Source organism: Chiloscyllium plagiosum, unplaced genomic scaffold, assembly GCF_037043375.1.
Source record: "Chiloscyllium plagiosum isolate Xiang-an unplaced genomic scaffold, Cpla_swu_hap1 HiC_scaffold_29, whole genome shotgun sequence".
NCBI lineage: Eukaryota > Metazoa > Chordata > Chondrichthyes > Orectolobiformes > Hemiscylliidae > Chiloscyllium > Chiloscyllium plagiosum.
Window position 1 is genome coordinate 18,507,541 of NW_028270167.1, and position 144,179 is coordinate 18,651,719.

At 40.2% G+C, this 144,179-nt stretch overlaps 2 protein-coding genes across 7 annotated transcripts; both read left to right on the plus strand.

Moving 5' to 3' along the window:
• The first annotated feature begins 4,968 nt into the window (after positions 1-4,968).
• On the plus strand, positions 4,969-46,989 carry LOC122540669 (A disintegrin and metalloproteinase with thrombospondin motifs 8-like). 2 transcript variants are annotated; one of them, XM_043676711.2, is made up of 9 exons: positions 4,969-6,345; positions 17,390-17,522; positions 20,368-20,535; positions 23,057-23,349; positions 25,476-25,662; positions 27,449-27,627; positions 31,955-32,130; positions 33,065-33,153; positions 45,301-46,989. In XM_043676711.2, exons 1-9 carry the CDS (start codon positions 5,482-5,484, stop codon positions 45,438-45,440), a joined length of 2,229 nt encoding a protein of 742 aa, XP_043532646.2. In that variant the 5' UTR covers positions 4,969-5,481; the 3' UTR covers positions 45,441-46,989. The 2 variants fall into 2 exon arrangements, with proteins under 2 accessions (XP_043532646.2, XP_043532645.2); XM_043676710.2 differs by lacking the exon at positions 45,301-46,989 and having other exon boundaries at positions 4,972-6,345; positions 33,065-34,673.
• An 18,176-nt stretch (positions 46,990-65,165) lies between these two features.
• On the plus strand, positions 65,166-115,351 carry LOC122540670 (zinc finger and BTB domain-containing protein 44-like). 5 transcript variants are annotated; one of them, XM_043676713.2, is made up of 7 exons: positions 65,166-65,236; positions 66,690-66,774; positions 69,972-71,029; positions 72,170-72,254; positions 77,413-77,576; positions 83,546-83,846; positions 111,419-115,351. In XM_043676713.2, the coding sequence occupies exons 3-7, from the start codon at positions 70,015-70,017 to the stop codon at positions 111,723-111,725; spliced, it is 1,872 nt and encodes a 623-aa protein (XP_043532648.2). In that variant the 5' UTR covers positions 65,166-65,236; positions 66,690-66,774; positions 69,972-70,014; the 3' UTR covers positions 111,726-115,351. The 5 variants fall into 5 exon arrangements, with proteins under 5 accessions (XP_043532648.2, XP_043532647.2, XP_043532650.2 ...); XM_043676712.2 differs by having other exon boundaries at positions 65,167-65,236; positions 66,690-66,778; positions 69,975-71,029; XM_043676715.2 differs by having other exon boundaries at positions 65,171-65,236; positions 66,690-66,770; positions 69,975-71,029.
• Positions 115,352-144,179: the final 28,828 nt, after the last annotated feature.

A 144,179-nucleotide genomic window follows, 5' to 3' on the forward strand; every position in this document is an offset into this window, starting at 1 on the left:
TAAATAGGTAAAAACAATGACTGCAGATGCTGGAAACCAGATTCTGGATTAGTGGTGCTGGAAGAGCACAGCAGTTCAGGCAGCATCTGAGGAGCAGTAAAATCGACGTTTCTGGCAAAAGCCCTTCATCAGGAATACAGGCAGAGAGCCTTCAGGCCTGAGTGCTCTTCCAGCACCACTAATCCAGAATAGGTTAAATGTTGGGGTAATCAGTATAAAGGAGACTGTTTCCCAATACTATGAGGATTATTGCTTGTCCCTTCTCTTAACAGATCTGAATCTGTGTTTCCATTTCAAGGCTACTTTGAAAGTCAGTAAATGCCACTACAGTGAACTGTTCTGACAGTATCTGAACGATAACCAAATAAATTAAAATTCCTCATGAGTGAATCAGTCCAGCATACCCAAACATCATGCTTTTATCGGCAATATTCAGCTACTTGGAATTCACATTTAAAGAGAGATATGATTATCTTACATACACATCATTGATATCATTTGTTAATCGCCATCTACATTTTATGGCCTCACGATTTATCTGTATTTCTAGTACATTTTTTGAGTAATGACACAAGATTCTTCACACATCCAATCCTTTTGCATAAGCTATAAACATGTAACTGCTTTTTGTCTGAGAAAATGTTTGTCCTTCTCAGAATCCATTCTATTCCTTATTTGCATTTTAACCAACAGGTTTATTGACATTTTAGAATTCTCCCCAAAAAAAGCAATTATGCCACCTGGTGGCCATTTTAAGCAACTGTAGCAACAGCAAGAACCAGATCAACAAACACCAAAAATACTGGAAATACTCAGGTACTATCTGTGAAGACAAACAGATTTACGAGTTGATTAACCTTCATACTTCTGACTTGCCCACTGAACTCTTGCATTGTCTCTGTCTCTGCATCCCTTTCTTTGACTATGTGTCTTCGCTCATTTTAATGATTCCTTCACCTGGTTCACACATTCTTCCCCCCACAGGACCCTTCTCTCTAAGCGCTTACGGTCTCTAGATCTTAACTAGGAACTGTTGGTGGACATTAGTGTTGTCTTGATTTTTCCATTTCTCTCATTTATGTGAATCTGTCTCCCTCGCTGCATTTTGATCAGTCAGATTCAATGCAAACATTATCAAACTCATTGACAAGGGTGATACTCTTCTGAGCTCTAAGTAGCAGGGCCCAAATGCTAACTCTCTGGCTGTACTGATGAAAGGCCATTGACCTGAAATGTTAACTATTTGTAGCTCACTCATGCTGTCTGACCTGCCAAAAAATTCCAGCAGTTTTATTTCCTTCAGACTTCCAGTAGCCAATAGTATTTGCTTTCGATTTTATCAACATTGTCAGAAAGATAAACTATTTGTCTTTCCTATGATTTTGCAAATATACAATCTCTCAGATGCAATTGAACCTGAATTCTTAGATCATAAACAAAAGCAGAAATTGCTGGAAAAGCTCAGCAGGTCTGGCAACATCTGTGGAGAGAAATCAGAGTTAACGTTTCATGTCAAGCAACCCTTCCTCTGAGACCATAAGACATAGCAGCAGAAGTAGACCATTCAGCCCATTGAGGGTGCTCTGTCATTCAATGATATCATGGTTAATCTGATAATCAACTCCACTTTCTTGCCTTTGTCCCATAACCCTTAAGAATTAAAATCTATCTACCTCAGCCTTGAATATGCATAAGTTTCTCATTGCCTGATTATTCAAGTCACATTGGTATAGTTTGAATAAGTATAATAATTAGTTAGATTCCTATTTTAATAATTCTCTGTTGTTAGTATGTACTTTTATGTAACATAAATGTGTCATAGAATTCTCTAAATGAACAAAAAAATGGAAATGAAGCAATAGATGGTGCTCATTGGTTAGCACTGCTGCCTCGCAGCACCAGGGTCCCAGGTTTGATTCCAGCCTTGGGTGACTATCTGTGTGGAGTTTGCACATTCTCCCTGTGTCTGTGTGGGTTTCCTCTTGTCTCTTATCTCATAGTGTGGTTGTAACTTAAAAGGTAGGAAGTGATGCTTTGGTTATACAGAACCTGGATTGACAACTGGAAACTATTTCATTTTCAGAACTCAATCTCTGGAAGCATAAAAAATAAAACAGAGAACTACAGATGTTGGAAATCTAAAATAAACAAAAATAGAAATTGCTCGAGGAACTCAGCAAGTGCTAACACCCGTGGATAGAAAAACCATGTTAACATTTTGAGTCCAGTGACCCTTCTTAAGAGTTTCTCCAGCAATTTCTGTTTTTGTTCACCTGTAGAAGCACATATTGGTCTTAAGAGGACACAGTGCACTACTGCACCAAGGTTTGAAGTGTTTCATGTTTGAAGTGGTCATGTTTCATAAACTTGAGTTCAGAATATTAAGGTATGATCTAAATGACATATTTAAAGTGACAATGCAGTTGGATTGAGTTGAATAGATGCAGATAAATTATTTCCATCATGAAAGAATCTAAAACAAGAGAGTACAATAATGTTAGGTTGGGGCGTCAGAGTATACGACGCAGTGATGGATAAATGGAGTTCAGGTATTCAGCAACTCTAATCGAATTGAATGATGGAATAGTCTTCATGGGTTCAACTGGTAGCATGGTGGTAGTCACTGGGCTAGTAATTCAGGGACCCAGGTTAATGTTCTGGAAATGAGTTAAAATCCCACAATTTGCAGATTGTGAAATTTAAATTCAATTTTAAAAATCTGTAAATAAACACTGGCCTCATGATGATGACACAGTCATCACTAATGCCCTTTCGGGAGTGAAATCTACCATTCCTTGCCTGATCTAGCGGACATGTGGCTCTACATCTATAATATCATTGCAGATTTTAAACTAAAGAACGGGCAATAAATGGAGGTCTAGCCAGTAATGCCCTCATCCCATGTTCATTTTTTTGAAATCCCAAATTACGTGGTTTAGTTTGCAAGAGTAGACCATCACTGCCATCTGGTGTTCTGATCTGCTGATGCAACTTTGTGTATAAGGGGATTCGTATTTTAAATAATCAACATTCTCTAACTAAGCAAATAACACAAGCTGAGTAATAATTTGCGACGTTTTGCTTAACTATATTGAATATATTGTTGCTAATGCAACTATGCGTGAAATCATAAATTCATCGTGAAGTTATTTGAACGCATAGTAAAAGTTTAGCATTATAATATATAAAATTAACATTTTTAATTGATGTACTTTTGTTTTCCCACAATTAATAATGAATTAAATGTCCTGTCCTCTGAGACAATGTAAATGCAAGCCTTTTCTTTATTGAAAATACTTCATAATTAATATTATGATTAAGTTTTAATATATTGCAGGTTTCTTAGACAATAGTGCCACCATGTGGGAAACTGCTGAACTCTTTTTTAGGGAACAACTTCCAGTCAGAATTGACTAGAACGGCCAATAAGAGGCAGGTGAATAATACTGGAGAACAGTTGAAACACAGATTGAAAACAGAAGCATAGAAGACTGGGACACAGCACAGGGGAGTTTTTATGAAAGTAACCTGACACTGTTTGCAATAAATGAGTAATAAATAAAGGGAGGCTCCGTTTCCTAAGCACCATTGAATTATTCAAAATCAGGAGGGCGAGGTTGATCAGGAATAAAAGAGTTCCCACTGTTGGGAAGATGGAGAACAAGAGGGCACCACTTTATTTGGTAAAAGAAAACAAATAAAGAAACTGTGTTGCGAATTGATCTAAACCCCCCTGTGCAATTTGGAGATAAAAACTCCTGTATGCGCAGTGTGTTCATTTGCAAGTTTTACTTTTTTTAAAAAAATCCCTCTTCTCACGCAGTGGGACGTGGTAGAAGCAGCTTGAACGAATGCAAGAGAGAATTGGATTATAGTGTGAGAGGGACGTGCAAAGTTACTGGAGAGTGGCACTTACTGAATTGCTTATTCGGTGGAGCTGGAACAGAGCAAGTGGCCCGAAGAGCCTCCGTATGTAGTCCGACACATGGTGAGCAGCCCGGAGAGAGAGGGCGGGTTTGGGTCGGCTCTCATGTCTGGCCGCCCATTCTCCGGACCATGAGGCCAGCAGCAGCAGCGGCTGAGTTGCTGAGCGTGAGATTCGCCTGCAGCCCATGGGGCTCAGGAGAGCACAGCAGCAGGGAGACTGGGCGGACAAGCAAGTCTGTGCTCCAGCCCGCTTCTCTCCCACAGCCTGGAAATAGATTTAAAATCGCCGATCAGACAGGGAGGCGTGAGGGGAGAGTGACCGCCACTTCAGGACTGCTGTACTCACTGGCCACATTCAGGGAATGGTAACACAATACATTTGGAGTGAAGAGGGAAGTTAACCTTCATGAAGTGATGTGTCGACTGTAGAGGGGACTGTGTGGAATCCCAACACAGTGACGGCAGTCCATTTTCTTTCTTTTCCCTCTTCAGAAATGCACCTCTTGAACTTGTCCCTTTGTTCCGAAAACCAGGTTACACTGATCTAAATAAATCTGAACAAATCCCAATTGTTTGTTACTGTGGTATTACAAGTACTGCCAATTTCTCTCTCTTTATCTCTCTCTCTCTCTCTGGATCAGTTAGACAGCAGAGGGGACAATGAATGGGGGTAAAGGGGAGGGTGGGTCTTTCGCGGAGCTAGCAGGAGCAGCAATGGACCGAGCTCCGGAGGTCTGACCTTGCAATCCGTTTGTGCTGCGGCTGAAGGGAGGCGGACGAAGGAGTTAATAATATTTCTCTTTTTTTTAAAAAAAGAAAAGTGAGGGAGAAAAAAAACATAAGAGAAAGGCGTGGCGATTCAGGGAGAGGAGTTGGCTGTGATTGGTGGGAGCTTTGCAGGAAAATTAAAGTGAAGCCTCGGCCGATGGTGTGAATGATCAAAGCGTTTATGTCAATGGAGGCGGCGGGGAGAGTATAAAACGTGGGCATTTTGCAGCTTCACAGTCGTGTCGCGGCCACGGGAGATCCCGGTTAGGATCAGAGCTCTGGACACCCTCACCTGCAAACCACAAGCAAGACTCTCCTCTGCTCAAGCCTGGATCCTGCAGCAGGAGTTAAACTATCAGCAGTTTTTTTTTATTTGGACAGACAGATAGAGAGAGCAGAGTGACTTTTGACAGTCCCAGATCCTCAGCTTAATACCAGGAGAATTGTACATTAGAGAAGAAGCTGATTTTTTTTTTGAGCAGATTTGTTTTTAAAAGATAGAGAGAGAGCAGAGTGACTTTTCACAGTCACAAAATCCTCTGCTAAACCGGGAGAATTGTACATTGGAGAAGAGGCTGAATTTTTAGCAGCAGATAGAGCAGTCACAAAATCCTCTGCTAAACCGGCAGAATTCGGCAGGAGCTGAGTTTTCAGCATATTTTCAGACAGGTAGAGAGAGCAAGTGAGTCGACCCCTCTTCTCAAACCGGACGAGCAGTTCCCTCTCCTGTGTGTGCTTTTCCTTTTCTCTCTCTCTCTCTCTATTTTGGAACCAGTTGTCGAATCCATGGAGATGTTCTGCAGAGTTACTCATTTCTCCAGGACACTGTCCTTAGTCCTGGGCTGCCTGTCCCTGGCTCAGGGAGCTGCCCTGCCCTTCAGGCAGGACTTGGTGACTCCTGTCCGGCTGGGGAACCAGCCCGAGCGCCCGGTTTACCAGCTGCGGGCTTTCGGCCGTGACTTTACCCTCCGCCTGGTGCCCGACTCCGGCTTCTTGTCTCCGGCTTTCCGGGTGGAGCACCTCCCGAAGGGAGAGCCGGGGCTTCCCCAGCCCCAGCTCGATTCCCTGGAGCTAGCCCGCTGTTTTTACTCGGGTCGGGTCAATGACCAAGCCGGCTCCGAGGTGGCACTCAGTCTATGCCAGGGGCTCCGGGGCTCCTTCCACACGGACGGCGAGGAATATCAGATCGAGCCGCTGGAGCCCGGAGACGGCGGGGCCGAGCGGCCTCACTTGCTCCGCTGGAGGAGCGCAGCAGCGTCGGAAGAGCAGCGCGCCGTCCCGGAGAGCCCGGGCCAGCGGAACGGGAGCGGGGCGGCCAGGAGCAAGAGGTTCGTGTCCGAGGCTCGGTACATCGAGACGATGCTGGTGGCGGATAGCTCCATGCTGCATTTCCATGGCGCCGCCCTGCAGCATTACCTGCTGAGCCTGATGGCGATGGTGGCCCGCCTGTACCGCCACCCGAGCCTCCGGAACCTGGTCAACCTGGTGGTGGTCAAACTGCTGGTCCTCCACCGCCCGAAAGACGGTCCCACCGTCTCCAGCAACGCCGGCCTCACCCTCCGCAACTTCTGCCGCTGGCAGCGGGACTACAACCAGCCGAGCGACCGCCACCCCCAGCACTTCGACACGGCCATCCTGTTCACCCGCCAGGTAATGCTCGCCCAGCCGGGACTGCCCGTCCCACCTTCCCCCAACCCCCTTCCTCAACTCCAGTCCCCTTCCCCCAACCCCCTTCCTCGACTCCAATCCCCTTCCTCCAACCCCCTTCCTCAACTCCAGTCCCCTTCCTCCAACCCCCTTCCTCGACTCCAATCCCCTTCCTCCAACCCCCTTCCTCAACTCCAGCTCCTTCCCCCAACCCCCTTCCTCAACTCCAGTCCCCTTCCTCCAACCCCCTTCCTCAACTCCAGCTCCTTCCCCCAACCCCCTTCCTCAACTCCAATCTCCTTCCCCCAACCCCCTTCCTCGACTCCAGTCCCCTTCCCCCAACCCCCTTCCTCAACTCCAATCTCCTTCCTCCAACCCCCTTCCTCAACTCCAGCTCCTTCCCCCAACCCCCTTCCTCAATTCCAATCTCCTTCCCCCAACCCCCTTCCTCAACTCCAGTCCCCTTCCTCCAACCCCCTTCCTCAACTCCAGCTCCTTCCCCCAACCCCCTTCCTCGACTCCAATCCCCTTCCCCCAACCCCCTTCCTCGACTCCAGTCCCCTTCCTCCAACCCCCTTCCTCAACTCCAGCTCCTTCCCCCAACCTCCTTCCTCGACTCCAATCCCCTTCCTCCAACCACCTTCCTCAACTCCAATCTCCTTCCCCAACCCCCTTCCTCACCTCCAATCTCCTTTCCTCAATTGCCTTCCCCAACTCCAATCCCCTTCCTCCAACCGCCTTCCTCAACTCCAACCGCCTTCCTCCAACCCCCTTCCTCAACTCCAATCCCCTTCCCCCAACCACCTTCCCCAATTCCAATCCCCTTCCTTCCAACACCAACCCTCTTCCCCCAAACTTCAGCCCCTTCCCTCCAACTCCAACCCTCTTCCCCCAAACTTCAGCCCCTTCCCCCAAACTCTAAACCCCTCCTCATGACCCCAACTCCCTTCCTCCCAACCCCCTCCCACCCAACTCCAACTCCAGTCCCTTCCTCCTAACTCCAACCCCTTCCTTCGAACACCAACTCCAACCTCCTTTCCCACAAACTCCAGCCACTTCCTCAACCTCTAACCCTCTTCCCCCAAACACCAGCCCCTTCCCCAACTCCAAACCCGTACCAAACCTCCAACCCCTTCCTCCCGTCGCCTTCCCTCCCTCTGCCCCATCATTCTCTTTCTCTCCCCTTACCCTCTCTCCCCATTCCTCTCCTCCTGCCCCTCATTCACTCATGCCCCCTCTCACTTTCTCCCTACTGCACCTTCCCCCACTTTCTCTCCTCTTCATCCCCTACTTTCTCTCCTTGCCCTTTCTGAACCCACTTTCTCCACTTCCTATTTTTCTTACCCCCTTCTCTTTCTCCCCCACCTTCCCTCCCTTTCCCTTTTCCCTCCTGTCGCACCTTCTCTCCTTCTTCCCTTTCTCCCACTTCCTCCCTACCTCAGCTTTCTCTTATTCTTTCCCCATTCCCACGCTAACTTTCTTTCCTTCTTACCCTTCCTAATCCCACACTTTCTAACTCTCCCTTCCCGCCCCACCCTCTCCTCTTCTTCCCCTCTCACTCTAACTTTCTCTCCTGATCCTACCTCCTCCCATTTTCTCTCCTCCTGCCCTTTCTCACCCCCACCTTCTCCCGAATAGTGGACTTATTGATTCCAGGTTATTAAACAAAGGGAGTCCTAACCCGACATGATTTTGACAAAGATTGTGATTGTGATGAACTTAATTCTTCGACCAATATGTTTAAAAACTGAGGCTAATCCAAACTGTTTCTTGTAAAAATAATAAAAGCTGACATGTTGATGGATACCTTCACGTTTAGAGAGGCAGTCTAATTGTTTCATCTTGGTCCCAAAATGCAGCTGTTTTAATTGTGGTTTTGTTTGCAAATGTATGGTCAGGTGAATGCAAAAACGGAAACTTCGTAAATAGTTTTGAAACAAAAAAGAATTAAGAGGTTACAGGAAATGGGACCAAAGCCAGGCATGATCTTACTGACTGGGTGAAGTACGGTTTCCGACCTGCCCTTAAAATCCCGTCTTCCTGTAGGTTCTAAACGAATGAGAAACCTCCTCAGTTTGTTTGTCGCTGTGCCCGGGAGAGCCCCGAGTCCCATTCGCGGGGGTTTCGGGACCATACCTGAACAGGATGTCCACCAAGCAACGTGTGGCAGACCGGGGCTGAGGAATGGACCGGTGAATAAATATCCAGCCTGTTTTACTGAGAGAGCTATGCAATTCAATCCCACCCCCCCCCCCCCCCCCCCCCGGCTCTTTTCACCAAACCCCTCTCACCCACTTCCTTGGTCATCAATCCATTCCCATCTCTGTTCGGACCAGTGTTCTAACCCCCTGCTAGAGAAAAAAAAGGCATTCAATTCTGTTTTTTTTAATCCACTTGCAGGCAGTCCCGTGAGTAGCAATAGTTTTTGATGAAAGCAAATTACTGCGGATGCTGGAATCTGAAACTAAAAGAGAAAATGCTGGAAAATCTCAGCAGGTCTGGCAGCATCTGTAAGGAGAGAAAAGAGCTGACGTTTCGCGTCTAACTGACCCTTTGTCAGTTCCTCTTTTGGTTAGCAATAGCTTTTGCCTATCTCCATCCGTTCATGTGGCTGTTACAATGTTACTGCATCCATGACCTGGGTCCAGCATGAGAGCGACCACTTGTGGTTCATTCGTGAACCTCAAACTATCCACGCTGTCCATCTACTCTCCTCCAAAACCCAACTTCCCAGCGGGATAAGTCATCTGCAGTTTGCCTCATTCTGGGCAGGACCTGTCACTGTCACTCCGGGCGCCGGGGTGCTCTCTCTCCATGGATGCTGTCTGAGCCGCTGTGATTTCCAGCAAGTTTTGTTTTACTTTTGTTTTCAGTACAGATTCCAGCGCCTGCACTCATTTGCTCCTGCTGGAACTGTCGGGGACTGGGACACGCGGTCCAATGCAGATCGCGAAACCCGTACACATCAGCCCAGATTTACATCATTTCATCTGTCAGCAGCCATCGGGAGTTAACGTTTCTAATGAAATAACATTGGATTGGAAAACATTGGATTGGAAATGTTAACGTTTCTTTCTCTGTGCAGAGATGTTGTCAGACCTGCTGAGTTTCTCCAGCATTTTCTGCGTTTGTTTTTGTTTGTTTCCAGCCTTCAGGGATTTTTTTGTATCATTTTGTGTGTGTTGACGAGCTGGGGGGTTGGGGGCGCCGAGCTGAGCTGACACTCCCCCCTCAAATCTTTGCGGATGACATTTTACAGAGAGCTCCAGACAGGTCGTTGTTTAACAGGAGATGGTTTTGATGTAACAATCCGGGAGCGAGAGAAAGTGGGATAGGATAGTGAACATCCAGAGAAGGTGGTGATTGTGGGCAGAGTTCCAACATGTAAAACACACTGGATAATTACACGATTAAAGAAATATTTGGAGGGATATGGGCCAAGCACAGGCAGGTGGGACTGGTTTAGTTTGGGAATATGGTCGGCATGGACTGGTTGGACCGAAGGGTCTGTTTCCGTGCAGTGTGACTGAGTGCCAAATGTGAAGGGGGTGGGGGGAGGTAAGATGACCCTTTAAATTAACCCAGGTTTTTCTTTCCGTGAAATCCGAACCAGGTCTTTGTGAATACCCTGTGTGTGTGAGAGGGAGGGGAGAGGAGGGGCGGTCTGTTGCCTAGCGCTGGGGCTATCCCGATGTCCCGGGGTTAGCTGACACCTGCTGCTATCTCCCCCGGCCGGCCGAATGGACGCGGTTTGGGAAGTTTTAACAGTTCGCCTGTTGCTGTAATGGGGAAGGCGGGTCCGCTCCACCTAACGTGGCCGGGTTGAGTGCTTCCCCGGGGGTTTGGGGGCTATAGGGAGGGGTGAGGGGGGACATCTTACCAAGTTATCGCGGCCCCGCTCCTCCCACGAACACTGCCCTGGAGCTTTCCTCCTGACGGGGAAGATCATCAAAGCCCGCACTGATGACTGTGTGAAATTCACACTTCGAGCAGAAAGAGCCGCTGTGTCAGTCTGTCAGCTGGCATGTGTATCTGTAACCCTGGATCTGTCTGCAGCTATGTACACTGTATGCATTAGTGGTTGCAGTCAAATTCTTAACTGAAGCCTTTCCCTGATCTGTGTGCAACTATATGGACCGATCTGATGGACAATAACGCATGATACACGCCTTGACAATGCAGTGAAAACGTTAATATTCCCAGTCCTGTTAAGTGCGGAGCTAATGTCTGGTGAGCTCCGATGAGCCCTGGTACAATGCTTGTATCTAATTCGACACAGTGACTTTTCTTGATCCTGCCCACTACCCAGTCCCTGCTGTTCTCTGTTTTGTTCTAAGAGCGAACACGCAGAATACAAGTGTCTCAGTCACTCTCAGTGGAGTGTCATATTATAACCCTGCCCCCTATTGTTCTCCATTCAGCCCGCTTGAGGGGGGAAATCTCAGGATGTGAATTGCAGTTTAGCATTATTCAATGTGCGAGAGGGTTTTACTATTAGTTAGTCACAGGGGAAGGGGGCATCAGACTTTACCATCAGAGACCTAACTGAAATCTCTGAAGGTATTTTCATAACTGTGCAATAGTGAAAAGTCTTGGCATGGATTTCCAAGTTACATTTGCCATGATCTATAAATAAAATCTTGCAGCCACTGAGATGTCAATAACTGCAGTGGGAGGGCTGGCTATAATAACTCGGCGCATGATTCCGGGATATAATTCCCCAACATAGCCAAACAGTGTGATAGTGTAATTATATCCCGACACTTCCACATCCGTTGTCAGAGTGCAGGTTTAAATCAGTTTCCTGTTACCGGTCAGGTCAAGATTCAGGCGCAGAAATTCTCCACGTGATATTTCGACTGTTTATGAAAGTTTCCGAATCGGATGAGTGATGACAGATATTGTAAACTGCTACAAGTGGACCTGTATAAACATTTCTCCTTAGGTGCCAGGCTGATCTGTGGAGTGAATTGAAATAAGAGTTGCAGCATAAAGTTCAGATGTATTGCTGTTTTCTGTGCTAGAGATTCTGTAAAAAAAGGGGGGTGGGTGGGAGGGAAAGCAAATGCTTTGCACTGAATGATGGAAAGACTAGTGATTATTATCAATGCACTTGAGAAGGTGCCGTTGAGTTGCTTGTTTGAGCCCGTACAGTCCATGGAAGGGTAGGTGCACTTACCGGAAGAAGTAGGCAATTCAGCCCCTTGAGCCTCCTTCTGTATTTAATACCATCATGGCTGATCTCATCTCGGCCTCTACTCCATTTCCTGCTCTATCTCCTAAACCCGTGCACCCATTACTAATTAAAAATCTGTCCAGCTCCTCCTTACATTTACTCAATGTTCCAGCGTTCACCACACTCAGTGGTAGTGAATTCCACAGACTCACCTCCTGTTGAGGGAAGTAATTTCTCGACTTTGTTTTAAATCTGCCGTAAAACTATGACCTCTCTTTCTAGATTGCTCTACATGAGGAAACACCCTTTCCGCATCTCCTTTGTCAAAACCCTTTAACATCCTATAATTCCTCAATTAAATATTTTCTCATTCCTCTAAAAGGCAGTTGCCATATTTTGATCCAATGCAAGCAAAAGATCAGAATTATATCTCCAAATGAGGGTGATACCTGGCATGGGGATTTTACAGGTGGTTGTGATTCCATTTGTCTGTCTTTATCCTTCTATGTGGTAGAGTTCATGAGTGTGTTGAGGAGGAGGTATAGTTGCAGGATCAAATGGTACTATGCATCTTGTAGCAGACACAGACTGCAGCCATGGTGCAGTGGTGATGGGCAGGTTGTCAGTCAACTGATCTAGTGAAGTAGGCAAAAGTGAGGACTGCAGATGCTGGAGATTCGTCGAGAGTGTGGTGCTGGAAAAGCACAACTGGTCAGGCAGCATCTGAGGAGCAGGAAAGTCAACATTTCAGGCAAAAGCCCTTCATTAGGAATGAGGCTGGGAGCCTTGGGGTGGAGAGATAAATGGCAGGGATGTGAGCTAACTGGAAGATAGCTGAGAGTGTGATTGGTAGACGAAGGTGGGGGTAATGGTGATAGGTTGGAGAGGAGGGTGGAAGGGATAGGGGAGAAGGAAGATGAACAGGTGGGACAGGCCATGAGGGCGGTGCTGAGCTGGAAGGTTGGAACTGGGATAAGGGGGAGGGGAAATGAGGAAGCCACATTGATGCCATGGGGTTGGAGGGTCCTGAGGCGGAAGATGAGGCGTTCTTCCTCCAGTCATCAGGTGGTAAGGGAATGGCGATGGAGGAGGCCCAGGACATGCATGTCCCAGGTGGAATAGGAGGGGGAGTTGAAGTGTTCGGCCGCAGGGAGGTGGGGTTGGTTTGTGCAGGTGTCCCGGAAATATTCTCTGAAGTGCTCTGTGAGTAGGCGTCCTGTCACCCCAGTGTAGAGGAGACTGCATCGGGAGCAGCAGATACAGTAAATGAAATCTTAAGTGTTGTTGGAATTGCACTCAACCAGGGATGTGATTAGTATTCCATCATACTCGTGACATCTGCCTTGTCAATGGTGGATAGCTTCTGGGGAATCAGGAGGTGAATGGCCATTGTGTAGCCAGTCTCTAACCTCCTGTTGTAGCTACAGTATTTATTTGTCTGGGGCACTTATATTCCTGTTTAATTGTGATGCTGATGGCAGGGGTTTCAGTGATGGTAAAGTCATTGAATGTCAAGAGGAGATGTTTAGATTCACTCTTGTTGAAGGAGGCATTGCCTGACAATTGTATAATGTGAATGTTATTTGCTACTTAACAGCTCAATATTGTTCAGGTCTTATGAGGGCACAGACTGCTGCAGTGTCTGTAGAGTAGAATTTAACACAATACAATCCACATTGAATTACTCATCTTATGAAGCACAAGTCATTGATAAAGCAGCTGACAATGTTGTGCCTTGGACAATATCCTGACAACTTCCAGCATGATGTCCTGAGGCTGAGAAGATTGATCTCCATATTCACACCCAGTGGAGAGTTTCCACTGATTCCTATTTACTTAATTTTTCACTAAGTTTTTTTTTGCTGTCTAGATGTTCAAGGCTACAAGAAACCTAGAATTGAGTGGTCTAACAAATCCAAACTGAGGGGTATTCCTGAACAAATGAGGTTTGAACAGAGATGCCTTGATGGTATTCTTAATAGCCCATTCCCTCATTTTGCTAATGGCTGAGAGTATTTGGATGGGGTGTGGTATTATATTTTCGCTGTTTATTTCTTTTGAACAGGGCATGCCTCGGCATTTTTTGAACTTTATTGGATAGATGCCAGTGTTCTAGTTGTGTTGGAATAGCTTGGCCAGAGATTCATCTGGTTCTGAACCATAAGTCATCAGCAATGTAGCTGGGATGTTGTCAGGGCCACATAGTCTTTGTAGTGTAGAGTGTACTCAATTTCCTTTTATATTGTTTTGAATCATATTGGCTGAAGTTTAGCTTCTGTGATTGTGGGGACCTCAGGGCTAGACCAAGATGGGCCAAATACTTGTCACTTTTAGCCTCAAGTACTTCATTCCTGACATTTACAGTTGTGCTGGGCTTTTCTATCAATAGGGCACCATCTTAACTTTTGTATAACCACCCAATTAACCTTTTCATGACTAATGTGAAGTTAATAGAGCTATTGTAGAACTAAGTGTTTAAGCAGTCTCATACAATTTTCTCGCACAGAAGGAGGCCATTTAACCCATCATGTCTGCACTGGCTCCTGAAAGAGCTACCCAACTTGTTCCATTCTCCAACCCTATCTCCGTAGCCCTCTAAATTCATCACTGTCAAATATATATCCAGCTCTCTTTTGAAACCTTGTGTAGAATCCACCTCTACCACTCTCCTAGGCAGCGCATTCCAAATCCTAACAACTCTCAGAGAGACAAAGTCTCTTTTCATTTCACTCTGAGCTCTCTTGCTGACAATCTTGAAATCATGATCCCTAGTAGAAACAGAATATCCTTCTTTACTCTGTCTAAATTGTTCATGATTTTGAACACTCCAATAAGGTCATCTCTTAATCTTCTTTGCTTCTCTAATCCTTCGTTATGTCGAAAATCCCCCATTCTTGGGACCATTCTAGTTAATCTCCTTTGCACTCTCTCCAGGGTTTGAACATGCTTCTTTAAATAAGGTGCCCAGAATTGAACACAATACTCCAAATGTGGTCTGACTAATAATTTGTAGAGATGTAGTCTCACCTCCTAGTTTTTACACACCAAGCCTCTATTTATAAACCCAAGGATCCAAAATCGTCTTAAGAACTGTTTCAACTTGCCTGGCCACCTTCAGAGAATTATGCACTCGAATCCTGAGGTCTCTGCTTTTGTATTCCCCTCCATTAAGCCTGTATTGCCTCTCTATGTATCTTCTATCAAAATACATTACCTCACATGTCTCTACATTGAAATCCATTTGCCAGGTGTTTGTCCCTTTGGCCAACTTGTCATTATCCTTCTGAAATCGCACCATCATATTCACAATTCACTATTCTCCCTAGCTTAATGTCATCTGTACATCCAGCTCAGAATCGATTTTATAAATCAGAAAAAGCAAGTAGCCCCACACAAATCCCTGGGGAACACCACTGTCAAATTGTCTCCAGTCTGAGAAGTGTCCACCTATACCTACCCACTGTTTTCTATTTTTTAGCCAACTTTTGATCAATGCTGCCATGTGTGGCATTGTCAAAGAACTCTCAGATATGACCTGCTTTGACAAAGCCATAGGCGAAAGTGAGGACTGCAGATAAGAGTCAAGATTAGAGTGGTGCTGGAAAAGCACAGCAGTTCAGGCAGCATCCGAGGAGCAGGAAAATTGACGTTTCAGGCTGGAGCCCTTCATTAGGCAAGGCTTTCCCAATGGAGGGCTCCTGTCCAAAATGTTGATTTTCCTGCCGCTCAGATGCTGCCTGACCTGCTGTGCTTTTCCAGCACCACTCTAATTTTGACAAAGCCATGTCAAATGTCTGGTATAAACTTATTTTTCACCAAGTGTATATTTATCATGTCTTGTGTTATGGCGTCCTTCAGTTTTCTTGCTATAGATGTCAACCTGACAGGTCTGTAGTTTGCTGGGTTATCCTTTTTGCCCCTTTTGTAAACAATGGCTTCACATTTACAATTCTCCAGTACCCTGGTGTAATCCTATGTTCAAAGAGGCCTGAAAGAACTCTGTCAATGGCTCCGCAATTTACTCTCTTACCTCTCTCAGCAATCTAGGAAGCATCCCACCAGTCCTGGTGACTTGTCTAGCTGGAGTGCTGCCAGCCTTTTTAGCCTCTCATCTTTATCTATCGCCAATCTGCTCTGTTGCTCAACACCCATGTTTTCAACTAAACCATTGTCACCAATTTATAATTTGGTAAAGATAGAAGCAAAGTACTTGTTCAGTACCTCTGCCATACCCTTTGTTTCAGTAAGCAACTTACCCTGCTTGTTCCTTACAGACTCCACACTTGCCTTCAATAATGTTTTACTATCTGTATGTTTTAACAACATCTTACTCTTTGTTTAAGTGCAGTCTGCCTTCCTCTTCTTGTGCTTCCTTGCAGCCTTCCTTATTCCAGCTGTAGCCTGTCTGCATTTAAGATACTCTTTTGGATTTCTATTGCTACTGTTATTCTAGTATACATCATATGCCTCATTTTTCTTCCTTATTTACTCATCAATAGCCTTAGGCATCCAGGATACTATAGCTTTGGATATCCATATTTATTTCTTATGAGTATGTACTTAGATTGCATTCTCTTCATTTCACTTTTGAAAGCCTCATGATCACATTACATTTAATCTTTGTTACATACTCTTACTACAAAATGCAAAAGTGTATAATGTCTTCTTTGTCTATTCTTCAAATGTTAGAAATATATTTGTGGTTAAATTGTTGTGATTGGTCCAATAGTTTAATGGAGACAAGAAACAAAGCTATCAAGCCAGAGAAGTAATTCACAGAGCTATTTATAGAATCCCTACAGTGTTGGACCAGGCCATTTGACTCATTGAGTCCACAACAACCCTCGGTAGACCATCCTACCCAGACCCACCCCATCCCTGTAACCTTGCATTTCCCGTGGCTAATCCACACATCTTTGGACAATGAAGGAATCCGGAGTACACGGAGGAAGCTCATACAGCTATGGGAAGAATGTGCAAACCCCATGCAGATGATCAACCAAGGATGGAATCAAACTCAGGTCCCTGGTGCTCTGAGGTAGCAGTGCTAACCACTAAGCCACCTTGTTACCAGTCATGGGGGAGTGGGACTGGCTGAGTTGCTTTTACAGGGAGGCAACAGACGTACAATTGCCAAATGGCTACTATCTGTGCCGTAACCATGCTATGACTCTGCTTTTCTAGGAATCTGCAACTGATAGCCAGCCAACAAAAAAAAATGCAGATTTGAGAGAAAGAATAACTGATTGTAACAGCAAAGATGGAGTTTATTTCATAAAGGCTGAAATAAATGATCACCCTCTCAATGTTGTACATATATACAGATGGTTCAGTATTTATTTTATCTTAAAGATTTGTTCCTGTTATTTTCTGATTGTTTGTCTGTTTGTTTTATGTACCTTTTGCCTTTAAGATGCTTCACCTTTAGGAATTCCAGGCACAGTGTATACAAGTCTGCAACCTGCTCAGTCTGACTGAGTGAGCAACTGGCAAGCAGTGAACTTAGTTGGGCTGTTGTTGTGTTTGTTTTATAACTTGTAACGTATTTTACTATTTCAAATAAATTAATCTACGCAGTTTGTCAACCCTGGAGGAGTAATTCATTGTCATATCATTAATGTCAAAATATATTTAAGATACTAAATTTGATCCATTAATGGATTTCCTGGCCCTATGTTAAAAAACGTTTTTTCATAACCTTTTTAAACAAAATTTTGATTTATTGCATTCGTGAAATGAAAAAAAGCAGTTGAAAAATTTATAAATGTTGTATGTAGCTTTGCAATTTTGTTCAAATTATAAATTGCGTTTTTGACCATTTCCATTTTTGAGTGGGAACGTTGAGAAGTTCTCTCATTTCCTTCCTGTCAGGACATTTGTGGCCATCTGAACTGTGATACCCTTGGAGTGGCGGACACTGGGACTATGTGTGACAGAAGCAGGAGCTGTGCTGTGATTGAGGATGATGGACTTCAGACTGCCTACACTGTGGCACATGAACTGGGTACAGTGACAAATCCCCTCAAATGTGTATCCTGAATGTTTATTTAATGGAGTTGCTTGCATGCACCCTTCTGTCTGCCATCTATGTCTTAACAGTTGGATATATCTTGACCTTAGCGTTACCGCTTTTCTTTTCCTTCTCTTTAAGTGTTAAAATATCCGGATGTTTTACTCTTTTCTGACCGGATATTTTTCTACCATTATTAGAAGAAACTTTTCTCCCCATTTACATGCTAGTCTGTGAAATATTTTTTATTGAATTGTATTCAAGAGGAAAGTTATAGAACCCATATTGCCATTTATCAACTCCATGCAGTAAGCTAAAGTTAATAACACAATGTGCCTAATTCTTCTATATGAAAGACAGGATAAAGGTCATGATTAAAAATAGTACAATCTGTTTTGTAAGCGTATAAAGCAAGGCTGGATAGGCTGGGACTTTTTTCACTGGAGCACTGGAGATTGAGAGGCAACCTTACAGAACTTTATAAACTAATGAGGGTATTGATAGAGTTAATGGTATTTGACGTTTCCCTAGGTTGGGGGATTTCAAGACAAGGGGGCACATTTTTAAGGCGAGAGGAGAGAGATTTTAAAAAAAGACATGAGGAGCAACATTTTTATGCAAAGGGTGGTTCGTGTGTGGAATGAACTTCCTGAGGAAGTGGCAAATTCAGGTACAATTACAACATCCAAAAGACATTTGGATAAGTACATGAATGGGAATGGTTTGGAGGGATATGGGCCAGAAGCAGGCAGGTGGGACTAGTATAGTTTGGGATTATGATCGGCATGGACTGGTTGGACCGAATGGTCTGTTTCCGTGCTGTATGATTCTCTGGCTCTCTAAGTAGCATAGAGTGAATCGCAGGACCATGACCTTTGATTTCATTTTTTGAATATAGATTCAAGTTCTTGAAATGCTCCAGAGTGCCTGGATTCAACCCTTGCATCAGAGAACTATATCCTAAATATAAGACTGCAGGGTTGAGTGTTGCATCTTTTGAAAGCCAAGAATGAGAAACTGCATGTTAATGTGTTTTCTCATATACATTTTATATCAAAAACAACACAACACAACTTCCAGCTAAACTGGGCAAGGAACAAATGTCAAACTGGCAGTTGCAGACAATAATCGATACAAGGAATGATTCACTGATGGAATGGGTAGGGTCAGGCAGGAAACATTATCAGCATCATTTTAAACAACATTAACGTGTTGCATTTTGGTGCAGCTTTTCAGTGCTTTGATTTGAATGATCTTCCCCCATCATTATCTATCTTGGGTCCACATAATTTGCAGTTTGTTTCATAGCTTATCACACACTTTCCTTGTTGGACAGATTAATAGGCTGATTATCTACCTGTTGAACTGCCTTATGAATGCTCCTTTTGTGGACAGCAAGCTTTAAATCTTCTGGTTTAGAGATTGCAACGTTACCTACTGAGCCTCAGGATCTCTAGTTAGTTCAGTTACAAAATCGAAGCATTAATTTAATGACATATAATTAGTTGTAAAACAATTGTACATCTTCTGACATGAAGCATAATTGAGGAATGTAGCTTGGAGAAGAGGAGCAAGACATGTCCTGGGGGGATATCCTGAGGTTATATGAATTTTAATCAAAATTCTGCAGCAAGGAAATGAGTGGTAGCATAGAGAAGAGAGAAAGACAACAGTGTAATAGAATAAAACTGCAATTAAGAAGACAAGAGAATCACTATGATAAGTATCTTACTTTCCTGCATCCAGGTGCTTGAATTCTTTGTAAAAAGTATGTGAAAACCAAAATATTTTTCAGATCTTAACTTCAGAATAGAAGTAATAATATGGTGTACAGTAGCATTAACTTGATTCTGCCACAAAGGCACGATGCTCTCACTGCTGGAAAACTATAAATTTAATCATCTGTTACCAGTTTGGGAAGTCAGATACTTACAAAAATGTTACCTTCACCTATTCGGAATTCTGTTTCTTCGGGCTTTCATTTTCTTTTGAATAGTATGGAAATATTTGAAAACCAAACTAAAAAAGTGATTTATTTTAGAAAGAAATAGCTGCACTTCACCACTGCGAGTTAGACATACTGAATGTTATTTGTTGCTTTGCTCTGAGTAGTTCTGGATAAGTGCCAGCTTAGTCCTCCAGAGAAAGTTTGGCATATTTCCACTTTCCATGGTCATAATGTATTGGAGACATCTGGAGTGCTGTGAATATTTTTCTAGATTTTTGTTTTACCTTTATTTTACAACTAAATAGTTCTGTAAATTCTTAATCTCTGATTTTCCCAATACTTTACACATTTTGCAGCAAAAGTATACAATTTGACTGGGAACAAAAGTGAAGAATAAAATTTGGGTGTGAAGTGACATATATTGAATTTAGATTGGCCATTTGAGACAGCCTCAAGGAAGATAGTGTCTCAATACTTCAGTATCATATCATTGTCATTTATAGCTGCAATTCACACAAAGTAAAATTTAACAAATTTGTAAATTGGTTCACTGGTCAAGGTCGGAATCATTTTGAGTTTTAGTCCCAGTCTTTAGCCTTAATATGAAGTGCTGCCCATTTAATATATTCAAATAATTTAGTGCAGAATTTGGTCAAAGTATCCAACAACACAGGTGCGGGTCTTGTTTCAAAAATAATTAGTCTAGCAGAAAAACTGAAGCTTGATTGTTAAATGATATTACAATCATTAAAGTTAGCAAAATTTAACAATAATTATTTTGGAATAGTTCCATGTCTCCTGTACATTTAGCCAGAAGTACTAAAGTAATTGTATAGTCTTCCTATATTCAATTTGGTTCTGACTGGGTTAATATTTTCTCATTTTTGACAGGTCATGAATTGAGCATGCCACATGATGATTCAAAGCCATGCAATAAGTTATTTGGTCAGATAGGGGGAAACCATATGATGGCTCCATTGTTCATCCGCCTCAACAGAACTCTCCCCTGGTCTCCTTGTAGTGCATTTTATATCACAGAATTCTTTGACAATGGCCACGGTAAGTAAGTTAGTTACAATATACTAAGGTGGATGTCTTCTAAGCTTTGGTGAAACATTTGCACCTGCCTCAAACCTACTGTAGAGGAACAGTTTATTTCTAGTTTGTGGGACTATTATTATTGGAAACAATTGTTTTTAATTGGACCATCTTTATATCTAATTGTTTGTTAAAATCCTGCATGTATTGGGATCAGGAGAAAATATCTCTGTTGTAAAAGGTTGCAAATAATGCTACTACTTGTTAACTAGACTGAACTAAATATAATGAGGACCGCCAGGTTGTAATCCAACAGGTTTTTTTGAAATCACAAGCTTTCAGTGCAACTGATCACCTGATGAAGGAGCAGTGCACAGAAAGCTTGTGATTTCAAATTAACTTGTTGGACTGTAACCTGGTGTCATGTGATTTTTGTCTACCCCAGTCCAACACTGGCAACTCCACATTATGAGGTTTACCTTGATTCAGTTTCCAAATACCATGGATTTTCAGCCTGAAGCCATTTACAAATGTGCATAAGGGAGCAGGATTCACTAAAGTGTATTTTGGCAATGTTGGAACCTCACTAAACTATCAATAAAGTTAATTTGTGTACAATTAGATGATCATTTTACAGAATCTTTAGTTCACAAACATGATTGTGAATATGTAGATTTATCTGCAATTTTCTGTAAATACAGTTTATCCTTTAAAATCTACTTATTATATATAGGATCTCCAAGGTGATAAATACCTAGTGATCAATATTCAATGCTCTGTAACCAGGGGAAAAAAAGCAGATGAGATAATAGCAAGCTTGCTATCCCACGATGTAATAAATCTTGTGTTTGCAAGTCCCTCTGAAAACAATTCCTTCCATTTCTAGGTCTTATGAAGTGATAGTGATCAAATACTTAATGCCTATGCCTGAAATAGTTTTCACTCCTGTTTTAATGGAAGTATAAAGTCATCCATTTCAAAACTGCTTTAAGGCTCCGCTAAAGAAAAAGGTACTACTCCAAATCTAATGTTCGACATTAGACTCGACACTGAAGAAGAATATTGAGAATATGCTAAAAATAAAATTCTGGAAACTTGTACAATAATATTTTTAAATTGATCCTGATAACTTATCTTTGGGAAATTATAGAAGAGCAGTTAGGTTTTTTTCAATTGCATAAACATATTGTACACGCTGAAGTGTGGAAATCTGAAACAAACACAGGAACGCTGAAGACACTAAACAGGCCTGACAGCTTCTGATCACGAATTCTGTCTGCCTTTCGTTATTCAGACAGGAAGCCGAACAATAACTAGCTATAAATTCTGTGTCTTATGAACTTTCTCCACAGCTACCCGATGAAGAAGCAGCACTATTTCTTCAAAATAAACCTATTGGACTATAACTTGGTGTTGTGTGATTTTTAATAATAGCCAGCATGTTGTTTAAAGAGGCATCATGTGGCTAAATAGTAATTAAGTAATGAAGATAAATGTACACATACCTTAAAGGGGTCTTTTGTCAATTCTAAAGTGATCAGTTTTGCAATTCATATTAGGTGTGGTTGATTGTTAAATGATATCACAATCAATAAATGAATTGCATTGGTGAAATAATAAGGAATATTTTGATACGCATGGTATACCACGGATAGGATCCAAACTGCAAAAAAATACTGTTTCAGTTTTAGTGGATTCCAACTAAAATACTTTCCCTTCTTGAGTGCTAACTGACTTGTATTTTTAACATTTTCTAAGTTATATTTTAGTAGATATTGAACTAATATTTATTAATTATGCCTGCAGTACCAAAACTAAATTTTTCTTCATCTACTGCCTTTTCTTGAATGTTACATTGGACTTCTGCAAGGTAAAGCTGGTCTGCAGTAATAGCTCAAAAACAGTGTGCATTTCTTCAAAAGCTTATTGATTCCAACAGAAAATAAATTGTGTACAATGTAAAACTGGCAACTAATTTGATATAAACTCATTTCATGTTCTTGGTGTAAACTTGTTCAACCACCTTTAATAGATGAAATGAAAATCTGCAGGGCTCATTAGCTGGGCAAATCTGAAACTATAAATGGACATATGCAATCAGGAAGAACGATCATTTCAGCTTCCAACCCAACTTAGTTGTAAATATTGATATTCAATCATTATTGGAACTCCAGCTAATTTTCTTCTCCCCAATATTGGTCTCTTTCCCCATCCATTCTACAGCATGTCCCAGATAGGGATACAAAATTTTGGGCTAAAATTAGTTGATGGCTACTATCAATATGTTGCAAACAATTTGGTTAGTCAATTATGAAACTTACTTGCAGGTGAGCAGATGCTGTTTTGAAATTCCTTGTAAGCATTGACATCGAAACAGGTGTAAGATGGATGGATAAACTACCACGTTCAGGTGTAATGTCATGAGTTCCATAAATATCTGATCCATTTACATCCATTGTCAAAACAGAATATACTCATTAAAAATATGTCAAATATGCAAAACTTAAACAAAATTCCTGATTCTACCTGGTGCTCTTCTCAGGTGACTGTCTGCTCGATGCTCCTGTGGATTCAATTCCATTGCCAACTGAGCTGCCAGGCCAGGCATACGATTTGGATGCTCAGTGCCAGCAGATTTTCGGGGAAAACTGCCAACACTGTCCAAACACGTCCGAGTCTGATGTGTGCTCTCAGCTGTGGTGCAGGTGTGAGAATCAAACTGAGTGTCTCACCAGAAATGGAAGTCTCCCATGGGGAGATGGAACTCCATGTGGCCAGAACAAAATCTGTGTAGATGGCATGTGTATTGGGAAAGACGAGGTAACTAGCATGAAGGTAAGGTGCGTAATTGTGTGGGCTTTCCCCCACGATTGTTTATCACATTGAGTTTAATATCTCCAATATTTTATTTGCTCTATTGGTGCAAATGGTTTTAAAAATACATAATTCATAATTACATAACAAGAAAGACTGAGAAAATATTGTTGAACAGTCACAATTTATTTAGAACACTAGTTAATTCAGTCCCAGCGACACTTTTACAATATCAGAAACAAAAACAGAAATTGCTAGAAAAACTCAGCAGGTCTGGCAGCATCTGTGGAGAAAAAGCAGAATTAATGTTTTGGGCCAAGTGACCCTTCTTCAGAATATGATGTATTAAAACAGCACAGGACTTCAACATGCATCGTTGAGGAGCCTTCAGTTCCCCCTCCAAAAAAACATCAGATCACTGCTAAGGGGGAGGTGTCAGCATAGTTGTCATGTCACTGGACTAGCAATCTAATTTGAGGGTATTGGTTCAAATCCCACCATGGCAACTGCTGGAACTTGTATTCAATTAATAAAACTGGAATTAAGTTTCACTCATGGTGCTAAGAAGCAACTGTTGTAAACACTCATCTAGTTCACTAAGGGAAGGAACACTGCTGTCCTTACCTGCTCTAGCTTACCTGTGACTTGAGACACACTGCAATGTGCCTGAGTCTTAACTGCCCTCTGAAATGAGCTAGCCCTTAGGGATGGGCAACAAATGCTGGCCTTGCCAGTGATGCCCACTTCCCATGAATGCATAAAGACAGGAGAAAAAAACAGTGTTTAAAGGACTTTCTAAACGGTGTAAGGAAGGTTTGTGGCATCTAACAGGTAGACAAGGTGTCCCAATTCGTATCACCCGGCACTTGTTTTTTGGGCATCAGTTGAAGATTAAAATGCCAATATTTTATGTAACAAGAAAGACTGAGAAAATATTGTTGAACGGTCACAATTTATTTAGAACACTAGTTAATTTAGTCCTAGCGACACGTTTACAATATCCGAAACAAAACCAGAAATTGCTAAAGGGACCATTAGCATATTTATTTTAAGATATCTTAGTTGTTTTTTCACTTTTATGTAAAGGGAATACTGATTTCTTTAAACTGGTTGCAAATACTGTAACTTTAACTGTACTACTTTAATATTAAAAATACGTATTTGGTATTAGGGTCTGTATTTGATTATGTGAGATTTTGTCAATGAAACAGATTAAGTGTTAAAAATAAAAATAATGCAGGTAGACAGAGGAGTGGCAGGCTTTGGCTGTACCAATTAATTCACATGTGTCAGTGTTCTCAGTTTAAATCCAGTCCTTAGTGATGGGGTGAAAGTCTTTTCTCTTTGTTTCCTGTAAGGATCCTATGCAAAAGCTCTATTGTATTAGTCTATTCCTTCTTCACAAAACAAAGCAGCCAATAATTGAGCCAAAGTTGGTCATATCCTCCCAATACATCTGTCCAGTTACTGAGGACAAGTCACGCTGCGAGAATACCTGCTGATTTGAAATTGAGTCCGATCATCAAGCAGAGTGCAGGGAAGTTTAATTTTCATTGAACACATATTTGGCAAGAACGTTCTTTACACTAATGCAATCATCAGTAGGAAAGTGTTTTGGCTAAATTCATATCAAACCTCAAGACAACATCTGGACTGACTGCTTCACCCAATTTCTGCAGCATTTCATACCCAGTGTCCTTTCCTTCACATACATTCAATGCAATGGGTGATAGAAGAGTCTACGTAATAAATGATGGTGGGTAATCACTTGAAAAAGAACTGTTCAAAACAAGACAAAAAAATTGTTGTTTTAGATGATGTCAAGATATCCATTATCCCCTTGCCTACACTTATCTTAGAGTTTGCTGACCATTCTTTCAAATTATAATAAGGTACATATGACTCCAGATAAATTATTCATGCTAGCTTAAGGGGGCATCATGACCTAAGTGATTCATTTGACCTTATTTGGGGCTGAATTTCTTATGGTAGAAATTTGGAAAGCTAATTAAAGCTGTAACAGCAGTTAAATGGTGCACAGTAAATGAGGAAAGTTCAGTTCTAAAGGTATTTCAATTTCTACCAGTTTACAAGCACGAGGTGACATTTTCAGACAATTTTGCATTGAATTTTTGTCTTTCTTGCAGACTGTTGTCCAAGGAAACTGGGGATCCTGGAGTCCATGGGGAGAATGTTCCAGAACTTGTGGTGGAGGTGTGCAGTTTTCATTCAGAGAATGCAATGATCCAGTGCCTCAAAATGGTGGGAAATATTGTGAAGGACAGCGAACGCGGTACCGTTCCTGCAATACAGAAGATTGCCCAAATAAATCTGGTAAGTAGCTTATTTTAGTTATTTAAGAATACTGGTAGAATTGTCAAAACGGAGTGATGATTCTGGAATGTTATTGCAATTACACCAAGAAGATAAAGCTTAGAACCTGCAAATGTAAATGGTTCACAAGCACATAACAAATCAAAACTCATCAGATCCATTTCATTTTGAGATTTGTCTGCTCAGCTGCTTTCAAACATAAAACCTGGAGCTGAATTCCCATTCTGGGTTGGAACAAGATGTCAAGGCCAGTTCTGCCTCTTTTCAGCATGCTTTAGATACTCCAATTCAATTCCTGAACCAAATGTGGTTGAATGAATAGGCTCGTCAATCAAACAGAAATGGTGGACAGGAACCCAGCACTGGAGTGTCAATGGGAGGCCCTCCAGCACTTGCTCAACAGCCGCACTGACCAAGTTGAGAGCTGTCTATCTGGGGCATGGAGATAGTGAGGGAAAAAGAGTGTGGCAAACTTACCCAATGTTAGCGTTGAGGTATTATGTTTGTAAACTGATGGATGAATTGTGCAGAGGAATGGGATATGTTCATGTGCAACAACATCAGACATTTCAGTTGGGAGTGCAGGTGAAGTGGATAATTTTCTCTCCATTGTTCTCTGGAACCATTAACTTGGGCTCTGACCACTCTTTCTGGGTCACAACGACAAATTATTTTGCACTCATTGAATGTGGATGTTGAATGTAAGGTCAGCATTTATTGCCCATCCATAATTGCCCTGGAACTGAATGGCTTGCTAGGCCACTTCAGAAAGCATTTAAGACTCAACCACTTTGCTGTGGATTTGAAATTACATGAAGGCCAGACCAAGTGAGGACAGCGGATTTTATTCCCTGAAAGACATTGCTGAACTAGATAGATTTTAATGAAAATGTGGTTGCATGGTCACTGTTCAGCCAGTTTTATTCTAGATTTATGTTGAATGGTGAGATTGAAACCCAATTCCCAAGGACATTAGAACCTGGAACACTGGAATATTCATTTTATGATAATTATAGAATCCCTACAGTGCAAATAGAGGTCATTTGGTCCATTTAGTCTGAATCAATCCTTTGAAGAGCATTCTCAAAATTTTCCCCCCACCCCCTTGCCCTCTGCCCTGTCCCTGTAACTTCACATTTCCCATGACTAATCCACCTAACCTGCACGTCCCTGGACACTATGGGCAATTTACCAGGGCCAATCCACCTAAGTTGCAAATTGTTGGACTGTGGGAGGAACCCAGATGGAAAGATGAAAACTCATGCAAACATGGGAAGAATGTGCAGACTCATTGCAGACAGTGTCCTGAGGCTGGAATCGAATCCAGGTCCGTGGTAGCAGTGCTAACCATTGCGCTGCCCCAATACCACCATAACACCATAATGCCATTGCCTCCCCCTAAATTGGAGGTACTTCCATTACCCGGGATCTGAAACTCCTGTGATGCCATCAATTGTGTTGGCTTCCCTCCATATAAATCAGGAAGGCAGTGACAGGCATGAAATGCTGCTTAGTAATCCTATGACTAAATTGCCTTATATTCTCCTTCAAAAGTTGCTTTCAAGGTTTGAAAGGAATATGCCAACTTGAACTCCCAACAAATGTAAGCACAAGTTTGTCTGGTACACTGATTGGACTCTTACAGTTTTCTGGAAAGGGTGAATAGTTTTGGCAATTTCAATCTAAGTCCTGTTACAATGCAGTAAGTATTTTTAAAACAAAATTAGGGCTTACTCCCAATGTATCACAAAGAAAATAACTTGAGACTTTGTTTATTTTGCTGTAGGAAAAAGCTTCAGGGAGGAGCAATGTGAAAAGTACAACAGTTGGAATTATCAAGATTTGATTGGCGACACTGTAAACTGGATACCCAAATATTCGGGCGTGTCCCCAAGAGATCGGTGTAAACTGTTTTGCCGTCCCAAAGTGAAGAGTGACTTTGACTTTAAAGTGTTTGAATCCAAAGTAAGTACCTCCTTACAATAGACAGCTATTTACAACTATAACTAAAATGCATTAATTGTGGAGATACTCAAGATATCAAACAGCATCTGTTTCTCTCAGCTACCATCCGAAATTAATGGTTCCAGCATTTTATGTTTTTATTTTGGATTTCTAGTATCTGCTGCATTTTGCTTTAGTTCCATAATATTTTACAGCTATGTTTTTATTGTCGACATTGTAGTTTAAAGTTGAGCATCGCTATATTTTTGAAATATTTCTTGGCATCCTACCATACTGTCAGATTCCAAATTACTTCATCTCAATTATCTACTGCGTTCTGTATTCTGAACTGACTTGTTGAACATCTCTTTTAACCAAAATAAATTAGTTGGTGATTTTATGAACGAGTCATTGAAGGTAGCATAAAATTGTTGGATTACTGGATAAGTACTCCAAAACAGGGATTCATTGATATGGCCCAGAATGTTAACTGTCACAGGGAGACTGTAAGTGTAGTTGGGGGGAGTTAATGGGTAGAGCACATCAAAGTGGGACCAGTTTAGGAACAAACCATGAATAATGCAATTCCTACAGTGCAGAGAAAGGCTGTTTGGCCCATAGAGTTAGAACTGTCCCTCAAAAGAGCATTCCATCCAGACCCAGCACACTACCGTAACCCTATAACCCTGCATTTTACCATTTTTAATCTACCCAGCCTACACGTTCCTGGACACGACAGACAATTTAACATGGTCAATTCACTTAATCCATTGCACATCTTTGGATTATGGGAGGAAACCAGAATATCCAGTGGAAACCCACGGAGACACGGGGAGAATGTGCAGACTTCACGTAGACCGTCGCCTGAGGCTGGAATTAAACCCAGGTCCCTGGTGCTGTGAGGCAGCAGTACTAACCACTGAGCCTCTATACTGCCTTACTGAGTCACCTTGCCACTCCCGCCCACAATGCATTTTAACCTGGCTGAGTTTGCAAATACACCCTGTGGAGCTGCTGGTGAGTCTGTGAAATATTTAAAGAGACTATTAATCAAGGTTTTAACGCACAATTCCAACTTTGGCAGCTAACACAGCAGGTTTCTCGACCTGTGTGGATCATGCCGTGTGAACTCAGATGAGAACACAGCAGGGCAGTCCTTGTTCACTGACTGACTGGGAAGCCTTCAGATTGTGAAATTGAAGAACTCCAGCCATACATATGTGAGAAGCTACAACTCACTGCACTTTCTCTGAGAGAGTGCTCTTACTGCTTGGCAGATGACTTCCAATTCCTTGGAAGTCAGTTCACCTGTCTTGGAATCAATTCACTTTGAACTGCACCTCCACTTCACTGCTCATCCCTCTGAAGAACAAAAGGAGCAGCCACATCAACAGTATGAGGAACAGCAGCAGCAACACATTGATTTCTCCTCAGTTATGTGCTACTTTACAGGACAAAGGGATAAATTTAGGCTTGTGGCTCAAAACAGTCAAGACTGTGAATCAGCTGTCTTGCTGTGGATGAGTATCAGGATGTTTGGGGTAGCATGTCATTGCAGTCTTCTGGAACGAGAACTCTTCAAAGTCAACCCAGGGCCACTCGTTGTCATTGACCGCCAAGTTGGCTCCAAATGGATTGATTCCATTTCTGGCTTCTCCCTGGAATTTTGCTGATTCTTCTGTGAGGAGAGAAAATAGAGACATGAATGTGAGAAACTGAGTATGTGGAGAGGAGGGAATAACAGTATTTCTGGAGGATAATTCTGAGCAAGCAGCTTGAGGTAGCACAAAACTAAGGATAATTGTGAAAGCTGGGCGTTCACATGGATTCTCTTCTGCTGAAGAAATGTTATTCATGCCAAGTTTTCATGTATAATTGTGAAAGAAAAAAAACAAGAATGTAGTCTTTAAAATACAGTCTAATAAATATCGGTCACTGCAGCAATTCTACTGATTTTTCCAATCAGTGGAGAATCATTTACTCCCTTTTTCACTTGGCTCGATTTTGTTTGGTTTTTACAGCATCTTTATCTTTTATAGTCCATCATAGACTTAAAAAGCACATACCAGCAAAGAGTGACATTCAAGTCTTGGTATCAATTTGTTGCTGAGAATTGAATGATCCAGCTATGATTGGCAAAACTAATTCCTGAGCATTTTCCTCTTTCTATACAAAATAAGAAACCACTGAATTCCCTCAATATAAAGGGTATTGAAGCATTTTATGTTTAATCATTTTTAAATGCTGTCCAGATTGTCAAGGATAATACTCATGCTGTCATACTTCTGTGTTCTGTTTATTGCAGTGGATGAATTATAACTATGAATCATGTTTTGGCACCAAAGAGCTTTGATGTGATCAATTTAAGACTTTTAACCATATTGTGACATTTGCATTTAATTATTTTTGGAGACATTAATTTCGTATCATGCAAAAAACTTGTTCTGTAAAGATTCTTCTACTCTGTAATAAAGTATTGAATAGTTACAAAAGAACAATTGCAAAATATGTTGTGTCCTTAACAGTTTTGGAGAAATAACTTCAGCTTTATAACAATGGAAAATGACAAGTTCTGAAAATCTATCAATTTTGTTAAATTGTTTAGTTTCTTACAGCTCACAAAATAGTTAGAAAGGGTCTACTGCTTAAAAATATTGCTTTCCAATATTTTTCTACAAATTACTTTTCTATTTTGTTTGAAGTATGAGTTGCTGTATACAATGTAGTTTGGTAGAATCGAATAATTTGAATCTGATAAGTGAGACTCTGTACTATGAGGAGCCAGAGGGCATAAATTTATGTCGAACATCAAAATATTAAAATGTAAGGATAATGGAACTATTATTTTTCCATAGAAACCACGGTGGGAGCAGGGCTGACAATAAAAGGGAAGCAGGGAAAATACCTTTTAAAGGAAAAAAGTTAGAAGTGGCATAGGGAAAGGCTGGGAAATGGTACTAACTGGAATGCTGGCAAAAGTTCAAAAGACCAAATGGCCTCCTTCTGGCCTGTAAAATGTTATTATACTGTGGAAAAAAACATGTTCTATAGGCTTTCAGTACCATCTTGGCTCCAGAAGTTAGCTAGCAATTTTAGCTTGAGGCAGGCAGAACAAAAAAAAATACTGGCTGTAAATGTAATTCCCTCGTCCTAGTCTCCCATTATTAAGGAAATACTTTATGTAAACCATCAGCAAAAATAAAAACTTAACAAAGGTCACCAGACCTGAAACATTAACTCTGCTTTTTCTCCACAGATGCTGTCAGACCTGCTGAGTTTTTCCAGCAATTTCTGTTTGTTTCTAATTTCCAGCATCCACAGTTCTGTGGGTGTTTTAATGCAAAGCATACTTTTCAACTAAATTATTGTCTTTGAAAGATTTTTGAGTACAAAAGTACATGCTAAGATAAATTAAGCATGAACCACAGTGCACAGTGAAACCAAAGTTTATAATTTGAAGGGTTACTGGTCTAGAATATTAAAATTTCTAGACTAAAAATCTGATATAAAATTTCCATCTTTTTTCAGGAAAAAGAATGATTTGTCAGACTGGAATGCACCACTGTTTATTCCTAATAAGATATTCTACTCCAAACTTTCAAGGGATTTTCAAAAGCCTATCCTAAACAATTATTCATGTTTCATAACATTATGTCAAGTATGACTGGATTTTTTAAAAAAATTGATTTACCATTGTTCCACGTACTGAGATGCAGTGTAAAGTATTGTATTATGTGCTAAACAGACAAGTCAAACTTTACATAAGTAGTTCACAGTAATAGGACAGAATGCAGAATGTAGTGTTACAGTTGGAGTGAAGATGCAGAAAAAGATGAACTCTAATATATGAAAGGTCCATTCATAAGTCAGATCACAGCGGGGAAGAAGCTGTTCTTAAATCTGTTGGTATTTGTTTTCAAACTTTTGTGTCTTCTCCCCAATGAAAGAGAGTAGAACCAGAGTGGGAAGGGTCTTTAATTGTGTTGGCTGCTTTCCCAGGGGAACGTGTAGTGTAGGCAGAGTGAATGGAAGGAAGGCTGGTTTTTGTGATGGACTGGGCTGCATTCACAACTGTCTGTAATTTCTTGCAGTCTTGGGCAGAGCAGTTGTCATACCAGCCTATGATACGTCCAGATAGGATGCTTTCTATGGTGCACCTATAAAAGCTGGTAATACAAAATAGCAGGATATTACCACCCTTGCATTCCACTTGACGCCTCAACCTTTTACATAATTATTGCTCCACTATACTAACTCACTTTATACTCACATTTCCAAATGTTGTACATCAAAGCATCTTTCTGATGATGTAACGAAAACTAATTTATATCAATTCTTGGTGTTGCAGGTGATTGATGGAACTTTATGCGGTCCTGATACCACATCAGTTTGTGTCCAAGGTCAATGTGTAAAAGCTGGCTGTGACCATGTCATTGGATCCAGCAAGAAATTTGACAAGTGTGCAGTATGTGGTGGAAATAGCTCAACATGCAGGAAAATAAGTGGCTCTCTGAACAAGTCCAGGTATATTAATTTCATATTCTTCAAAGTTAAGAGCTAACAAGAAACCCAATGGATGATTTATGCTTTGGTAGTTTGGAAACATTTCTATAATTTGATCCTATAGATGGAGGCAAAATTATTTAGCAAATGTAGTAAACTTAGGTTCACTAACTTTAAATTTATAAATAGAATTAGTTAAAATATTAATTGCAGCATGCAATAGTTAAAACACTCCAATATTGCATTCTGAATTTGGTATTTTAATCATGACATTCAAACCTATTGTAAAGAGTGATTGGTCTCTTGCAAGCTAGTTGCTTTGAGAATTAAATAAAAACAACTGAAGGACATTTGCCCTCTTACTAAAGGCAATGGTATGAATACGAGGATGTCAAACAATTAAAAATAACCTTAACACAAATTACCAATAACAAACACCAATCTTAAAATATATAAAATGGCTGGGTCAATAGTTACATCCTTAGTACAATGGATCCTTATCTATAACCTGGAAAGAACCATTACGTAAGTATTCTGAGTAAAATGAGACTAGAGGAGAAGACAATTGGAGCTAAAGACATATCACGCATTATGGGAATGATGGACTGAATAGTTCTGTGTCTTGGTGATTTTGTTGGCATCCTATTAGACCTGCTAATTGTTAACCTTCTTCAAGGTGGAATTGGGGATTTTAAGAAAATTGACCCCAACCCAGTATAAATACGTTACTGAATGAAAGGGAGACTGCCTTCATCTCCAGTTTTTCACTGTGATTTCAACTAACGTCCAGAAACAGTTGAAGATCGGTCTGTCATAAATTCAGAGAAAACATTTCATGCTTCTTTGTTTATGTTATTAAAAGCCCTTCATTGTGTCACACGTCACAGCAAATCTGATGAAAAGAAATTAATCACTTTAGTTTTTATTGGTCTGTGTTCTTTTCTTGTGTTCCTAGGTATGGCTATAATGATATTGTGACAGTCCCTGCTGGAGCAACCAATATAGATATCAAACAACGGAGCCATAAGGGGATTAAACATGATGGTAATTATCTAGCTGTGAAGCTGTTGGATGATAAGTACATTCTGAATGGAGACTATTCTGTGATAACAGTAGAACAAGATATTCCGATCGGTGGGGCTATTCTCAAGTACAGTGGCTCCTCTACCACTCTGGAAAGAATTCAAAGTTTCAATCAGCTCCAGGAGCCGCTGATAATTCAGCTGCTGTCTATTGGTATAGATACATTACCTCCCAGGGTCAAGTACAGTTTTTTCATCCCTAAAGATGTTTTATTTAGCAAGCAGAAAGCCAAAACTAACAAGAAGTCCCCTAATGCCATAAAACAATCCATTGCTTCTCAGTATACGCTTGGAGAATGGTCAGAATGTTCTCGTACCTGTGGATCTGGTTGGCAGAGGAGAAATGTAGAATGCAAGGACCAAGATGGCAACGTATCCTTGGAATGCAACTGGGCATTGAAGCCAGAAGACATCAGACCCTGTGCTGATATGCCATGCCCACTTTGGCAACTAGGCTTTTGGTCCTCCTGTTCAAGAACTTGTGGCAAAGGAGAAAGGAAGCGAACTGCTTTATGCGTTGAATACACTGGCAAAACCACAGAAGACGATAAATGTGATCTTTCCAAAAAACCCAAATCTGTGACTGAGGAGTGCTTCTTGCAGGAGTGCTAAATATGGCTACTTTTTAATGTGAAAAGAAATACAATCTGACAGCCCATACTAACCAGACGTGACCTTGCTTAGCTTCAGGGTTGTGTAGCCATAGAAAAATGGAGAAAATGCACTAACTGACCCAAACAGGTCAACAAAGTAGACCTGTTTGCTGTAGTAAGAGAGCAAATACCACTGTATATCATTTTTGTTGTTTTGCCAGATAGTGATCTACCTCAGATGATAGAGAACGTTGCCTTTCAGAAGTTAGGCTAATATACTGTAAGTTTTTCCTATATGCTGCTGTTTCAGTCTTAACGCTCAACAAGTCGACATTGGAAAGATGACAAACCTGCAATCATAGTAACTGTAATTTAAAAATTAAGAGGTACTGCCTTTGGTGTGTCTATAATAGTTTGTTACATATCAGTCCCATACAACAGTGTCTATATTTTATGGAAGATTTAAAAGTAATTCAGATGTAGCATTCCAATACTATATATAGAGTACCTGAGGTATCATATACCTTCAATGAAGGAGTGTAGTTATTTTTAAGCTTCCTTTTAAAGCTATTTATTTTTGTACAGTTTATATCTTGTACTTCAGATTGTTTTTTAGATGCTGCTGTGTTACAGACAAGAGTACTTTCTTCTCCCCTTTATCTGTATAGATGCTTTACTTTGATGCACACCTGGTTCTTAGCTCTTATGTGGCAAATAAGGAGATTCTAGTCAAACTGAGAGCACGTGAAAATAAGTTGACATTGTTTTATGAATACTTTATAAAATTGTGATCATGTAAGAACGTTGCCACTTTAGTGAATAATGCAGAATTTGCTCTGTCAACAGCCCTGTTTAATCTCGCACAATAAATCATGAACTATAACTTTTATTCTACCTTCTGGAATTATGTTTTTAAACAAAAAGGTAAATAATTCTTTCCTTTTGCTCATTATCTCGTGTGTTATTCCTTCTATTTTACTTTCTTTGTCTCCCCAAAACTCCATTGATGGGCATTACTCACATCATTGGTTTTATCTATGTGATTGTAAATCTCTCATCTCCACAAAACTAAATCAAAATCTTGTTTTGTGAGCAGAGGATTTTAAATGTTAATTAGTCAAAGTAAACATACATATTAATATACATGGTAAAATTCATTAACAAACCATCATAATGCTAGAGTTACCATTCTTAATAGAAAAAAATGCAGTGGAATTGTAGTACGGTCTGAGTCTTAACCTTTTATTCCAGCTTTCACTGAGGCATTAGTAGATTTGAGAACAATACCAATGAAAACATTGCTGTTTCTAGCAACAAAAGACCCAGCCCATCACCTTTTATCAACTAATTACAGAAGTGTGTTGTCATTTCTCTGAGCAAGAAGGAAAAATACATCGAAGGGAATTTCAGTAATAGTGAAAGCTGAATTTTTGTGATTGTATCAAAGCCTGTTCTTAGATTGCTGTGCAGAATGCATATCAGTAGAACTCCTAAACACAGTTTGAAATACAAATTCTTCCCATGACTGATATAAAAAACGTTTCATGCTTTACACATAATTATGCAGCAAGCAGAAGAAAAAGGTTTGAAATAAGTAAAATATATTTGATTTCCAAGCCAACACCTTTTATTGTTTATGCACAATCCATGCTGGCTTGAATTTTATCTCAAGGTTCTATGAATAACCAATATTCCAAGCTGGCCAGGCACAATTGTATAGCAATGTCTACTCTGCAGAGATTTTCATATCTACATGTCTGTTCAAAAATGAAGTTTTCATGAGGACTGAATGATGGAGTACAGAAGACATGGATTTAAACTAATGGATCATTGAATGACTAAGAGAACCAGTTTGCACAAATAATGTAATGTCTATGTCAGATAACAAGTTCTGAGAACTGCAGACTTGCAGGAATTATTTTGCATTGAGAAAATAGCACATATCATGAAACTCATCACATAATACTGTTGTTTAACTTTAGTTTGAGTAAAAGTTTCACACTCCACGTCTGAAATGGAAAATTGGATTAGAATCAAACATTGTTGAATTATCTCACCCAAACATTATGTGGCACATCAAACTGCAAGGAATACATAATAAAAGTGGTATTTTAAACATTGGAGTCAATAACTAACACGTTTTAGTTAAGAATCTTCCTGTGAGTTACTTGTCCAGTGTAATATTTGACTTCGAATTAAATTTGATTGAGTAGCTTTTAATTTGTAAACATTAATGTTCAGCAGTAATTTCCAACTTTTCCAAGAGTCAAGAGATATAATATGGATTCCAGTTAGTCCCTTCTTTTTGACATTACATTGAGGAGATCATGGTTAAATCAAGTCTAGTCAACCCACGCACAAGCATATTTCAATTCATTGCAGATTTGTGGGAAAAGTCCTTTCACAATGAACATGAGAAAAGTTATGAAAATTTCAAAATTGTACATAACTGAGATAGACAAACAAAGCTCCAAAATTTGGGTTGTTAACAAATTAGGACAGATGGGATAGTTGGAAACAGATCAAAGTCAACAAGACTATCTAAAAATCTGAGACTTCATAATTCCCCAGTGAATCCCTGCCAGGTCTGTATGCAATGGTTTATATGTGCAATAAAAGAAATGAGAAATTATAGTATCTATCCCACTGTAGATTCAAAATGAGTAGTGCTCAGGAACAAAAGACTGTTCATGTAGCAATCGTATGACATAATTGTCCGACAGTTTGTCAGGTATTTACCGGATGAACATAAATTTACTCCAAATAAATATCATCTTCAATTCCAACCACAAACACCATCCCTCTCCTCTGCATTTTCCAAGATTAAACCACACTGTTTGCAATATTGATGAAGTATTTGACACCAAGGTGAGATTACTGGTTCATAGCCACGTCCTCATTCAGATTGCCAATTTTACCTCTGCAACATTAGTTTGCCCAGCCCCTACCTCTGCTCATCTGCTACTGAAGCTTTTGACTGTGCCTTTATTACCTTTAGATCTAACTATTCAAATGAATTTCTATCAAATGTAGAAAGATGTGGCATATCAAAGAGTAGAGACAGGGTTTGAGGGGAAGATAGTGATTTGGATAATGAGAACAGCAAGAAGGCAGAAAGAAAAAAAAACCTAGCAATACACCAACAACCAAGGCTAAATATTATAAATATACCACAAAAACAATTAACTGCTCTGTATCTTAATATATGTAGCATTCATAACAAAGTAAACAAATTAATTGTACACTTTTTTATTCATTCATGTGATGTGAGTGTTGCCCATTTATTGCCCATCCCTAGTTGCCCTTGAGAAAGTGGTGGTGAGCTTGCCTTATTGAATCATTGCAGTCCACATGCTGCAGACTGATCCACAATGCCCTTAGGGAAGACATTCCCAGATTTTGATCCAGCAACAATGAAGAAACAGCAATTTATTTCCAAGTCAGGATGGTGAGTGGCTTGGAGGGGAACTTGAAGGTGGTGTTCTCATGAATCTGCTGCCCTTGTCCTCCGAGATGGAATTGGTTGTGGATTTGGAAGGTGCTGTCTGATGATCTTTTGTGAATTTCTGCCATCTATCTTGCAGATATAGCGCTCTACCTCTACTGGGCATTAAAATAACTAATATGACCCAGTAGTGATTACTGAGTCATGGGCTCTGGGATTGCCTCTCGTGGTCCTGTGTCTTCAGGAATATGCCACACTCAAGAAAAGTAAACAATTAGATAAAAATGGAAGGAGCATTTAATCAAAGATAGCATTTCTGCAATTGATAGAGATGAACTTGGCTGAGGAGGTCAGAATGTAGAATTGATTTGGATGGAGAATGATAATAGGTGGAAAAAGATCACTAGTGGAAGTGGTCCACTGGCATTCCTAATTTGAAACCATAATGTGGGATGAAGTATACAACAAGAGATATACATGTCTAGGATACAGGAATGACAAGAGTTAATTTACATAATTTTGGAAAAATCAGATTGGCAGTAGCAGCTGGGCTGAGGAGGTCATTCAGTGCTTTAGTTTCTTAGAGCAGTACATTTTGGAACTGAGAGCAATTGTATTCAACTACAGATTGTTTCATGTGACAGAACCTCAGAATTAAAGCACCCCTAGATAGCATCAATCAATATGATTAAATTTTACATCCAGTTTGAAAGGGAGAAGATTGGGTGTAAGACTGACATTTTAAAATTAAATAAGGTAACTGTGGGCATGAAAGCTGAACTGGTTGAAATGGAAAAGAGTAGGTGATAGATCAATAGTGACATAATGGCAAATATTTAAGGGGATGTTTCAAAATACTCAGTCAGTAGATTAAGAAAAATAAAACCAAAAAAAAGAACTCACTTTCTGACTGAAGAAATTAGGGAAAGTATCAAATTAAGGAAATGCATATAACTAATCCAAAGATGTGCAGGTCAGGTGAATTGGCCATGCTAAATTGCCCATAGTGTTAGGTGCATCAGTCAAGGGTAAATGTAGGGGAATGGGTCTGGGTGGGTTGCTCTTTGGAAGGTCGGTGTGGGCTTGTTGGGCCGAAGGGCCTGTTTCCGCACTGTAAGGAATCTAATCTAAATATGCAAAGATGACTGGCAGATCAGATGATTGGCCAGATAATAAAAGAAAGTCAAAGAATGAGTAAAAGGTTAATCAAGACAAAAAACTTGGAGCATGAAAGGAAGATAGCTAGCAACATAGAAATGAATATCAAAAGTTTCTTTTGGTAGTTAAAATTAAAAAGTGAAGTAAAGTGAGTGTTGGTCTTCCAGAGAGTGAGAATGTGACGTTAATATTTTGTTTGATGTCACTAAAGAGAGTACAAAATACAATCCAGTAATAGCTATACCTCAGGGACTAGGAAAAGAGAGATGAATTTAGGAAACTTACAATCAGGAGGTAAGTGGTACTAAGCAAACTTTTCGAGCTGTGAGTTGACATGTGTCTTGATCTTATAAACTTCATCTTAAATTGAATTGCTTGTGTAGGTAAACTAATGTTACTTTTCCAAAATTCCTTAGATTCAGGAAAGGTTGCATCAGATTGGATGGTGGCAAATACAGTCCCTCTAATTAAGAAGGGAGGGAATTAGAAGAAGTAAACTATACACCATTTTGCTTGACATCTGTCATGGGGAATACATTAGAATCAATCATTATTGTAGAGATTATAGCTACACATTCAGACTCAAGAGAGTCAGGAAGAGACAGTATGGTTTCATCAAAAATGGATCATGTTTAGTCCCACAGGGGTCTGTACTAGGGTCTCATCATTTTACAATTTGCATGAATGTATTAAATGCAAACAGTGAAGGTAAGGTCGCTAAAACATAGGTTGACAAGTTGTGGCAAATGAATATGGAATAGTTGAGTGAGTGTACAAAAATCTAACTAATAGAATACAAATGAGAAAATGTAAGCTTATTCATTTTGGCAGGGAGAATAACAAAGAAGAGTATTTCTAAACAGAGAATTACTACACAATTCTCAGGTTTAGAGGGATTAAATGTTCTGGTGTATAAGTCAAAAATGCTAGTATGCAGGTAAAGCACATAATCAAGAAGGCTAATGGAATGTAATTCTCCACTACAGGAGAAATTGTACATAAAAATAAGGATTTATGCTTCTGTTACACAAGGTGAGACTACATTTTGAATACTGTGTGCAATTTTGATCTCTTTATTTAAGAAAGGATGTAAATGCATTAGAAGCAGTTCAGAGGAGGTTTATGAGATTGATACTTGGAATGAAAATTGTGTCTCATAAGGATATATTTGACAGGATGGACTAGTTTGAATCGAGTTCAGGAGAGAGAGGGGTAACTTGATTGAAGTGTATAAAGACCATGAATGCCACTGACAACGTTGACACAGAAAGGATGTTTCCTCTCCTTGAGTCAGTTCAGAGCCAAGAGACACTGATTTAAAATTAAACATCTCCCTTTCAGGGTAGTGGTGAAAATAATTTAATTGTGTCAGAGGGTTGTATGACTTTGAAACACGCTGCTTCAAAAGGCAATGGAGGGTGGGCTCATTGAATATTTTGCAGATAGAAGTGAATAATTGTTTGTTATTGAGGTGAATCAGTTGTCAGCAGGTCTAAATTTGAAGTAGAATTTAAAACAGAGACAGATCAGCCATGATGTTGTTGAATGGAAAAGCAGCCTTGAAGAGAGGAGTGGTCTACTTCAGCTCCTATTATATAAAGCACATCGATCCTCCACCTGCCATGAATCTAAAATCATCTAAAATTCTGCCAACTTGCACTAGTTCCTTTCACACATCACGTCTGTGATCTTTGGCTTAAACTGGATCTCAACTAGGCACCACCTTGATTTTACCATTCTCATTCTTGCTCTGAACATTTCATATGTTGACCGTCCACATTTTTATAACCACCACCAGCCTTGCAAGTCCCCAAGGCATCTATACTCCTCCAGTTTTGCCATGTTGCCCTTCCCCAGTTTTAATCACTCCACCCATGGCAATCAGGTCCTCAGTTGCTGAAGCTCCAAGTTATAGAATTCTGACCCCACCTCTCTGCTACCCTAACTTTCTTTCTTTCTCAAATTGCTTTTTAGCTAATACTTGGTTATCTTGCCTAATATCTCCTTTTCTGGCTTGGTGTCTAACTTGGTTTGATGGCACTCCTACAAAGTGCCTTGGGACATTTAAGTATATTAAAGGCACTATGGAGTTGGTTTACTGGGTGCATTATAAAATCTAATACAAGGACCATTTGGAGACTTTAATTCAGGCTAGTTTGACTTAAAAAAAATTGCTGTTGTATCTTTAATTGACTACCGTGCCCAGTCAGTGCTGGAGTTATTTTACATCAGCAGCAGTATTCAGGAGGGATTAGACCACACCGCTTAGACCACACTGGTTTAGAAGATATCGTTGAACAGTGCTAAAGTACGCTCATAATGTGGACGCAGTTCTTGTGGTACTGAACCCCACAGTAAATAGCCTACAAAGCCTCGCTCTTGACATTCATATATAAATAGTGCCCATTAGGTGAGTTAACAAAAAATGACTAGCAGCTGGGAATCAAACCGCACAGTGAGCCAACTCATTCTGGGGAAGAAGAAAAATTTAGAGGAAACTATTCATACCCAAATATATTAAGAAGGTAACAGTTCTATGAAACAATGTCTGAGTGGCATTCAATCATACCCAGGTATCTATAGTGTGGGGCATATTCTGGTTCATCACAACTTATCATTCTAATGTACCATATAATTATCCTTAACTTTAATTGTCTGCAATTGGCCATTGTTCACCTGTGGACAAGCCTTGTCAGTTCATAGTTGCCCTTTACTGTTCCTGAAATTTGCCCAAGACATTGCAGACAAGGGAAATTTAGAGGCCCCTTTTGCTGGCAAGGACCTTGAGGTGTAGTGTACGTACAGGATATTCTCTTCCCCTTGGACTAGCAGAGAAACTCCAATACCGACTGTTCCAGCTCGGTCTGAGGTAGCCACAGTCAAGCCTCAGCCAATTAGAGGAATACATAGCATTGTGAGAAGCAAGGTATTGATCTTCTCCATTCCACCACCATCTTCTCTCTGATACTCACATTAACCCTCTTTCTGCTAAGGCTCATGCTCCACCATGTCCACTATCATCTGCATCAACTTCCCTCACTCACTGACACCAACTCCAATCCTTGACAGCACTAATGCTCCATGCCCACTGTGCTATCAGTTTACGTAGCCCCTCCTTCTCTCTCATTCCAGAAGGAAAACAACCACCAGTACAGCCGAAAGGATCAAAATGAATGGTCAACTACCCAACTTATGTGGAGAATATCCAGGCTCTGACCAGTCAAGTGGCCAACTGACCACATGCAAGCCCTTGGACTGGTCTCAGAGGCCATTCTTAACTTACTGTGCTGGGACTCCCTAAGTAGAGGCCACCTTCTCCAGCTTGACAAAGGATAACCTGTTCAAGTTTCCTGGCTTTGTGTCTGCAATAAATGATAAGACAATGCAGTAGTACAATGAGCCAGTGCCTCTGACTGAGGCAGGGGGAGAAAGTGCAAAAATGGAAGGGAAGGCAATGCAGAGTAGGGATGATGCAAGCCTACTGGAGCTAACCAAGCCAGAAGTGTGGGCTCACTATCCACACCCTTAACTTGTGCCAGTGAAAGATGAGATGCGAAGAATGGAGCATATGATGTGGAGATGCCAGTATTGGATGGCAGTGGAAAAAGTCAGAAGTCACATGACACCAGATTACAGTCCAACAGGTTATAGTCTCAAGCTTTTGACTTCATTAATCAAAGGATTACTAGTCAAAAGCTTCACTAATCAAAGGTCCAAAAGTTTGTGATTTTAAATAAACCTGTTGGACTATAACCTGGTGTTCTTAGACTTCTGAAGAATGGGGCAGAAATCCTGGAATTAAGTCATTTTAAATGAAATAAGGTAGGCTCAAAGTGTGTGATCACTAAGAGATCAAGCAAACAGCCCAGAGTTGAAGTCTGGTCCAGTCCATAAGTTGGGTGCATACCTCTGAGCACACAGTGTCCTTGGAGCAGTATGATAATGCTAGTTCCCGGTACAGCCCAACCAACTACTTTTAAGTGCAAAATTGATGTGCAAGTGGATTGTAGAAAGCCATGAGGGTTTTTAAGAGGCTGGCGTATGTCATTTGCCAGTGTCTATGGACTTGGGGTGAGTGTGGTTGGTGCCCATGGAGTGTACCCTGAGAGTTGTTGCCCCTGTGCCCAACATGGAAGCCATTTGGAGTAAGGGTTCATCTGAAGTTACCAGGTGCCCACTCTGACTTTCAAGTCAAGAATACTTGAGATCCAGTTCGTTAGGCACACTTGCTGAGAAATATAATTGATTATTAATGAGGCAAATTGTGGCATTAATAAGACAATTAACAAACTATAATTCCCCCTTAATTGGCAACCCAGCTCTACCTCACAAGAAACTCATCTTGCTGCTCGGTAGATACAAAAAGACTGCAGAATGTTACTCACGATGTTGAGATAAATCTTGCCAGAATTCTCATTTGACACTGGCTCATATCTCACCACAACCCATGTTGTTCAGGCTCCTGTAAGATTTTGTCATTTGTTTCCAATTTTTTTGGAGAGAGAAAGACCCAAGCATCATTTACAAATGGTGGTCAGGACCTAATTCCAGGATTACTGCCCCATTCTTAACATCCCATCTTTCACTGACTTGGGATAAGCATGTGGATAGTGATTTCACAGTTTGCAGTCCTGAACTGGTTAGCTCCAATAAGGGGATAGACATCTCTTATCTCCTCCCTCTCAAACCCTCACAATTTGTGTAGAGTCAGGCCAGCTTCTAAATGAACCATAGCAACAGCCCCTCAGAGGACTTGTAAACAATAGTCTGCATTCAGGAACTTTTGAAAAGTAAATTTAAAAAGTCTTCACCATGCCTTCTCCCATGCCCAGTACATTCCAACTCAGTGCTAACTCATGCTTTCCCATCCATCCCCCATCCCTTATAACCCCTGTACCAACTCATGGTCCCCCCAGTATATACTTTATACAGAAACAATGTGCTAAGTAGTATCATTGGCTTCTGTGGAACGACTTGGATAAAACTCCCTTTCACAAATCATATTTTGAATAAGAATTGCTGTTCCTGTAGCCCTTTCAAAGTGTTAAGCTCTTAACATATCAAGGACCAAAAATTAAACACCATACACTTCTTAATCTTGAATTAAAAAATTGATAAAAAGCCACAGGAAGACTAACCTATTATAGCCAGTAAAAGATGCCTATCAATCAGTCCTCCTCAGTTGTTGAAACAGAACTCCTGCTGAACTAATCCTTTTAAGAGTGTGGGCTCTTAGCCAAGCATGCATAATATGGATTGGTTCAACAGTTCTTTAAATAGAATTGGGTGCTCTCATTATGATTACATGGTGGAGATATGGTATGATAGTGTTAGTGTTAAAGGCCCAGACTAACATTTTGGAAACATGAGTTCAAATTCCACCATGGCAGCTGAGTTAGTTAATATATCTGGAATATAATGCTAGTCTCATTAACAGTGATTATAAACTGCAGGATTGTTGTAAAACCCATGTGGATCAAATCTCCTCTAAGGAAGGAAATCTGCTATCATTACTGGGTCTGGCTTATATGTGACTCCATTGCCACACGTAGTTGCATCTTAATTGCCTTCTGAAATGGCCTAGCAAGTCACTAAGATGGCTAAGGAGTCTTACTATCACCCACTTAAGGGCAATTAGGAATGGACATAACTGCTAGCCTTGTCAGCAATGCTAGCATATTATAAGTTATCAAAAACTGCCATATAAATAACCATCATCCAACACTATTTGTCATCAACATAATCCCAGAAAATCTGTTTTCAATGATATTATTTTGAGTGATAAGTGTTGGCACAAACATTGAGGAAAATTTCATTTATTGTCTTCCAAACTGAGTTATAAGATCCCTTGAGTTTAACTTACTCAAGAGCTTTTAATTTTTATCAGGTTAAAAGTCATTCTTTATATCCACCTGAGAGGGCAGACCCAGCATTTGAGAGATAGTACATCCGACAGTTTGGCACTCTCTCAATGCTGCATGACCTTGTCAACCAAGATTGTGTACTCAAGTCACGAGAATGAGTATTGAGTCCACAGCTATTTCATGAGGTGAGAGCAGCACCCAATGAACTTCAATGAACACCCAAAGTATAACCTTGAAATCGCTTAGCTACAATGAATCAAAAGTAGAGAGCATGAGGGCAATTTTTGAATGAGACCACTCAACCAGAACAGAGACAGACCATGAGAGCTCCATGGATGTCTAATGCCAACTTGATGCAATTTTTAAGTCAGCTTGTTGTCACAAAAATGAGCTTGTTGTCAAATAATGATATTTAATTCACCAGCTGGAAGCTTGAATTGAACTTCTAAAAACACAGACTTTTTTTTAAAAATGGAGACTAAAGGTACAAACTTGGAATCAAGGATGCCTACCCTAAATTGCATTTCTATGCATTCCACACTCTAATCCATTGGAAGGGAGAAAGCATTTCTATAAAGTTAGGCCCACACATGTTTATCATCCATTAATGGGATAAAAGTATTGCTGGATACACCAGCATTTATTGTCAATGACCAATTACCCTGGAAAACGTGGTGGTAAACCTTCTGCAGTCCTTGGGCATAGCGATACCCACAGTTCTATTAGAAATTGAGTTCCATGAATTTGGCCCAGTGCATAAAGCTTCTATTAAGGATAATGACCTGATGTAAGCTTGCAAGTAATGTATTTGCTGCCCTTTTCGTTCTAGATATAAAGGTCAGAGGGTGGGGAGGTGAGTTGCTGAGAATCTAGTTCAGTCTCATTTGTAAGGCATTAGGGCAATCAACTAAGGAATTCAATTGTTAAAGATGAACCATTAAGTTCAATCACTTCAACAATGGGATGATAGTTAAGACAGCTTTTCAAGCGTGTTCTAATTGTGTTACCTTTGGAATATAGTTGCAATGATCTTATTTCGATCTTTTTAGGAGAGAGGTCATCTGAGAGCCAACTTGTTTTCACTGCAAGAATTGAGTTCAAGCAACTGAAACAGAGAAAAGGAAGACAAAAGTGGAGACCAACCTCTTTTCCCCTCTCCAACCTAACAGTTTCTAAGCTTTTTCACTGACAGTGACCATCCAAGGTCATTTCTGTTGGAGAGAATTAATAGAATTAATTTAATCATACCTCCTCCAGAGGAACAACCATATCCATCAACTATATCTCTAAATGGGAAATTCATAAGACAGCCTTAAACCAGTAATCAAACTACATATTGAATTTATTTTTAATGTTTTGGGACTCTAATTTTGACCAACATATAATTTTGCAATTTGTAATTTATTTGTGTGTGTGTGTATACTTCAGAAGGTTATTTCTATTATCTTAAACAGATTGCTTTAAATCTAAAAAAAAGCTTATCTCTATTTGTTAAATGCAGGAAAACCTGTCCAATTGCCTCTCTTTAATTGCAGTGTTTAAAAAGGTCGTCACTAAATTAATTAACATACCTTTTTCAAAAATAAAAAGTCCTGTTGCAATCAAACAAAAAGAGGGAAAAGGGAAGAGTCATTCTACCCTTCGTCAGCTGATTATAATGCTGTAAATGGATAAATGGTACTTATAAGAGCACTTTTGTGTCAGGCACTATTGGGCAGAAAAGAGGCAACAAAATTTTGCATGAGGGGAAGAGAAATTACATTGGAAAAGAAGAAGCTGTAGAAGCTCACAGTCTAGAGTCAAATGAAACCTAAATCCAAATGGGTTCAGGCTTCTTTTCATTTGTTTATACAGAAGGCACAATTGCTCTATTGAATTTTTGCCCATTCTGAGCAAAGGACAATTGCATCCTTTGTCCATCCTTGTCTTAAACTCTAGAAACTTTCCCTGAAGGCTCTAACAACCTTAGATGTGCATTATTCTCACACACTTACAAAAACCTGAAGTTCTCGCTTCATCCATTGCAGCATTCACTTACACTTTGCTGTCAGACTTTGCCCTGCAATTAGTGTGCAGTTAAACACAATAGTCCTAAAATAGAACAGTCTAATCTGGTCTCAGTCTATCAATAACCATAACCTTATATTTAAATTTAGACATTCCGGAAGTACATCTGATGCAACCATTTCAGATCTAATTAATCTTTTGGAAACTCGACAATACTTTGACAATCCTCAATGGAAGACATCTGTCATATAAAATCAAAGACATTTAAGAGTGAGTCAATCCGTACAGTATTTTCACAGCTCCCAGCAGCTGGTTACAGAGCTCTATTGGCAGAATGTTTGAAACATGCACACCAGTCTTTTTCTTCAGGGAAGTCTGTACTCTATAGTTAGGAGAATGAAAATATGGAATGAATATCATAATTATAAATAAATGAACAAAATAATTCAAAGGTTTGAAGGAGTTAGAAAATGTATCATGACATGTATATCCAGCATACGCAATGTTAAATGAGGCTTTATTAACTTAGTTATAATGTAATTAAATAAGAATAAACAACAGAATGTTTTTCTAAACTTGTGCATATGTATAATGTCAGGAATGAAATTCATTATGTTGGAAATTGCTTTAGAGAAAATTATTATAGAGTGATATGTATGGCATTTTATCTTTAAATTTTACCTGTATTATTCTTAAATTGCATGCTTGTATTAAAGCGGAGGAAAGATTCATCAAAATTTACATCCTCATTATTTTATGCTCCAGTGAAAAATGTCCCAGATTAGAGTGGTGCTGGAAAAGCACAGCAGGACTGGCAGCATCAAGGAGCAGGAAAATTGACGCTCTTTATCAAGAATGAGGCTGGGAGCCTTGGGGGTGGAGAGATAAATGGGAGGGGAGGTGGGACTGGGGAGAAGGGAGCTGAGAGTGCAATAGGTGGATGGAGGTGGGGGTAAAGGTGATAGGTCGGAGAGAAGGGTGAAGTGGATAGGTAGGAAGGAAGATTAACAGGTGGGACAGGTCATGAGGACAGTGCCGTGCTGGAAGGTATGCCTGTCCAGAAAAAAATGTCCCAGCCGATCCAGCCTCTCCTTGTAAATCAAACTTTCCTTTCCTGACAACATCCTGGTAAATCTCTTCTGAACCTTCTCCAGTTTAATAACACCCTTCCTATAACAGGGAGACCAGAACTGGACTCAGTAATTCAGAAGAGACCTCACCAACATCCTATACAACCTCAACATAACATTCCAACACATGATTAAGAACTGTCTGGAGGGATATGGGCCAAGTGCAAGCTAGTGGGGCTAGTTTAATTTGAAATTATGGTAGGCATGGGCTAGTTTAATTTGAGATTATGGTAGGCATGGGCTGGTTTAATTTGAGATTATGGTAGGCATGGGCTAGTTTAATTTGAGATTATGGTAGGCATGGGCTGGTTTAATTTGAGATTATGGTAGGCATGGGCTGGTTTAATTTGAGATTATGGTAGGCATGGGCTAGTTTAATTTGAGATTATGGTAGGCATGGGCTGGTTTAATTTGAGATTATGGTAGGCATGGGCTAGTTTAATTTGAGATTATGGTAGGCATGGGCTAGTTTAATTTGAGATTATGGTAGGCATGGGCTGGTTGCACCGAAGGTTCTTTCCACGATGTATGACTCTCCGACTCTCCGACTCTCTGACTCTCTGACTCTCTGACTCTTTGAAGCATAGAGAAGATGCCCATTTGGCTTAGGAAATTGCCTAACCTGTCCACATGCTCTGAAACACATTAATAGGCTGAAATTTCACATTTACAATCATAAAGAAAATTACAAGCTCAAAACTATATAATTTCTGAGCTATTTCCTTTTCATTCAACTGTACCTGTCAGTTTGATGTAACCTGCAACTTTGACCAACTTGTTCTTGGTTTATAGATCTCTCATTCGTGTAACTTAATGGTGCCAACAATGATCCCTAGTCATCCACACCTCTCCCAACTCACCAAAGCTATCAAGTACTTATCCTTTCTCAAAACTAACATTTAATTCCCACAGACTCAGTCTGAATTAATCACCTTTCATACAGAATATCCTCAAATACCTTCTGCAACGTTGGGTCTTACCAAGCTTTAGAGTTTGCTGCTATCCACCTAGATAGCATTTTCCTCAAAAAGGTCAAGATGACAGAAGATGACAGATCTTGACCTTTTAGCACCAAATTAATCGTTATGTACTAGGTTATTGTCGTGCAAATAAATGCTTATCTTTACTCCTAATAATCAATTCCATTATGTTCATTGCATTGAAGGGTTTTTAAAGCCCTAACTCTTCCACATCAATCCTTTTTTTGAAATAGGATAGCACCTTAACTTGCTTTGAATCTATTGGTATATCTCCAGTGACAGTAATTCAATTTCTAATGATTGCAAATCCACAAATCCCCTCTATAGTCTTCCTCAGCAGTCTCAGATGAATACATTATATTTCAGTGATTTAATTATTTTGAGCTCTATGTTCTATGTGGGACTCTATTTTGTTCATAATCAAGTGAACCTTTTGCAAATAATACAACAGCAAATATTGCAATTCCAGAAATCTGAAATAAAAATCAGAAATTGATGGAAATATTCAACATGTCAGGTGGCATCTGAGGAGAAAATTAAAATGAATGTTTCAAGAGGATGACTCATCAGTGGATTGGTTTCTACTTAGTTAACTTCTGTTATGGTAATACATATTACTCATGTCTTTCCGACTTTAAATAATAAGTCAAACAATTACTATCTAGTGTGTATCCTCAGTTTTGAGTAATATTGGGTGGAATCTTATAAAGGGCTGAGCAATGTGGACTACAGCAAGATGTGTGACTCTCTTAGATGAGAAATCCAGTGAGGTCCATCTGGATGTTAGGAGCATCTCACTCCATCTCTTATGTTTTTCCAAAGCAGTGCGATGAGTTTCTCATTCACCAGTAGTGAGTTGCCCAATAAAGAGAGATTATTGCCTTGTTGATGTCCCAACTTGACTCATTAATATTCAGTTTTTTTTATCTTACTGATCTCGCTGTAGACGTCAAGAAAACTCCACATGGAAAACAGAGCAGGTGCTTCAGCTCACCACTTACTCTGAACAATGTTCATGTTGGACAGTGAACAACAACATATCAGGAAATGTTCCATACGCACTGGCCACACACACACCTCAAGTCCACAGACATTGGCTTCTGATATGTACCAGCCTCTAAGAACACTACAGCTCATTTCTGATCCACTTCTGCAATTCAATGCTGCAGCAAGGACACTATGCATTCAGGGCCACACAGCTAGCTCATAGATTACAGCAGGTCACATGGTTGCCTTCATTGCTTGCTGTGCTCACTTACTCTGAGCCTTGATGCTTGCAGCATTTCTGCCTTGTATTGTCTTTCCTTGCCTTGCCTTTTCATGTGTTGACCTCTAAGTCGGAGATACCAAGCTCATATTATTTGTTCTTGCCTTGTTGTTTAACACATATACAAAGGAAGGAAGCTTATCCTGGTTGCCAACAGGTCTCAGTAAAGTCAAGGGGAATAGGTTTTGCTCAGGGGTCCTGGCACAGAAGGCAAAGGCAAGCTCGGATACCAGTCCAGCAGCAAGGACATGGGCAGAGTGATCAGTGTCAGGATATTCTCCATCTAAGAGGTAAGAATCAAATGTTTGGCAGCCCACCACCCATTTTGACTCTTTCTGTCCTACCATGAGTTGTTTTCCTCCTGGAATGATAGAGAAGGCATTGACCTTCTTGCTATAGTGCTGGACATCTCTCCAGATGGCTAAGACAGATTTAACCAGGGCGGCAACTGCAAACCAGGCTGACATTATCTGGTGCTGTGGCCTCCACTGCTGGGCCTGAGGAACAGAAAGTCCCACCTCTGCACCATCCCATCAAGCCAGACGTGCTGGACCCAGTCTGCCAGGTCTAAAGATAATGTCAGAAACGATGCAGCACAGATCCAGCATGACAAGATTCACAACAAGCTTTGAAAGATAGTGTGGGCAAAACTAATGTCAGTCAATTCGGGGACATCTGTTGAGTGGCAAGTTGTTCTGGCACATGGTAAGATTGAACAAGAATTAGGCTGCTAAAGGGTTGGAGTAGGTAGTTAAGAAAATGATTTGGTGCAATGCAGCAAGGAAACCTGAAAGGCCTCAACGCAGAAAACCTGCCAAGGAAACCACATAAACTTGGCTAGAAAAAAAATCTAAGATTCAGCCCTTTGCATCATTTACTGTTTTGTCTTGAGACACATTTTTGCTACTGCAGCACCCGCAATAAGGATTTCAAAAATTCTTGGATTGGAAATGTCATCAAAGGTTAGGTTGACAGGAATGGTCAAATACCTCTTGACATGTATCCAATCCCAGAGAACTAATTTTCTTAATTATTTGTTAACAATGTATACTTCCAAAATGAACTTTTTCCTAAAAGCAACTACCTATAAATCTGAATGCAAGTATGACTTATCTAATAACTGCTATAAGCAGAATAACTGTTTATTTAATTGGAGTCAATGAATTATTGCAGAACAAAGCAAGAAGATAAATGATGCTCTCAGTTGACAGATTGATATTTCACATTCAGTGGTAGCTGATTTGAGGATGACAGCTACACTGGGATGTGATTTTCTGTGATGTCAGTCTTCGTGTAACTGAACAAGTTGAGCTCAAACCATAGGTTTTTGGATGCAAGGAGCAGGACGTTCTTCAAGGTAGTTGGCTTTGGATTGAAAGAGTAGCTTCCTTTTGTATTGTCTCTGCTGCCAGTCAGCCTCATCAGTAAGAGATTGTGACTCAAAGCATGATGCAGTTAGATGGATAAATTGCTGTCATTCATTAATTTCAATGCTGTCATTTTTCAAGGAGAATTTCAGAGTGTGTTTGAAGTGTATTCTTTGCCCTTCACTGGAAGTTTGGCCACTTGAGAGTTGGGAAAACAGGGCATAGCGGGGAGATACGTTTTAGCCATCAGGATATAGTGTGCATTTGGGTAAGAGTTATCCTAACCCTAATCCTAATGTAGTCCATTGAAGTTCATTTTGTAGGAACTTTGTATGAATACTTGTGGAAACATCTTCATAATTGACACTCAAAGGCTTCAAGGAAGCTTAAAAAAGAAACAGAAGTTTGTTTGACAATCTTCCCATTGAATGTGGAGGATATGCCAAAGGCATTGCTGGTAGCAATTCTTTAGAGTCTTACATATTACTGACAGTCTAAGTTTCACCGCAGTACAGATATGTGGTAACAGCAACTGCTCTGAACACTTTGGTGACATTCAGAGGTCCTTGTAGACAAATACCTGGTTTCAGAAGGCAGAAGTGCCACGGTTCATCTGGTATAATACAAAGAACTGTGGATGATGAAGATCTGAAACAAAAACAGAAATTTCTAAAGAACTCAGCAGATCTGGCAGCATCTATGTAGCGAACATAGAATTAACATTTTGAGCCCAGCGAGCTTTCTTCAGAACTCTTCTCTCGCAATTTCTGCATTAGTTGCAGCTGATCTGGTATTGAATCACCTCAGAAATGGTGGTTGTTTCAAAGATTACTGCTCAACAAATTCCATGAGCCTCTCATATGTGGGAACTGGAATACTTGGAATACCAGGTCTCAGCTGATACATGAAATTTGTTTTGGCAACATTCAAGGACAGGTCAAGTTTCTTGTATGCAGAATCTACGGCGACCACAAATTGGACATTGAAGAGATTTCCATTAGGACATCCTATCCCATTGAGAGCAATTGCCCCGCCAGGAGATTGTAAATATTATAGGGGCTATCAGACAGCCCTTCTTGAACTGAATCTGGATTTTGAAGGCATCTGTTTCAAACCTCTTACTCTCTACAAATACCGTGATATCATCACAAAGCATTTTCAGCAGCAAGGAAGTTTCCTTAAATCCAAATCTTTAGAGCACAGTCCACAGAGTGTCATCATGTATTGAGTCAAAGGCTTTGGTCAGGGAAATGAGCACAATGAAGCTTTCTCTGACACAATTCTTGATACTTTCCTTGGATTTGTCTTAACAGAACAGGTTCCACTGGAAGGTCTGAAATCACATCTATCATCACTTGGACTTTCATCAGCAATGTGACTGACTCTTATCTGCCTTTCAGGCAATCAGGAATGTACTAGCGAGCAACATCCACAGTCCTTGAATTAATAAAAAGATAAATCCACTTGGAGGCTTTCCTCAGACACAGGGAGTGTGTGATTCAGAAAAATGCATTTCAGAATTTTCCATGTGATGGACGAGAGGGAAACACCTTGATAATTTCTACAGCATGATTTATTTCCCTCCTTGTAGCTACCTATCATTGTCACATTTCCAAGGTTGGGGAATTCATTTCCCTCTCAAATCCATCGGGTAAATTGATGGAGTCTTGATGTGAGCAATGTTCCACCAACTTTGAGGTGCTCTTTTGTTATTTTCCATCTGTTTAATTGCTTGTTACAGCTCTCCCATTGATACTAGCTCACCTTTAGACCCTGCCATGGGGAACTGGGAAATTGACTGGAGAGAATCAGCTGCCATTATGAATCCAACATAAAGAGGCATGAGGCATTTCAAATTATGCACATTTTGTCTTGAATTTCCTGCTGCCATTCACTTTGCTCTAAGACAAATTCAAAATAGGGGTCCAGACCTCAGACGTAGTTTAAAAAGTCTGCATACTTCCTTATGATTCAAAATATAATGAAACAGTTTGTTTCTTGCAGAGATAAAGAATGGGATAGGATGGAGTAAAGCAATAGAAAGGAAGATTATTATTTGTATTTCAAGTTTCTGTAAGGTTGTAATTCTAAACTAACATTGATTAAGTAATGGTTTATCACGACCAATAAAAGAACAGTACTAATTTTATCCAAGGATGCCTTTCCACATCTGACATGATTAGAATGTTACTATCAGACCAGAAACAAGTTAACCTCTATAATTTAGAGTAATTATAATTAAATAGTAGTTGTTGCAATGAATACAAGATGTATGGATTGGGTTTTCCAATTAGAAGTGCTCAGATTATAAAGCAGAATGACAGGAGACTGAATACATGTTTGAGAAGGAAGTAGAACAACATAAATTCGAGGAGTCAGATAAAAAGCCGCAGCAGCACAAGTTTGAGGCAAACAGAGAAAGGAGCAACTTTGTGTTCATTCAGATATTAAACATTTTAAGGGGAGGGTTTAAGTATGAGGTAGGAGCAAAGGGAAAATATCAAAAATAGGAGGCAACATTGATTTCACAATGTGCAGAAAAAAAGTACAATCAACTGAAGAAAGGAAGAGTCAGTTATATTCATATTCTGGTGCATCGAGTTAGTAAATCCATCCTAATTTCAATGTTGAATGGTAGTGACAAGACAGACATTTTTACAGACATTTGAACTTTTAGCAGTATGGCACAACTACAACTATGGTACATGGGTAGACAGACTAATGCTATCACTCAGTATGAAAAGTTTAATTGCATTTTCACGTATAGAATCTGAATTCCATAGACACAATAACTTTAAATGTGCAATATTCTTCTTTTCACAATCTCAAAAGCATTAGAAGGAAAGTTTAAGATGGCATACAAAGAAATTAACTATAATATAACTGTAATATAAATTAACTGTAATATAATTAATTGGTTCTTGAGATGCACAATTTAAAACAAAAACAAAGGGTTAGAGGAGAACAGTACAGTCTCAGGAGAAGAGATTAATGGGTTTGTGTTGATTGACCAAATTTGCGGTTTTTCCAGAGGATTTACATATGTGGTTGCTAGACAACAGATGTAAACCCTAAGTGACAGAGAATGTAGATAGTTTGTAGTCTTGTGAGCATTAAGAAAGCTTATGTGGATGGGATAAGATTTATTGATAATCACTGTGAGGTAGTCCATACGCGATATAGGGCAGAAGGGGAGAGAATAGCGTTTGCAGTTATCATAACTTTTTTGTTTCTGTTTAACTCCAAAAGTTTTGGGGTTGGATTTTTTTTGTCAGGCATTCTGTACTTTAGATCTTATAGCAACTCTCACAGCAATTCTCAATCATCACACCAGAAGAATTGAGTTACATTTAGAAAGGCATTAGCCTTTTTTTTATGTATTACCCTAATTTTGCCAGTAAACAAGGTGACAGTGAGGTAAAACTGTGGAAAACAAACATCAATTTACTGTTGGAGATGAAACAAGCAACAAAAGTCATTGATAAGAAACAAGTTACAACTATGTCAAACCTTAAGGAAAGACATTAAGAGGACAAAAGACACACAAATCTTAACATCTTCTCAAATTAACTACTTAATCAATGCAAACTCTTAATTAAATCTTGTGTACAATGATTATTATGCATGAAGTGATTTTTCGCAAAATAAATGAAAAGTATACATCAGTTTTTACACTCAAAAAATATCACAAAATGGTTTTTAAAACTGTTGTTTCTGCCTGAAATAAATTAAACATTTAAGATGCCAGTATTGGGAGCTTTAAAGTTGATATTAATAGAAATGACTAAATGCTCTTGCTTTTTGGTTGTTACCAGCAACTTCCCACTTAAATGAGGATTTTTAAACTTTGATCATTGTACCGTTTCTCTCCTTCCTCTTTCTTCACAGTTATCACCATCTATTTCCAACCAGTTCCAGTCCGTTGTTCCATTCATTCTAAGCTATACTCTTCACAATGCAATCTTGCGCACTCGTTGTCATGCTAAACAGTCTTCAACATACATCCACATATACTCACTTGTATGTATTCTTACTCACCATTTTTACTTCCATACTAATGGAATGCAGCAGAAAGTTTTTCAGAAAAAAATTATAATGGAGTACAGCACCTGTATAACCTTCCCCAAATTCAATTAATCAAATTGGTGGCTAACTCTATAACAGTCATATCTTTAGAGACACTGGGATTCCATGAAATCCTCCAAAGTGTTTTCAAATTTGATTGAAATGTCATTGTTTTTATTCTGAAAGTTCTCCTTCTTTCATCAAAAGGGATACATTAGAGATAAAGACAAAACCTGTCAAGGTGAACAGGTGTGTCATTTCAGACAGCCAGCTAAACTTGCAAAAATGCCAGCATGTTGGGAAGCCTGTGGGAATTCTTGTGTTCTTCATTCAGGTCAATCTCATGAGTTGTTAACTGTGTATCAATTGCCTTTAATTAAAGCTTGAAACATGGCGAATTCTGAGGAGGAACTTAAAAAACAGTTGAAAAGTTTGTGGAATATGTGAACCAGTGACAGGTAAATTTCAACAGAGTGAAATGAGAAGTGATTCATTTTTGTAGGACAAACATAGAGAGAATATATGACGTAATGAGAACAGCACCATGCAGGTGGCACAGTGGCTCAGTGTTTAGCACTTCTGCCTCACAGTGCCAGGGACTCGAGTTCGATTCCTGCCTCGGGCGACTGTCTCTGTGGAGTTTGCACATTCTCCCCATGTCTGCGTGGGTTTCCTTCCACAGTTCAAAGATGTGCAGGTTAGATGAATTGGTCATACTAAATTGCCTAAAGTGTTAGGTGCATTAATCATGGGTAAATATAGGGTAGGGGAATGGTCTAGGTCAGTTACCCTTCAGAGGGTTGGTGTGGACGTGTTGGGCCAAATGACCTGTTTCCATATTGTAGGGAATCTAATGCAGTTCTGAACAAATTGCAGAAAAAGCAGGACCTGTGCATAGGTCATGAAGGTGGTATGAGAGTTTGAGAATGTGGATAACAAAGCATATTGAGTAACATCAGCTTTATTTATTGGAGTATTGAACATAAGAGCAAGGACATTATGTTAAACTTGAATTGGATACAGGTTTGGTTCAATTGAAGTATGACATTCACACTCTTGGGAGTATGTGGAGACGTTGGAGAAAGTGCTGAAAAGGTTCACAAGAATAGTTCCAGAGATGTAGACTTTCAGTTATGAAGATAGTTTAGACAAGTTAAGCTGATTTTCCTTGGAGAAATGAAGGAGAAGAGGAGATTTGATAGAGGTATTCAATATCATGACAGGTCTGGATGGACTAGATATGGTGAAAGTGTGCCCATTTATGAAAGGTTCTAGAACAAAAGGGCTGGGGTTTAAGCTAATTGGCAAAGAAACAAAATCAGCATGAGAAAGGAATAATTCACAGAGTGAATCATTGGCATATGGAAATCACTGCCTAAAAGTGTGGTGGAGACAGGTTCAATTGAAGAATTCAAAATGGAAGAGGATGATTATCTGAAAAGACACAATGGTTCAGGACAATGGGAGAAGGTAGAAGAATTGGCACTAAGTTCATTCAGAGAGCTAGTGCAGACTATGTCCAAATGGCATTCTTCTTAGTTGGAACAGTCTGTAATTCTTTGAGGTAGAGGGCATTAACTGGGGTTTCACTTGAACCAATATAAAAAGGAACTTGCTGAAATTGTGGTGGGGTTGAGTTCACAGGTATATGTTTGCAATGATTCACTCTATAAATAAATAGATAACTTGCAACAGTAGTGGATTCAGCAAATTTATGAACATTTAAATGGTCAAATGGATAGGCATATGGACGTGAATGGAATAGTATAGGTTAGATGGGCTTCAGGTTGGTTTCACAGTTTGGCTCAACATCGAGGGCTGAAGGGCCTGTACTGTGCTGTAAAGTTCTATTTTCTATGTCAGACTAAGTAAAGATTGGTTCTAGTACTATCCTGGATTAAAACATAGGACAGACTGTTAACATGGGGTAAAGGAAAATTGAGTACATTCTTCAGTCTGCATTTTACTTTCAATTGACAAATTCCTTAGCTTTTGTGAGATTCATTAGGTTGATTAAGGGGGAAGACAGAATAGATTGATGGGGCTGAGTAGTGGCTAGAAATCCTTTAAATATTGAGATTAGTCAGCTGCTTGCCTTGCCTTGGTGAAAAGTTTTTTTTTCTTAGGACCCACACTCAGAGTGTGCTTTCGCTGCTTCAGATGTGATTTCCAATACCTTGGAGATTATTTCTGCTGATTTGACTTTTATTTAATCTTTGATCTCATCCTCCCAGCTGTCAACCTTTCTTAGCAGTGTGGGAGCCACTTGATCAACTTTACACTGAACCTCTTCTAAGAAACAAGAGTAGGAGCAAGAACAGTAGTCTACTCAACCACTTGTTATTCCACAGAATAGGGGATGAGAGCCAGCGCACAGAACCAAATGCCCCTCTACCAGACAGGAGATTACTTTTTGCATCTGACTGAGCATCAATGTCTTTCTGTAAACAGATGGTGCATATGCCTCCAAAAAGAGTTGAACATGAATGTATTTCAATAACGTAGGGATCAAAAGTATTTTTAGTTTTGTCACCAATGATTCATTTAATGGCAGTTTTGCTATCTATATCACTATCACTTTGATAATTCATGGAGTTTGTGACTGTTTATTCCCCAACATCAAACCAAGCAAGAAATTCAATTGAATATCATTTTATCTAAGGTTTAATAGTCTAATCTCTCAGACAATTATATTGTTAGAAAATAAAAATAAAAACTGTTCCAATAAAAGCAAATAACAAAAAAATGCAACCTTAGGACCTATACTGTAAGCTTGATAATGAAAAAAGGTAGAGTCCAAGGTGGAATCTGCAGTGAATAAAGAATTCAAATGAGCTTTCTGTTTCAAATAACTCTTGTATGTTTTGCGTTTTACTTATTGAGCTAACATCTTCAATCACGTACTTCTATCTTGTATTCGCTTTAAATACTTCCACTACATTTTACCTGGATAACATTTGTTACTAAATATTGATTGAACGTGCTAAAGATAATACTATATGTATTTTCCAAAAAATGGGGAATCAAAGATACACATCCATACTGACACTGCTTAGTTGGCAAAATGGAAAGAGAGATGATGAATGATGCTGGTTAAATAATTAGCATTATGGAAATTATTCTCTGGCAGTCTCTAGTTAATAGAATCTCTACAGTGTGGAAACAGGTCATTTGACCCAAGAAGTCCAAACAGATCCTCTGAAAAGTAACCATTCCCCTATGTTTACCCCTGACTAATGCACCTAACTTACAGATCTCTGAACACTATGGACAATTTAGCATGGCCTACTCACCTGACCTGCACAACTTTGGATTGCACCCACAGTGACAGAGTTTCTAAACTCTAAAGTGTACTAAAGTAGACCTTCTTTACCTTTGAAAAGTTTGCAAAATCAGCAGATATTGACTAAATGGGTTGAAGCAGCATTTTGAAAACATGATATTGGAAGTTTCTGTTCATGCAATTAGTCAATGAATAAGAAATACATTTGTATGAATTTTACTTGGCTGCTATTTTAGTGCTGGAATTAACATGTTGCTTTCAGATCATCATTCCTACCTCTAAAATAATGCACAGTGAATTAAGTCAATCAGAGGCCTAGTGTGAATACAGTCTTGGATCCATGCATTAATCATAAAAGATGATGCAAGGGAGGTATGGGTAGGAAAGAAAACCTCATTGCCAAAATCTGGTGGGAGAGTCAAGTCTAGGGTGAAACAGAGTCATGTGTTGAAGTGGGAACAAGGTTAGGGTCATAGAATCATACAGCATGGAAACGAATCCTTCAGTCCAACTAGTCTATGCCAATCATGTTCCCAATTGCCTGCGTTTGGCCCATATCACTCCAGACTGGCGGAATATCCAAGTTTTAAGGGAGCATGCAGAACAGCATCGGAAAGCATGGTGAGCTACTGACGCGGCATTACTAGCAGTGAACACCATTGTGTTCACAGAAGGGGGTATAGAGGAATAAATGCCTATCATTAAGGTCTAATGTTAGGGCTCAGGGATCAACGAGGACAGTTAAAAGTGATGTTTAATGTGGTGAGTCTCCACATTGGGTGGAAATGTACTGTCAGGGTAATGTGAGGGAAATGAGGGCATGGATGCTCTGGTCGGGGTGGGGGATCTCTAAGAAGAACTCTATAGGTTCTCCATAAGTCAATGATTCATTGACTTTGAAATATACACAAATGACTCTTTTTATTGTAACATGTTACAGCAACTGTAACAGAGTAAGAACATGTATAATGCAAATTATATTTGTTGCGATATAATGAGAAAGCTCATGTTTCTCTTCTTTTACTCTTTACTCTCTTCTGGTCAACCACAACAATTTATTTTTAATTTATCCTTTTTTTTAAATGTAGCTGTCACACTTCAACTAAATTTAGATAACCAGGTAAAAGTGAAGCAGAGCAAATTCCAAGGTTTTCTTGAGTGAAAGAAAATGGAGTTTCATGACTTGAAAAAAATGAATAAAATATAACAACAAACACGGACACACGTGCAGATTTGAACTTTCAAAGAATTTGGGGAGGGTATATGACATAATACAGGAAGTTGCAGTTTACAGTGTTTTTTTTAGCTTGTTTGAGTTGGGAGAATGCTAAAACCTGTGTCTACCTGATTAGCTGCTATCTTGTTTCCTCTGCAATGTTGAAGCTGCAGAAGTCTTGGTCACTGTTTACAAAGTGTTTAAAACAATGATTTTTAATGGGTTTTTTCTGCTTGATTAATCAGTGAGCTTTTTTAAACTTGGATTTAAATATTATAGTGTCAAGTAATATACAACGATATATATTTCAAATTTTGTATTATAAGATCTGAATTATGAAGCGAGACATACAATAGAATCACATTTGTTTTCAATGAAATGGATGCAATTTTGTTACTGGCACAATGGCATGTTTTATTATTTTTAATTAGTATATTGTTTAATTTGTTTAATTATTGCATATACAGGTACTAGATCACATCTTAATCTTCAAGATTTCCCCCAATAAATGCTTAGATTTGAAGTATATTATCTGCCTGACTGTCCCAATGCTTTTATTTATATGTTATTGTATAAAATTCTCTTAAGAATCACACTTTATTTGCATGGCAAAATACTAATTGTTTCCAAAGTACAATGACCATTATATGCTGCATAGTTCACATGCTCTCCTCCTCTTCTTCCTTTTACCTTTTTGTTTCCCAGATCAATTTTGAAGCTGGAAAGCAGACAGATGACCTATTTCAAGACTTACACTATTCTTTTCTTTACAGCTAATGCACAAGAATAGCCTCAGGATGATTTTCTCCCCCTCTTTTATTATAAGGAATATATCTGGGTTTTATTTGCATTTTTGGATAAGATGAGTAAAAGTGTACATATTTTAACAAACTGCAGTATAACAAGATTTGGTTTTACAAAATGTAGTCTTTTACCACAATAAATCTTTCATAAACTAGGGTGAAATGTATCCTAGAATTTAGCCAATTTTGATGCACTCAATAGTAGATGTTCTTTTGTTTTCCCTTTAGGGTGAATCTAATCTCTATTTCATGTAATTCTTTAATAAAGCAGCTTAGTACAAGATAGATTGAATAGTGATGGTTGAATCTTTCTTCCCATACAGAGTTTCAAGGCACCATCCTCTGGGGTATTGCTTCTCTGCTGACCTATGACTATTTTAACATCTATGCCAATTAAACTCAAATGAAAGTAGGCTATAAACCATCTAACTCACACGACAGACCAAATTCCTCATAACTAAATATCTGGGATACATTCCAACTTACTAATGCATATTGTGAAAGTTCTTGTCAATGTCTCCTTTTATAACCTGTTGATGCAACAGAACTCTTTAATGGAACAAGAAAATAAGAATACAATATTCACTCATTGCATGACTCTTCGGTAAGGGGACTTGAAGACTGAAGCTTGTGGTATAAGAGGACACTTTCCCAGGGATGTGAAAATGTAGCACAGTTAGTGATGTATGTTTAATGGCTCCCACAGACTGCACAAAAAGACACTTATAGCAGAGATAGAGGACACTTGACTCTGACAAGTAAGCCAGCATACTAAGGGTATTGTGTTTCTCCAAACAATTTCCTTTACATTAAAGAAAGTGCACACACTATCCTTTGCATTGCAAGTTATGCAAGTTACCAAATGTACACGGTCACAAAAAAAGATAATTTATTAACAAGCCAGTATGTTAACTCTAGTCCACTTTTGTCAGTTCTGCACATGCATTGCAAATGTAGTTCTTAAATTGTGCCAGTCTCCTCATAGCATCTATACATGTTGTCGTGGCTGTTCCTCAGATTTCGCTAATTCCTAGGGTGATGTTTCCTTAGTGCATGTTCTTGTTGTGGTAACATTAGTCGCCAATTCATTTATCTTACAGTTGAACAGTAGATCTCTGTGACTGATGGTTATTGTGTACTCTGTGCAAGTGGTAAGGCTACTTCTTGATCAAACTCCTACAGTGAAAACTCAGCTTCTCTAGTTTTACATAAAGATATGTGCTTGGTATTATATATTTGGTCATTCACAATTACTGTATTCAACTGCTCTACAGTTGTGGAGAAAGTGAGGTCTGCAGATGCTGGAGATCAGAGCTGGAAATGTGTTGCTGGAAAAGCGCAGCAGGTCAGGCAGCATCCAGGGAACAGGAGAATCGACGTTTCGGGCATAAGCCCTTCTTCAGGAATGCTCTACAGTTGTGGTCAACTAGGAGAAAGTGAGGACTGCAGATGCTGGAGACCAGAGTTGAAAATATGGTGCTGGAAAAACACAGCAGGCCAGGCAGCATCCGAGGAGCAGGAGAATTGCGTGTCGGGCATAAGCCCTTCTTCAGGAATGAGGCTGGTGTGCCAAGCGGGCTGAGATAAAGGGTAGGGGGAGGGAATTTGGGGGAGGGGCACTGGGAATACGATAGGTGGAAGGAGGTGAGGTTGAGGGTGATAGGCCGGAGAGGGGTGGGGGTGGAGAGGTCAGGAAGAAGATTGCAGGTCAAGAGGGCGGTGTTGAATCTGGGGGTTGGGACTGAGATAAGGCGGGGGGAGTGGAAATGAGGAAGCTGGAGAAATCTACATTCATCCCATGTGGTTGGAGGGTTCCTAGGCTCTACAGTTGTCCCAAGTAACCATATAGGGTGACTTTTGTTTAGAGTATTGAATGGTTGCACTTTGGCTGACTCTCCAATACTCAGCTCTGGAAATGACTTGGCAAATTTATCAAAGTAACATTTGGCCTATTGTCATTTCATCTTGATTTTGTCACTCGTTATGTTTAGCTTCAATAATTTTTTTTTGTCATGAGCAGAGAAGTTTCGATTCAGTGTGACATTAGTCTTTAAACTGGAAGTGGGAAAGGTTGGTTAATTCAGAAGAATTTGTTAAAGTAATGTCACATCTTCTAACTTGCTGGAGTCTTTTGAAGAGATGACTGAGAGGATCCATGAGGACAATGCTGTTGATGTGTATAAGTGGATTCCAGAAGGCATTTGATGTAACGCTACACAAGAGGTAGTTGTGAAAGTTTATATCTCATGGAATAAAATAGTCAACTGCAACATGGATACAAAATTAGCTAAAAGATAAGAAAGAGACAGTAATGTTCAATGATTATTTTTCAAGCTGGAGTAGGGTTTATAGTGGAGATCAGAGCTCTGAGGAAGGAGATATGGCTGTGGTAGCGAGTCTGTTTGAGAATGTGGCTGAAGAGCTTCTGTGCAGAGGAGATGACCTGGGGGGTGCAGTGAGAGAGGGACTCACTGAAATCTTTGTAGAGGGAGGAAGAGAGGAGATCCCCAAGTGTTTGGATTGGGTGCCTTGTGTTGAAGCCTACCTAACCAAAGCTATTCCATTATCTTCCATGTGTTTACTCAATGACCATTTAAATGCCCTTAAAGTTGGCGAGTCCACTACTGTTGAGGGCAGGACATTCCTGATCTGTTCTCCAATTGATATGCACTGGCTGATGCAAAGCCTGATCTGTTCTCCAATTGATGTGCAGTGGCTATGATTGACAACTTCAAAGATTCTTCATTTGCTGCAAGGAAAGGAAAGTCACTAATAAAGGACATAGTATCTTAGACTCTATTAATAGGGGTACAGAGCACAAATACATCCTCAATATTTGTTATTATTTACATTCTCTGCTCTGGTTTTAGTCTTTCTATTTGCTTTTCTTTTTTCCCCAACTGGCTGTTCTCATCTTGTCTGTCTCACAACATATTGCAAAGCCTGATCTGTTCTCCGATTGATATGCACTGGCTGATGATTGACAACTTTAAAGTTTCTTTATTGGCTGACAGCAAGAAATGCAAAACTTGCGCCCACACCTCCCCCCTTACTTCCCTCCAAGGCCCCAAGGGATCCTTCCATATCCGCCACAAATTCACCTGCACCTCCACACACATCATTTATTGCATCCGCTGCACCCAATGTGGCCTCCTCTATATTGGGGAGACAGGCCACCTACTTGTGGAACGTTTCAGAGAACACCTCTGGGACACCCGGACCAACCAACCCAACCACCCCGTGGCTCAACACTTCAACTCACCCTCCCACTCCACCAAGGACATGCAGGTCCTTGGACTCCTCCATCACCAGACCATAACAACACGACGGTTGGAGGAAGAGCACCTCAGCTTCTGCCTAGGAACCCTCCAACCACAAGGGATGAACTCAGATTTCTCCAGTTTCCTCATTTCCCCTCCCCCCACCTTGTCTCAGTCAAATCCCTCGAACTCAGCACCGCCTTCCTAACCCACTCCAGCCTATCACCCTCACCTTGACCTCCTTCCACCTATCGCATTTCCAACGCCCCTCCCCCAAGTCCCTCCTCCCTACCTTTTATCTTAACCAGCTGGACACACTTTCCTCATTCCTGAAGATGGGCTCATGCCCGAAACGTTGATTCTCCTGTTCCTTGGATGCTGCTTGACCTGCTGCGCTTTTCCAGCAACACATTTTCAGCTCTGATCTCCAGCATCTGCAGTCCTCACTTTCTCCTGACAGCTTTTTTGAACAGGCTTCTGGTCTTTCAACAGACAGCTCTCAGTACAGCATTCTGATGCCCATGTCTTATGATGCGCCTACGATAAGATCATCTATCATTTGACCAAATTCTTAGGATCCAGTTAGATCAGTGTAGTCAATAGGCTCCTTGTCCCTTGAGTTCTGATATTAATCCCATCCATAAGCAACATTGATGTGGTATCCAATGAACGTCATTAATGTTTTTATCTGGCTTTTTTGCGCCTCATTTGCAGTTAGCAAGTAACGCTCTATCCCTAGCACTGGAAGTGTAAAAAAGGTGTCAACACCTACATGTCCCCTGGCCCTCTATGACTGACAATTGGTGTTGAGCCCCGCCCCCGGTCTCTCTAATTGACAGTTGGTGCAGTGTGGCTCCGCCCCGGTGTAGTTTGATAGACAGTTGGTGCTGAGCCGCGCCCCTGGTCCCCCCTGATTGACGGTTAGTACTAAGCACCGCCCCCTTGCTGTCAGATTTGACCGTTCGTGAGCTGGCCCCGCCCACAGGCACGCGGATTAACAGTTCGTGCTAAGTCCTGCTTTGATTGACATTTGATCTTAGTTGGCCCGACCCCCTCAGCCCTCTCTGACAGTTGGTGCTGAACCCTGTCCCCTGGACTTTACTGATTGACATTTGATGCTAATCCACGCCCTCTCGCCCTCTCTGATTGATAGTTGCCGTTGAGCCTCGCCCCTTGGCTAATGTTGATTGACGGTTTGCGTGGCGTGGCCCCACCCCCTCCTCCCGTTTGATTGACAGGTGGTGCCTGTTTGTCCCGCGCCCGGCCACCCCTCTGACAATTTGTGCTGAGCCACGACTCCAGGTCCCCTTCTGATTGACAGTTGATGCTTACCCCCGCCCCCTGGCACTCTCTGATTGACGGTTGGTCGCAGTAACCCCGCCCTGCTGCCAGCTGATTGACGGATGGCCCCGCCCTCACGCCTTCCCTGATTGACAGTTCCTTTCTGAGGGGGGGGGCTGGAGTGCGCGGTGCAGGCTGGGAACAAAACAAACCCCCGGCTCGAGTGAGCGGGCAGACACGGTGATTGCTGAGGGGGGCCGGGGGGGGGAGGGGAAAATAGGTGTTGCGGCCGAGACATCACACGGAGCCGCGACATTGGCCGCACGGTAAGAAGCGGGGGTATGTAATTTAACAGTATGTGTCCGGGGGGGGGGGGAGTGCGAATGAAGGGGTTGTCTTCTTCCATCCTCGCCCCCCCCCCCCCCCCCCCCAACTCCCCCACCACCTCAGGCCTCTGACCCGCTTCAGACTCCGAGCCCTCCGTCTCTCCAGCCACTTGAGAGGCCCCGAGAAGGGTGAGCCTCACTCTGTCCCGGGCAAGTGAAGTGAAGGGGAGTGGGGGAAGCCTCCCATGTGATTCTCCAGCCCCCCCCCCCCCCCCTTCCACTATTGAGGCCTCCTCTGTAAGGCCGGGCTGAGGAGCCGCACCAACAGGTAGGTGCCTCCCTCACTCCAGCCCAGCACCACGGCCCCGCGTAAACAATGGCCCGTCTGGGCTGACACATCGCCTCGGTCTGTATGCGATCACTGCCAGCGCGGCCCCGCCGACCAAGGGCCGCAAATTCACTCCTCGGTCTCCCCCATGTCTCCCTCACGGGTACACATTGCCAACCTCTGTCCGAAGTCATGATTCATGCACTTCTAATGCATGGCAATGTGTTCCTGTTTCTCGCAAAACAAGGGGTAATTCCTAAGTGTGTTTCACTTTCCTCTGTTCAGCGCCACGAGTAAAATGGTAGCATATTCAGACACCCACACCTCAGCATATTTCTGCAAATGAACCAGTCTGTTAATCCCTAAATACAGCAAGGATTGTGCACATTTCTAGCTATCCACTCTTACTGACTCAACAAAGAAGTAAACTATAACACCCACTTGTTCCTGCAATACTAAGCAAATAGTAAAATGAGTGTTCAGTGAAGTATAAAGTTATTGACTTTGTTCTGAAGTTTAAATCTGGAAATGCTTTAAATTGTTCCCTCTTGTCCTGGTTCTTCATCCTGGAGCTGATCCATCACCACACTTGTTCAAAGCTTTGGTGCTGGACCAGTAAAATTGATCAAATTTCAGTGATGAATTTTAACTAAATTATGCTTCATAATGCAATGATTAATGGAATTTGTCCATGATGCGCAATGAAGAATTGTATTATGTTATTATGTGTAATTATGTGATTATAAATAGGCATTTAAAAAGACATTTCATAAGCTAAATGCTTGAATTATTGTCGAACTGCAGATTTGGCAGCATTAAAGTTGTAGAATATTATAGGAAAGAATTATTCATAATATCATCATTGTATCTTGTTTAAACCAACCTATCAACTGAGTGTTTCAATATAGTTTGAAAAATAAAAAAAAACAATGTTAAAGCTGGCCTGGCCTTCCAGAAAAAAACATTTTATGTGCTTGTATTTTGGAGGTTTGAGCAGTACAGCTCAATTATATTTAAAATTTAACTAAGTATTGATAAAATTCAAATAGGCCAAGGACTTGCTGACTTGTATCAAGATTTCTGAAACACGAGGCTCTTGTAATTTCTGAAATTTTGTTTCAGCAGCATGTATAAATCAAAGAAAGTGTGGATGAACAAAGGGACCTTGGAGTGCAGGTTCATAGTTCCTTGAAAGTGGAGTCACAGGTAAACAGGTTAGTGACAAAGGATTTGGTATGTTTGCTTTTATTGCTCAGTGGATTGAATATTGAAGTTGGGAGGTCATGCTGCATCTGTACAGGGCATTGGTTAGGCTACTTTTGGAATACTGCATTTAATTCTCCCTGCTGGAGGAAAGATGTTGTTAAACGTGAAAGGTTTCAAAAAAAGATCTACAATGATGCTGTCAAGGTTGGAGAGTTTGAGCTATAGGGAGAGGCTGAATAGGCTGTGGCTGTTTTTCTTGACTTTGTACACCCCAGTCCAACACCAGCATCGCCAAATTTTAAATGTTGTAATTGTGCCAGCCTTTACCACTTTCTCTGGCATCTCATTCCCTCTGCGTGAAAAAGTTGCTCCTTAGGTCCCTTTTAAATCTTTCCCTTCTCACCTTAAACCTACGCCCTCTAGTTTTCAACTCCCCTACACTGGGGAAAAAACATTAACTAGTCACCCTACCCACGCCACTCAATTTTATGAAATTCTATAAGTTTACCACTCACTGGGGGACAGGTAGCAGAGGAAGGTGGCTGAGCAGAGGCTGATTGCTAAGTATGGTACCCATAGGGAGGGCCTCAACCGGGACCTTGGGTTCATGTCACATTACAGGTGATCACCATTGCACTACACACACACAGATATTCCTTCACACACGCTCTCACATACACACGGACACAGGTACACACAGACGCGCACACAGGCACCCACACACACCCTTATAGACACACACTCTCCCACACTCTCACATGCACCCCCTAACAGACTTAAGACACTCTGCACTCACTACACACGCACGCACATGCACGCACGCACACACACACACACACACACACTTTCTCACACTCACAACCCCCACCCCAGACAGACACACACAGACAAAGACCCACATGCACACACATATTTTGTGTGGTGAATTTGTACTTGCAGAGTTACATTGCACTTTGCTCAAAAACTGCATACATTCATGTAGAACCCTGAGCTCAAAAACTGCATGAATTTATGTAAAACTTTGATTCTAATCTAAAAAGTGAGATAACAATCTAAACATCAGGTCATAGACAGAGAACACAGGGGGCTAACACCTTCAACATATTGTCTAGCTATCACCATTGTTAACAGCTAACCCGAGAATGCAACTTAAAAAAAAGGGTTTTGTGATTTACATGTGAAAGAAGTGAAACTATCACTGTATTCTAACAGATGAAAGGCTTAACAGACAATCAATTTTTCAATGTATAATTTCAGTTACATCACATTGCAAATTTTTGCTATAAATTCTGTTATGATCGAGCCCTCCACAATCACCTGATGAAGGAGCGTCGCTCCGAAAGCTAGTGTGCTTCCAATTAAACCTGTAGGACTATATCCTGGTGTTGTGATTTTTAACATTTAAAAGGCATCTGGATGGGTATATGAATAGGAAAGGTTTAGACGGCGATGGGCCAAGTATTGGCTAATGCGATTAGATTAATTTAGGATATCTGTTTGGCGTGGACGAGTTGGACCAAAGGGTCTGTTTCTATGCTGTATAGCTCTATGATTCTAAATCATTATACAATAAAACAAAGAAATGTGAATGTGGCGATCTGAAACAAAAACAGAAATTGCTGGAGAAACGTCTTCAGAGGCACCAGACCCCACATTAACTGCTTTCTTCTTGTAGATGCTGCCAGACTTGCTGAGCTTTTCCAAATGAATCATAATATTTTAGCTTATAAATGTTTCTAAAGGTGGCTTTGTCATGTTTCCAATATATACTGATCATATGTAATTGCCTTTTGGTTTCTGTGTGAAATCATCTGCCACCTTATTTAAGTATACATCATTTTTTCATTTTTACAATAGACAATAGGTGCAGGAGTAGGCTATTCTGCCCTTCGAGCCTGCACCACCATTCAATATGATCATGTCTGATCATCCTTAATCAGTATCCTGTTCCTGCCTTATCTCCATAACCCTTGATTCCACTATCTTTGAGAGCTCTATCCAACTCTTTCTTAAATGAATCCAGAGACTGGGCCTCCACTGCCCTCTGGGGCAGAGTATTCTGGGTGAAGAAGTTTCTCCTCATTTTTGTCCTAAATGGTCTACCCCGTATTTTTAAGCTGTGTCCTCTTGTTCGGCACTCACCCATCAGCGGAAACATGTTTCCTGCCTCCAGAGTGTCCAAACCTTTAATAATCTTATATGCCTCAATCAGATCCCCTCTCAGTCTTCTAAACTCAAGGGTATACAAGCCCAGTCGCTCCAGTCTTTCAGCGGAAGGTAGTCCCGCCATTTCAGGAATTGACCTCGTGAACCTACGCTGCACTCCCTCAATAGCCAGAATGTCTTTCCTCAAATTTGGAGACCAGAACTGCACACAGTACTCCAGGTGTGGTCTCACCAGGGCCCTGTACAGCTGCAAAAGAACCTCTTTGCTTCTATACTCAATCCCTCTTGTTATGAAGGCCAGCATGCTATTCTTCACTACCTGTTGTACCTGCATGCTTACCTTCATTGACTGGTGTACAGAACACCCAGATCTCTTTGTACTGCCCCTTTACCTAAATTGATTCAATTTCAGACTCTAGTTACCAGCTGGCACAGGTGACAACCACTGCTGATAAATATGAAGGTTCATTGCATTTATTAAAAGATTGAGATGAGAGAAATATTTATAGGAATGCAAGCTGTTTACTGTCAGGTTTAAGGAGCATAAACACTGCCTTGAAATTCTGAATTAAACTTTGGTTACTAATCTGGTGAAAATAAATAGTACTAGGTGGTAAAGTAAAACTAACTTGCAATAAACTTGATTTCGGTTGTTAGTTTTCTATGTAGATGAACCTTTGTTTCTGGGTTAAATTTAAATTGCCATTTTAGGGACAACCGTGGTGAGAGTTTAGGCTATGTGACTTGTTTTCCATAAGACGCATATGAGGGCCAAGTGTTCTCATTCTGTCTTGTAAACTTTGAGTCCAACTGTGTTTGTTTGGGTGCTTTAAGAATGATGGTACATGAGGATCATTGTTGGTTAGTAGAAGTACAGAATTGACTGGTCTGGTGGCACCAACTTGATAGTGCATGGTCTGTCAGTATATGGGAATTAAAGTACTGTAAGGCAGTAAGCTGTGACTTATACTTATCAGGACAAGGACTTAATACTTGAAATTTCAAGCTCAAAATAAAAGATGCATTTCTTTTCTTCAGATCCTCGAGACAAGGGTATTGAACACAAGGAGAACAAATAATGGGTCTAAAAACCTTTACACACAATTCTCCAGTCCATGGTCAAGAGCTCCTTGGAAAATTAAACAAACTCCGTAATGAAGGACATTTCTGTGATGTAACAATTCGAGTTCAGGATAAGATCTTCCGAGCCCACAAAGTGGTCCTCGCTGCTTGCAGTGAATTCTTCAGGGCAAAACTTATAAATCAATCAGATGCAGATGAGTGCATTTTGGATTTGAATCACGTGACTGTTAGTGGGTTTTCACCATTGCTAGAATATGCATACACTGCTACACTTGCCATTAATACTGAGAACATTATTGATGTCTTGGCTGCTGCAAGCTATATGCAGATGTTTCATGTAGCAAATACCTGTTCAGAGTTCATGAAATCAAGTATCCTGTGGAATACAAGTAGTAATCCCCCAGGACCTATTCCTCCACTACCTCAGGAGAGTAGTGGAGCTTGCATCGTTCAGTCCCACGATGACAGCCTATCACCAGTGTCATCAGAATGTAGTTCAGTTGAGAAGAGTAAGCCCAGGGAGTCTCGCCGAAAGCGAAAGAATTTCATAATGATATCGCCAGAGAGTCCAACTGAATCTGCTGCTCAGCCCAACTGTTCACAAGTTTTAAACCCTTCAGTGACCTTTTCAGATAGCAACAGGACCCAGCAATGTGTGGACTCGTCTGTGTCATTTCAGTGGACCTACCCATTGGGTGGTGATCGACGGACGCAAACTGAAAAAAGTAAACAAACAGAAAATGCTAGAATCTCGGAACAGACTGTGAATGCAGAGGTAACAGGAAGACTACCTGAATTCACTGCTTGTGAAAGCACAAAAGCAACATCATCCCCTGTAATAGAAGATGATGTACGAATCAAAGTTGAAAGGTTAAGTGATGATGAAGGTCATGAAGTGGTATCACAACCTGTTAGTGCTTCTCAAAGTTCACTTAGTGACCATCAAACTGTACCAGGCAGTGAACAAGTTCAAGAGGATTTATTGATCAGCCCACAGTCTTCCTCTATAGGTATGTATGACAAAACATTTATTTTTTGGTTTGTGTATTAAATTAAGTTTAACAAGCTCCTGTGATGAGGTAGAACAAAGTTGTCATAAAATTAAACATCTTAGAATATTGAATGCTTATTTTTTGCATGGTTTTTATAATTGGGATGATGATTTGCATTCCAGAAAGCTGTGCTGCTATTATAATCCAGTTGAAGTTGCTTTGTAAGGAACAAAAACATTTCTTTGATTGCAGAGTTTAGCTGATTCAGTTTTCCTCCAAGTCATCTGGAATGTCAAGCAAGACCTTTGTTTTTATCACAATACTGTGAGCTACCTTGAGAAACTGGGGCAAGCTGCAGGTGTTTGAGTTTACAGTTAATGTTTGGTCACTTTGTCCACATTTTAAGTAATAGTTTTTAGGGGAACAAGAATGTTGCTGAAGTTGAAATAAGTATTTTCAGTAAAAATTCTGGATAATTTTACAATTTAAAAACTAAGCTGTTAAGTTTATGATTTTACAAACAAGATCTTTAAGTTAGATGTTAATCACTTCTCACTTAAATTGCAACTTTACTATTATCTCATTAGATAGCTATTAAATCGGCATATCTGCCAATGTTTTCAACCTTGCTTGCAATTTTCATCCACCTTTTGCATTATCACCCTTTTAGGCAGTTTGGAAAATTAGAGATCCAGTATCAATATCGATACTATTGCAGATCTTTAAATTTTGCATTGCATTTTCCCGTCATGCTTTTATTTTAGTTAACAAAGTCTCTAAAATATGTTTGTTTACCACAGTTGCAAATTATTACATGGAGTTTATGAAATTGGCAAAGTGTGAAGTTCCAATTACAAAGTACAGTGTTAGTGAGTTTTGAGAAGATTTATTGCTCAGGTTGAGGTTCTTAGTGTAAGTTTGCTGGCTGAGCTGGAAGGTTCGTTTTCAGATATTTCATCACCCATGCTAGGTAACATCATGAGTGAAGCACTGGTGGTATGGCCTGCTTTTTATTTATGTCTTTGGGTTTCCTTGGGTTGGTGACAGTGTGTTTAAAATATATATTTAATTGTAGAGTTATGCACAATAGTTGAATATTGAACCTTAAGTTGCTGTTTTGCTGAATATTTTGTGACATTTTGCTTCCTCTTTCAAAAGGTTCAGTAGATGAAGGAGTTACAGAAGGTTTACCAACACTTCAAGGCACTTCCAATGCCAACAATCACCCAGATGATGATGATAGGTAACTACAATCTGTACACATACTATTTTGCAGTAAATCAATGCATAGAACATAGAACAATACAGCACAGAACAGGCCCTTCAGCCCACGATGTTATGTCGAACATTTGTCCTAGCTTAAGCACCTATCCATGTACCTATCCAATTGCCACTTAAAGTTCGCCAATGATTCTGACTCTGCCACTCCCACAGGCAGAGCATTCCATGCACCCACCACTCTCTGGGTAAAGACCCTACCCCTGACATCTCCCCTATACCTTCCACCCTTCACCTTAAATTCATGTCCCCTTGAAACACTCTGTTGTACCCGGGGAAAAAGTTTCTGATTGTCTACTCTATCTATTCCCCTGATCATCTTCTACACCTCTATCAAGTCACCCCTCATCCTTCTCCATTCCAATGAGAAAAGGCCGAGCACGCTCAACCTATCCTCATACGACCTATTCTCCATGCCAGGCAACATCCTGGTAAATCTTCTCTGCACCCTCTCCAAAGCTTCCACATCTTTCCTAAAGTGAGGCGACCAGAACTGCACACAGTACTCCAAATGTGGCCTTACCAAAGTCCTGTACATCTGTAATATCACTTCACGATTCTTGAATTCAATCCCTCTGCTAATGAACGCTAATACACCATAGGCCTTCTTACAAGCTCTATCCACCTGAGTGGCAACTTTCAAAGATCTATGAACATAGACCCCAAGATCCCTCTGCTCCTCCACCTTACTAAGAACCCTACCGTTAACCCTGTATTCCGCATTCTTATTTGTCCTTCCAAAATGGACAACCTCTCACTTGGCAGGGTTGAACTCCATCTGCCACTCCTCAGCCCAGCGCTGCATCATATCTAAGTCCCTTTGCAGCCGACAACAGCCCTCCTCACTATCCACAACTCCACAAATCTTCGTATCATCTGCAAATTTACTGACCCACCCTTCGACTCCCTCTTCCAAGTCATTAATAAAAATTACAAACAGCAGAGGACCCAGAACTGATCCCTGCAGAACTCCACTTGTAACTGGGCTCCAGGCTGAATATTTACCATCTACCCCCACTCTCTGACTTCGACCGGTTAACCAGTTTTCTATCCAGCTGGCCAAATTTCCCACTATCCCATGTCTCCTGACTTTCCGCATAAGCCTACCATGGGGAACCTTATCAAATGCCTTACTAAAATCCATGTATACCACATCCACTGCTCTACCCTCATCCACATGCTTGGTCACCTCCTCAAAGAATTCAATAAGACTTGTAAGGCAAGACCTACCCTTCACAAATCCGTGCTGGCTGTCCCTAATCAAGCAGTGCCTTTCCAGATACTCATAAATCCTATCCCTCAGTATCCTTTCCATTGCTTTGCCTACCACCGAAGTAAGACTAACTGGCCTGTAATTCCCGGGGTTATCCCTATTCCCTTTTTTGAACAGGGGCACAACATTCGCCACTCTCCAGTCCCCTGGTACCACCCCTGTTCACAGTGAAGACGAAAAGATCTTTGCCAACGGCTCTGCAATTTCCTCTCTTAGTTCCCACATAATCCTAGGATATATCCTGTCAGGCCCGGGGACTTGTCTATCCTCAAGTTATTCAAAATGTCCAACACATCTTCCTTCCTAACAAGTATCTCCTCTAGCTTACCAGTCCATTTCACACTCTCCTCTTCAACAATACGGTCCCTCTCGTTTGTAAATACTGAAGAAAAGTACTCATTCAAGACCTCACTTATCTCTTCCGACTCAATACACAGTCTCCCAGTACTGTCCTTGATCGGACCTACCCTCGTTCTCGTCATTCTCATGTTTCTCACATACGCATAAAATGCTTTGGGGTTATCCTTGATCCTATCCGCCAAAGATTTTTCATGCCCTCTCTTAGCTCTCCTAATCCCTTTCTTCAGCTCCCTTCTGGCAACCCTGTATCCCTCCAATGCTCTATCTGAACCTTGTTTCCTCAACCTTATGCCGCCTCCTTCCTCTTTACAAGACATTCAACCTCCCTCATCAACCAAGGTTCCCGCACACGACCATCTCTTTCCTGCCTGACAGGTACATACATATCAAGGACACGTCGTATCTGTTCCTTGAAAAAGTTCCACATTTCCACGACATCCTTCCCTGACAGCCTATGCTCCCAACTTATGCTCGTTAGATCCTGTCTTACAGCATCGTACTTACCCTTCCCCCCCAATTGTAAAACCTACCCTGTTGCACGCACCTATCTCTCTCCATAACCAAGGTGAAAGTCACAGAATTGTGGTCACTATCACCAAAATGTTCACCCACTAACAAGCCCATAACTTGTCCCGGTTCGTTACCAAGTACCAAATCCAATATGGCCTCCCCTCTGGTCGGGCAATCTACATACTGAGTTAGAAAAGCTTCCTGTACACACTGCACAAACACTGCCCCATCCAATCTACTTGATCTAAAGAGCTTCCAATCAATGTTTGGGAAGTTGAAATCACCCATGACTACTACCCTGTGGCTTCTGCACCTTTCCAAAATCTGTTTCTCCACATCTCTGCTGCTATTGGGGGGCCTATAGTAAACACCCAATAAGGTGACTGCACCTTTCCTATTTCTGACTTCAGCCCATACTATCTCCAAAGGCAGATCCCCCTCGAACTGCCTTTCTGCAGCCGTTATACTATTTCTAATAAGCAACGCCACCCCCCCTCCTTTTTTACCACCCTCCCTAATCTGAAACATCTGTAACCAGGAACCTCCAACAATCATTCCTGTCCCTCTTCTATCCACATTTCCGTGATGGCCACAACATCGTAGTCCCAGGTACCGATCCATGCCTTAAGTTCACCCACCTTATTTCTGATACTCCTTGCATTGAAGTATACACACTTGAGCCTATCTCTGTGTAGCAAGTACTCCCTGTCAGTGCTACCTTCTCCACAGCCTCCCTACATTCTTGGACATCCTGACAAATAGCTAGCCTACTTGCTGGACTACAAGTCCGGATCCCATCCCCCTGCCAAATTAGTTTAACCCCCCCCCCCCCCGAAGAGTGCTAGCAAACCTACCTCCCAGGATATTGGTGCCCTTCTGGTTCAGGTGCAACCCGTCCTGCTTGTACAGGTCCCACCTTCCCCAGAATGCAGTCCAATTGTCCAAATACCTGAAGCTCTCCCTCCTACACCATCCTTGCAGTCACGTGTTCAACTGCACTCTCTCCCTATTCCTTGCCTCACTGTCACGTGGCACCGGCAACAACCCAGAGGTGGCGACTCTGTCCGTCCTAGCTTATAGCTTCCAGCCTAACTCCCTGAGCTCCTGAATGACCTCCCCACCCCTCTTCCTACCTATTTCGTTGGTGCCAACGTGCACCACGACTTCTGGCTGCACACCCTCCCCCTTAAGGATTCTGAAGACACGGTCCGAGACGTCTCGGACCCTGGCACCCGGGAGGCAACAAACCATCCGAGAGTCTCGCCCTTGTCCACAGAACCGCCTGTCCGTCCCTCTAACTAAAGAGTCTCCTATAACTAGCGCTCTCCTCCTCTCCCCCTTTCCTTCTGAGCCTCAGAGCTGGACCTCGTGCCAGAGACCCGGTCACTGCAGCTTACCCCTGCTAGGCCGTCCCCCCCAACAGTATCCAAAGCGGTATACATATTGTTGAGGGGAATGACCACAGGGTATCCTTGCACTGCCTGCTTCCTCCCCTTCCCACCTCTAACTGTTACCCAGCTACCTCTGTTCTCTGGCGTAACTATGTCCCTGTAGCTTCTATCTATCAGCCTCTCGAATAATCCTCAGTTCATCCAACTCCAGTTCCAGTTCCCTAACTCATTCTGTGAGGAGCAGGATCTGACTGCATTTCCTGCAGATGAAGTCGGCAGGAGTATTGGTGGTCACCCCTACCTCAAGCATCCTGCAGGAGGAACATTCCACTGCCTGCGCTGCCATTACTCTACACTTCGTCTCCAAAACAAGAACACTGAGTAGCTTACCTGTGGACTTTAAAGTTAGGTTAGAGGAGGAGGATGGGAGGGAGGCCCTACTCTGTAGGGCCTGGGGTCTAGAACACACCCACTCAAATATCAATCACTTACCTTCCCGACTAGCTCTGCACTCCAACTTCATTTCCGCCCAGCTCGCGCCACTCTCTGCTGTGATGAATGCTGGTTTAATAAGATGAGATGCAATAGCATATATGGGTTTCTGAGGGAAAAATGAACTTGGCAGATGTGGTAAAGCTCCATCTGAAATCAGTTTTTACAATGCCCAATGGGAAAGGATTTGTACTGAATTTCAGTGCTTATGGTAACTGTTAAAGATCAACCCACTTGTGAAGCATTTTCCATATGAATTAACTAGGAGCCCTAGTGTGTCCAGTCCAAATTGTCTCTTATGAATTATACTGTATCTTGATTTCGAGTCGATAAGTGTGGTGCTAGAAAAGCACAGCAGATCAGGCAGCATCCAAGGAGCAGGGCAATCAACATTTCAGGCATAAACTCTTTATCAGGAATGGAGGGGGCTGAGAGATAAATAGAAGTTCATGTTTAGATTGGGAGTCAGAAGATAGATGATGAAGGAAGAGATGGACAATTCCATAAAGTTATTAATTTTTAAAATGTACATAACAGATCAATGAAGATTAAATGTAAAACTTGCTCTAACTGCCTTTAGGGTGTATCGAAGTGATTATTGGGTCAGGAAATGTTTCCTTTGCATATTTGAAGTTAAGTTATTTAACTTATTGGATTTATTACTAATTACAGTATTTTACATAGAAACAGAATATTCAAAGATTGTTGCTTTAGGAAATAACGGATATTTAAATAGCTGACATCCGATTTCTGTTTGCCAATCTGTTACACTTTATCTAGTACCATTTTCTTACTTTACGTCAGAAATATATATCAGTTTTGGAAAATGAAGGCTAGACCAGTTATATTCCAATAAACTTTCAATATATATTTTTGAATCTACCACCAATTAGTATGTTCAATAACACTTACTTCATATATTGCAAATTTTTTCTCAAAATTCAGTCATGCCCAAATATTGTACAGATACATTGGCGTATTGCGGGAATCAACAGAAAAGTCTGGATAGTTGTTTCTTGCTTCAACAAGATCAAAAGGGTTACTTGGCTCTCCTTTGGATAATTCTACTTTTAAATTGTAGTTCTTTAAATTTTTAGGTTGGAGAGTGGACAGTACTCCTACCAGCTATACATCAACCCTTCCACAAGTGGCACGGAGAGACCCAGTCCAAATGGTCCTGATAAACCTTTTCAGTGCCCCACATGTGGTGCAAGATTCACTCGTATCCAGAACCTCAAACAGCACATGCTTATTCACTCAGGTAAGATTAAATAAATGTTTTCCTGTCTATTTACTTTATCCTTGTGTATAATTGCATTAATAATATGTTCATTTGGATATGTGCATGTGAATTATTAAGAAGAGTCATTCCTTAGTCTTCCTTACTTTGTGCTTGTGAATTATCACATGAATGAAAGTTAACTAATATAATTGCTAATTTGACTTGTTGCTTCTCGATAACAGATTTGTTAAAACTAATCTTTGTGTGAGTTCAAAATATTGGTAATATTTATGCCTTGATGTGCTTTATTCAAAAGCCATAACAGAAGCAATTATCACATGAAGCATAAAGTGTGTATTTATTTCAGCAGAATTCAACAGAAATCATAGGTTATTATAAGAGAGTGAGTCAGAGATCCAGTGAAACCCAAAGTTTATTGGAAGATTCTAAAGTTCATTATATTGTAGCCACAAAGGGATTCATAATTAGAACTAATGAGTATATTGTGGCAACACCTGTTTGATTTAGCAACAGCAGGCATGTATCAAAAAAACTTCCTCAAAGGGACATGTTAGAGTAGATACACTAAACTATTCCCTGTAGTGTGGTATCTATAGTAAAATAGCAAAATTTTTAAATTGGAGCTGAGTTTTATGGAGTGAATTTAGAAAGTATATTTTCACAGAGGATAGCAGAAATCTGGAGCTATTCCTCTGAATGCTAGATCAACTGAAACTCAGATCTCAGAAGATAGATTTTTGTGAGATAAGGATACACTGGAGTTGCTTTTTTTTTGCAGAAAGATTGCTACGCAATAGTTAACAGGTTCCTTTTTGGTAGGTGTCATATTATGCCAAGTGATCTTGTGTCTCTCCTTGACTCTATTGGTAGCACATTTGAGTTAAGGAGACACAATAAATGCTGACCTGTAAACTGTGCTCACATCCCATTAAACATATTAAACCAAGGACATATTTTCTTTTAAGATCCTATTGTACTTATGCTGGTTAGCTCTATCAAAAGCAGATTAATTAGCAATTCATCTCGCTATGGTATAGAAGGGACAAATCAATTTCTTTGTTTGCCTGAAAACTATACCTGCCATTCAAAGTGGTTAATTTTTATAGATAGTTTGGAAGATGTCTTAGTTTCTGTAATGCCTTATTATATCTCTTTTTACTTATGACTGCTGACAATAGAAGTCTTTTTAAATGTCTAAGTTATCTAGTGTTATGTTTGTGTGAAAGAAAATGTAGAAGCAATTGTCTGATGGTAATATCACTGGATGAATAACTCAGAACACCTGGCTAATGTTCTGTGATTGATACAAAGAACTGTGAATGCTGGAGATCTGAAACAAACAAAAGCAGAAATTGCTGGAGAAACTCAGCAGGTCTGGCAGCATCTGTGGAGAAGTTCTAAAGAAGGGTCACAGGACTTGAAGCATTAACTCTGTTTTCTCTCCACAGATACTGCCAGACATGCTGAACTTCTCCAGCAATTACCATGTTTTTGTTAACGTTCTGGGACTCTGCCATGGCAAATGGTGAAATTTAAATTCAATTAAAAAATCCAAAATTAAGTGCTAACCTAATGACAAACATTCAGCCATTGTCCAATAAACATATCTAGTTCACTAATGATGGGCCAACTGCCGGCAAAAAGGACTAGGTTAGATTTGGATGTCTGGTCAATGTGGATGAGTTGGACTGAAGGGTCTGTTGCCATGCTGTATGACTTTACGACCTGATAATGGAGGAAACCTGCCATCCTTACCAGATCTATCTTACTAATAACTCCAGACGCATGGTAATATGATTGACTCTTAACTGCCCTTTGGGGATGACCAATAAATGCTGGACCAGCAAGTGGTGCCCATGATCAAATAAAAACAAAGGGCATTATCTTTCACTTGTCAGTCACCGTAAACTGATTTTCCTAGAATTTACGAGAAAATAATACTGAAACTGCATTCTGCTTTATTCAGAATTAATCTGTTTATTTTACAAAATGGATTTTTAATTCCTGTCCATTGTTACTGTTTGAAGATATGAAATAATACTTGAAGATCAGTGAGTTTTAAATGAGACTAATTGCTGTCATTAACTTTTTGTAACATTCATCAATGCATTTGTGTATCTCTTAAGCTTCATTTCAGAATTCACAGCACATTATAATCTTCCTTACTTAAATAGTTTTAATTATGAGCATTCACAAAATCTTAATATTTAATTTATGCCCTTTTTTACTATTTGTTTGGTTTTTAATTCTACTCGAAACATTCTAGGTGCTTAAAATATTGTAGTCTTGCCATAATCAACAATTATGATTGAGCACAAGAAGTTACAAAGATTTAAGTGCTGAACACAGTTTGTTGAGAGAGCTTTTCAAGGTTGGGAGTAAAGTAGCAAGGAGTGATGGGCTTTCACAGAATTCCAGAGTATACGTCTATTGCTGAGGGTGGAGCATACAGTGTTATGCAAAGGCAGCCAAAGTTTGAGGAATGAAAAGTTTGTTCCAGGCCAAGGTGAAACAAGATAGTTAGAACAGCATGTGGTGTTCCATATTTATGAAACACAAATGATTTTTTATTATTAATATCGCTTTGTTTTGAATGTTAATTATGATACTTTCCAGCACAAAATGCTTGCATTTTTCTCAAAAAGATTTTGACTCTTTCACTGTTGTTTTCTTAGTTGATTTCAGAGGGTTTTTTGAATATATTTTCCAATTTTAATGACAAATTTCTCACTCTGGAAATCTTTATTTAACCTGTTAGAGAAGTAAACTTGATTAACTGGGAAAAGGTGACAGTTTAGTTGCAAAATAATAAAATGCATGATCAGCCATGAGTTTTTTGAATGGTAGAAGTGGCTGGAGGGGCTGAATGGCATATTCCTCCACCTTGTTCATAAATTTGTAGTGTAGAGTATGAGATAGTAAACTAATTGATGTATAATAATTGGAAACATTGCACTGTTCAAGGCTAGTGCAGTGGTTAGTACTGATATCTTAAAGACAGGGAGTTATAATCCAAAACCTAGTAAGAAAATCTTGGAACTCTTAAAACTTTTCACCCTATTTTTAAACTTTAAAATTCATTGCAGAATTCCAAACCAAAATTCCAAGGTTTCCTGATAAGCCAAGAAGAATTGTGTAAAACTCATGACAAAATTTGAATTACCTCTACATCACAAAAGTATCTATATGAAATATTTTATGTTCATGACAGTTACACTTAAGTCACACCAACTTGTCAAATATAGAAAGTCCAAAACTTTACTTGTAAACAATTGATTTTCCTATGCGATTTATTAAATATCTTTCTACTTTTACATTTGAGAACAAGTTGAAGTTTCAATTGTCATCTTAATACTTCATTTCCTTTGAGCAGAAATAGAAAAGATTGAAGATATTGTATCGTATTACACTTTAATACTGTGAAAGCCTCTCAAATTAAAAAAGGGGTGAGGAGGTGTGCACTTAGGACAAATTGCAGCAGACATTTGAGTTATTTTGGGGCATTATTAACTTAAATCAAGAGAAATACTAAATCTCTTCTCACTTTTGCTTGATGCTTTTGCCATCCTAGCAGAATAATGGAAAGCAACAGCTGAATGAAAGCATATATTTACAGTCTGTTATACAATGTTTTCCTACTGAATTGAACCTTTCTCCCCTACTTATAAGTTAAAACAGCTTATGGCAAAACAGTCTTAATTGCTGAAATCTTGGAATGTTGGTTGTTCTGACTCTGCTCAATAAGGTTAGCAGTTGTTTGAAAGTGTTATGTTTTATTTGTTTGAGATGTTGGTGTCAATGACTAGATCAGCATTTTTTGCCCATTCCTAATTGCCCTGGAGCAGATGTTATAAGCTGCTGTTTTGAAGTTTTACAGACCTTGGGGTATAGGGACACCAGCAGGCCTGTTTAGAAAGGAGTCCCAGAAATGTTACCTAACGACAATGAAGAAATGACGATATAGTCACAATTCAGTATGTGACTTATGTGGGAGCTTGCAGGTGGTAGTTTTCCTTTGCATCTGCTGATGTTGTCTTTCTAGGAAGCAGAGGTTGCAGATTACCTTGCTGAGTTGTTGTAGTGCATCTCTCTTAGATGTCTCACTGCTTCCACTATGTGCTAGTGGTGAAGGGAGTAAATATTGAACGTTGTGGTTGGGGTACCAATTAAACAGGCAGCTTAGTCCTGGCTGGTATCGAGCTTCTTGAGTGTTGTCTGAAGTATTACCATCCAGGCCCGTGGATGGTATTCCATGATACTTGTGCCTGGTGTATGGTGGACAGGCAATGGGGAGACTGGAGGTAAGTTACTCTCAGAATTCCTAACTTCAGACCTGCTCTTGTATCCACAGTATTCACATGGCTGCTCCAGTTAAGTTTCTGCTAAACCTTAAGCCCAAGATGTTGATAGCGGGGATTCAGTGACAGTTGTATCATTGAACTGGAGGGGTGACAATAAGATTTTGTTTTGTTTAAGTTGATCATTGTCTGGCACTTGTGTAACACATGTAACTCGTCAGTCATTAGCCCAAGCCTGGATGCTGTCCATAGTGGTAGATGTTTCTAAATGCTGTAAATTAATGGTGAAATATCAAATGTGACTTTTCCCTTTCTCTGGAAGTGTACTTTGGATTTCAGAGGACAAAATTAACTGGAATAATCTGTACAATAAACTTTATAATAAGCTGATCCTAGTGCATACATATACAGAGGAACCTTGATTATCCGAATGAGATGGGTGGGCACTATTTCGTTCAGATAATTGATTATTCGGTTAATTGATTTCCTGAGGGGCTTGGAGTTTTCTGTGAAGTCTGCTCCCTGTTCAGGAGACTAGGTACTAGCATGCTGCGTGAGAGACCTCCCCACCCCGGTCTGGTCTGCTGCCATCCCACCCCCCGTCCCCACACCGCCCACCCACAACCCTGCAGCCCCGTCCAACCCTGGTCAGCGCTTCCGCCCCGCCCCCCCCCCCCCGGCAGTTGGACTGTACACCAACAGTGAGATTGCTGCTGCTTTGTGGACTAAGTCTCCAAATAGAGCTTGTAAGCGTGCGCGCATGCATACACACAACCTTTTGACAGGTTCTACCTCTGCCATGTATGGGACAACATTAGATTATCTGGGGAAGGGGAGTTTAGGGTTCACCCCTCTGTTGGATTCAGGAAAAGTGTGCAGGCAGGAGGTCAGTCATTTAGTGACGGTGCCTGGACTGTTCTCGGCAGCTGTTCAGTGAGCTGAGTTTGTTTTTAATCATTGTACCTGTAAACAAAAGGCGTGATTAAGGTTGAAACAGCTCTTTGACATAGTGTTTCTCTCAGGATCTTGAGATCATATTCGGTTAATCAAGGTTCCTCTGTATTTAGTTAGGCTGGTCATACATAATGTGCTTTTTGATTGTTTATGAATAATTTTATATTTTCATTCAGTAAATTTTGTTGTGCAGTGCAGCGTAGGTGGTGCATATTTTTATTCCTCATGGTTTACTGCTAGGAATTTGATTAATGTTTGAAGGAAGAGTATTGGGCGGACAAAATAGTGTATCAACTCTATTTTGTTAAGATTTTTGGACTATAAAAATAATTTATTTCCTTTAATATTTGTATTATCTTCCTTGCATGTAGGTTAGAGAGATTATTTCTACGGTTGCTGGAGCATTGAGTGGTTGTAAGCAAATATGGAAAAGTAATTCCAGTTTGATGTTCAGCATATTCTTCTTATAATAGATAAATTGTTACTGATTAATAGAGTCTGCATTTCTTTTCACTATTTAACTAACAGACTGCATTATTACTGAAATCTGTAGAAATTCTGCCATTTACAAAACACACAAATTCGTCCGTTTTAGTTTCTTCCTGATGCTTGGGATAGGATGAGCAGTTCATGAAAGTTGATGACAATCTTAGGAATTGAAAGAATGAAATATAGCTTTTTTCACAAATTATTAAGTTGGCTATTGTCGATTGAAAGCTTTCCTTTATTTTTAAGGTATAAAACCCTTCCAGTGTGACAGGTGTGGAAAAAAGTTCACAAGAGCATATTCGCTAAAGATGCATCGTCTCAAGCATGAAGGCAAACGATGTTTCCGATGCCAGATATGTAGTGCAACATTTACTTCATTTGGTGAATATAAGCATCATATGCGTGTTTCAAGGCACATTATTCGAAAACCAAGAATCTATGAGTGTAAAACATGTGGTGCCATGTTTACTAATTCTGGAAACTTAATTGTACACCTGAGGAGCCTGAATCACGAAGCATCTGAGCTAGCGTCCTACTTCCAAGGAAGGTAAGCTACAGTATTTTGAAAACTTATCCTTAAGAAGGAGTAATATGGATATTAGTGCAAGAATGCTCTGATGATATTTATTAATCTTATGAGATTATCAATGTGGCTAAATCTAACATTTGTGGAGTAGACCATAACTATGATAAATGATAAATTATTAATAAATCCAGTGAGAAATTCCGAAACAACTTCTTTACTCTGAGATTGGGGTCAGAGTGTTATCATAAGAAATAGGTGAGGTGAGTGTTGTCGATGCCTTTAAGGATGGCTTGGATGAGGATATGAAGGAGAAAGAAATCTGTGAGCGTAATAGGGCTCAGTGTTGAGGATTGGACATTTCTGACTAACATAAGCACTGGTTGGGACCGTGCTGTACAATTTGTGTACCATAAATCACAGCGTACAAGTCAACTTGGTGTATAAGTCAAATCTATTTATCTGGCCATAAAGGTCACATTTTTGCACAAAATTAACATGCAAGTCAGCCACACACCAACACCACACCACCACCCCACCCCGCCATCCCCCAAAAAACTCCCACCTTGCTACATTTTAGCCGAACACGCTGTACTTGTGTTATTAGTCAATCTCAATTGACAGAGGAATTGATAGGTTAAGTAAGTGGGCAAAACTTGGTAATGTGAAGTTGCTCATTTTAGAAGGGAGAACAAAACAATACCGTATTATTTAAATGGAAAAAAGAAACTGCAGGAAGTGCCACACAAAGGGACTTGGGGGTATTTGGATATGAAATTCAAGAAACTAGCACAAAGGTGCAGCTGGTGATCTGGAAGGCTAATGGATTGTTGGCCCTTATATTAAGGGGTTGGAGTATAGAGTAGAGAGGTCTGATAGCAACTGTACAAGGTGCTGGTAAGATCATATCTTCAATATAACGAGCAGTATTGGTTCCCTTTTTATTGAAGGAAAAACATTTCATTGGAGGCAGTTCAGAGAAGGTTCTGAGATGATCGTTATTATAAAGAGATTGCCTCATTAGCAAAGGCTAAGCAATTCTGATGAGTCAGCAGATTTGAAACATTAACTCTGCTTTCTTCCCACAGATGCTGCTGGACCTGCTGAGTTTTGTGACCAATTTCTGGTTTTATAAGTAGGTTAGGACTTTACTCAGTAGAGTTTAGAAGAATGAGTGGATGTTTCTCCCTTATGGGAGAGTCTAGCACTAGAGGGCATAGTCTCTGAAGATCGTGGTGTTGGAGAAAGCACAGCAGGTCAGGCAGCATCTGAGGAGCGAGAGAGTCGACATTTCGGCAGGACTCAACGGAGAAAGAGTTCAAAGTCGTGGCACGTATGGAATTCATTGACATGGGGACGAAGTGGGATGAAGGTGAGTCCTTTGCTGAGGACTGACCATTTGACCTCAGTGAGAGGAAGGATAGGGGAATGGTAAATACCTAGCAGTGCCTGTGGCTGAGGTCAAGTATGGAGCTGGAGTGGGGGTGTGCATGGGAGCAGTCATGTGATCAGTGGTGATGTTGGCAGTCATGTAACTGGTGGCGTCCATGGAGGCAGTATGGTCGATGGCATTGGCAGAAGTGAGTCCTGATGAAGGGTTAAGCCCGAAATGTCAACAGTCTTGCTCCTTGAATGCTGCCTGACCTGCTGTGCGTTTTCCAGCACCACATTCTATCAACTCTGACTTCTCCAGCATTTGCAGTACTGACTATCTCCTGGCATGGTCTCTGAATTAAAGTGTGCCAATTTAAGATTGAGATGAGTAGGAATTTCTTCTTTGAGTGTCTTTGGAACTTTGTGTCCACAGCTCTCTGTAGCAATGAGTCCTTTTGAATATTTAAGACTGCAATAAATTTTTGTTGAAACTTTATTGCTGGAACAGCACAGCAGGTCAGGCAGCATCCAGGGAACAGGAGATTCGACGTTTCGGGCACAGGCCCTTCTTCAGGAATGAGCAGAGAGTGTTCAGCAGGAGAAGATAAAAGGTAGGGAGGAGGGACTTGGAGGAGGGGAGTTGGAAATGTGATAGGTAGAAAGAGGTCAAGGTGAGGGTGATAGGTCGGAGTAGGGTGGAGGCGGAGAGGTCAAGAAGAAGACTGCAGGTCAGGAAGGCGGTGCCGGGCTGGAGGGATCCGGCTGAGACAAGGTGGGGGGAGGGGGGATGAAGAAACTGGTGAAGTCCAAGTTCATCCCCTGCGGTTGGAGGGTTCCCAGTCGGAAGATAAGACGCTCCTCCTCCGACCGTCGGGTTGTTGTGGTTTGGCGGTGGATGAGTCCAATGACCTGCATATCCTCGGTGGAGTGGGAGGGGGAGTTGAAATGCTGTGCCACAGGTTGGTTGGGTTGGTTCGTCCGGGTGGCCCAGAGGTGCTCTCTGAATCGCTCCGCAAGTAGGCGGCCTGTCTCCCCAATATAGAGGAGGCCACACCGGCTGCAGCGGATGCAGTAGATGATGTGGGTGGAGGTGCAGGTGAATCTGTGGCGGATATGGAAGTTTCCCTTGGGGCCTTGGAGAGAAATGAGGGGGGAGGTGTGGGCGCAAGTGTTGCACCTCCTGCGGTTGCAAGGGAAGGTGCCGGGAGTGGTGGTTGGGTCGGTGGGGGGTGTGGATCTGACAAGGGAGTCGCGGAGGGAGTGGTCTCTACGGAAAGCTGATAGGGGAGGGGAGGGAAATATATCCTTGGTGCTGGGGTCTGTTTGGAGGTGGCGGAAGTGACGGCGGATGATGCGCTGTACATGGAGATTGGTGGGGTGGTAGGTGAGGACCAGTGGGGTTCTGTCCTGGTGGCGGTTGGAGGGGCGGGGCTCAAGGGCGGAGGAGCGGGAAGTGGAGGAGATGCGGTGGAGGGCACCGTCGACCACGTCGGGGGGGAAATTGCGGTCCTTGAAGAAGGAGGCCATCTGTGTTGTACGTATTTTGAACTGGTCCTCCTGGGAGCAGATGCGGCGGAGACGAAGGAATTGGGAGAATGGGATGGCGTTTTTACAGGGGGCAGGATGGGAGGAGGTGTAGTCCAGGTAGCTGTGGGAGTCGGTAGGTTTGTAGTAGATGTCCGTGTTGATTCGGTCGCCTGAGATAGAAACAGAAAGGTCTAGGAAGGGGAGGGAGGAGTCCGAGACTGTCCAGGTGAATTTGAGGTCGGGGTGGAAGGTGTTCGTGTAGTGGATGAACTGTTCAACCTCCTCGTGGGAGCACGAGGTAGCGCCGATACAGTCATCAATGTAGCGAAGAAAAAGATGGGGGGTGGGGCCAGTGTAGTTGCGGAAGATGGATTGTTCCACATACCCTACGAAGAGGCAGGCATAGCTGGGGCCCATGCGGGTGCCCATGGCTACTCCTTTTGTTTGGAGAAAGTGGGAAGATTGGAAAGAAAAGTTGTTCAGGGTGAGGACCAGTTCGGTCAGTCGAAGGAGGGTGTCGGTGGAAGGGTACTGGGTGGTACGGCGGGAAAGGAAGAAGCGGAGTGCTTTGAGTCCTTCGTGATGGGGAATGGAGGTGTACAGGGACTGGATGTCCATGGTGAAGATGAGGCGTTGGGGACCGGGGAAGCGGAAATCCTGGAGGAGGTGGAGGGCGTGGGTGGTGTCAATAAATTTTTGATCAGTCAGATAATCAGGGGTTGTGAGAATATTGCAGGAAAGTGGACATGAAGAATGTAAGATCACCCATGATTCTGTTGAATAGTGGAGCAGGCTTGGGGGCTAAATGGCTTACTGCTGTTCTTATTTCTGGTGGTCTTGTACCCTGACATCTAGTTCTTTACTCCGACATATAAAAAGCAAATATTTATTGCAGTAATGACCAGTGTTTATTTTATGATGTTATAAAGTTGTACATTTTGTTAGAAATCTGCAGTTGTGTAAACATGTATCAGACCATAAGACAGACAAGCAGAAGCAGGCCATTTAGCTCATCGAGTCTGGTCTACCATTCAGTGAGATCATGCAGCATCAGGAGGTGGCGAAGTCAAAGTTTTGGATGTAACCCTTCTTCAAGAATGGAGGTTGGGGTAGGGGGAGCTGCTGGTAAAGGGCGGGCGGAGGGGGTAACGGGTGGGGACAGGATTGGAATGGTAAGGTAGTGATAGGTGAATATGGCTTGTAGGTATGACCTGGTTGGTTGATGGGAGGAATGCATCTGGTTGGTACCTGGAAGGAATGGTAGATAGGAGAAATGGAAGGGAGCAGGCAAGGCTGGAAAGAGAGTCGGGGGATGGGTAAGAGGGTTAATTGAAATTTGAGAACTCCATGTTGAGTCCTCTGGGCTGTGGGCTGCCCAGGCAAAAGGTAAGGTGTTGTCAAGCCTATGATTTTAGCTGGAGTACTATTCTGTGACTTTTAGCTGCTTCTGGTCCTTTGCCTTTGAAGTCCAAGTTTATGTGCACTTTCACAGGGTGGTCAGGAAGTTTGAGCGTCTTGAGATATTTATTACTTAATTTAATAGTCTTGGGAAATAAATGTTAAATGTTTGAATGACATGGATTTCCTTGATCATGTGAAACTGTAGAATCTGAAACTGTTGCAGCCCAGTTTAGTTCTAATTGCATGCAATTAGCAAGTGTGGGGGTATTCTGATCAATCATGAGGCATCATAGGTGAGCCAGAACACACAAACTAACTTTCTTTACTTGTATGCCGGAAGAGCTTGATTAACATATGCCAGTTGATGTTGCATTTTTGGATTTGAGTAATCCCTTTAAACCATGATGTAAAAGCAAAATATAATAACATGTGCTGGAAATCTGAAATAAATGCAAAATGCTGGAAGTACTCAGCAAAAGTTCCGTGTTGGATGCCATTAATTCCAAAAAAGTAGAAGCTACACTCAAAGTAGAGATTGCAATCAACAATTATCTTACAAAATGAAGGAGCTGGATTGAGGAGTTAAATGGCCAATTGCTCATTTAGTTTGTATGTAGGTCTTGCAGTATGTATTGAGAGAAAAACACCGTTAATATTTCTAATTCATTTTGATTTCTTTTGGACTGAAGGAAGGTAGAAACATGAAGGAATTTTGATTTTGAAAGCTAGGAAGAACAAAAAAGACAATATTCGATAGTCTAGAAAACTTAAGTGATGAAGGTGACATGGATCAAAAGGCAAATGAAGTCTTAAAGCAACAAAAGTATTAGTCCTATACAAGTGTGAAGGGCAGCGTAATTAACAATGCAGTCCAGAAGCAATGACATAAAAATTATGATTCAAAGCATAAAAATGGGTACAGAGTTGATGGTCTGAGATTGTTGAATTCCGTTTTGTGTTCAGAAGGCTATCAAGTGCCTAAATGGAAAATTAGGAAATGTTCTTAGAGCTGAATGTTGAATTCCAGTGGAACACTGCAGAAGTCTGAGGTCAGGAATTGGAGGACGAGAGCCTGGCAATGAATTAAAACACCAAGCCAGTGGAAGCTTAGGTCATGCTTATGGACTGAAAAGAGATGTCTGCAATATGGTCACAAAATCTGAGTTTGATCTCTTTAAGGCAGTGGATATCATACCATGGGCAGCAAAGCTTTGGTGCAGTTCTTCTGCAAAGGCTGAACTGAATGTAGTGCAAGAAGAAATCAGGGAATATTTTAAATTGGATACATAGATTATTGGCCAGTAGAACCTAAAGGATTAATTGTCATCAGTATTTTATCATGTCACAGTGGATTCACAGATACTTGTTGCCTTTACAAATAATCAAGATCTAGGAGTCACCAGCAGAGCAGTTTAAGTTGCACTAATACACAACTGTTCTAGACTTCAAAGTTGAACAGTACAAATTGTTGGATGAGTTGAATATGCTTGAGAATTGGGAACAAATGAGCAGGAGGAATTTAATGAGGAAATAATTGTTATTTAAAGGGTTCATGGAGTATGGAAGATCAATAACCAATAAACTGAAGCTATTGTAACAGTCTCTGCAACAGTGATTAAAGTAAATCCGATGTTGGAACCTATGAAAAGATAAATATTGTGCCAAATAATGTACTGATTCTACCATTTTAGAAATTATTGTCACAATTGCACTTGCAATATCATGAACAGTTCTGGTTGCCACAGTACATGTAATTCTTCTATTACACAATAGTTGCATACTTGTGCAAAATTGCGACTTAGAAACAGTGCTTACTGTTGCTGATGTAATCGCGTTATAGGCAACACATTTTAAAAGATCGGCTTTAGAAATAGTGTCTCCAATTCGTCAATCGCGTTAGTGAATTTGGCTTAACACCATGTGTGTTATACCAGAACAACCTGTATAAAAAGAATATTTCAGCTACTGAAAGGTACAGAAATGAGGAACCAGTATAGCCCAGGAAGATAAATTTAATTATAAGGAATAACTATATAAATTGAGCTCATTCTGTCTGGGATTTAAAAAAAAGTTGAAAAGTGATCCAATTATTGTTTTTGGTTTCTAAAATGTGTGGATAATGCAGATCATCGCAGATTGTAATTCAAGATAAAAGAATTAAAGGGCGAGAGATAAATTCAATATCAATCTGCAGAATCAATATTTTATTCACTCTATGGACTTAAATGTTCGAATGAATTCAAATACATTCAAATACAAATTAGATGGAATTGCAGAAGAACAAAACGGCATTTTAGGATGCCCCATCTCTCAGATTCACAAATTTTTCAATAGAAAAGGAGGCCATTCTCCCTGTCATAAATAAGCTATTCTCCTGCATTTTCCCTGACTCATGCACACTTTAGATGACTTAAGTACAAATAGTGCCTCTTCAAATGCCTCAAATGCTCTTGCCTTCGCACCCTTCCATACAGTGCTTTCTAGACCTGAACCACTTGGTTTTTGTTTTCCCATCATTGTATTTGCTGCATTTGCATATTGCTTGCATATCTGTGCCCTCTCATTTGTGATCCTTTACAATGGTCTAGTGGTATTATCACAGGACTGTTAATCCAGAGACCCAGTTAATGTTTGGAAGACCTGGGTTCGAATCTCACCATTGCGGATGGTAGAATTTGAATTCAGTAAAAAACATAGAATTAAAATAATGACGACAATGCAACCATTGTTGATTCTCAAAAACTCACCTGGATCACAAATGTCCTTGAGGGAAGGAAATCATCCTTACCTGATCTGGATGGCATGAACTCCAGACCCAAGCAAAGTGGTTGATCTATCTTCTTTCCAAGGAGAATAGTCGCAACCTTTCCGATTCATCCTCAACTGAACTTTCTCATCGCTTGAAACGTTTGCAAATCTGCACCCTCTTACTATAATGTGTCTAGAACTTTATATGGTACTCCAGCTGAGATCTATCAGATTTTTTTATACAAGTTCTGCATAACCTCTTGCTCCTGAACGCAATTCTAATAAGGTTGAAGATATTGTACCTTGTATGAACTGCTTTGTCTATCTGTCCTGCCACTTTCAGTAATCTGTGCATAATATATACCCAGATCCCTCTGTTTTAACCCATCCTTTAAAATTGACTTAATATAAGAATTACACTGTTTCTTCCTGGTATACACATATAATTTCAGATGTTAAATGAGGTAAGCAAAGAAGTCTTGATGCAACCGCTGGGTTTTTCTGATGCAATTTCTGGGCCTGTATTAAATCATGCTCTATAATGACTTATCAGTCACAGTTTTGTATAATGCAATTGCTAAGCTGGCAGAAGGTGAACGAGCTGGACTTTTTTTTTTATTGTCCAGGAATTCCTTTGTTCCTAATTATTTACAAAAGTTTAGGACTTTCACCACTCTTTGATTTGGGAATGCTTTCCAAAACTTGATCATTTCGTCCAGCAAACCTAGCAATATTATGTTGCATTTTGCTGATTTTAAATACATAACCATTAGTATGCTTTACCCACCTCCACCCCATCCTAACAAATGGTATGCTTTTGTCTTTCCTTTAATATTTACTGCCCTGTATTGATCTTGGATTACTGTTAAGGTATCTGCTTCAAGCCTGCAAAGGCTATAGTCACCTGTCTTCTCTTATGAGTCAGATCTGTGATACTGAAGGGTGAATTTATCATTGTCTCTAGCCCTTGATCCTCTTTCTAGTGTCTTTGGCAGAAACTGGAATAATATTCAAGGTATGGTTGCGTTTGGAATAGTATGAACATATTTGATTGTTCTGACAATATAATTTAAGATTCTATTGACTCTAAATTGTACTGCGTGGCAGGACATTTTCAGAATTAATTCTACCAAGTCTTGGGATTCATTCAATCAAACTTTAGGTGTTTGACACCATTCGTTAGTTGGATATTACTGACTTCATTTCTTTTGTGCGTATATTTCACATTTTAGACTTCTCGCCCATTTTATGCCAGAATATGTACAAATCCCCTCCTGCCCTCTGTAATTTAGTATTGTTTATAATATGACCAATTTGTATTAAGTTCTGAATCAAAGTTATTACTGTTAGTCCCAGCAATATACCAGTCTGCTTTTCCTGCTCTTTAACCATCCACCATATTATAATATTACCTCTCATATTATAATTTATTTCCTGTCATTTAACCAAATCTTTATGCATTGCCACAATTTACTGTATATCTCCAGTACTTTGAGTCAAACTTATAATCTTTCATATGAAACTTACACCAAAATCAAAGTTTTTTGATATCACGTCTAGAAGTGTCTTCATTTTTCTGGACTACGAATGCAAGGAAAGTTATGGGGGAAACCAGGAAGCAGATTTTAGGGATGTAATAAAGTGATAAATTTGAACAAAACACAAGTTGTATTTAACAGATTTTTGTTGCTGTATTTTGTATCTGTTAACTTGGTTTTATAATCTTCAACAACTTTTTGGCAGCTTTCCATGTGGTGAAATGATGGTTTGAGCTGTGGTACTGACTATTATGCCTAGCGTTGCTTGCTGTGACTCAGGAAGCCCCCTCTGAAATGGCAGTCTCAGTGCACTTGCTGCAGTGGAAGACTATGGACTGACAGGCTGACCTGTGTTCTGTCTACACCCACATCATGGGCAGCTGGTCTTTTCATTTCATATCTTTCAAAATGACCTTCCAAACTTTCAGCCTCCAAAGGTCACAGTCATCAAAGTCTGCCTCCCAGTGACTGTGTCATTGTTCATCACCACCTTGCTTCTTTAGCTGTTTTTGCAGTGAAGATATGAGCACCCAGGCATTTGTGACCTAGTTGTAATTCATCAGACAGAAGGTCTTTAAATATATATTTAATGTCAATCTGATGAACATTGTCCGATTAATGTTGTTGGCATTGGATTATCAATAGTGATACATTGGGATTAGCATGCTCCAACACCTCTGAATTAGTGACATTGTTCTGCCGAGAGATGCTAAGAGATCTGCGATGAGAGAAAGTGGAATTTTTCTCCTGCCCAACCATATTTTATCCACGTTTCACCATTTAAGCGGAGTGCGCTGAGAACGCAGATTTAATAGTCTCGATGTTTAGTGTTCTCAGGCAGGTTGGTGTTGTTTTAAACTCTAGATGAGTAATTTAAAAAGGTTAGTTAAGCTTTATGATAGCAATTACGCCAGTATTAAAAGGAAAACGACCCCTAACCAGCCCCCCTTCGTATTTCAAGACTTGTTCATTAGTAAGTCATTTGAACACTAAACAGCATTGCTTATTTTCAATAGAGATAAAATATTTTGTTCCTTCCATTGCGTTATCAAATTTAATTTAAAAAAAGTCATGTACACAAAGTTTGCAAATTCTTTGACTGATACTTCTTACTTTAAAATCAGTTAGATTTGTAACTGCATTTCGCTTTGAAATGAAATTATTTTGTTTTACTCGATGGCTCCAATATCTGTATTTAAACTTTATTTAAACCTTCCTGTCTTTATATGCACTGCATACCTTTCACCTCTTTTTTTTTTCCTATTGCCAAACAAAAGCTGCACAATAAAATCTGATCCTTATTTTGGTGCAAATTGTGCAATTTGTAGAGTTGACTTGTAGAAATTAGGCATGAATTTTAATGCCACTCTCGACGATGTTTTTTATTGAGCAATAGAAATGATTTTGATAACCTCATCAGTTCTAGCATTTATTGAGGCTTTGGATGAAGCATTAAGGTAGAGAGTTGGTGGACATAAATTGTGTCTCTGTTGCAATGAGTGAAATGCATAGAAAAGCACAACTAAAGATTAAGGTGCAGTAAGAAGCATTTATGTAGTCACCTAGAAAGATACTTCTTTCCTGACCCCCAGAAACAAATTGGGACTTTTATAGCAAAAATGACAACTTGTTAAATGCCATCGTATTAAAACTGTAGCATGTTTCTCACCATTCAGTAGATTCTGATATGCTGGAATCTCTCAAAGTACTATATTTTACAGTTTTTAGATCAGAGTGGTGCTGGAAAAGCACAGCCAATCAGGCAACATCCAAAGACCAGGAAAATCGACGTTTCAGGCAAAGGCCATTCATTAGGAATGCCCGAAATGTCGATTTTCCTGCTCCTTGGAAGCTGCCTGACCAGCTGTGCTTTTCCAGCACCACTTTGATCTAAACTCTGGTTTCCAGCATCTGCAGTCCTCACTTTTGCCTATATTTTACAGTTATCTGCCTTTTAAAGACCAGGTTCTGGGTGTTGCTGACTTGGCCAGCACCTTGCACATTGCTAATTCATGTGAAGCAAGGTGGTGGTGATCTACCACCTTGCGCTACCCTAGTCCAGCTGTACAGTTGCACCCATAGTGCTGCAAGGAGGGGACTTCTGGGATTTGACTTAGTGACAGTGAAGAAGCCACAAGATATTTTCATGTAAGTATCGTATTTATTTTGATTGGCAACTTGCAGTGGCTTATGTCCCATGGGTTTGCTACCCTGCCATTTCAACAGAGTAGAGGTGGTGAGTTTGGAAGGTGCCATTGAAAAAAGCTTGTTGAGCTGCTGTAGTGCATCTTTATAGAGGATACACATTGCTACTACTGTGCATTGGTGGTGGAGGGAGTGAATATTTTAGATTGGATGAAATGCTGATCATTTGGGCTGTCTTGTCCTGATGATATTGAGCTTCTTGCAAGTTGTTAGAGCTATACTCCTTTATGTTCTTCCTCCTGTCTTTCATGTCTGTTATTTCTAGTTAAGATTTTTTGATTTAATTTAGACCCATTCTCACTACTGTGAGCACCAATGTTTTCATTCTTATAATATTGCTCGGTGATTCAATATAATAAAAAATACACTTAAGATTCTGTTCAAAAGTGCACGTTATAAGCAATGTTCCCTATAATCTACACAGCTCAGAAGTTCTTGTGCATATGCAGAGTGGTACCAATAAATAAGAGACTTACAAACTTAAGCCACTTAGTACAAAAAGTTAGAGTCCATATTTATAAATGCTTGAGTTTATATGGACACCTTAAAATTGCAGATTGTTGTGTCCACTTGAGAAAGTGCACTCACCTTCAAGTGTCACTACTACTCTGACTCTGACTCTAATAGGGGGATTACAAAAGTTAAAAATGTAATTAGTCAGTCTTCAGGTTACCTTTCTGATGGACTTTGGTTAACAGAAAATACTGACCATATTTCTGCATGTAATATGAACTGTTATTAAGTATAAATAAATTCTAACCCCAGGCAATCAACGACATGAATTATCAGCATATAACTCTTCTAACTGAAACAGAGTCCTTCTTCTACACATGCAGCTGAAAATGTGTTGCTGGAAAAGCGTGGCAGGTCAGGCAGCATCCAAGGAACAGGAGAATCGACGTTTCGGGCATAAGCCCTTCTTCAGGAATGAGGAAAATGTGTCCAGCAGGTTAGGATAAAAGGTAGGGAGGAGGGACTTGGGAGAGGGGCGTTGGAAATGCGATAGGTGGAAGGAGGTCAAGGTGAGGGTGATAGGATGGAGTGGGGTGGGGGCGGAGAGGTCAGGAAGAAGATTGCAGGTTAGGAAGGTGGTGCTGAGTTCGAGGGATTTGACTGAGACAAGGTGGGGGGAGGGGAAATGAGGAAACTGGAGAAATCTGAGTTCATCCCTTGTGGTTGGAGGGTTCCGAGGCGGAAGATGAGACGCTCTTCCTCCAACCGTTGTGTTGCTATGGTCTGGGAGCACAAGGCAGCGCCGATACAATCATCGATGTATCGGAGGAAAAGGTGGGGGGGTAATGCCAGTGTAGCACCGCGCTCGATCTCTTCATAGCCAACTGCTGCCGCGACATTAACCGCCTCAACTTCTCCACCCTCTCGTCCACTCCAACCTCTCACCCTCGGATTGTGCAGCCCTCCACTCCCTCTGTTCCAACCCCAACCTCACTATCAAACCGACAGACAAGGGAGGCGCAGTAGTAGTTTGGCACACCGACCTTTACACCGCTGAGGCTAAACGCCAGCTCGCGGACACCTCCTCCTACTGCCCCCTTGACCATGACCCCACCTCCCACCACCAAACCATCATCTCCCAGACCATCCATAACCCCATAACCTCATCACCTCAGGGGATCTCCCATCCACCACCTCCAACCTCATAGTCCCACAACCCCGCACCGCCCGTTTCTACCTCCTGCCCAAAATCCACAAACCTGACTGCCCCGGCCAACCCATTGTCTCAGCCTGCTCCTGCCCCACCAAACTCATCTCTGCATACCTCGACACGGTCTTGTCCCCCTTAGTCCAAGAACTCCCCACCTACGTTCGGGACACCACCCACGCCCTCCACCTCCTCCATGATTTACGCTTCCCCGGTCCCCAACGCCTTATCTTTACCATGGACATTCAGTCCCTGTACACCTCCATCCCCCATCACGAAGGACTCAAAGCCCTCCGCTTCTTCCTTTCCCGCCGTACCAACCAGTACCCTTCCACTGACACCCTCCTTCGACTGACTGAACTGGTCCTCACCCTGAACAACTTCTCTTTCCAATCCTCCCACTTCCTCCAAAGGAATAGCCATGGGCACCCACATGGGCCCCAGCTATGCCTGCCTCTTTGTCGGATATGTGGGACAGTCCATCTTCCGCAGCTACACTGGCACCACCCCCCACCTTTTCCTCCGCTACATCGATGACTGTCTCGGCTCGTGCTCCCAGTTCCAATACCGTACAACCCAGATGGCCTCCTTCTTCAAAGACCGCAATTTCCCTCCAGACGTGGTCGACGATGCCCTCCACCGCATATCCTCAACTGACCTTACAGAGGTGGGGGGGTGTGGACCTGACGAGGGAGTCACTGAGGGAGTCGTCTTTTCGGAACGCTGATAGGGGAAGGGAGGGAAATATATCCCTGGTGGTAGGGTCCGTTTGGAGGTGGCAGAAATGACAGCGGATGATACGCTGTATATGGCGGTTGGTGGGGTGGTAGGTGAGGACCAGTGGGGTTCTATCCTGGTGGCGGTTGGAGGTGGGGGGCTCAAGGGCAGAGGAACGGGAAGTGGAGGAGATGCGGTGGAGGGCATCGTCGACCACATCTGGGAGGAAATTGCGGTCTTTGAAGAAGGAGGCCATCTGGGTTGTACGGTATTGGAACTGGTCCTCCTGGGAGCAGATGCAGGGGTGACAAAGGAATTGGGAATATGGGATGGCGTTTTTACAGGGGGCAGGGTGGGAGGAGGTGTAGTCTAGGTAGCTGTGGGAGTCGGTCGGTTTATAGTAAATGTCTATAAACCGACCGACTCCCACAGTTGTCCTTTTTAAGGTGTCTATTTTGCTTTTTCCAAGTCCTCCTCATCTCTGATCTTCACATCCAAGCTATTTGAAGTCATGTTGACTCCTGGCCTTCACAATTGATCCTAATTGAAAAGTAAATCAACAATCTGTCTGTAGGTGTTGCATGTTCAGAACACAAAGCCACAGTGCCATTGGATGCCAAACACTGTCAAAGCGACAGTGTAAATGCGCACAAAGAGTTCCAGTAACCTGTTTTAAAAAGTGCAACAATTCCTTCCACGGTCCTTGTTTTTTAAAAACCGTTCTTTTCTCCTTTTGGTCTACGATAAGGTTTAAAGAAAACTAAAAAAAAATATGTTTTTTTAAACAAGATCTAGCACTCGACTCTAATATGCGACTCTACTCTCACCAAATTCATGCCCATTTAAAGCTATAGTTAATGACTTGAACTTTTTCCACTTTTTGCATTATTCACGCTTAATGACAGTATTATTGTGCTGCATCATAGGAAGACAGAATCCAGATCCGATGTTTGAAAAATCATTCTTTACAGATTACATTTTGGATTTCTGTGGATGTTACCACATAACTGTAGAGTTTTGGGAGAGCAATCAGTAGACTTAGGCTATCTTAAAATTGAGTGCATCTTTGGAATGCTGTAAATGTAGCTTATGTTATTTTTTGTTTTGGTTTTCATTTAACAAATATAATTATCAAATAATGCAACTTTACTGTAATATTGAGGAAAAGACATGCAAGTCTTAAGAATCAGTGCTGGGTCCACTGCTTCTTGTCATTTATATAAATGATTTGGATGTGAACATAGGAGGTATAGTTAGTAAGTTTGCAAATGACACCAAAATTGGAGGTGTAGTGGACAGTGAAGGGGTTATCTCAGAGTACAATGTTCCGATGGGCCAATGGGCTGAGGAGTGGCAGATGGAGTTTAATTTAGGTAACTGCGAGGTGCTGCATTTTGGAAAGGCAAATCAGAGCAGGACTTATACACTTATTGGTAAGGTCTTAGGGAGTGTTGCTGAACAAAGAGACCTTGGAGTGCAGGTTCATAGCTCCTTGAAAGTGGAGTCGCAGGTAGATACGATAATGAAGAAGACATTTGGTATGCTTTCCTTTATTGGACAGAGCATTGAGTATAGGAGTTGGGAGGTCATGTTGCGGTTGTATTTGACATTGGTTAGGCGACTTTTAGAATATTGTGTGCAATTCTAGTCTCCCTCCTATTGGAAGGATGCTGTGAAACTTGAAAGGATTCAGAAAAGATTTACAAAAATGTTGCCAGGGTTTGAGGATTTGAGCTATAGGGAGAGTTTGAATAGGCTAGGGCTGTTTTCCCTGGAGCATTGGAGGCTGCGGGGATGACCTTGTAGAAGTTTATAAAATCATGAGGGACATGGATGAGGTAAATAGACAAGGTTTTTTCCCTGGATGGGGGAGTCCAGAACTAAAGAGCGTAAGTTTAGGATGAGAGGGGAAAGATTAAAAAAGGACATAAGGGGCAATTTTTTCACGCAGAGGGTAGTGCATGTGTGGAGTGAGCTGCCAAAGGAAGTGGTAGAGACTGGTACAATTGCATTTAAAAGGCAACTGGATGGTATATGAATAGGAATGGTTTAGAGTGACATGGGCAAAGTGCTGGCAAATGGGGCTAGGTTAGCTGAAGATATCTGGTCGGCATAGACAAATTGAACAGAAGGGTCTGTTTCCGCACTGTACATCTCTGTGGCTCATCTCTAATTTTTGGAAAAATACCTTACTGAGAAGAGCTGCCAACTGTGAAGGCCATGTGTAAATTGATCTTTCAAATCAAGGTGCCAAACAATGTCTTATAAGTTGATCTTATAATGGAGCCTTCTATTTTAGTTCATTGGATTTAACTATTTTTAATCATGTCTGTTGGCTAATTCGGTCACAATAGCAAATGGCATTAATTGAATCCAGCAGGAACGTGACATCTATGCTGTTTCATGCAAAACAATTTTTTGGTTGTGAAATGCATCATTTATCTATTGGAGGAGAATGAGGAAAACCTTTTTCTTCAAGTGCAGTGTAGCTTTATGCATGGTTGGTTTAACATTCACTACTGGCACTTGCTTGATGCTTTCCTCTCTTGCTCTTTCAAAAAGAAATTGAATGAAAACAGTCATTGCTGAAGTGTAGACTGGAATTGTTTCAGGATCATGCAGAAGTCCTGAGATAGCTGACTACTACAACTAGGGACACTTGTAATTAGACAAAAAACTTCAGGGAAATTAAAGCCACCTCTAACTTTCTTCTCACTGCCTAAGTTTACAACAGATACACTTTTAACCATCTTTCACCATTGAATGGAATTGATATGATTTTCCAACCCAAAAGTTGATTTATATTCATGATGAAGAAACAAGTCTTTGGTTGTGGAAATCACATTATTTTCCAGTGGTCTTTTCTGGTCTCCAGTAAATTAGTATTATTTATGGAGTCAGAGAGTCATAGTGATGTACATCTCGGAAACAGACCCTTCGGTCCAACTTGTCCTTGCTGACCAGATATCCCAAACTAATGTAGTCCTATTTGCCAGCACTTGGCCCATATCCCTCTAAACCCTTCCTATTCATATATCCAATCAGATGCCATTTAAATGTTGTAATTGTAAAAGTTGTAAAACCCACCTTTGGTAATTTGAAGACAGATGTCATGTTATTCTCAAGATTAGAATTCTTCTGTAATTTGAGTTGATAGCTTAACTCTATTGATTCCTGAAAGCACACTGCACAGCTATGAAATGTTTTTAAAGTGATTTTCATGTGTCAATTTTCATTGATTTCTCAATCCTGCATTTATATCACCACCTCAGACAGCATGCGATCTAGCTTGATACCTTTATAGAACACGATGAACAGTACCCATGGAAGTGTGTTTTTTTTGGAAGGGCTATTAAATCGATGTCAACCTTTTGAGATGGACATAAAACACCTTTTGATATTCTTAAGGTTGCGAGGCTGGTTCTCCTGCAGTGCTGTCCAATGTTTGTCCCTCTGATTGATTAAAACAGATTGTTGTCATTGATTCTTGATTGGCTTTAAGTGCAAATTGGCTGCCATATTTCTCTTCAACAGTGACTATACTACAAAACCGTGTCATTTGAGATGTCTTAAAGTGGAATATAGCCTGAGATAGATAAAAGTTAGTTCTTTTACTGCATTTGTAACTATTTAATGCAATTTGATTTTTGAAGTTAGTCATTGCTGCTGTTTCTGATTTTTCCTTGTAGCATTGTATCTCAAGTTGCTACCTGTGAAATTGCAAGAATAAAATTGAATGCACTAGTAAATTTGAAGCTATAGCTAGTCAACTTTAGAAACATTTGAAGGGGAATGGTGATTCTATTCCAATTTAACAAGGATCAAAAATGTGAAATGTTGCCATTGCTATAATCCCTTGGGGTTGAGGATCAAGTAGAAATGTTTTGCACCAGATGATGCATGTCCTGGGTAATGCAGTTGTTGGATAATAGTAATAATTAATAAGGAATATGAGCATTATCTATCATTGTGTTTTGTAGCCTTCAGATTAGGTTAAATAGTCCAGGAGTCTTAGCCATATTGTTGGCTTTCTGCAGCACGATTAAACGAACAGAGAGACAGAATTCTAGCTCTAGACATCCTTGGCATAATTAACCATGTCTGAGTTTAAGAATTCTGAAATAATTCTGCTTTGGTTTCAGAAGTTTTAAAGCAGAAGTAAAATCTAACTGCCATTCAGTTTTTCTCTGTTGTTTCCTGTTTTCTTTCTGTATATGGGTATGCCTTAGAATAAAAAATGTTATAGTTTGACTGGAAGTATTATCTGTAAGTGTTCTCAATCAGGTGACTACCTTTGGCATCCTGTACAAATCTCCATTGTATAACTGAAGAAATACTGTCTATTTGTGCTGCCATAAGATAATTATGTTTCAATTTATATCTGATGTAGGCAAACCTATGATTCCTGCTGTGGAAGAAATGAATAAATAGCAGGCTGAAATTAAACTATAAGTTTCTTTTTAGTCATTTAAGCTTTATGCATATGGTCAATCAGCAAAAGTACATGAATAAGTTTCTCACTGCATATGATATTTTCAACATGCCAAAAATCTAATCCTCTTGAGTATTAGGGCTGGCATAGTGTATGGAGTACTTCTGTAGATCTTGCAGCTCATACTATCTACCATCAAAAAACTAATTAATTATCATCTTCCTTAATCGGAACCTCTGAGGAAAAAAACATTATTTTCCTCAATGTTAATAATTATCAATAAAAATCTTGACAAATCTTTAAATTCATGTATTTGGGCTTATGTTTAAATTCTGCGCACCTATTTAGTACCACTGGAACAGATCTTGCTATAAAACAACAGCATTTTCACCATGTCTAAATCTGGACCACCAGGAGGGGCCTCTCGGTTCTGCGATCAGTCAAATAAACACTAGCAGCATGGACTTTTTAAGCAAGTTTTAACAATTTATTACGACGCCGGGCATAGTGACACAGGGGTTAAGCACCTCTGTGTACTCTGGAAAAGCTGCACACAATCTTAAAACACAGACAACTTTTATAGGTCTCTTAATAAACAGAACAGCCTTAATTGCAAAATTAATCCAATAAAATGAAATGATATGACAAGTAGACATAAAACGAAGCCAATGATATTTCCTGGGAAATGACTTGTTTTGTGCTTCTTTATCTCCGGGACATCTGGTTTCCAAGGTCAATTAGGATACTTTAATAATGTCATATCTTTCTTAGTTAATTCATGCTATGAACAGGACATTGTTTGCTAATCTCTTTCAATTAGTTCAGGAATGCAGTTTTCAGCAGAGTTAGATACCATTGCTCCTAGAAGCCATTTTGTTATGTTATTTTGTAGTTAGTAAAAGCATGCATTAAATGATTGGACTGACAACAGCCTAAATCCAGATTTTAGGTCCTCATATGCAGGCTATTATTAACATACAAATTGGCCAGTTTTGAGTTGTGGATCTCCAGAACTTGCAAGTCAACATGTCTGTTTTGCACAAATCATATCTTGGAGGAGAAAGTGAGGAATGCAGATGCTGGAGATCAGCATCCAAGGAGGAGAATTGACATTTTGGCATACGCACAAAATGCCCAAAACATCAATTCTCCTGCTCCTCGGATGTTGCCTGACCTGCTGAGCTTTTCCAGCACTACACTCTCGGCACGCACCATATCTTGCCCTTAACTTCCCCACTATTTTGAAAAACTTGTTACATTTGCAAGTTTGGCTGTAAAACATCATAGAAAGTTGAATCTAGTAATTAAAACAATAAGTACCATTTTAACAGCGTTACAATTGTTATTGCAGTACCAGTGAACCTCCTCCGGCCTAGAAATTATGCAGTTTCAATTGTAGAGTCACATTCTTTCAGATAATGGATAAATTATTCTAGGAGATTTTTAAATGTCCTAGAAACCTTTAATGCAATTTTTCTTTCCCTATCATTATTTCCTTTCCTGTATTTGATTTGAAGTAATTAATCCTTTCTCTCTAATCATAAAAGAAATTGGAATAGACTATATAACCTCAACAGTCTTCTCCGTCATTCACTAAGATATGGCTGAACATCTGCATCATCTTCACCCTTGCCTGTTTTCTTGCCATTTCACGAGAGACAAGAAATCTGTACAGCTCAGCAGTGAAGCATTAACAAGATTCACAACTCTCATCTCAACCTTAGGTGATCAGATCCACATTCTGTGACTGTGGACCCCCTCTCCCAAGCACCATCACCATTACTTATTGTGTACTATGTTCTAGATTTTACTGCTGTATAAAGCTGTCTCCTGCCTAGCAAGCCCCTTCAGAATGTTGTATGTTTTGAGGAGATCATCCACTGGTTCATCTTTATCCACTCTACTAGTTGTTGCCTCAAAAGTTCAAAACACACTTATCAAAAACTATTTCCCTTTCATATTACTGTGACTCTGTTCATACACAAAATACATTCTGAAGACATCTTGATTAGATTTCAGCATTTCCCGGCAATTGATATTAGGCTAACTGTACTGTCCGTCTTTCTCAGTTCCTCCTTTCTTAACTTGGCGTATTATATTTGGTCACCTCCAATTCACGAGTATCAGTTAGTCTCTGGAGATTTTCAGTAATTAGAATCAGGGCATCAGTTATCCCTGTAGCTTACTGATATAACAAGTTGTATGACACAGTTTGTGTTATTTGGATGAAGGGGCCAAAAGTATTGATGTTGAATTTACAGATAACACAAAAATAGGTAGCAAATTATATTATGAAGAAGACTTAAGGAAGCTACAGAGTGGTATGGATAGATTAAGTGAGTGGACAAAGATCTGGCATGTTTGGTGTAATGTGGAAAATGTGAAATTGTCCATTTTATAAGAAGGTATAAAAAGGAAGCACATTATCTACATGGGGACATGAAGAGGGATCAGGCCATGAATTGCAAAATATTAGTATTCAGATATAGCCAGAAATAAGGAAAGCTATTGCTTATTTTAAGGCACATTGAGTACAAATTTAAGGACCTTTTGCTTTACATACACAAAGCATTGGTGAGACCACATCTTAAGTATCTTATATCTGAATCTGTACACTACATTATGGTTTTTACTAGTTATCTTAGATTGGATGAAAGTGTTTCATCTTTCCGCAGTACTGGTGCCAGTGTCTCAAGAATCAATGTTCCTCCTTCTCTTGTCACTGTTTGGACAAACAATTAGTTTTCTCTTTGGTGTTGAAGTCTGTGGAAATTTGTATTTAGCTTGAGTATCAGTCCAGCGATTAGTATCTGAGGTTCTGTTTATTATTTAGAGCCCAGTTTATGAAACTTCTGCAGGACTTCATTCCTAGATGACCTTTATCATTTGTTATTTACTATCTACAACCAGCCTAAGGTGTAGAGAACAATTATTCTCCAAACTATGCAGTCCCCAATAACAGTGATATTTATTTTTTACTTATTTGAATGTCTTCCTGCATCATGTGCTTTTATAACCCTCCAAAACTCATTCCTTGTATTCATTGGACAGGAATCAAAAATCTCATACTTATCAGCTATAAACAGTGACCGAGGCTTCTTCATCACTGCCTGGACCCTCCTATTAGTCTGATTCTTAATTGCATCCTTTTGTCACTTGAGCATCTCCCTTCCTAATGCAATGCAATATCGGAGTTAAAATTGCAATTCAGTAAATCTGGACTAAAGTTCATCAAGCTGTAGCTGTGGTTGTCTGTGACCATAGTGATGTCCAGAAAGTTGCACGTGTTGCATCTACATTGCACCACCTGTCCTAGCTATGTTTATCTAAAATTTTTGTTTTTACCTAATAAGTTAATAGTTAACTAATTAAACTTTATTGTTCAATTTACTTACTTTAGTTCTATAGATTATTTAGTCTATTGTGATGACACTGTGCCTTTAAGCGAGAGGTGTTTCTTGCTGTTTCTGTGATCGAGGGGTGTTTCAACAGGGCTGCTGAAATGTCTTCTTCAGACAGGCAGTTGGTAAACAGCCTTTAAGTTTTCCCCTAAGTGTTTTCTTTTAAAATTAGACAAAAGAATCTTGGTTAGGTAAGGTGTGTTACATAACAATCTAGCTTTTTTTTTAAACTTAATGTTACAGATTCTTATTTCAGAGTTTGATAGCTTTCCTTGCTTAAAAAACAAAAGCAAAGCTACAATGCTCACCAACCAATCATTTGCCTGCTGCCATGATCTATTTGCTAGATTTTTTGTTGATTGATCCTCATTCACGATGTTGTAAGCTCTGCTGCTAAAGTCCTGTTTTTGTTCTTTATTCCTCTCAAAGCTCCCAAATCCCACAATATTTCCAGCACGATGACTTCTCCAGCCCTTTTCAATAAAGACTAACATACAATTTACCTTTCTAGTTGCTTACTGTCTCTCTGCATTAACTTAGTGAATCATGTACCCAAGATTGTCTGAATACCAACATTTACTACAGCCTCAATTTTTCAAAAAACATCTGCTCTTTCCATTCTTGCAGCCATACTGGATAATTTCAGACTTCTCCAAATTAAACCCCCATCTCTCTCCTTGTTAGATCATGATTTATATCCCTTTGCAACCTCTTTCCATTCTCCGCGTAGCTTTATCTCCCATCAGCTAAACATCTTCAGGAAACTTTGATGCATTCATTGCCTTCGGTCCCCTTGTCGAAACCATTGATTTTTAATGTTAGTTCATGGGATGTGAGTATGGTTGGCAGGCTAGTGTTTATTGTCCATCCTGAGTCACCCTGCTTCCTTGATCTACTACAACTCTTTTTACGTGATCCAATGTCATTGGTTAAGAAGATACATTTTCTATCCCGCCATTTATTGAGCTTCCATACATCCTGTTGATATTTTCACACTGCTTGCAACTGAGAGAGAATATAGTGCAAAGAAAATTTAATTTTGAAGAGTTCATAAAAGAAGTCCAATAAAGTGACCATCATTGTCAAATGTAGAGATATTTCTTAATACCTCCATATTCATCATTATATATTCAAAATCAATATTAACCTCTCTTTGGTATCCCATTAGTCAAAAAGTTTCCACTATATCTACACTCTGTACCTGCCAGTTTTAACTATGCCTTGTATTCACTGACTCTGATTAATCGTTATTTGCGGACGTAGGTTCTTGTTGAAAACTCTTTAAATATCTATGAATAGAATGTCAACTGTATGAAAACCAAAATGGTAATTTCATCTACTTTGTAAGAGAACTTTGTTAACACTAGTTGTATAATGGAAAGAATAGCCACAATAAAGGCAGTCTGAACTGCCAAATGTAATTTTAATTTTCAATTCCTCCGTCTTCAATATATATAAAATAGTGTGGCAATGTAGTTCATGTTAAAGCAGTCATGCTTTTACTATCAGGTTTTGTTTTATCTGTTGGTGTCACCAGTGTTTCCATTTGTGGTATCTGGTAATTATGGACAAGAATGCATTTCTTTACTACTCCAGTACTTGCTGGGCTCGCACTACGTTCAACTTGAAATGAGCTGCATTTAAAGGCATTGCTGACTGCTGCACAGAAAGCTTAATTTTCTGTTGCAGGTACAGGAAATTGTAGAGTAAGGCAAGTGTTACTAATCAGGTGCTAATTTATTCTGTCATAGAGTCATGGCTCCATTCCTGACTATTGCAATTTTTAGTGCAATGATTTTAAGTGAAGTATTGATTGGGAATGATTGTTAAAATTGGAGTTAAGCTTCATCTGACTTTCTTTAGTAGAAACACTTTTTAAGACCGTATACCTGTTCTGGTCAAGATACAATACAGTACTTCTAATGATTCAATACCTACATATAAGTAAATTATTTTTAAAAAATAAATGTAAGAATACTTAACTGAAAGAAAAATGTAACATTTTATTTTCAATGTTTCCTGTAGTGAATTCCCTATTGTAGAGCCAAGGGAGTTGTCACCTTGATCTGGGCTGGAGGGCCTATGTTCATTGGGCTCTCAACCATCTGTTGTTTGGTCTCTTGCTTGTTTCATGCAGCAGCATGGCTGCTGTCTGGTGTTTCTGGAAGAACAAAGGCATCTGTTCTTGCTGGCTGTCACTGCCGCTGGGAACTGCTTTGCCCCTGGTTAGTGGGGCCGCTCCTTGTGGCTGACAGCGTTACCTTGGCCTTCCTCCCATTCCTGCTCGCTAGTAAGGTTATGGTCATGCAGAGGCTCACTGGTATTTCCTCTTCAGTTTTCTCCCTGTGATGTGGACTGGGCTGTAGTGTTCTTGCAGTATTATGACTCGCAGGAAGCTGCTGATTTTGGCTAGCTGGGGATGCAGATGACAATGGTGCCTCTGGTGTGCATGGAATTTGACAGCTCTGTTGCATTGCTCTGTTAACTGTGGGGTATTCCAGCCCCTGTCCATGTGGAGAGTGGACCAAGTGGTGGATCTGTGGCGATCTGTTACTTGTTGAGTGGGGTTCCCTGCTGCAGATCTCTGGTAGCAACACTAGGAAAGGCTGCATATTGGAAAGCTGGGAGTGGACCTCAAATCTGAGAAAAGGAAATATCTCACCAAATGGCACCAATTGGGTCAGGTAATGCAATGTTCGTAATACTATGATAAATCCCTCAATATTCAGCAAGGTTTCTAGTCTTAATAACTTAGTGATGTGAAAAATCCCTTTACATTTTGATTTTGAGGATAATTATTAACCATGTGGTTATGTAGGTGATAAGTTGTATCACCTTTTGCTCGGCCTTTTTGCTAGGTTTTGTAGCGGTAAAGCAGATTTGCATGTGGTCTAAGTTACACGAGAATGGTCCCAGGAATAAAGAACTTAACATAGGTGGAACGTTTGGGGACTCCGGTCTAAACTCTGAATTTAAAAGGATGAGGGGGGATCTAATTGAAACTTGCAGAATATTGAATGGCCTGGACAGAGTGGATGTTGGAAATATGTTTCAATTGGTAGGAGAGACTAGGGCCTGAGGGCACAGCTTTAGTGTAAAGGGAAGACCTTTCAGAATGCCACATAAGGCTGTGGAAGCCAGGTCATTCCGTATATTTAAGACTGAGATAGGTAGGTTCTTGAGTATCAAGGGTTACGGGGAGAAAGCGGAAGGCTGGGGTTGAGAAACTTAACAGCCATGAATGGTGGAGCAGACTCAATGGGCTGAATGGCCTAATTTCTGCTCCAGTGTGTTATGGTCTTATTTTGTCTGCCTGTTAGATCCAGTGGTTCGATTTTTATTTTTTAAAAGATGCGGAAATGTTTGTATTCACTGAATTCATGTTACACTGGAAAATACCAAAATTGAAGATCCTGGTTCATTTGGCTCCAAAAACTTACATTTTTGGTAAGGAACTTGATATTGAAATGCTTGGAACAGCTTAAGGTTTCTATACTTGATAATTTTCTAGCAAATTTAGTTTTATCTTTTGAACTTGCTCAATCCAGGACAAGTTTTTAAAATGTGATAAGTTTTAATTATGGTTTTAAAAAAACTCTTTGCTACTGACTCTGCAGAATTCCGGTCGCCTCACTATAGGAAGGATGTGATTACACAGAGATGGGTGCAAAAGAGCTTCACTAGGATGTTTTCTGGGCTGGAGCAATTCAGCTATAAAATCAGACTAGAGAGGCTAGGATAATTTTCCACAGAGCAGAGAAGACTGAGGAGGGAACTGATTAAATTGTGCAGAGTCTGAGGGGCACAGACACAGTAAATAAGGAGTCTCTTTAATAGAGATGTCAGTAACCAGGGGGCACAGTTTTAAGGCAAGGAGCAGGTGCTTTAGAGAGAATTTGAGGAATCTTCTTTTCACTGAAAAGTGGTAGAAGCAAGAATCGTCAGGATATTTTAAAAACTTTATTTAAAGGAGCAGTTGAAACACCATAACACCATGGCTATAGGTCAAGTGCTAGAAAATGAGGTTAGAATAGGTGGATGTTTGATGACTAACGTGGATATGATGGACTGTAAAGTATTTGAATCTGTTACTGTATGAAAATTAAATTTTATAATGTAACATCTACTTTATTCATATTTTAATTCTTATCAGGAGTTTTAACAAAATATTTTCAAAAACATTTTAATCTGTTTCTTAAACTTTTTCTTTCTCTCTTGATTCGGCATTGAACCAAATTATCTACTTTACACTTTCTGGTTCAAACCATGGATACCTTGGTTAGGATTGTTCAGTTTAGTCCTGAAGCTACACAATTGCTTTCTCTGTTTGCACAGGTTACTTTGCAGCAATGGATTTGTAATCACTGCAAGCTTCATTGCAAAACTCTGTAGAATGTCTGCATAATTGCAATAGAGTCATAAGCACTGAAATGCTTATAACTTCGGTTCAAATTGCCTATGCCGACCAAGTTTCATAAACCAAACTTGTCCCACGCTTGCATTTGACCCATATCCATCTGAACCTTTCCTATTCATTTATGTACCAAATATCTTTTTAATGTTGTAAATATACCTGCACTTACCACTTCGTTGCAGTTCATTCCACATGCAAACCACCTTGAGTGTAAAAAAAAGTTGCCCCTCAAGTCCCTTAAATCTTTCTCCTACCATCTTAAAAATATGCCCCCTAGTTTTGAACTGCCCTGCCCTAGGTAAAAGATCTTTGCTATTCACTTTATCTATGCCCTCATGATGTTATAAACCTTTGTAAGGTCACCCCTTAACCTCATCCATTCCAGTGAAAAAAGTCCCAGCCTGTCTAGCCCTTCCTTGTAACTCAAACCCTCCAGCCTTGGCAACATTCTTTTCTGAGCCCTCTCCAATTTAATAATTTCTTTCCAAGAGCTGGGCAACCAGAACTGTACACAGTGCTTCAAGAGTGACCTCACCAATGTCCTGTACAACCTGAACATGATGTCCCAACTCCTATCCTGAGTGGCCTGAGCAATGAAAGCAAGCATGCTGAACGCAACTTTAACCACTTTGTTGACCTGTGACACAACTTTCAAAGAACCAAGTACCCGAACCCTTAGGTGAGATGTGTAATCTACCTAAATTAAACAGAAATGGTGACCTTGCTTTGGCTCTATGTCACATCAACAGTTGGCCTATATATAAAGCATTGTGAAATGGGGCACAAGAAAGGACAACTTTAGCATAATCTTCTGTTTAATTTTTTTATCCCTTCCACAAATTTATAAATACAAAATTGATGCAAGGAGCTGAGCTCCATTACTGGCAAAGGGGCAGTATTAAATTGCTGTTCTCCATTTTCTAACATTGCTTTCATAACTCTAATGCCAAACATATTTGAAATCAAGTCCATTAGTAATATTGTAGTTGGTACTGTACAATTGCTGTTGATCTCAAAATCTGAGCCTTTATCTAGATTCAATTTCCCTATTCCTTATCATTTTTGAATGTCTGAATAACATTTCTGAGTCTATTCTTGTTTGGAATTAGCTCCTAAATCTCCTTTCATGACTTCGATGTCTCTGATAGGCATTTCTTTTCTGCATTGCCTCCAATGTCTGAGTACCTTTTTCTGGACTTTGTACAGAAAGCATTTTATGTAATGAGGTTTGGCTGTATTCATGAAGCCTTGTTCACATCTGTTACTTCCTGGATTTGAATTCTGTAGATTCAACATAAATTATATATATTCATGTGAAATAGGTATTGCTGTCATTTACTGTTTGTTCCTGATTATCTTTTATTGACAGTCCAGCAGTTTGTTCACCACTTTTAATGATGCCGTTTTGTTTTACATTCTCAGACTGCTAAGTCTCATTCTCTGGATAATTAGTCTAGAAGCATCATTATTACACTCCTGAACATTGTATAATTGTTTTTTAATATTTTCAAAAACATTTTTAATCTGTTTCTTAAACCTCTTTTTAATATCAAATTTGGGATTTGAATGAGTCATTAAATGTGTGAACTCCAGAATAAAGTAGAATTTTCAAAGACTTAGATTTTATGTATTTTTCTGCTATTAGTTAATAGTTTGTTGACATTTTTCTTATGTAAGGTAAAAGTAATGTTGCAGGCCTTCTCGTTGCACAGAGGTCAAGTCCCTACCTCTGGACCAGGAGGCCCTAGTTCAAATCCCACCTGCTCCAGTGGTGTGTAATAATATCTTTGAACAGGTTGATCAGAAAAATAGAAGATATATTGCCAAGTAGGAATTGTATTTGTTTTGATTTCGCCATACGAGTTCAATTGAGTCAGTCTTGCATAGAGTTGGTCACCCAGACATATACTGGACAGTCCTGGTTTTGAAGCTGTCCATATTTACTTGATTTCAAACATCTTAATACATTTTGATTTAAGATGTATGTTTTTGTTCCATGGATTAACAAAAGTTTTATAATAGTCATAGAATCATATGCATATTTGTTGTTTTTGACCTGTATTTTTAGATATCCTGATCTAAGTACGCCTGCTAGGTATGAAATTGAGGTAAATTGTGTTTTAAGGTTGGATTGTTATTCCATATCCATTTTAATATATTAAAATTATTTGTTTTCCAGTGACTTCATTGTGCCAGACTACCTGAAACAGGAGCAAGAGGAGGCCCTGGGTCAGTATGATATTGGAGACAATGGTTTTGATAACAACTCAGCAGTGCAAATGCCAGTTATTTCACAAGTGTCGTCCACACAGAACTGTGACACTGGATTCCCACTCGGACACTTGGCTGGACTTATGAACAAGGATGATGAAATAATGGAAGAGCAGAAGACAAATGGCTCAGATGTAAATGGAATCCTTAGTGCAAGAGAAGATCTACATAAGAGAGGTTCTCCAGAGGAAGGACCACATATCCTTTACAATTAAATTAGCCCTCATAGTTAAACTTCAATTCTTTGGAGAAAGTGCCTGGACCTGGATCAAATGATTCTTGGAGCTTTTCTTCCAGACTCTGAACTATTACTTAAAATAGGTCAAAATTGTATTATTTGATCATCAAAGGTTTCAGACATGTCAATGGGCCTTCACTTATTTAAAGCACATTAAACCACACGTTCTTAATTCACACAGCAGGCCTCGACCTTGGAAGAAGCAGTGGTATAGCTCTTGAACAATTTACAGCAAGCAGCACCTTTTAAAGATGTTTTACATTGTACTTTCATAAAGCTGCCAAGTCATATCGGCATCAAGGGACACGTACTAGGATCAAAGTTTGAAATGCTGCATTGGTGGAAAGGAAAAACTCATCTGATTTTTACCTGCATCAAGTCACTGGAAACATAACAAGTATTTAAATACTACATAAATATTATCTGTCTAAACCAATTTTGACAGATATGTTAAATACTCTTTTTAAAAAAATCAAATGATATTCACAGGGTATGAAAATTCAAAATATTCCATCAATAAGTGGATTTTTTCCAGCAAAAAATACATTTGTACAATAATACAAACCTTTTTAATCAATAAGAATTTGAAGTTGGCATTTTGAATACAAATGCTAGTCTGGCTATCTATTCCTGAATAGTCGCTGCTTTTAATGCACTCCAAATTGTGCCATATACCTATCTGCACAATCAGATGGTTTTTGGTTACTTGTTCAAAGTACCACCTAATGATGGGAGTAGCGGAAGGGAAGAGTTGCTGAAAAGCCATGAACATCTTTCAGTCAGCCACCTGGCCTTTTGAAGAGTCATTTGACCGTTACATTCCTGACTGAAAATTAATGTTCCAGTTGCTGTTTTTCCAGTTCAGGAAAGTAAAAAAGATTTTGTTCAGCATAACAGTGATAAAATTCATGTCTTTTGAGAGGAAAATTATGATAAATTAGTTTCCTGGCCAACTGGGTGAGGAACCTTGAGGGATCCATCAAGATTCGGTTCCAAGGCCATTAAATATTTGGCTCTGACCTAGTGCCACCAAAGTGTGACTTTTTTTACACCTATGTAATTTAAAACTGGAAATATTCAGATGTTTTCCAGTGCATATTTTACTATAAATCTGAACTAATGGTGAATGCATATTCCCTTCAGAAGTGTTTAGCTACTTTTTAGTCTCTTGTAACTTGTGGATGTGCGTTAACATTGACACCACAGTTGGTGGCACGTTAGTGAAGAGTATTTTCAGGGAGCTTGTTTGCCTTGGCTGTTGTTGAATCAGTGGTTTATTGCAAACTTTTCTAAAACTGAAGTTTTTTGTGCTAACAGATAGCTGGTTTTAAGCTTAAATGTTCAAACTTAGATTTCTACAGCTGTTAAAGATTTTTTTAAACAATCTACACAATTTGCTGTTTTGTGACGTGTTCACCTTTTTGAAGGTGTAAATTACAATTGTTGATTCATTTGTTAATATGTGCATAGGATCTTGTAATATTTTGACAATCTGAAAGCATGCTGTGATTGATTAAAGCATGTGTGTTTTTCTTTATTTTTTAGTAACTTCTGTAGTCTTGTTATTGAAAATATTTAGGAAGTAGCAGTCCTGAGAGTAAAGCACAGATAACGATGATTGTTTGGGTTGTGTTCAAATAAATATATTCAGTTATATGTTAACCTTACCAGCAATACTGAAAAATTCCTGTCTGGGTAGCCAGAGTACCTTGTAGAGAAGTAGAAGCTGAAGGTTTACTGGAAACAGATGGAAAACCCTCTTCATGTTAATTTTGTATGTGAGGAGTATAACTAAATGTAACACTAACCATACATAGAATTGGGTGTTTATCATAAAGATGTTTGACAATCCAACTTTGTCAGGTCAGTCATGTGGTGGTAAGGATTCTGTATTCCCTCAGTCATGTTGCCTTCCATTCTGCGAGTGTAGTAGTTTCTATGACTATCAAACTGTTCAACATCCAAAAAAAAGTTCACTGATTAGTTGCAGAGATTTTTTTTGATTAAAATCTTTGGTGTTCTTAAACATTATAACCGAAGATGTTTTAAGTAAGTCCAAAAACACTACCTTGCTGTTTTAGTTTAATTTTAGCCTATTTGTCACATGAATCAAACCTTGGAGCTTATATTGTTTATCTTTAAAACATATGTATGTTAATTATTAGAATGGGTTGTACTGCAGTGACTATCTTATTGTAAACATCTGAGTAAACAGCATTGCAGCTCTCATGATTTACTTTTATTGTAACTTCAAAATATAAATAATCCTACATATCACATTTATATTGGGTTTTTTTCAGTCCAGTCTTTCAGCAGTCAAGGTATATATCCTTTTATTCATTATAAGTGAAAGGTACAGCCAGGATAATTTTGTCATTTCTGTGCATTGTGCAAAAGTTTTTGATAAGTACTGAAACAATAGTTGCAATTACATACAAAAAAACACTTTTACCAGTCAACACAAGGGAAGTGGATGCCTAAGCGGGAAGATTTTAGCAACAGTGGGTGTTTTACAAAAATACCTTGTTGCTTATCTTATTACATTTATTAATGTATCATGTTTTAATTGTTTTCCATTACTAAAAGGTTCTAGCGTACCAGAGGGGGTGAATGGTAATCAACCATTCATGATGATCGCTATTCTAAACTAAAAGAAATTTGTAGGTACAGTCAGTGATACTACAGTAATTGTCCAGTTTGTTTACATGGGCATGATTAAAATTAAAACATTTGTGTATCTGTAGTAGTAGATGCTGAAGTAGTTTCTTTTTAATTGCATTTATATACTTTGCATTCTTGGAAAGCCCAGCACTTTGTCACTCTACATTTTGGTGATCTTAAACTCATATTCCCATCACTGCCATAAACTGTTTCAAGGACATTAATAAAGCTGAGCCTACAGTGTCCCTGTTGTGGTCACCTACTTGTATATACTGTATAGTCTAATGATTTGGAAATATTGCTAACATGTTGAGCAAGGATTCGGATGGAATTTTTGATAGTATGATTGTCAGTAAATTGGATATTTTTTGGCTTGAAAACCTGTTTTTTGTCAGCTTGACTCCATGACAGGCTAGTATTTTAAATCATAGCCAACATTGATTTTTTTAAAAAAGTCCAGTTTTAATTTGCTTGAATGATAAATGTAAGAAGCTTTCTGTTCTGGCTATGGTTTCACTATATTCATCCTGTTATGGGGTGGGCCTATATGTGTGTGCGTGTGTGTATATAGGGAAAAGTTCACATATTCTATTTTCATGCTCATATGGTCACAAGAGGCAAGTAGCACTGTATAAAGTTTGATAAAATAATACTGCAGTTGATAATCTGTGTGGAAATTATAAATAAAACTCTTTACCATTATATACTGCATACTGTGGTGTGCATGTTTTTGTCAAAATAAAAATATTCTTTTCACAGTCAAACACTTTTTAAAAAAAAAACTTCGGTCTATTATATTTATATTGAAACTGTGTAACTGTAGAAAACCAAGTCGGTGTAACTGTTTTTAACAACTAACCCAAATAAAGTGAAGGCCAAACTTATGGCATTTAGATGTTTCCTATATTATTGTGCAATAAACAAAAGAATTATTTTCCAGTGTATATTTTTCCCTAAATTCATTCACTTTAATTCTTTTAAACTGTAATCCAGTTCTTGCGTGAAATTGACCCGCAAGCGCTTAAAGAACTGTTCATGATGGTTTATTTTCATTTCCAGTGATTATCTTAGCAAGTTATTTAGTGCCATTTTGGATTCTCTATTCATAATTCTGTAGTTCTTAATTGTGAAGATATTATCCACTATCACAGCTTCTGATTTATGTCTGCTATTGAATGCCTGATAAATCTCACTGCAAAAGAGAAATCTAAAATTTTAATCGTTAATCAAAACAAAATGAATCTTAAACATGACAAGGATTTTATGAATTAAGGGGCTTATCAAATTACTTCTGATTTTTGATATACAAGTATTTTATGATTAAACAGCATGTTTTAATGAGGACAGAAAAACAATGCTGGAAATCTGAAATCAATGTTGAAAATGTTCAGCTCAGTTAACATTTGTGGAGGGAAAGAAAAATAACATTTCAGGCCAATTAACGGTCCAGGTGGTGAGATTTAATCCATTAATGACAGTTTGCTAATGGCAATGGCAATTCCATAGTTTAGTTAACCAATTGTACTCAGCAGAGAACAAAAACTGCTTAAAATCACAGCAGATCAGGCATCATCTGTCGGGAGAGAGCAACTTAACGTTTTGAGTCTGAAGAACAGTTACCTAAACATTAGCTTACTCTCTCTCCATGGATGCTGCCTGACCCACTGTGATTTCCAGCTGTTTTACTTGCAGTAATTTGCTCCTGTACTATGAAGAGATTCTGTGTGGAATGAGATATTTATAGAGTAATAAATCTACAGCACAGGAAAAAGTCCTTCAGCCCACTGTGTCAGCATTGGTCAGAAGAGTCATTCAAAAAGTGACTTTGGTTTGAGATCACGATGCCATAACATGAAGAAATGGCTCCATGATTTTCTGTTTTTGAGACCTTGGTGTCACCTATTTACAATTGACCAGAGGCCCTCTAATTAAGTTTCATATCGGTATTCACCAAAAGGCTGATTCTCTGACCTTTATAAACATTGGCAAATGCCTTCCTCACACTATTGAGGCTGCACTTCTGGTTCAGGGGACATGTTTATTGACACTGTCTTTAGTGAAGTGGAGAAGTCAAGATACATTGTGCCTTGTGCAGGTAGGAAAAATGCCAGTTTTCCAGACATCAGCCTATTTGTTACTTATTCCAGCACTATTGAATGAAGCCTCAGTTGTATGATATTTGAAGCTAAACCTTAATCATAACCACTAGATACTTTTTTTAATGGGGAAATATGAGAAAGTATACTTGTAGCTAAGTTGTGTCATTCATCAAAATCTATGCAACCTTTATGGGAGCTATCTGGCAACTAAGGAAGCCCAAAGAGCAATACAGTACAGAAACAGGCCCTTTGATCTTCCAAGCCTGTGCTGACAAATTTTGCCCTTTCATATTAAAACTAAAGAAGGCCCAGTTCTTTAATGATTTATCAGCATTACAGGCATTATGATATATCAGTTCTGCATCATTCCCGTTTTCACTCCCTGCATGTACATAATCTTTATGGAGGAAATAAGACACAGGATGCCTTTCCTGACATGATACCTGAATTTTAATAAATGCACTTGTTTACAGAACTCAGGAGTGACTTGTCAATAAATGCACTGTGACTAACCTCACACCAAAACAAGCGCCAAATTTTGAAGCAACAGGTACAATCAACTTTGAAATGTTTACATTTGATAGGCCTGGTTTCAAGAAACAAATCAATTGAAATACCTCAATGATTCAACTGAAGTCAAATGCTGAGCAATTCAGCTCAGGATGGTCTCCAGTTCTAGACTGTGATGATGCTGTCACTTTAAAAAAGGTTATTTTGACCTTTTTTGTTCGAGAGATCGTAAAGGCAGAGGTGCCAAAATATCTACTTGAACAATAGCAGGGGAGTGGCCAGTTCTTCTAGTACAGGTTTATTCTAGGTTTGTTTAGTTGTAACAGGGAAAGCTTCCAAGGTTCATTTGGTTCCTGACTGACGTTCTTCTGAAATCTCTCCTGCCTGTAAGAACCTGTCTTTGAATTGACCTTTTGCCAAAGGGTATGTTTATAGGATGTTAGAGGAATTGGAACCGCTCTTTAGTTAAGTTGCTGTTTTGGGTCAGTTAAGTTTTCCAATAGTTACGTTATTCTAAATTCTGTTTTCTTTTGCTCGTGTTTAAATGTAGTGTTTAAAGAAACTGTTTTGCTTAAAGCCGAGTGGTTTGACCAGCTGCATCACACCTGGAATATCCATTTCATATCAAGTCAGGGTCTGTACTACCTTCTTAAAATATTTTGAGGGGGTCTGGCCTGGTCCATACAGACCAGGGGCTCTTGTCAGGATTATTTCTTAAATTCCAATTAGGGTTGTTGGACTCAATGTGGCAAGTGGTAGATGTTAGTGTCTTTTGGTCTGGGTGTTGAGTTTGGTTCTTATAAACATTGCTTGGTAAAGTAATAGCTCTTTCAGTCACTATAAGAATTTTCTGGGGGGTGGAAGAAATGACTTTGGGAGTTTTACAAAAGGTGAGCAAAGCAAAGCTGTTGGAATTGGCAGACAACCTGGAGTTAGGTTTGCCTTCACCTGTGAGGAAAGGAGAGATCATTTCAGCAATAACTCTGCATTTAAATTTGATGGAAACATCTTCAGAATTTATGGAAATGGCTAGAATTCAATTACAGATGAGGCAGTTTAAATGTGAAAAGGAAATGAAACCATTTGAATTACCGTTACCAGCAGAGGAAAGAAAATGAATCGCTCTAGCAGAACACAGAGCAAAAGAATGATTTGCTTTAGCAGAACAAAAAGAAAATGAAAGGAAGGCCCAAGCAGAAGAAAGGGAGAGAGAGAAAGAGTTTGAACTTCAGAAATTGGCGCTCTGGCAGGAAAGTCGGCTTTAAAGGTTAGACGTGAAGGTAGAAGGTAGACTTGGGTAGGCTCATCTTCACTATCTTAGCCAAAGGGCTGATGGGGGATCTGTTTAAATATGCCCAAGCATTGCCTAAATTTGATGAGAAGGATGTAGAAGCCTTTTTTAGCTCATTTGAGAACATGGCTAAACAAATGCAGTGGCCAGTGACCATATGGGTTTTGTTGATCCAAACAAAGCTGGTCGGTAGAGCTAGTGAGGTATTTACATCGCTATCAGAGGATGTATCTGGGGAGTATGAGGAAGTAAAGAAATACATCTTAGGTGCATATGAGCTTGTGCCAAAAGTCCATAGATGCCTCCGGAATCCAAGGAGGGACCCTGGTCAAACATACATTGAGTTTGAAAGGATTAAACAAAGCAATTTTGACTGATGAATAAAGGCATTAAAAATAGAACATACCTATGATGCTCTTAGATGATTATTTTGGAGTTCAAAATTCACTTCCTGAGGTAGTGAGAGTTTGTGGAAGAGTAGAGTTAAATGACATGCTTAGCAGCTGAAAGGGCTGATGATTGAGTTGATGCCATTTTTGCTTTCAACAAAAATTTCAATCCATGGATAGAAATTGGGGAAAAGAGAGATCCTCATGTGGTAAGGATAAAGTAGATCTTAGTGAAGATAATAAACATACCCTGCCACAGAGCAAAAAGGAAAGCCATGAAGGGGAAAGAGAAGTTAAAAAGCGCTGATGTTTTCACTGCAACAGAGTGGGCCACATGAAGTCAGTGTTGGTCAGAAAAAGTACTGCGGGTCAGGCAGCATCAAAGGAACAGGAGAAGCGACGATTCGGGCATAAGCCCTTCTTCAGGAATGATTCCTCACTTTCTCCTAGAAAAAGTATTGGGAAGGCGGATGTAGGAAAACAGGATAAGCACGTGAATGTTTTTGAAATGGTAAAGGAAAGCATAGTGGAGGCTGAAAAGCTCCACCAGGATGTACAACCTGGTCAGAGATTGGTTAAGGAGGAAGTGCTAGGTCATCTTAAACCATTTACTTGTGAAGGCCAGGAGCACTAGGTAAAAAGGGTACAGTGTTGAGCAAAACAGGATCTTGTCAATGTTTGATGTTTGATGTTCAGTGATGAGATATGTAACTCAAAGACTATTGCGACAATTAGTTCTAGTACATGGAATTCATGGTAAGACAAAAAGTGCTCAATTATGTAGAGTAAGGTGAGAGTGTCCAATGGGAAGTGGTGGTAGGAGTTCAGGAAAATTTCTTGGTTCCAGGAATACAATTTGTCCTTGCTAGCTGGGTCACAAGTCAGAGTGCTACATACTGTGGTTGAAAAGCCAGTGGAAAATTGGGCAATTGAGGTATTACAAGATTTTTCCTGACTCTGTGGTAACAAGGTTAAGATTCACTAATTGATACAGGAGGGGAAATCAAATGATACAAATAAGGAGACATTGAATTCTGATTCATCAGAGATCACATATTTGGACTGTCAAATTTTAGGGAACGGTTAAATAGAGTGGGTGAGTTGGCTAGGCAGCATTTAAAAATGAGTCCAAGAGTGTGGAGTGCTGGAAAAGCATAGCCCATTTGGCAGCATCCGAGGAGCAGGAGAATTGACATTTCAAGCATAGGCCCTTCATCAGGAATAAGGCTTGTGGCCCAAGGGGGCTGAGAGATAAATGGGAGGAGAGTGGGGGTGGGGGGGGTGGATGTAGCTGGGAATGCGATAGGTAGATGAAGGTGAGGGTGATAGGGTGGAGCAGATAGATGGGAAGGAAAGTGGTCAGGTAGGATAGTTCAAGAGGATAGTGCAGAGTTGAAAGGGATAAGGTTGGGGGAGGTGAAATGAGGAAACTGGTGAAATCCACATTGACCATGTGTGCCTGGAGGGTCCCAAGGCACAAGATGAGGCGTTCTTCCTCCAGGCGTCGAGTGGTTAGAGTTTGGGGATGGAGGAGGCCCAGGATTTGTATGCTGTTGGTGGAATGGGAGGAGAAGTTGAAGTGTTCGGTGACGGGGCAGTGGGGTTGTTTAGTGTGTGTCGCAGAGATATTATCTGAAACGTTCCGCAAGTTGATATCCTGTCTCCCATCTCCTCAGTGTAGAGGAGACCACGTTGGGAGCAACAGACACAATAGTTGATGTGTGTGGAAGTACAGGTAAATATCTCCTTGTGGAAAGATCCTTTGTGGCCTTGGATGGAGGTAAGGGTGGGAGGTGTGGGCGCAGATTTTGCACTTCTTGCGGTGGCAGGGGAAGGTATCAGGAGTGGAGGGTGGGTTGATGGAGATTGTGGATCTACCAAAGGAGACAGAGAGGGAATAGTCTCTCAGGATTGCAGGTCAGGGTGGGGAGGGAAATATATCCCTGGTGGTGGGGTCTGTTGTCGGTGGCGGAATTGGCAGAGGATTATGCAATATATCCGGATGTTGGTGAGGTGGGAGGTGAAAGCCAGGAGCGGCGAAGCTCAAGGGCTGAAGTCTGGGGAGTGCAGGAGATGCGCTGGAGGGCATCGTCGACAACATGGGAGGGGAAATTGCGGTCTTTGAAGAAAGAGTCCATCTGGGATGTTCTATGATGGAATTAATCCTCCTGAGAGCAGATGTGGCAGAGGCAGAGGAGATGGGAATAAGCGATAGCATTTTTACAGGAGATAGGGTGGGAGGAGGTGTAGTCCAGGTAGCTGTGGAAATCTGTGGATTTGTAGTAGATGTCTGTGTTGAGTTGATTGCCAGAAATAGAGATGGAGAGGTTAAGGAAAGGGAGGGAGGTGTCTGAGATAGTCCAGGTGAACTTGAGGTCAAGGTGGAATGTGTTGGTGAAGTAGTTGAACTATTCAACCTACTCATGGGAGCACAAAATGGTGCCAATGCAGCCATCGATGTAGCAGAGGAAAAAATGGGGAATGGTGCTGGTGTAGCTGCTGAAGATAGACTGTTCCACTTACCTCATAAAGAGAAAAGCATAGCTGAGGCCCATGCGGATGTCCATGGCTACCTGTTTGGTCTGAAGGAAGTGGGGGGATTCTTGGAGAAATTGTTGAGGGTGAGGACCAGTTCAGCCAATGGAATTAGTGTGTCAGTGGAAGAGTACTGGTTGGGTTGGTGTGAGAGGAAGAAACTAATGATTTGGAGGCCTCTGTCATGGCGGATGGATGTGTACAGGGACTGGGTGTTCATAATGAGGATGAGGTGTTGGGGGCTGGGGTATTCTAAGTCCTGGAGGAAGTGGAGGGCATGGGTGGTCTTGCTCCTTGGATGCTGCCTGACTGGCTGTGCTTTTCGAGCACCTCACTCTTTGACTGTAATCTCCTGCATCTGCAGTCCTTACTTTCTCCTAGCACTTAAAAGTATCACAATATATGATGAAGCAGGAAATCAAAAAACTTGCAATTTTGCGAACAAAGATGGTGTTAATATACCTCTAGTGAATGGTGAACCTTTAAAAGCAAAGTTTAGTGAATCTTACCAAGTCGAAAGGAGATTAAGTGAGGTGAACTATTTGATGAGGACTCCAGACAGAGAGAAATTTCACAGTGTGTCATGTGAATATGCTCAAAAGGTATTTTGATGGATAAGGAAAGCAAAAGGAGAATGTATTATTGGTTACAACACAGAATGAAGAGCCAATTTCAGAAGATTCTGAATTGGACATTTCTCAAATTAAATTGGACAATGAGGAAGTTGTCAAAAATTGGGATTAATTATTGAGTTACCTTCCAGAGTAAAATTGGCATGACCTGAAAGAGTTATTGCTATCACATGGGGAGATAAATGGAAAGAAGCTGGGAAGTATTAATCTAATTGTGCATGATGTAGATATCGGAAATGCTGTTCCAATTAAGCAACATCCTTATAGGCATAACCCTCTAAAGTTGGCACAGGTTCAAAAGATTGAGCGCATGCTCTAAGATGGCATAATTGAAGCGAGTTGCAGTGACTGGGGCTCACCCGTAGTTATGGTGCTGAAACCAGATATTACCCAACAGTTATGTGCAGACTATCACAAAGTCAATGCAGCTATAAAGTCTGATTCATATCTGATTCCATATTTGGAAGAGTGTATTGAGAAGGTGGGACAAACAACGTATATTTCTAAGTTGGACTTACCCAGAAGATACTGGCCTGTACCTTTATCTGAAAGAGGAAGACAATTTCGGATTTCATAACTCCAAATGGACTGTATCAATTTAAAGTCTGCCATTTGGTATGGAAAATGTCAGCCACATTTCAAAGACTGGCCAATAAAGTCATTTCTGGATTAACCAAATTGTGTGATGTACAGCAATGATCCGGTGATGTTTAGTTACACGTGGAGGAAACATTTGCAGCATTTCTTAGAATTATTCTATCAACTTCGAGAGGCAGGCTAGGTGATAAACCTGGCTAAGGGAATTTGCTAAAGCCCAAGTCATGTTCCTGGGCTGTGCTATCAGACATGGACAGATGGTCCCACTGAATGTAAAAACAAAGGTTATTGGGGAGTTTCCCATACCATCAAGGAAGAGAGCGGTGCTGGGATTGAGTGGATTTTATCAGTAATGTGTACCGAATTTTAGCTATGTAACTGCTCCACTCACTGAATTATAAAAGCAAAGCAAGAAGTTTCAGTGGACGGCAGACTGTTTGAAGGCATTTGACAGCCTGAAAGCTGTGTTAACCACTGCTTTAGTATTACCCACACCTAATTACGCAAATCCATTCAAGGTGACTATCGATGTGAGTGGTGCATGTGTTGGTGCTGTAATCTTACAGGAAGATGACAAGAAGATAGACATGTCGGATACTTCTCTAGGAAATTGAACTTCCATCATCAGAAATATTCAAAAAAATGAGAAGGAGACCTTGATCTTGACACTGGCCATACAAAATGTCAACATTTATGTTGCCAGTAATGTGTCTTAGACAAAGATAGATACTGATTATAACCCATTAAGGTTTTTGGAGTAATTTAAGGACAAAAAGTACAGACTGTTTAGAACATAAAACAGTACAGCACAGTACAGGCCCTTCGGCCCTCAATGTTGTGGCGGCCTTTTATCCTACTCAAAGATCAAAGTCACAGACATACCCTTCATTGTACAATCTTCCATGTGCCTATCCAAGAGTCACTTAAATGTCCCTAATGTATCTGACTCTACTACCGTTGCCGGCAGTGCATTCCACGCACCCACAACTCTGTGTAAGGAACCTACCTCTGACATCTCTCCTAAACCTTACACCAATCACCTTAAAATTATGCCTCTTCATGATAGATATTTCCACCATGGGAAAAAGTCTCCAGCTATCCACTCTACCTAGGTCTCTCGACATCTTGTACACCTCTATCAAGTCAGCTCTTAGCTGTCTTCTCTCCAATGAGAAAAGCCCGAACTCCTTCAACCTTTCTTCATAAGACATGCCCTCCAGTCCAGGCAGCATCCTGGTAAATCTTCTTTCACCCTCTCTAAAGCTTCCACATTTTTCCTATAATGACATGACCAGAAGTGAACACAATATTCAAAGTGTGGTCTAACTAGGGCTCTCTAGGGCTGCAGCATAATCTCACAGCTCTTAAACTCAATCCCCCTGCTAATGAAAGCCAACACACTAGACACCTTAACAATTCTATCAACTTGGGTGACAACTTTGAGGAATCTATGGACATGGATCCCAAGATCCCTCTATTCCTCCATACTGCCAAGAATCCTGCCTTTAATCCTGTATTCTGAATTCAAATTCAACCTTCCAAAGTGAATGAACTTCACACATTTCCAAGCTGAACACCATCTGCCACTTATCAGCCCAGTTTTGTATCCTGCCAATGTCCTGTTGCAATCTTCAACAGCCCTCCAAACTGTCCACAACTTCACCAACCTTCGTGTCATCAGCAAACTTACTAACCCACCTTTTCACTTCCTCATCCAAGTCATTTATAAAACTCACAAAAAGCAGACCTCCCAGAACCGATCCATGCAGAACACCACTAGTCACCAACTCCAGCCTGAATATTTTCCATCTACATTCCTAATGAAGGGCTTCCTGCTCCTCGGATGCTGTCTGACCTGCTGTGCTTTTCCAGCACCATTCTAATCTTGTCTCTGATCTCCAGCATCGGGAGTCTTCACGTTCGCCTATTTTCCATCCACCACTACCCTCTGTCTTCTATGGACCAGCTAATTCTGTATCCAGATGGCCTGATTTCACTGTATCCCATGTCTCCTTACTTTCTGAATGAGCTTACCATGGGGAACCTTATCAAACACCTTTCTAAAATCCAGGTGCACCACATCCACTGCTCTACCTTCACCAATGTGTTTTGTCACATCCTCAAAGAATTTAACAATGACATTTGTGAGGCATGACCTGCCCCTCACAAAGACATGCTGACTATCTCTAAACAAACTATGGTTTTCCAAGTAATCAGAAATCCTGTCTCTCAGGATTTCTGATTACTTTGCCCACCACTGACCTAGGACTAACTGGTCTGTAATTTCCACATTATTCCTATTCTCTTTCTTGAACAAGCGAATAACATTTGCTACCCTTCAATCATCTAGCACTACTCCGCTGGACAGTGAGGAAGCAAAGATCATCACCAAAGGCATAGCAATCTCTTCCCTCACTTCCTGTAGTAACTTAAGATATATCCCATCCGGCCCAGGGGACTTATCTATCCTTACATTTTTCAAACTTTTCAGCTCATCCTCCTTCTTACCATCAAACTGTTCTAGCATATCAGTCTGTTTCATGCTGTCCTCAGAAACATCAAAGTCCCTCTCAGTAGTGAATACTAAAGCAAAGTATTCATTATGGACCTCCCATACTTCCTCCAACTCCAGGCACAAGTTCCCCCCACTTTCTCTGATCGGCCCTACCCTCATCTGGCCATCCTCTTATCTCTCACGTAAGTGTAGAATGTCTTAGAGTTTTCTTTAATCCTACTCGCTAGAGCATTTTCATGCCCTCCTCGAGCTCTCCTAAGTCTATTGTTCAATTTCTTCCTGGCTACCTCGTAACCTCTAAAGCCTTGTCTGATCCTTGCTTCCTCAACTTTAAGTAAGCTTCCTTCTTCCTTTTGACTAGATGTTTCACATTCCTGTCACCCAAGGTTCTTTCAACCTGCCATCCCTTCCTTGCTTCAATGGGACAAACCTGTCCAGCACTATCAGCAAGTTCTTCCTAAACAACCTCCACATTTCTGCTGTGCAATTCCCTGAGAACATCTATTCCCAATTTAGGGGCCCCAGCATTGGTATTCCCCCTCCCCCAATTAAATACTTTCCCACACCGTCTGCTGCTATCCCTCTCCATGAGTAGAGTAAAGGTTTAGATGGTGCTTATTACTGCAGCCATTCAATTTGAAAATTATACATGTGGCAAGACGAGAAAACAGGATTACCGACACATTGTCAAGACTTGGATGAAAAAAACGGAGGCATTTGCTGGCAGGAATAAATAGACTGAAATAGAATATTGTAATGCATGTTTGCATGGTTATAGTCAATGTAATGTATATGTATTGTAGTGTTTTAACAGAGTAAGACTAAGGAGTTTAAAATGCAGCCATCTTTGTATATTGATGGTTCATTTTTTTAAAGTGGGGAGGTGTGATGATGCTGTCACTTTAAAAAAGTTATTTTGTCATTGGTTTTTTTTCAAGAGAGGTCGTAAAGGCAGAGAAGCCGAAATATGTACTTTAACAATGGCAGGGGAGTGGCCAGTTCTCCAGTTCAGGTTGTTTTTCTAGTTTGTTTTAGTTGTAACAGTGAGAAGTCGCTGGTTCAGCTGTAGCAGAGAAGCTGCTGCAGAGCAGTGAAAGGTTCCAAGTTCAACAGATGGTTCCTGACTGACTTTTCTCTCTGAAATCTCCCCGCCTGTAGGTACTGGTGTTTTTTTTTTGTTTGCCTTTAGTCGAGGAGTGTGTTTATTGGATGTTATGGGAATTGGAGCAGTTGCCTTTAGTTAAGACCATAAGAAATAGGAGCAGAACTTAGGCCATCCAGCCCATCAAGTCTGATCTGCCATTCAATTATGGCTGATAAGTGTCTTAACCCCATCCTCCCACTTTCTCCCCATAAGCATTGATTCCCTTGATATTCAAGAACCTATCTATCTCAGTCTTAAATTTACTAAATGATCTGGTCTCCATTGTCTTCTGTGACAATGCATTCGATAGATTCATCACTCTCTGGCTGAAGAAGCTTCTCCTTACCTCTGTTCTAAAAGGCCTTCCCTTTACTCTAAGGCTATGCCCTAGTCTCTCCTACCAATGGAAACATCTTCCCAACACCTACTTTGTGCAGGCCATTCAGTATTCTGTATGTGTCAATTAGATCCCCATCTCATTCTTCTAAATTCCATTGAGTATAAACCCAGAGTCCTCAGAAGTTCTTCAGATGTTAAGCTGTTCATTTCTGGGACCATTCTTGTGAAAATTGCTGTCAGGCCAGTTACGTTTTCCAATAGGTAAATTATTCTAAATTCTGTTTTCTTTTGTCTGTGTTTCAATGATAGTGCTTAAATAAATTCTGTTTTGCTTAAAGCCAAGTGGTTTGACCAGCTGCATCATACCCGGAATATCCACTTCCTATCTGCCTCGAAAATAAGAAAAAGCTAGGGTCTGGTCTACTTCTTAAAATATTTTGAGGGGGTCTGGCCTGGTCCATAACACATGATTCTGAGAACTAATCTCACCTAGGAAGGTGAAATGCAGTGTTATCACTGGCCCCTCCTTACTCATGCTAATCTTCCTTTTCAGTACATATGATGCAGTACATATTGAAACATAAAATGACATTTCACCACTTTTCAGTGCAGCAATGTTGTGTGCTGTGTCATATGCTGACACATTTGAAGATAATATCTGTTCATGTAATGTAACAATTGAATGTTGTTCTGACACTTTGCTAAGTGCTAGAATTTTTTTCGATGTCATGATTATCAATGTCAACATTTGCTCTGCACAGTTTTCCGTAAATCCATTTTCTGAAATCAAACCAATCGGGCAGAATATTTCTGAAATGCAGCCAGATATTTCTGTTAGCGTTTCTGTCCATAATGGAAATACTGAGAAATATGTGTTGGTTTGTCTGAGAACGTCCAGAAAGAATTAGCTGACTGTAGTAATGGTTTATCTATGTTGGTTTGTAAAGCAGCACAGAATTATCTATAAAGAAAAACACACTGCGTACTGAAGACTTTATACCATTACTGTCGCTGGATTACTGGTCTGATTTCGGCTGCAAAGAAAGATTCTCTGTTAAATATTCCAAACTTATAATGGATGGAATATCAGAAACTGGTTCCCAATGTATTTAAAAAATGTTACTTATTACAACACTATGATCAGCTGTATTTATATTATATGAATCTGGGATGGAATCTTCTCTTCCATTGAGCTGCATGGGCCATGTTGTGTAATGTGAGGAAAATTAGAAACTTGTAAGTTTAGAAAAGAAATTCTTAGTTTTCCACTTGAAGTTTAAATGGTAAGTTCAGAATCTTGCTAATAAGGAGCAACTACCTTATTTCCATACATTTGCATCTCCTTAATCTCTCTGTTTGTCTTATCTCTTCTGCAACTTTGAATTCACTCCTTTCTTGGGAAACTAAATGGCAGCAGTTCCCAACATGAAAGTCTGAGCAAGTTCCTGGCAGCAGCAGCTTGCTGTCTGCATTTCTGGCCTTTGTCCAATTCTGTCTTTGCCTCAATGACTGTGTACTCCACTGGCACAGTCTTCCTCCACTTTTTCATTAATGCAACTTGGCATTGGTCAACCATCAACCTTAACACATCTTCTTACCTGTTTTTGGCCCAACTATTGTACTGCATGTCTCTCTCTTTCTATTATTCCTTACATCTCTCTCTCCTTTACTTCAGGGGTGGCCTTTAAGTTCAGAGATATGTATTGCTTGCATGCTTTGGCCAGGTCACTTTAGACACAGGGACGCTCCGGCAGTGGCTCAGGATGCATTTTATCGCTCTTCACACATTTTGCTTATTTGGAGTCTGCCTGCCAGCATTTCTGGCTTTAAATGCTTTTTAGAATGTAGACTATTCAGTGCTTTTTAGCACAGTGAGGAAAGCAGGAACTATGTTTTGGAACAGTCAGAGGACTAGACTTCATACAGCATGGAAACAGACTGTTTAGTCCAAGTCATGCTGACCAGGCATCCCAAACTGAACTAGTCCCACCTACCTGCACCTGATCCTTCCCGCCAAACCTTTCCCATCCATGTACCTATCCCAAATGCCTTTTACGTGTTATAATTGTACCTGCTTCTACAACATGATGTCCCAACTCATATATTCAGTGCTCTAACCAATGAAAGCAAATGTTCCAAACATTGTCTTCATCACCATGTCTACCTGCAGTGCAACTTTCATGGAGCTATGTGACTGCATCCCTAGGTGCCTCTGTCAACAGCACTCCCCAGGGCCCTACCATTCTTGGAATCTGTGGGGTTCATCCTGGATTATTAATGAGGATGAGATCTAAATACATACTGATTTGAAAGTGAGCACTGATTGCAAACTACATACACATTTCTAATTGTCTCTTAATCTCCTCTGCCCTTCACAGTTATTCCAGCTGTGCCCCAGAGCCTCTCCTCTATCAGCCATAGCTTTTGCTCCTTCAGACGTGCTAAGTGGTCTGAGAGGATGGTGACCTCAGCACTTGTATCCAGCTTAAATTTAACAGGACGTTGCCAAAATGTGAAGATGCTCTTTGAAATCCAGGTCTTTCACACATGCTCAGATCAATGAATCTCTCTGTTTCGAGGTCAGAGCCAAAAAAAGAGTAAGTGAGATAGAGTTAGGGGTGAGAAAGGTGAAGGGGATAAGAGATAGACAGGGTTTAGAAAGAGAAAGTAAAGGAGAGAGAGATGTAAGGAATAACAGAAAGACAGAGACATGCAGAAAAAAACAGAGAAAGATGGAGACAAGGAAGGATAGAGATAGAATGATAGAGGCAGAGAGTGTGAGAAAATTGGGCGGCACGGTGGCACAGTGGTTAGCACTGCTGCCTCACAGCGTCAGAGATCCAGGTTCAATTCCCGCCTCAGGCGACTGACTGTGTGGAGTTTGCACATTCTCCCTGTGTCTGCGTGGTGCTCCGGGTGCTCCGGTTTCCTCCCACAGTCCAAAGATGTGCAGGTCAGGTGAATTGGCCATGCTAAATTGCCCGTAGTGTTAGGTAAAGGGGTAAATGTAGGGGAATGGGTGGGTTGCGCTTTGGCGGGTCAGTGTGGACTTGTTGGGCCGAAGGGCCTGTTTCCACACTGTAAGTAATCTAATCTAATAAAAAAAAAACAGTGCTTTACTGAGAGAGAAAGGAAATAGAGAGATGGAGAGAGTTGGTGTTGAGTTGGGTTATATGATGGCACTGTGCTTTAAAGGTCTCTCCGTGCCTGTTTACTTTATCCCTTGAGGAAGGTGGGAGACACTTTCAGGTTCAGGATATGAGGTTATTCCACCTCTAGGTATGCAGGAGATAGCTATTGGATGGTTCAGGGATTCTGGGTAATGCAGTGGGATCTACTGGCTCATGGGCCAACAGGCAGTACATCAGTGGCAATGTGCTAGCAGCTTATGAGGCAAATGTACAGTTTGAAGCACACACTGTGTTTGAAAACCAAAATCCTTAGTGGCGTTAAGAGCACTATGGTGAGTTATTGGATGCTGGCACAATCAGTCAAGGGACTTTTCTGATTCTGGTCCAGGGATGCATATAGGGCCAGTAAGGCACTTGGTCCTGCCTGATTCCACAGTTCATTACTTGAAATCTGGGGAACTGGGCCATTATCAGTCCTGCAGGTCATGTCCAACCATTCTAAAGCTGACAGGTCAGCTGGAATGCTATGGAGAGCTTATTCCAGAGCGAGGCTTCTGCCAGTTGGAGTTGTTGGCCCAAGTCTATCCTTGTTGGGGTCCATGGTTGGTCTTTGACGTTTGGCCAATAATAGCCTGGGGGCAGTCCATTGAGTCCTAAAGAAAGTGGGAAACTGAAATCCATTGATGCGCTTAGTTGGATTGGATTTCTAAGGGAATGATTGCAGTGAAAGCGACTAATTCAAAGATTGAAGGGTGAGATCTTATTTGATATAGGAGAGGTCAATGAGATTTTGGAGTGGTATTTTCACAGGTCTCAGTTATGCTAGCTGCCACAAGAGAACATAGGGTGGACACAGCCTGGTCTGCTCTGTGTTGACGCTATTAGTTGTTCATCTCCTCACTTAACTCTTGAGACCCAGGCATGCCATGTGTTCATGCCAGACATAGAAGGGCACTTTCCCCCCAACAAACGGTTGCAACCATTCATTTCTCTTGCAATATCACTTGCCCTCCCATATTCTATAGTCTCCCCTTTTATGTGATATTAATACTCTTCACTATCTTTATTAACCCTCTGCATCCCAACATGCTGCCAACCAGTTGTCAAGATTGAGTTCTTCAGATTTCCCATTGTGCCAGTGGCCCCTGATAATCCTATCCTGACTTTGTGTTCAGATTCATACCATATCCTATCCTCTGACTGACTGGTGAATGAACACACCCCTTGATCTCTGTGCAGCTCCCTGACTGACTTAGCACAGCTCCTCAAACTGGTTGAATGGGATCTGTGGGATTTACAGTGGTCCACCTGGGCTATAGAGATGTGGACCCCTTGACCCTGAATACTCCAAGTGGCTAACTGACTGTGTTCAAGCCCCTGGGTGGTACCTGTAACTGAAGGCTGTCTCTCTTGACCTAGCTGTTGACCACTCCCTTTAGACTTTGAGACATAGTCATTTGTTTGAAGCACATGCAGTGTGTTTGCTGCATAAACTGCTGGCACATGGTGCAGGTGTAACGTTGACATCACAGAGTGCTATACAGCAGATGCCCACCCCTTGACTGATCAATACTAACAACCATGACCACCTGATTGGGTTTGCATCTGTGCTAAAAGGCAAGGCAAAATAGAAGTACTGTGAGCCTTTCAGCTCTGAATCAAACAGCAAAGCTGAAAAAGGCCAGCCAGAGCATTCAAGAATGTGACTACTAAGAGAGCAAGAGAGGAGCTCTGAGGAGCACTGATCATCCATGTAATAATGATTATCCTTGGCAGCAGTTTACAGTAAAAGTGCAGGTGCACTCCAAAATGCAGCATTGAATTGGAAAGCTGTATTGCCAGTAGATTGGAGATGTACCATGAGCAGACGGTATGGTTGGGTATGCGTTTGATGCCAATATCCATGTACAGGGAGTGCAGACAGTCGCAGTTTTTGGACTATGCCTTGTGATGTTGATGCCTGCTGTCCAAGATGGAAGCCCGAAAGAACAAGCAGTGAGCTGGAGTTGCCAGGTACCTCCTTTGATATTCATGTCGGTAATTCTTAGTGTGTAGTTCCTATCCAGCAAGTGGGAGTACAGGAAAATGCATATTAATGTGGTGAGATTTAGGACTAGAGGTATGTAAATTCATGCAAATAAGCTTCTTGCCACACACGAGCAACATTCTCAACTCACCTTCCAAAAACATGATTGCAGAATCATTTTTTTTCTTGTCATAGAGTATCTTATTTCGATTGATCTTGCCATACTTTCCAAACTGACTTTCTTTTGCCCACATCATTGCAGGGCTAGGCAGATTCCACTCTATGACTTAATAATGAATTAATACCTTCCACAGTAAACAGCTGTGCCCAATCAAACTCTTCAAGTGTCAAACAAACCTTGGCACTATTCTGAAGCTAGTAACGCACAATATAGATTTTTTAAAAAAAAATCTGCTTGGTAAAAGGAAAGATAAGTAAATGGAATCTTGTGTTCATTGTGGTTATTGTTTGTGTGAGAGAATGGAAATCTTTTTTCACTCTTGGCCTCCAGTGTCAAGTGTAAGAAAAATTGATAGCAAACTAACATTACTCATTGTATTTGGACAAAAGTTATTTTCAAGTGGTTCAGCCTAGTACAGTAATGCACTTTAAAGAGTTGGTTCAAACGATATTTATTTTTGCTCTGCCAATGTATATAGTTTTAGATTGGCTGGGAGACAACTTATTAAAACATGATGTTTTCAGAAAGTTAATACAGAACTGAGTGAAGGAGACAATTAGTCAAGCTCATGACCTGAATAAATCATGCAAATATAACTTTTGATACACATTTTCCATCTGTTATCTAATAATCTATCTTTGCATAAGTAGGATGTATAACTAATCTTATTATTCATTTTCTTAGTTCAAGCTAGAAGACTACATTTAATTACAATTTTAATATGCTCAATCATTTCTGAATTAAATCCCAAATTTAGAAAGTCGATAGTCAAACTACATGCAATATTGAGGGGGATTTTTAACTTCCATAAAGAGCAGTTTGGGTTTGGGGGAATATATCAAAAAAATGTCTAAATCTTAGACCCAAAAGTAGGATATCTTCAACCCATCTGCCTTTAGTATTAATGGAAGTTGATGAGGCAGCAAATTTACTCACTCCCAGAGGGCAATGTGATGATTTTAAGGCATTTGCAAGTGTCACATTTTTGTTTAGTTCCTTTTATAACTTAATAAGGCAGATAAAGAATTGTGAGGATTGCTGCAAAGACAAAAATAATACCACTTCCACCACTATTTTTGGACTTAGAAGAACAAAGGTATTTCTCCTGATTTTCCCATGTTAACTTTCTGCTTACCTTGTAAATAGATTTTCCACCATTCATAAGTGAGCCCCCGCTCTCCCCCCCCCCCGGTATTTGAGGCTGCCCCTCAAGCACATAAAAACACCACTTCCTCACCCCTTCCCATCACCAATTTGAATATCTGTGATCACCCACCACCCTTCCAATCTAATTTGTACCCTATAAACCAGCACCTCCCTTGCAATACTTCACCAGCTGCAAGAAGTTCACTTGCCTTTATCCTCTTCTGCAATATCCCTCTGCTTGACAAGAAGTTACGATAATCTGATGTTGTCAGTTCAGAATGGAATCCTGTTGGGGGAAGAAAACATTCTTTCTGTGGAATTAGACTCCACAGCATAAAGGAAATTATGCTCGGAACACAAAACCCAAACTTGTAGAAGTCCACCCTTTTAAAGAATGTAATCATAGATTCTCACCAGTCCATTTCAATAGCCATAAATTATGAAGGAAAGAGCCCAATCCTCAATCTTTACGAATTTTCAATGGTCAGTAAATTCCCATTTATGTGTGAGCTGTATAAATATTATCAATCGCACATTCTGCCCTAGTTTTATAACTTGTGAATTATCCAACCATCTTCAAGGATCTGTTCTCATAATACATATTTGTTGGTGCAGAATCATCTTCCATTCCGCTAATTCCAATTTATCAGAAATCACTTTTACATCATTTCTATGGCCACCTACGTGAGGTGGTTATGCAAAGTTGGTGCAGCCGGTTCAAAGGAACTTAAGCTTAGTTTGGCTGGGCTGCAATTGGTATTGATGCAGTATGACTCATAGCTTCTATAGCCAGTGAAACACACATTTTGCATAGCCAGATAAGAGTTTATAGACTACTGTGCAAAAAGGGATCTTTAAGTGGTCACAAACTGAAGAGTTGAACCCTATTAAAACTAATAATATTTTTAATATAATCCCATGATCATATACTTTCCATTTCAGGGCCATGAGCTAGCACTACTCCAATGACAGGAGTTAAGATGTGTATTCACCACATGGCAACTCTGGCCCAGAGAACACCACAAACTTTGCTCGAACATAAGCCAAACCTGTTTATATTGGGAACAAAAGAGCTGTTGCAGCTGCGTCACCACGATTTGTTTCAATTCAGTAAGGTCACTGGAAGACTTGCGCTGGAACACCAAGATCTGGTGGAGATGAAACACCCTCTCACACAAACTTCTTTAAAATGTGTCATCTATAAATACAATTCTGAATTGAAAATTAATATTCATGCCCTCAGCCTACTTTACTTTTTAACATCCTGTCAATTTTTTTTAACTTGGATGTTAGCCAATATTCCCTTTAAAACAGCAACTTTCAAGAAAGCATTGAAGCAAATATGACTTCTTCAGAATCACAGAATTGTCACCGAGCTAAAGAAGTGTACTTAGCCCATAATGTTTGCACGAGTGTTAGAGATATTACTTTCCTTTCCATCAATTTTTGAAAAATGTTTACAAGTTTTTAAGAAGAGTATAGCCATTTTTAAAATCCTATTATGACATGCATAGGTGGGACTCAAACCCAGATCTTTTTGGCTTAGATGTAGGAGCATTACCATTTCACCATAAAAGCCACATAAGGTAGCATTCACTCAATGTGGAGCTCAAATCCACAACCCTGCGATTAAGGATTGCATGCTCCATCAACTGAGCTAACTCAGTCTTTTTGTTTTAAAAGCTATTATTAGCCTAAGCTTGCTATCCCAGTGAAATTACCACCTCCCCTCTAAGGAGATTATGCCATTGCAATAATAGAGCCATCAAGTTTTATTGTTAGGCTGCTAATTAATTAATCATGAGTTTTCCATTCAGTACAAATGTTTCCTACCCCATTGATGATCATAACTGCTCAGCTGTTTACCAGAATGGAACCTCTAGTACCAATGTCAATCCTTCTAACATTGATTTCAAAAATCAAAGTTAGTGTGTTACAGCTGCAAACTACTGCAAATGCTGGAAATCATAATTAAAAGCAGAACATGCTGATATTATTAAGCAGGTCATCAGACCTGAAAGTTTCATTCTGTTTCTCTATCCTTTGATGCCCCTTGACCTGCTATTTTCAGTCTTTATTAGTTTTGTATTTATTTTGTCATTCCAGTGGACACCCGATCACAGTATGTTGTGGAGTCATCAAGACTCTTACAGAATTATTTTGCAGAAAGTCGGATCATAAAAATCATTAATTGGTACTGAGTGAATTAGATAATGATTTACATAGTTGGGTCATCATGAGTGTTCTGTGCTTGCTGTGTGTTTGAAGTGTAAGATTCTTTAACTTTGAAGCGAAGGTAGATAACCTAAAATTATTGGCAAAAATACCTTCTGTACAGCAATAGAAGTGGAATTACACTTCAAAGCAAATTAGTCAAAATACATCCAATTTATTTTTTAAATGTGATGGAGGAAAAAGAATAGACAATAAATGCTGGCTTAGCCAGTGATGTCTACATCCCATGAATGAATAAAAAAACCCACTATAATGCATCCTGGCTTAAAGTTCCGTTTTAATTGTTCACTGTATTTATAAGATGGATTAATACTCAAAGAGCTTGCACAAATGCGAAATTGTGATGATCGTCAAATGGAACAAGATATTCCTGTGGACTGAATTATTAGCTGTCTTCAGGTCATTTTACTCAAAGTGAAAAGTTCATGGTGAAAGTTAAATACTTCTTAATCATACAATTTCCCAATAAAAATGCCTCACAATCATTAACACGTTTTACCCTCTCATTTGTTATTTGAGTGTAGAAACTAATGATTTACAGGCACTAATCAAGTGACATTAATGTCACAGAGACTCCAAAGTTGTATGCATTGCTCAGTCAGCACTTTCGATTTCCGTAATTTAACAAAATAAATTGTATTTATCAGCTGTCATAATCTCCATCGGGACCAATAACTTTTATAAAGAGATTTGGACTTTCAGTTGATAGCTGTAACAAATTACAAAACGTACAGTTAACTAAATACTTTCTTTTTGGAAGCAACTTATAATTTGAACTAAAAAGTGTTAAAACCACAACGAGAATCTTTAGGGTCTGAAGTAACATGAGCTATGGCAGAATATCTAGCAGAATTCATTGAGAAGTCATCCTAGACTCACCTAGAAGTTGGGAGTAAACTTACACCATCTTGTATGATTCTCACAAGTGACATTACAAGTTTTTCACTGTGTAGTGACTAGTTGCTAAGAGAAGAGGATTGTTGCTTGTTAAATGCCATACTCACGTAACCAAGTTGTCTCACCAGTATTCAGCTTTCTAACTTGTCAAACTCACCAAATGTTTCAGACATCATGGAAGCTGGGGCAGCAACTTGACAACTTGAGCTTTTTGCTTGCTCCAAAGGATGTCCATGTCAGGCAGGATGGATGCATATCTCAGCCATGTTCCATGGGCACTGACCCCACACATGCCATGGCCAGGGACATGGACATCCAATAAGTGCCAACTTCTAAAAACTCTATCTCTGATCCATGTGCTAGATGCTTTTCCACTACAGTGCTGCACTGGCTGCTGCAAGGGAACTGTGCACTCAGAGACATATGCCCAGTTAATGGACTGAGGCAGACTGCATGCCTGGTCTCTTCATTTGCCATCAAAGTGAGTACTCACTCTGAGCCTACCTGGATGCTCACAACATCACTGCCTTGCTTTGCAATTTTATGCTATGCTCCTTCAGTCAGAGAGTCAAGTCTCATATTACTTCTGTTTTGCCATGTTATATAGCGCAGCCACAAAGAGAGGAAACTTGTCATGGTTGTCAGCATTCCTCAGTCTTCAAGAAGAATGGACTTCACTGAGATGGTCCTTGCAAAGTAAGTCAAGGGAAAGTCCTGAAACTGGCTCAATGGCTTGAAAACATAGCCATTTGGCGTAGCGAGATTCAGGATCCTCTCCATAAAATTGATGGACAGCTTAATGTTGGCCCACCCACCATCCATCTTGACTCTTCCTGTGCTATTGTCGATGTCTTCTGTCCTGCAATCAGAGAGAAGTAGGTGGAATCACAGTGACTACCGCTGGAGCTTTTAAAATTACTTGCAAGCACAGCTGATGTTCAAGATTTTATCTCAATTATAGTTAGGCTGACGTCTGCCAATTGTTATAAACTGATAACTTCATGAAGGTAATTTTTAAGAAATTGCAATAAAAGTACATTTCAATATTTTCTGCATTAGAACCACTTTATAATATTTCCAATGCTATAGAAAATGTGTCTTACAGAAAAGATGTATTATGTAACAGCTAAGTTTTCTATATCTTTTATACAACAAAGGAACACATAGCAGATCATTGTTCCACACTTATCTGTTCAGTTACAACCAGAGAATTTCCAGTAATGTTTTCCTGATTCTGTCAGTGCCTCAGTCAATAATCTATTCTTTTCCAATCTCCCATTTCTGCATGTTGCACATTGTCAACATCTTTCAGACATGATGCTTTATTCTGCTTACTTGAAAATTAAGTTCAAAATCAATTTTTCAACCTCATTACCACCCCTCTCAGACTTCCACTTTGTATTTGCTGAAGTACTGTGTACGTTCTGGTCACCCTGCTATGGGAAAGCTATTATGAAATGGAGAGAGCTCAGAATAGATTTACCAGGATGCTCCTGTGACAGGGGGGCTTAAGTTATAGGGAGAGGCTGGATAAGCTGGGGCTTTTTTCTCTGGAATGTGTGAGGGTGAGGGGTGACTTTACAAAGGTTCATAAAATCATGAGAGGCATTGATAAGGTGAACAGCAAAGACCTTTTCCCTAGGATGGATGAGTTCAAAACCAGAGGGCATAATTTTAAGGTGAGAGGAGAAAGATTTAAAAAGAGACCTAAGAGGCAACTTTTTCTAACAGAGGGTGGTTTTTATATGGAATGAACTGCCAGAGGAAGTGGGAGATACAGGTACAGTTACAACATTTAAAAGACATTTGGTTAGGTACATGAAATGGAAAGCTTTAGAAGGGTACGGGCCAAATGCAGGCAGGTGGGGCTAGTTTAGTTTGGGAAACCTGGTTGGCATGGACAAGTTGGACCGAAGAAACTGTTTCCTTGCTGTACGACTCTATGACTCTACTTGTCCAACATCCACTCATGGATGTCTTACAATTTTCTCGAAATTAAAAATTGAAAAACATTTGAATTTGAATGTTTGATTTCCTCACCAGTGGTTCCAGTCTTTCATCTGCCCATCAACTTGGACTGAACCAGGTTGGTTGTAGTCTCAGAATCATTCTTACCCCTAAATTGAGATTCTGACCCTACACGCTCTCCATCATGACAACTTTCTACTTCCAGCTCTTAACATTAGCTGTTTCTCCTGCTTCAGCTTATTTGCTACTATAACATCTATTTCCTTTCTGACGGTGATTACTGATATCTGTGTGTTTAAGGTTTTAGTTATTCACCTGAAAATCTTTTCCTTGGATTTGATTCCAACCCTTATTGGATTATACCAGTTCCTGAAGTAACTCCTACCATTTCCATTACTTAATTTAGCCTCTATATCACCATCAACATTTTCCAGATATTAACAACTTGATAAAGCTGCTTGTATAATATTGTGCATAGTTATTTTCCAAATGAGAAGAAATCTCTCACCAGCTCATTCCAAATGAGCATTTTCTAATTTAGAAACATCGTGTAATTTAAATGTGAATAGATGTGCTGATGTACAGGAACAAATTATTATGCCATTAATGTAGCCAACCATATTATTGACTTTCTACTAACTTCATTGCATATTCACAAACAAATGACCTTTTGTGGGTTTCTTTACATTGTATTTCCTTCCTTTTGAGGGCAACTTCTACAAATAACACAATGTAGCAGAATTGCAAAAAGCCATTATTTTGGAAATCTGCAAATTTTTGTCAGGCCAAAGATCTAATTACATTTACAAATGAATCATTATGCCAAGGGAAATTTTCTTATAATTTAACCAACTTATCTCTGGAACATTTTTTTTTCCAATGTTTCTTGCCAGATTTCGGGTTCATGTTGGATATCAATTACTGACTTATTAACATTTCGGTGCAGGACTCTGGTGCTTCCAAAAGATGAACTGAATGTTTCACTTCCTTCCTGGGATGTTGGAATGGAGATGGGAATAATTACCAGGATGATCAACCATTTTAAACTAAAGCCTAATATCGCAATTACTAATTTTCAAAACTGAACACCTTACTCAGGTTAAGTAGGTTTGGAGAACAGTGGGGTGAATAGTACTCAGCCAGAGAGATGTGCAATGCAGAGGGAAGTGTAAAAATTAGGGTGGGGGGGGAGGTGTTGAAAAAGAAAGAGCAGGTGGGAGGATGAAAATGCCAAAAGTGGACCAAGATGAAGAGAGAGTCTAGAGACAATGTTTTTTTTTCAATGGAGAAGTTCCAAAGCAGGTTTATTGTTCAGTTCAAGAGGGGGCATGCTTTGATCTTTCTTCTCAAAAGTGGGAACTGAATAGCAAATGTTTTCTTAACATTTACAGGATAGTTCATTCTGCAAAGTCATGAGGATTTGCTGATTGCTTTAAGTTGAAGATATAATCATATAATCCCTGCAGTGTAGAAACAGGCCATTCAGCCCAACAAGTCCACACCGACTCTCCAAACTCATCCCCCAGTCTGTGACCCTGTATTTCCCATGGCTAATCCACCTAACCTACACATCCCGAGATACTTTGGGCAATATAGCGCAGCTAATCAACCTAATGTGCACATCTTTGGACTGTAGGAGGGAATCAAGCACCTGAAGGAAACCCACAATGGGGGATATGTGCAAATCCAGACGGACAGTCAACTGAGGCTGGAATTGAGCCTGGGTTCCTGGCACAATAAGGCAGAAATGCTAACCACTGAACCATCATGCCACCGTAGGATGATTTTATCGCTTTAAGTGGATAGCTGGTAGGTATCAGTTATATTTCTCTCAGGATAATTCCCTCTTGACTATATGACATTGTGCCATTATCTCTTGTAGGCTTGTCCTTCAGGTGGACAGGTAAGGCTCATGGATGGTTATGGAGTCTGGAATGATTATATGAGTTTCCCTAGAAGCTTTCTGACACTGGTACAGTAATTATCAATGGACTTGACATTAAAATGCACAGAATGCATGACATTACTGTGCCTGTTTGAGAAGAAGTTGAAGACACTGGGTCTGTACTCAGTGGGGTTTAGTAGAATGAGGGCAGACCTCGTTGTAACTGATAGAATACAGAGACGTCTGAATAGTGTGGATGTGGAGAAGATATTTCCACTAGTATGAGATATTTGGACCTGAGGGCACAGCCTCATGGTGAAGGCTTGGCTGTTTAGAACTATACTTTTTCACCATTCTTTTCTGTTTAATTTTCTTTAGGTGATATGGTATTGAATTAAATGCTCCAATTTACACATTTTGTCTCTATACTGTTAATTAAGAATTCTTCTGATGTATTAGGGAAGTACATGGCTCTTTGCTGTTTAAAACAGGTCCTACATGCCCTGAAGATGTCGTCATGAAATCAATCTCGTAACACCGCTGATTCTAGTGCAAGCACCAATAGAAAATCGTGGCCAAGTATTCTATTAATGAGCAGCTCACAGCATTATTTTTTTCCTGCAGACTGGAAGATCTAGCTCAAGCATTATTTTAAATTGGTGAACAAAAACATATTTTGGTGAAACCATAAATATAAACTTAAATCAGTTTAAGTTTTATGCTGTTGTTTGTTGAGGAAAGATGGTTGTCCTTAACAATCTCCTTTTTTTTAACAAAGGATATTTAAAATACACCAAAACAGACAAGTGTGAGCTTGATTTAAGGACTCATTCAAAAGACAGCACTTGCAACTATACAAGACTCTATAAATCTAGAAGACCATTAGTGTCAGTTTGGAATATGGCCTAGGATAGGAGTTGAACACATAACCTGCTGACTCAGAAGCAAAAATGCTATTGACCATGTAATTATAATTAGATCTGATATAACACAAGTTAAAACAAATTAAATATACTTATAGTTAAACAAACTTTGAAAGGTGAGGCAGTATTCATTGCTTTCGTTCCCAATACAAACCTATTAACAGGAGACAATGATACATAAATTGCTGACAGGGATGTCATTGTCAATTGGAATCATTAAACTTTTCTGTTAATGTTTGTTTAATAGAAATGGATACTTGTCTGCTACTATGGTATTCCCATTAAGAGGTTCCTAGTGTACTATGATACTCGTCTTTCAACTCTGGATTCAAATCTAAATCCAGGGCAGACATAATTGATTAACGTCTCTTCTGTCTGGCGATTGTTAAGGATTATAAATTGAATGTGTTTGACAGTAAAGTGACTTCTTAATTGACACGCATGCAGCACAGATTTGGCACCAGTAACCACTTGTCTTGCTAAAATCATTTGCCAGATTGCATGGGTAGAGAATGAGGTAACAGAAAGAGCATACTGTTGCTCTCCCAAAGCAGAAAGCTAAATATGTTGTCAGCTAGTTGTAAAACAAAACTGTAATAGGTCTGATATAGGTATTAACTGAACTGAAAATGTTTGGTGCTGCCTCTGGTTAAAAACAGGAGCATTTTTACTCTTTTATTATGTTGAATAAAAACAAACACAACTGATCAACATACCAGAACACCAAGTGTGCTGCAATAATGGTTTCTACAGTTGTAATTAGGCTGATTAGCAGTTTTGTTAAAATTTGCCACTTCAGTCTCAGCCCACAGCTGTTTTCAGCTGACATATATCTTATTAAAATTAATGTGAGATCTCCCAACATCAGCCTGTTATGCGTTGATTGCAATTGGAAGCTTGGTCTGAAAGATTGATTTATATTTTGTCTTGATACAGTATAAAAGACCAAGGAATGCTGTACATTAGTTCTACAAATAAGGCAAATGAACATTATGTTTGTACTCTAACTGCATCATATGCATTAGTTGACCTAAAACACAAGTTCATTAAATTAGCTTTCAAACATTAATCAGTGATATTAAATTCCATTGTGCAACACTGTTTAGAAACATACCATCAATGTTTTATCCAAGACTTCATTAATAATCCTATTTTATACTATAGTTAATCCTGCAAGATGTTGCTGATGATTTGTTTTGGAAGAGCATTTGCTGCCAAATATCTATCTTCAACCCATGAAGGTCATTTATTCATCATGTGTTCCAAACCGAAAACGTAGGTTCTCCCATCTGCCAAATATTTGTGCTGTTCTCTAAATAAATAGTTGCTTCAAGATATGTAGGTTATGCCTTCATGTTTCTCTTGGACTCTAATAGTTGACCATTTTTGTAAAATTCAAAATAATTTATTAAAAAATGTTCTACCTCACCCATTTCACATGGTCCATCTCCAACGTTTCCTATTTTCAACTTCTCTATTTCCATTTCCAGGGGTAGGGCTGTCTACCAATAAATTCTGATAAGCCCACCCATTTGCACAATCCCTGTATGCACAATTCTGCCATTGTCCCTTTGAAAACCAAGATTTAGGATGACCCTAATCCTCAACTTCCAATCCCTCAGCCTCCAATTTCAATTGATTACCTATTTCTATTTTCAATGCTCCCCCTCTCAGGATTTTAAAAGGGCTTATCCAACTGCAGCTGCTTCGCCCAGTCATCTATCAGCCTTGTCATCTGCTCCTTTCTCTGCAGAACTTATTGATGTAAATGCCTTTTCATTAAACTGATTCTGATGAAATACCATCAACCAGAAATTTTAATGTAATATTATTAAAAAGAAAGCTTAGTTTCTTTTTTCACCTAAATAGGAATAAGATGAAATAACAAATACTGGGGAGCTTGTAAACCAGCAGTAAGGGAAGGTAAATTTTTTCTGTAATGTTTGGCTTGGAATTGAACCTGATCAGTAGTTTTCTTTCCTTTCATAATGTATTGTTTTACATTACAAGCTTCTAAACCTGACAAACCAATAAATTCACTCCCTACTTTATTCAGATAAGACAAAGTGGCACATCATGACTGAAGAACTCTATTAAAAAAAAGGGTAAGTGGATAGCTATCAACAGATTTCAAACAAATCTGCCAAAGAGATCCTTTGCCAGGGCATGGACCTGGAAAAACACCTGTTGATGAGTAATATCAAGTCCCTTGAAATTTCACAATAGCACTTGTAACACACACACCTGAGTACACCATATGCCAGGGTTAACACACACAAATTTAATGCCCACCAATAAGTGGTGGCTCAGCCTACAGTGGCTCGGTGGTTAGCACTGCTGCCTCATAGCACCAGAGACCCAGGTTCAATTCCAGCCTCAGGCAACAGTGTGGAGTTTACATGTTCTCCCTGGGTCTGCGTGGGTTTCCTCCGGGTGCTCTGGTTTCCTCCCACAGTCCAAAGATGTGGAGGTTAGGTGATTGGCCATGCTAAATTGCCCATAGTCTCCAGGATTGTGCAGGTTAGGTGGATTAGCCATGGGAAATGGAGGATTACAGGGATAGGGTAGATTGGTGGGTTGGATGGGATGCTACTCAGAGCGATGGTGTGGACTCAATGGATCCGAATGGCCTGCTTCTACACTGTAGGGATTCTATGAACAAATGCACAGTAGACAGATAATGGCACCTACCTACTTGTATAAGCTGTTGTGATGGCAGTGCTACCATTCTGGAGCTCCTTTTAATTTCATACAGCTTACATTGAGCAACATGAAAGACTCACACTCACTTCCTTATCAAAAAAGGGCAAGGAACCATGAATTATTTACAGGTTGATTCATGGTCTATTTTTTGTAGGTGAAGTGAGCATGAGGGATTGAAAGGGATGCAGGCTTCCCTGTGGTGCAGGATGCACATTCCTCTGTACATAGCTTGAGCTTCCTCTACTACAAGCTGAACGGGGAGGGATTCTGGAGTTATTTTGACAAGGTTAGCCAGGTGGACCTCATAGAACTAGAGCTCCCTAATTGAGGCTGTTAACCTCATACAATCAGGGAGTCCTGGCTGATAGATATAAACAGGAGTGACTGGCCATTAATAGGTCCAGTCAGCGGGCCGTGGAGGGGGTCGTTAGGGCCGACTGCCTGCCCCTCTTCCGCGGTTACGTTAGAGTCCGGGTGTCCTTGGAGAAGGAGCACGCGGTGTCGACCAACACCCTGGAGTTGTTCAGGGAGAGGTGGGCGCCGCAGGGAGTGGAGTGCATCATTTCTCCCTCCAATTCTATTTTGATTTAGTCCTTACCCTCCCCTTCACTGTTTTGATCACAC

Excerpts from the sequence above, each read along its gene's own strand:
- LOC122540669 (XM_043676710.2), top strand. The coding sequence starts at position 5,482 with ATGGAGATGTTCTGCAGAGTTACTCATTTCTCCAGGACACTGTCCTTA. Across the intron at positions 6,346-17,389 it reads CCATCCTGTTCACCCGCCAG|GACATTTGTGGCCATCTGAA; the intron begins GTAATGCTCGCC and ends CCTTCCTGTCAG. Across the intron at positions 17,523-20,367 it reads CACTGTGGCACATGAACTGG|GTCATGAATTGAGCATGCCA; the intron begins GTACAGTGACAA and ends CATTTTTGACAG.
- LOC122540670 (XM_043676713.2), top strand. The coding sequence starts at position 70,015 with ATGGGTCTAAAAACCTTTACACACAATTCTCCAGTCCATGGTCAAGAG. Across the intron at positions 72,255-77,412 it reads CACCCAGATGATGATGATAG|GTTGGAGAGTGGACAGTACT; the intron begins GTAACTACAATC and ends TTAAATTTTTAG. Across the intron at positions 83,847-111,418 it reads GCGTCCTACTTCCAAGGAAG|TGACTTCATTGTGCCAGACT; the intron begins GTAAGCTACAGT and ends TTTGTTTTCCAG.